Here is a 144,179-nt window from a genome sequence, read left to right on the forward strand (position 1 = left end):
GTTGACTGGTATGGCTCTTAATTAGAGGCAGGTGTTTGGCGTTCCTCTAATTAAGAGTCATATTTAGGTAGGCGTTGTCACAGTGTTCGTTGTGGGTGATTGTCTTCCGTGTCTGTGTCTGTACACCACGCGGGACTGTTTACGGTTTGTTCGGTTTGTGTAGCCTATGTTTCCTATTCGTGCGTTCTTCTTGTTTTATGTAAGTTCGTCGTCTAGGTCTGTCTAAACCGTTTTGTTGTTTTGTTAGTTTAGTCAAGTTCGTGCTTTCGTTAATAAAATATGTCATTTCACCACGCTGCGCCTTGGTTCCCTCAATACTCCTCCTCTTCAGATGAAGAGGAGGAGGACTGCCGTTACAGAATCACCCACCAAAAATCCAGAACCAAGCAGCGGAATTTCGAGCAACGGGAGAGTATACAGGACTTGTGGAGTTGGGAGCAAGTATTTAACGGAGAAGGACCATGGGCTAAAGGGAATCACCGTCCATGGGAACAGCTGGAGGCACTGAGGAGAGCAGAGGCACCCGGAGAAGGGAACCGGAGTTATGAGGGGAGGCGTCTTGCACGGAAGCCCAAAAAGCCCGTGAGTAACACCCAAAAATTTCTTGGGGGGGGGCTAAGAGGTAGTGGGCCAAGGGCAGGTAGGAGACCTGCGCCCACTTCCCAGGCTTACCGTGGAGAGCGGGAGTACGGGCAGGCGCCGTGTTACGCAGTAGAGCGCACGGTGTCTCCTGTACGAGTGCATAGCCCAGTGCGGGTTATTCCACCTCCCCACACTGGTAGGGCTAGATTGGGCATTGAGCCAGGTGTCATGAGGCCGGCTCAACGTGTCTGGTCTCCAGTGCGTCTCCTCGGGCCGGCATACATGGCACCTGCCTTACGCATGGTTTCCCCGGTTCGCCTACATAGGCCGGTGCGGGTTATTCCACCTCCCCGCACTGGTCGGGCGACCGGGAGCATTCAACCAGGTAAGGTTGGGCAGGCTCAATGCTCAAGAGAGCCAGTACGCCTGCACGGTCCGGTATTTCCAGCGCTACCTCCCCGCCCCAGCCTAGTACTTACAGTGCCTACACTACGCACTAGGCTACCAGTGCGTTTCCAAAGCCCTGTTCCTCCTCCACGCACTCTCCCTGTAGTGCGTGTATCCAGTTCGGTGCCTCCAGTTCCGGCACCACGCACTAAGCCTCCTGTGCGTCTCCAGAGCCCTGTACACACTGTTTCTTCTCCCCCTACTAATCCTGATGTGCTTGCCCTCAGCCCGGTGCCACCAGTGCCGGTACTACGCACCAGGTATAGAGTGGGCTTTGAGAGTCCAGTGTGCCCTGTCCCTGCTCCCCGCACTAGTATGAAGGTGCGTGTCCTTAGCCCGGTGCCTCCAGTTCCGGCACCACGCACCAGGTCTACAGTGCGCCTTATCCGGCCAGAGCCATCCGTCTCCCCAGCGCCATCTGAGCCATCCGTCTCCCCAGCGCCGTCTGAGCCATCCGTCTCCCCAGCGCCGTCTGAGCCATCCGTCTCCCCAGCGCCGTCTGAGCCATCCGTCTCCCCAGCGCCATCTGAGCCATCCGTCTCCCCAGCGCCATCTGAGCCATCCGTCTCCCCAGCGCCATCTGAGCCATCCGTCTCCCCAGCGCCGTCTGAGCCATCCGTCTGCAATGAGCCTGCAAAGCCGCCCGTCTGCCATGAGCCTGCAAAGCCGCCCGTCTGCCATGAGCCTACAGAGCAGTCCGCCAGACAGGAGCCGCTAGAGCCGCCCGCCAGACAGGAGCCGCTAGAGCCGTCCGTCAGACAGGATCTGCCAGAGCCGCCAACCAGACAGGATCTGCCAGAGCCGCCAACCAGACAGGATCTGCCAGAGCCGCCAACCAGACAGGATCTGCCAGAGCCGCCAGCGAGCCATGAGCAGCCAGAGCCGTCAGAGAGCCATGAGCGTCGAGAGCCGTCAGCCTGCCATGAGCGTCGAGAGCCGTCAGCCTGCCATGAGCGTCGAGAGCCGTCAGCCTGCCATGAGCGTCGAGAGCCGTCAGCCAGCCATGAGCGTCGAGAGCCGTCAGCCAGCCATGAGCGTCGAGAGCCGTCAGCCAGCCATGAGCGTCGAGAGCCGTCAGCCAGCCATGAGCGTCGAGAGCCGTCAGCCAGCCATGAGCGTCGAGAGCCGTCAGCCAGCCATGAGCGTCGAGAGCCGTCAGCCAGCCATGAGCGTCGAGAGCCGTCAGCCAGCCATGAGCGTCGAGAGCCGTCAGCCAGCCATGAGCGTCGAGAGCCGTCAGCCAGCCATGAGCGTCGAGAGCCGTCAGCCAGCCATGAGCGTCGAGAGCCGTCAGCCTGCCATGAGCGTCCAGATTCGTCAGTCAGCCATGAGCTGCCCTTCAGCCAGAAACGGCTATATACCCAGAACTGCCCCTCAGTCCAGAGCTGTCTCTCTGTCCGGAGCTGCCCTTCAGTCCGGAGTTGCCCCTCTATCCTGATCTCCCTCTCTATCTTGAGCTACCTCTATATTCTGATCTATCCCTCTGTCTGGTGCTATCCCTCTGTCTTGATTTATCTCTCTGTCCCGGTGCTGTCCCTGTCATTGATGTTACTAAGAGGATTTTGTGGGGGTAAATTGAGGGTGGACATTTGTAGGGGGAGAGGGAGGCTAGGATTGATTATGGTGGGGTGGGGACCTCGCCCGGAGCCTGAGCCACCACCGTGGTCAGATGCCCACCCAGACCCTCCCCTAGACTTTGTGCTGGTGCGCCCGGTGTTCGCACCTTATGGGGGGGGTTATGTCACGTTCCTGACCTATTTCTGTTAATTTGTTATATATGTTAGTTGGTCAGGACGTGAGTTTGGGTGGGCATTCTATGTTTTCTGTTTCTGTGTTGGTTTATTGGGTTGCCTGGTATGGCTCTTAATTAGAGGCAGGTGTTTGGCGTTCCTCTAATTAAGAGTCATATTTAGGTAGGCGTTGTCACAGTGTTCGTTGTGGGTGATTGTCTTCCGTGTCTGTGTCGGTACACCACGCGGGACTGTTTACGGTATGTTCGGTTTGTGTAGCCTATGTTTCCTATTCGTGCGTTCTTCTTGTTTTATGTAAGTTCGTCTAGGTCTGTCTACACCGTTTTGTTGTTTTGTTAGTTTAGTCAAGTTCGTGTTTTCGTTAATAAAATATGTCATTTCACCACGCTGCGCCTTGGTTCCCTCAATACTCCTCCTCTTCAGATGAAGAGGAGGAGGACTGCCGTTACACTAATGGCCTGTACATTTACATTATCTTTGCATTATGCTTTTTTATAAACTTTTTTTCATTTTATCCACCTGATGGAATGAGTGCTTTCTTACAGTAAATGGATGTTAGCATCGTAAATGTTTCCATACAACCTAATTCGGTCGAACCTCCTTTAAGTCTAGTATAGATCTTAGGTTCCCAAATGTTTAGGTTAAAGGGGCAATCTGCTATTTCTGCATCCATTTTTGGACTTAATTATATCTACCCATTGAATCTTGAGAAATATAACATAAATGCCTCATGAACAAAGTTCAAATGCCAAACACCATTTTTCAGAATGACTTTTGGGGAAGAGTGTGCCTGAAAAGAACAGTTCTTCTCAGTTTTACGATGTCATATACTCTGCTGGAGTTCTGAGGAGCTGGTTGGTTCTGGTACTGTGTATCACTTTTTTAATATTGAAATGTGGACATGCACATCTATGATGGCAAAGGGATCTTCCAAGTAAGCAAAGGTAAGACTCATTAGCCAGGGTGTGGTATTTAAATGGAAGCAATATTGAATATTTTCATTACTGTGTTGAATTCCACATAGTAACCTACGTATGAATGACTACCGGTTCTCCCATATTGCCTCCTCATCCTACAGACAGATAATAACGATTAATGACATCAGTGGTGTATGACTCTGACTGCTATTTTCAGTGTCCCTGCATGGTCTGGAAGGTCACTGTTCCAGTTAGGGTGTTTCCGTGTCTATGTGTTTATGTCTATGTTGTCAGACAGACACCCAGCAGCCCGGTCATTGTCACTGCTCCTGAGAAGCAGAAACAGGTCGCCACGGAGACCACAAATCACAGGAAGTGACATCACCACAAGATGTTACCTGAAACGTAGAAGGGTGGCCTTTGTCAGTATCCTGGGACCCACTACCTAATGAGAAAGTTGGCAGGTGTTTCATGTCCCTCAGCCACACTGACCTATATAGCATGCAGAAGAAGTCATGCAAACACTTCTGCAGGTATATGAAGCCAAGAGGGAACTGCACAGACACTGTTATGATATTTTTGCTCTCTCTCTCTCTAACCTTCCTCTCTCTGTCTTTCTCTTCCTACGTCTCTTTCTTTCTCTCTCTGTCTATCATTTTCTATCTTTGTCTGTCTCGCTCTCTCTCTTTCTCTTGCCCCGTTCCCTTTCTCTAACCCCCACTTTCTCTCTATCTGTCTCTATCTCTCTATCACCTTCTCTTTCTCTCTCTCGTTCGCCCTCTATCTCCCTCCTTTCTGTTTCTCTGCAACATTGAGTGGTCTGCTCATAAAGTAACAAAGCTACCGGTATCTGTGAAACACCATGACCATGAACCACACAACCAGCAGCAGCTAGGAACCACACTCCAAAACCACCACCATCAGACTGATCAACACAGTGACAGACCCCAAAACTCATCTTCTAACTCTCAAGCTGAGTGAAGGGGTATTTTCAGAGAGCAACTGTAGAATGTGACTTCTTTTTCAGCTATCATACAGGAATTATTTTATAGAACAGCAGCCCTCATCAAAAGGAAGTCTCTGCTCTTTCTCCTCTCTGCTCTATCTTCTCTGTGTGTTTTGGATAGTCAACTGCAAGCTATCAGTGACAGTGTTATATAAGGACATACAGCCAGAGGATATCAGCCAACGCCTTTCTATCTATCTACCAATCAATGTGCTTGGTGGGTGCAATATGAAACAAACATCTGCACATTTTGATGTCAAACCACAAGCTCTGATCTCATCAATTCAGGTCTCTATTCTTGTTCCATCCTAGTGTCTTCCAATAATGAGGAAGAAACCAGTATGTGGCAATGTAGCCAACCATAAAGAAGAAGTTGATCAAAATGTAAACACGCTGTCAACGGCTATTCTATTTTCCGTCTTTGTACATTTCTCTAGAATCATTCTCTCTGTTTTTCTGTGTACGGTGAAGAGGTGTGATCTCAGAGTGAAGTGGTGTGATCTAAGCAGACTGTCATCATATAGGAAGTAAAGGCGTTTGTTAGAAGGACTGTAGTTATAGAGAAAGTCACTTGTCTGTGGGGACAGAATGGAGCACACCTTGCTCTGTTTGCTGCTATGTAAGTACTGAGTTAGTGTGTTTGTTTATGAACACTAATTACCTGATTTACTAAGAATTTAAGGTAAAAAGGAATAAGACATGAATGTAAATGGTGTTTTATCCCTTATTGAGAATATAAGTAAACAGCTTAGTAAACAGCCCTAAAAGGAAATTGCAGCAAATATGCTGTAGGAATATATGAAGCGAGAGTGAGTGACCACTCTACATTGATGTTGTATCTCCGTGTGAGCTTTTCTAGCCGATGCCATGCAGACCTGGTTAGTGTGGTGGTCTGCATTTAACCAGGTCATTACTCAGGAACTAAAGAGTGGTGCTAACTCAGTGGTTGTGAAATTTGCTATCAATGATAATGAATATAAAATGCAATATTTGTTGGATGTGTTGTATAATCAAGTTGTGATTATTGTAAATGGTTGAGGGTTCCTTCACTACAGTCATAGTAAACTGTGTTAATAAGAGATTAATGACTGGTGTTTTGGATCTCTGTACTCTCTCTGGGAAGTCAGGTGCCAACATGGGAAGTCAGTGGACATTTAAAGCTGCAGTAATGTAATCCAAAATACCACAAAACAGTCAGCCTGCGCTTGTTGTGGTATACGGCTGAGGGATGGGGCTAAGGAAATTCATTCATCTACATGTTTACAATAATTGTAATAAAATAACCATATTGTAGGTTATGATGGGATAAGACAGTTGTACTAAGCTAATGAGGGAATTCAAAATTATACTCTTCAAGAATAAATGGCTGTGTTTCATTTTAAAGCGCAAAAATCGATGTAGAAATCATAGATTTTACCTTTAAAATAAAGTACAGGATGGATTTGGTAAACAGTGACATGAATATGGCATGCTATTTATTTCAAGCTAATATTGGAATAATGTGACTTTCTTTGTTGTAGTGCTGAGTACACACATCTACTCTGGACACTCTGAACATGATGATGGTAGATATTATATTCATACACTTGATCAAGCCTTCATCTCTTAATGCTTCATCATATTTCTTTGTTTGCGATTTTTTAAATGTGCTTTTGAGTGTTTCAAAATAATATGTGTAAAGTAATTGTATGATGCTGGTTTTATTTTGTGCAGGAAAGGCAAAGGCTGTTCTGACCATATACCCCACATCCTCCCAGATATTCAGGGGAGAATCTGTCACTCTCAGATGCAACATACAGAGGGGAAAAGTCACTGACTGGAAATACACATGGCGCAAGGATGTGGTAGACTCCTTCAGTAGGAAGAATGAATATGAGATCAGAGAGGTTAAGATGTCAGACAGTGCTGACTACAGGTGTCTGGGTACACGTATTACTAATCAGCAGAAGCATTCTGAGTGGAGTGATGCAGTCAGACTGACGGTGACAGGTAAGTCATTTTATCTCTCATTCACAACAGTGCCTCCATGCCCATAACCACTTGACATTGGTCCCCATTTTTATGAGGCTATTTCATCATTTTAAAAAGGTCTGCCTACAGTGGTTGCTCCACTAAAAGTCTTGCGATTATGCTGCGATACTTAGAGGTAATTTGTGGTTTAGTACGGTACCCTGCGTCACCACTTCATTGCTCCAGACCAGCGCAAGGGGGAGTTAGAGCACTGATTATGTTTTGGGGTCCTACTGTGTCTCTAACTGACAATGAATGGGCGTCATAAACCTAACTAGAAACTGATAAATGTTCACGACTTCAGTGTTATTTACCAAAACTGTTACACTAAGGTTTTTATTATTTTATTTTGTTAGGATTATTTTGCTCTTACTGTAGTAGTTTAGGCAACCCCGACCAGTCACGTTGTACAGTTCCTGAGTGGCGTAATGGTTTAAGCCCCTGCATAGCAGTGCAAGTTGTGTTGCTACAGGTGCTGGTTCAATACCTGTGCTGTCCTTGAATGGGAGAACCATGAAATGACTAAGTTTTTGGTTTCTCTCCCTCTAAAAACATAAATAAATAATTCTAAATAACAAGCTGGCTTTATTTACAAATTAGTAACATTGTCTCACCCCATATTGAAGAATGGCCTTTTTCTCGCTCATTTTACATTATTTGAAAACTAAATAATCTCCAAAATATTGTTATTTTTTAAACAAAGTGATTGTTATTAATTTAGAATTTTATTAAAGCCCCTTGGATATTCTCACAGATATATTATTAACCCTGTTATTAGCAGGACAATATATATTGGTCATATTGGTCATGGCTCCCTAGCGGCGCACAATGGGATTGCCTTGCAGTTCTCCAGCTGTACCTATTGAAAGCGAACGAGGTTCAAGGCACGAGGGCAGGGGGCACTGGATGGGCCACAGAGCCGCGCCAGAAGATGGACCTAGCCAATGGGGAAGGGAGGAGGAGGAGGAAGGGAGAGGGAGGATGGACCCCCACCCCACCACACTAGGTAGCACAGAGCAACGCTTTAAGGGGCATTGCACTAATAATTGCGCTGACTAGAGAAATGGTCCCGCTGTTCTTAGTGCCACTCTGCACGTTCAGAGTAAAACAATGTAACTAATAATGGCATCTTTATGCTTTCGTTAACAAAATAATGAAAAAATACTCTTTCAAAATGCCAATGGTTATTTAGTTACGCATCCATAACATTTTTTACATTTACATTTATGTCATTTAGCAGACGCTCCTATCCAGAGCGACTTACAGTAGAGTGCATACATTTTTATTACATTTTACATACTGAGACAAGAATATCCCTACCGGCCAAACCCTCCCTAACCCGGACGACGCTATGCCAATTGTGCGTCGCCCCACGGACCTCCCGGTTGCAGCCGGCTGCGACAGAGCCTGGAGGTGAACCCAGAGACTCTGGTGGCGCAGCTAGCACTGCGATGCAGTGCCCTAGACCACTGCACCACCCGGGAGGCGTAATAACGAATTACTTTGGGAATAAATATCACTGAATTACAGAAATATCCTCCAATCCTCTATATTTAATAATTGGCGGAGAGTCACGCCATATTTTTTTATATACTGTAGGTCTATCGTATGCGACATGAGTCTCACTAGTGTTGAGTGATGTGCTGTAAAAGGGGTGTAGGTCTTATTTATTTAAAGAGTATATTGAAGTTAGAAGCAATATGATTTGAAGCAATAGCCTACAACTATTTTAGCACCGTTTCGCACTGCTCTGAGACAAGCATGGGGACTAGTCTTGATAAATCAATGAGATTTTTATTTTGACTGAATCTCCTTTTGGGTATTGGTTAGACTACAATTACGGTGTAGAAATGTTATGCTCTGTTATGCTCTTGTAACCTTTATTAAACTAGGCAAGTCAGTTAACCTCTTGGTGACAGGGCAGTATTTTCACATCCGGATGAAATGCATGCCCAAATTCAACTGCTTGCTACTCATCCCCAGAAGATAAGATATGCATATTATTAGCAGGCGAAACCCCGAGGACAAACCATTCAGATATTTTTTTTTGAGGTCACTCTCTTTTCAATGGAGTGTCATTGGGAATCCAGATTTCTAAGGGACCTTCTTGCAGTTCCTACCGCTTCCACTGGATGTCAACAGTCTTTAAAAATTGGTTGAGGTTTTTCCTTTGTGTAATGAAGAATTAGACCTGTTCAGAACGAGGGTCACTTCAAGTGTACTGTTAGATAGAGGTGCGTGACCAGAAAGCTAGCTACAGTTTGTTTTCCTCCTGTATTGAACACAGATCATCCTGTCTTCAATTTTATTGATTATTTACGTTAAAAAATACCTAAAGTTGTATTACAAAAGTAGTTTGAAATGTTTTGTCAACATTTACAGGTCCCTTTTGAGATATTTTGTAGTCACGTTGCACAAGTTGGAACCAGTGTTTTTCTGGATCAAACGCGCCAAATAAACTGACATTTTGGATATATACTGACGGAATTAATCGAACAAAAGGACCATTTGTGATGCTTATGGGACATATTGGAGTGCCAACAACAGAAGCTTGACAAAGGTAAGGCATTAATTCTATTTTTATTTCTGCGTTTTGTGTCGCGCCTGCAGGGTTGAAATATGCTTTTCTCTCTTTGTTTACGGAGGTGCTATCCTCAAAAAATAGCATCGTTTGCTTTTGCCGAAAAGCCTTTTTGAAATCTGACATGGCTGGATTCACAACAAGTGTAGCTTTAATCTTACATGTGTGATTTCATGAAAGTTAGATTTTTATAGTCATTTATTTGAATTTGGTGCTCTGCATTTTCACTGGCCTTTGGGCAGCGTCCCACATATCCCAGAGAGGTTAAGAAATAATTCTCATTTACAAGGACAGCCTACTCCTTTCTCCCCTTTGGGGAATTGAACCCCAGTCTCCCGTGTGCCCGCACGACAAGGGGATTCTTTAGCTAAATAGCCCAGTATGGTAGCCTACTCCCGACCGTCACGTTGTACAGCGCCATATTTTCCGATCCGTACTAACGAAAACCCAGAGGGTTTTTAGTTTTTCTTAGAATAGAGACACAATAATATTAATCAAATTAATCCCAAACTCTAAAATTAATTGGAAAGGTAAATACAAATTATTTGTGACATTGTGGTTACAATAAAGAATGTAAACAAGATGCTGTGTTTTTATTTACAGTAGTGATGGACTGCTGGTGGTATTTTGAAAACAGGTTTTTAAACACTTGTAGCCCGATTAGCAGGACAATAGAGTCTTTATAGCCCGGCTACTGTAGATGTGAACATCCCCCTACCTGCAATGTATTCGATGCTTAAGTACTCTGAAGTGTTACATTTCTAACTCAAAACAGCAGTACAGGATTTCTTCATCAACGTCTTTATGCTTTCGTTAACCTTTTACGGGGGCAGCCCGACACCGGTACACTTATGACAACATCCAGCTCAAAGTGCAGGGCGCGAAATTCAAAATCTATTTTTTTTTAATATTTAACTTTCACACATTAACAAGTCCAAGACAACAGATGAAAGGTGCACATCTTGTGAATCAAGCCAACATGTCCGATTTTTAAAATGTTTTACAGGGAAGACAAAATATGTAAATCTATTAGCTAACCACGTTAGCAAAAGACACAACTTTTTCTAACTCCATCAGTTTCTTACTCCATCAGGTGCTATCACAAATTCGACCAAATAAAGATATAAATAGCCACTAACCAAGAAACAAATTCATCAGATGACAGTCTGATAACATATTTATTGTATAGCATATGTTTTGTTCGAAAAATTTGCATATTTCATGTATAAACCATAGTTTACATTTCAGCTACAATCCAAAATTGCACCGAAAGCAGACAGAATATTTACAGACACCAACGTCAAATAGCTAATTACTCATCATAAAACATTTCTGAAAAATACATAGTCTGCAGCAATTGAAAGACAGGCATCTTGTGATTCCAAACAATATTTCCGATTTATTAAATGTTTTACAGCGCAAACAAAATGTATCGCAATATTAGCGTAGCTACAATAGACAGAAATAATTGGGCGCCCATGGCCAGTTCACATGCACGACAGATATATGAAATAACATCATAAAATGGGTCTTACTTTTGCTGATCTTTCATCAGAATGTTGAAGAACGTGTCCTCTGTCCAGATGAGTCGTTGTTTCGATTCAGAATGGCAAATGTCCCTCTTCAATTAGCATTGGCACTAGCCGAGTGGCATAAATTTCTCCAACGTAAACACAGTCAGAGGACGGAACACGGCAAAACTCCCGAATAAAGTTTCAATAATCTGATTAAACTATATTGAAAAAAACATACATTACAATGATATGGTCACATGTATCAAAAAAAAATCGAGCCGGAGACGTTAGCCGTTCGTTACCAAGGCAAAACAGAAGTCAATCCCACTTCCTTCAGAGTACCGGAAGTGGACCGTCACGTCAAAGAAATAGGTTTTTTTCCACCAAGAGGAGCAAAAAAAATTCTTCTCTGACATCCTCTTTACACCAATAGGAAGGCGTATAGAGTGTCAGCAGACTCCTAAGTGTTAAGACCATGTATAGGCATCAAGTTGAAAAGAGCATCGATTTCTGACATTTCACTTCCTGGTCAGGAAAAGTGCTGCAGAAGGACTTCTGTTTCACTCAGAGAAATAATTCCAACTCTTTTAGTAAATAGAAAGTGTTTTCTATCCAAAAAGAATAATAATATTCATATTGTACGAGCAAGATTTGAGTAGGAGGCCGTTTGAAATGGGCACGATTTCACTGGCTACTCAACACTTTGCCTTGCAGCCATTAGAAGTTCTTATGGCTGCAGGGCGGTGCCGGTACACTTATGACAACAGCCACTTCAAGTGCAGGGCGCGAAATTCAAAAGATATATTTTTTTAATATTTAACTTTCACACATTAACAAGTCCAATACAGCAAATGAAAGGTACACATCTTGTGAATCCAGCCAACATGTCCGATTTTTTAAATGTTTTACAGCGAAAACAGCACGTATATTTATGTTAGCTCACCACCAAATACAAAAAAGGACAGACATTTTTCACAGCACAGGTAGCATGCACAAAGCCAACCTAACTAACCAAGAACCAACCAAACTAACCAACAAACAACTTTATCAGATTACAGTCTTATAAGATGTTATACAATAAATCTATGTTTTGTTCGAAAAATGTGCATATTTCAGGTATAAATCATAGTTTACATTGCAGCTACAATCAGAAATTGCACCGAAAGCAGCCATAATAATTACAGACACCAACGTCAAATACCTAATTACTCATCATAAAACATTTCTGAAAAATACATAGTGTACAGCAAATGAAAGATAGGCATCTTGTGATTCCAGCCAATATTTCCGATTTATTAAGTGTTTTACAGCGAAAACACAATATAGCGTTATATTAGCTTACCACAATAGCCAGAAAGACAAGCCATTTCCCAGCAGTAAAAGTTAGCGATCGTAACAAACCAGCAAAGGATATATAATTTTTGACTAACCTTGATATTCTTTATCAGATGACAGTCCTATAACATCAGGTTATACATACACTTATGTTTTGTTCGAAAATGTGCATATTTAGAGCTGAAATCAGTGGTTACACATTGTGCTAACTTAGCTACTTTTTCCACAACGTCTAAACAGCAACAATATTTTTCTGACACGTTTTCTGACACACATATTCTGACCAAACAGCTATTCATAAACATAACTAAAAAATACATGTTGTATAGGAAATGATAGATCCATTAGTTCTTAATGAAATCGCAGTGTTACAATTCAAAAAAATAACTTCATTACGACATCTAGCTTCGGTATAGCTGAGTACCCAAACGTTGGGCGCCGACGACAAGTTCACATGCACGACAGATATATGAACTTGCATCATAAAATGTTTCTTACTTTTGGTGATCTTCCATCAGAATGTTGGACAAGGTGTCCTTTGTCAAGAACAATCGTTGTTTGAACGTTCATTTTCCCTCTTGATTTAGCAAGCGCACTAGCCAAGTGGCTCGAAGCTGTCCATGTCAACAAACGGAAGAGAACGGAACACGGCAAAACTCCCAAAAAAAATTCAATAATGTGATGAAACTATATTGAAAAAACATACTTTACGATGATATGGTCACATGTATCAAATAAAATCAAAGCCGGAGATATTAGTCGCCTATAACGGAAGGTAAACAGAAGGCAAATCCAAGTCCCCTTTCGCGCCTCCAGAAAACAGGAAATGGGCGGACACGTCATACAAAGAGCCTGTATTCCACTTCAGACCAAGATAAACACAAAATTACTTCTCTCACCGCCTCTTGACATCCAGGGGAAGGTCTATGAAGTGCACGTATACTCTTACGTATCATGCCCATTTATAGGCAGGAAGTAGAACAGAGCCCCAATTTCAGACTTTCCACTTCCTGGTCAGGAAGTTTGTGCCAAATGAGTTCTGTTTGACTCACAGATATATTTCAAACGGTTTTAGAAACTAGAGAGTGTTTTCTATCCAATAGTAATAATAATATGCATATTGTACGAGCAAGAATTGAGTACGAGGCCGTTTGAAATGGGCACCTTTTATCTGGCTACTCAATACTGCCCCTTCAGCCCAAACAGGTTAATAAGGGAACATAGAGCAATTGCTTCTACAATAATAAGGCTGGTCAACTCAACACTTCCAAGTGTTGTGTCTAGCAGCTCTGACACAAAGAATACAAAATATATTTTATAGCAAGGATACACCCTCTTAGTCTCCATGACAAACAACAGATGTATGGAATGGGTCACAAGGTGAGACTTGATATATGATCAAGGAGTATCCCCAGCCAGATAGCATTTGTTATGAAAACTGTTCTTATTGTACAGAGCTTAGGCCCCTAAGACGAGGCTCTAATCTCGTCCCTGGTACAGAAACACCAACTACTTATATGGCATAAATCAATTGTAGTCCTGAGGCGAGTGAGACTCTGGGTCATACACTATCCCAGGATAGGTGTAACATCAGAGGTGACGTACAATGGTTCCAGACACTACCCCACACAACTTGTCTCAGACCTTATCTCCTCCAAGGCCAAAGGAGGGAGTGACTGGCGCACATACAAGTCATTTTTTCCTAGTATTTGTATAGTATGAAAACGTTCCAACAACAGCTAAATCTATGGATATTACGAAGCATGTTTCCAGATCTTTAAATTATGCTCTTTTAACACAGCCCTACCCAAAGCTACACTGACCATAACACCAAACCCTGCATACACTGGAGAGAGAGTAACTCTGACGTGTTCAGTGGGGTCTGACAGTGGCTGGAGCTACACATGGTACAAAGACAACACTATTAAAGAAGTGACCTTGTCTGGCAGACACACTACAACAGGCGTCACCTTCACCATCAGTAGAGCTGCTGATTCTGACCAGGGTCTCTACTGGTGTCAGGGAGAGATCCAGTCCAGATCCATATCATCAATCATCAGTGATCCTGTCACTATCACTGTGGAAGGTGAGTAATTGCATGTGTGTGTGTGTGTGTGTGTGTGTGTGTGTGTGTGTGTGTGTGTGTGTGTGTGTGTGTGTGTGTGTGTGTGTGTGTGTGTGTGTGTGTGTGTGTGTGTGTGTGTGTGTGTGTGTGTGTGTGTGTGTGTGTGTGTGTGGGGACATCACTGTATATGTCAGTAATCTGATGACCAGATTTTGGTAAATCAGACTACATACTGTATGTTCAGAAATGACAACTTATGATATGGTCATGTTGTGATGAATGCTGATCAACATTATTTTACATTCTGACGTGTGTGATAATGTTTATTTTCTGTGATGTGTCTGTCCAGAGAGACCTGTGGCTCTTCTGACCCTCCAACCAAACTGGCCCCAGATATTCAGTGGCGAGACTGTCACTCTCAGTTGTGACATTCAAGGGGGAAGAGAGATTGAGTATGTGTTTTATAACAGTGGGAAGTCGGTCTACACCAAAACAGATCCTGAGTACAGAATCAGTCCTGCAAAGAAAGGTCTATATACCTGTGAAGGTGTTCAGAAAATAAATGGCTTAAAACACTCCCAGACCAGTAATGCTATACAATTGACCGTGTTAGGTAAGTCTGTTTTCATGGGATTGCAAGAGAAAGACAGAAGGGATGAGGTCAAATAGCAGACAGTGAGATCAATGATCAATTATATTTTGATTTTAGAGTAAGGTACTATACCATAATAACAAAATGGGTAATTTTTTTATCTTAAATTATTTGAACATTTAACTAATTTAATCGTGTCATTATCCTTTGTAACAGATCAACCCCAAGCTCTCCTGAGTGTCTCTCCTCAGTGGCTGAACCCTGGAGACTCTGTTACTCTGAGCTGTGGGGTTAAAGAGTCATCTACAGGCTGGAGGTTCTTCTGGTACCGAACTGTTCCCTACACAGCTGGGTTACTCTCTCTATCGGACACGTCCTACTCTGTAGAGCCTCTATCTGGCAATGGGACTAGTGAAGACTCCTACACTCTGATCCCTGCTGGTCCTAGTCACACAGGAGGATATGTGTGTAGAGCTGGGAGAGGAGACCCAGTCTATGACACACTCTACAGTGAACCTCAGTTTCTCTGGTCAGGAGGTAACTAACTGCATTGAAACTGCATTTAATCACATTTAAGTCACCCTCATGTCTATATATAACTACTGTATACGTTTGACTCTGTCACTCTTTGTTTCAGATCCGCAACCTTCAGTGTCTCTCAAAATAAGACCGAACAGAACTCAACACTTTACATCAAAGTCTCTCTCACTAAGCTGTGAGGAGAAGAGGAACTCTACTGGATGGAGACTGAAGAGATACCGAGAGAAAGCAGTGGAGTCAGGGTGTGTCTCTAACTGGGGATCAAAAGCAGGGTCCACATGTACCATAAAATCCACACGTAAAAAGGACAGTGGAGTGTACTGGTGTGAGTCTGGATCAGGAGAGTACAGTAATGCTGTCAACATCACAGTGTCTGGTACGTCTTTTGTCCAACAGTCACTAACCTTTTTAACATTACAATGTATGATAATGATGTTCAATTCTGTAACTGAATGGTTGCATTTCATAGAATACAAGCTCATCAGATGGTAATATAGTGTGAGTGATTACTCCAGATTTACAGTTTTATTGACATACTATGTTACACAGATGGCCCTATGATCTTGGAGAGCCCTGCCTATCCCATGACTGAGGGAGACTCTGTGACTCTGCGCTGTACAAATAGATATCAGGAAACAAACCCAATACCGAAGGTTGATTTCTACAAAGATGGAATATTCATCAGGAATGAGACCACATTAGAGATGACCATCCCTGCAGTATCCAAGTCAGATGAAGGCTCCTATAAGTGTAAATTTAATGAAGGAGAATCACCAGAGAGCTGGGTGACAGTGAGAGGTGAGAAAATAATTAAGATCACATAAATTTTCATAATATCTGTGGTCATCAGAGATTTGTAGTGTTAAAAAGCATACTGTAGGTTTGGAGTTGCAAGCTCAGGCTGTTAGTCTGATCTCAAGTCATTTGCCAAATATATAATGTATCTACAGAATTGTTTCACTTTGTCCACTACTTTATTTTGATTTTTTTAACTACCTCAGAGTCTGATGGTGATTTTATGTTCTCTCTCCAGGTGTAACTCCTGGACCCTCTACATCAGTCCTAGTAGGAGTGGTTGTGGGCCTGGTTGTTGCTGGTGTTCTACTGGCCATTCTCCTGGTACTGCTGTGTCGATATAAAAACGCCAAAGGTGAGACTTTTATAATTTCTCATTAAACTTTTTTGTTCATGTTTAGGAGAAAAATGTCTAATTGCAAAAGTTCAAAACATTAATGACCTGATATAATAGTATGCATTTCTCATTACAGGTTCCTGTTGCAACAGGACTTTCTCGTGAGTACACCTGTCTTTCAACTACTTTCCTTTTCATACAGTAAAATAGAATCTGTGTGCTTCATGAGTATCTCTCTCCCTGTAGGCCACCCCAGCCCCAGAGGACCAACCTGGACCCCCAACAGGACCAGGGATCTACCCAGGGCCAGGCTCCTGATGCTGGGTATACACGTCGGCAGCATGGTCAGTCTCTTAGTCCAGACCACTGTTACCCTCCCCTCTCTGTAATTTCACACACTAACTTTTCACCATTCACTTTGTATACAACATGTTACTGTACTTTAAGTCCCTAGACAAGCATGAGGGAAAACCAACACATTCATCTTTCTATCTGTTCTTTGACCAACAGGTGGCGCTAACATCTACGATACAATCACTCTCTCAGACAATAATGACAATGGTATTGTATACCGTCTGTGAAGTTTAGCATGAATACAGTATAGAGTTGTTGTTGCTGTTATTCTTCATATGTTTGATATGACTAGCATACTAACACTAAGTAGAGATATTAGTGTATTACCTGTATATTTCAGATGCTGGTGCTGCTACTACTGGACCAAGTGATGTGATGTACGCCAAGATTCAACTCAAAAAGTTGGAAAAGAAAAAGAAAAGTAATTCTCAACCGTCCCATACAATAATACAAAATGCTGCATTGTTTTTTACTCATGAAAAAAGTCCTCCTCCTCAGAAATGCCAGCTGATCCAAAAGAAAATCCAGTCTATTCTGAGGTCAAGATGGGGAAGACCACAGGTAAGACTCATTCTACAGGTTGGCAGTCAGTGAAATATAAATGTGCGATTTTGGAGTTTCAATGAAGATGCAGAATATGCAATAAGCTAATTCCTTCATTTGTTGACTGGAAATGTACATTTTCAGCAGCAACTGGACTTGTTGATGTGACCTATGCTGAGGTTGACCTTTTTATCATTCTGCATATAACTGGTTATATTATTCTGATGTGTTATCCTTACCCCTTACAGAAACTGCAAATCCACCTGAGGCAGATTTGGTCTATTCTCAAGTGAAGCCAGGCACATCCCCAGGTAAGACTAAATATAGTCGTATGCTATTGATATTTAATATGATACTAATATGGAACTAATTCTTCAATGTCAAAGTATACTGTATCAATTGTTAGGTTCTGAACAAACTGTAGTAAAAACTCAGACGGACAACTAGAAAAAGCTCAAACCAAGTTTATTCCCCCACTGGGTCATACATCTGCGAATGCAAGGCATGATTACACAAGCACATATATTTATAACCTTGTAATAGGCGGGGTCAACTCCTTACAAATCTAGACAACCAATACATCTCCGTTGCTAGGCAGGAATTTAATTGGTACCTCTCACTGGTGTAGTCATAGACCTGCCTGATACTAAAACATTTGTGGTTATGGAAGTGCATGTGTGAGATAGGACTGTAGTAGGAGAGTCACTGTGGTGGGCCTCTCTGGCCTCCCTCCCAGAGGTTTCTTCTCACTTCATCTGTTGATTCGACGTCAAGACGCATTCTTCACTCCTCCCTAGTTCTGCAGCTGGCCTGCCTTATCAGAGACTAACTATTGCCCTTCATCTCCCTCCTTAGAAACATGGAACAGAATATGAACTTTCTACACTCAGTAACTTTCCACACACCTAGTTCCCATCTACCCTTCATTGGCCCCAACATATACATTCCTTATACATGTGAAGTAATCAATCGATTCTAGAGTGATAACATGAATAAGTATATTTCAAGCTAGATTTCAACACTACTTAAAGGACGTCTATTTGTTTGATTCTTAAGAGTTTGTTTGACTGCGTGTCCTAAACTACTTTGTGTGGTGATATGTTGCAGGTCCTTGAGGGATGGAGGGATAGCGGGATGGCAGGGCGCACGCACGCACGCACACATGCACGCACGCACGCACAATAACACCTTGTACATTAAGGATTTTTTTCTTATTTTATTTATCAACATATATATTGGATTTAAGCATGGTTTGATTGTGTATTACTGTAACAGCTTTTGTATTGTATGGTGTAATGATAACGGATCTTATCTGCAGCTACAGTAATTGTATCTGCTTTGTATTGTGTATTGAATTGTATTGTTCTGTTGTAAATGTATTACAATAGATTATCTTTGATTTATTATGTCTGTTATTCAGATGATAGAATAACATATTTGCATATGTTTTTCCAAAATATTATAAGTATTATTCATGTTTTCTTCTAATGGCCTGTACTTTTACATTATCTTTGCATTATGCTTTTTTATAAACTTTTTTTATTTTTATCCACCTGATGGAATGAGTGCTTTCTTACAGTAAATGGATGTTAGCATCGTAAATGTTTACATACAACCTAATTCGGTCGAACCTCCTTTAAGTCTAGTATAGATCTTAGGCTCCCAAATGTTTAGGTTAAAGGGGCAATCTGCTATTTCTGCATCCATTTTTGGACTTAATTATATCTACCCATTGAATCTTGAGAAATATAACATAAATGCCTCATGAACAAAGTTCAAATGCCGAACACCATATTTCAGAATTACTTTTGGGGGAAGAGTGTGCCTGAAAAGAACAGTTCTTATCAGTTTTACGATGTCATATACTCTGCTGGAGTTCTGAGGAGCTGGTTAGTTCTGGTACTGTGTATCACTTTTTTAATATTGAAATGTGGACATGCACGTCTATGATGGCAAAGGGATCTTCCAAGTAAGCAAAGGTAAGACTCATTAGCCAGGGTGTGGTATCTAAAGGGAAACAATATTAAATATTTTCATTTCTGTGTTGAATTCCACATAGTAACCTACGTATGAATGACTACCAGTTCTCCCATATTACCTCCTCATCCTACAGACAGGTCATGACGATTAATGACATCAGTGGTGTATGACTGACTGCTATTTCCAGTGTCCCTGCATGGTCTGGGAGGTCACTGTTCCAGTTAGGGTGTTTCCATGTCTATGTGTTTATGTCTATGTTGTCAGACAGATACCCAGCAGCCCGGTCATTGTCACTGCTCCTGAGAAACAGAAACAGGTCGCCACGGAGACCACAAATCACAGGAAGTGACATCACCACAAGATGTTACCTGAAACGTAGAAGGAGGGCCTTTGTCAGTATCCTGGGACCCACTACCTTCTGAAAAAGTTGGCAGGTGTTTCATGTCCCTCAGCCACACTGACCTATATAGCATGCAGAAGAAGTCATGCAAACACTTCTGCAGGTATATGAAGCCAAGATGAAAATGCACACACTGTTATGATATTTTTGCTCTCTCTCACTCGCTCTCTCTAACCTTCCTCTCTCTGTCTTTCTCTTCCTATGTCTCTTTCTCTCTCTGTCTATCATTTTCTATCTTTGTCTGTCTCGCTCTCTCTCTCTCTCTCTCTCTCTTCCCCAATCCTTCTCTCTATCTCCCTCCTTTCTGTTTCTCTGCAACATTGAGTGGTCTGCTCATAAAGTAACAAAGCTACCGGTGTCTGTGAAACACCATGACCATGAACCACACAACCAGCAGCAGCTAGGAACCACACTCCAAAACCACCACCATCAGACTGATCAACACAGTGACAGACCCCAAAACTCATCTTCTAACTCTCAAGCTGAGTGAAGGGGTATTTTCAGAGAGCAACTGTAGAATGTGACTTCTTTTTCAGCTATCATACAGGAATTATTTTATAGAACAGCAGCCCTCATCAAAAGGAAGTCTCTGCTCTTTCTCCTCTCTACTCTTTCTTCTCTACTCTTTCTTCTCTGTGTGTTTTGGATAGTCAACTGCTAGCTACCAGTGACAGTGATAGATAGGGACATGTAGCCAGAGGAAACAGTCATACAACACCATAAAGAGATGTCTGGTGGTCCCTTCTCCTGCTTCTCGGAACAGGAAATATTCCTTCTCCAACCTCCACTATGGTAAGTTTTATAATGATTTGTATTGATTTGAACATTTTAAACACAATACAACTGAGGTTAGCTGGCTTGGCTTGCCACCTGACAACTGAGCAAAGGTGTAACAGTCCTGACCTGTTTTATGTTGTTTTTATGTGTTTATGGTCAGGGCATGTGTTTTGGGTGGGCAGTCTATGTTATTCGTTTCTATGTTGGTTTTGGTTTGCCTGGTATGGCTCTTGATTAGAGGCAGGTGGTTTGCATTTTCCTCTAATCAAGAGTCATATTTAGGTAGGGCAATTACACTGTTTGTTTGTGGGTGGTTGTCTCCTGTGTCTGTGTCTATGTTTGCACCATACGGGACTGTATACGGTTTGTTCATTTCATGTAGTCTGTTCCTGTTCATTTCGTTCTTCACGTTGTATGTAAGTTCGTCATTCAGGTCTGTCTACTTTCGTTTTGTTATTTTGTATCATTTTCAAGTATAGTTCGTTTTGTCTTGTTAAATAAATTCATAATGTCATTTCAACGCGCTGCACCTTGGTTCAATCCCTGCTCCTCCTCTTCGGATGAAGAGGAGGAGGACCGTCATTACAGAACCACCCACCTCTCCAGAGCCAAGCAGCGGAGTCAAAGGAGAAAGGGACAGGAAAAGAAGGAGCAATGGACATGGGACGATGTTCTGGATGGAAAGGGTGTCTACACATGGGAGGAGATCCTAGCTGGTAGAGATCGCCTCCCATGGGAACAGCTGGAGGCACTGAGGAGAGCGGAGGCTACCGGAGAGAGGAACCGGAGCTATGAGGGAACGCGTCTGGCACGGAAGCCGAAAAAGCCCGTGAGTAACTCCCAAAAATTTCTTGGGGGGTGGCTAAAGGGTAGTGGGCCAAGGGCAGGTAGGAGACCTGCGCCCACTTCCCAGGCTTACCGTGGAGAGCGGGAGTACGGGCAGGCGCCGTGTTACGCAGTAGAGCGCACGGTGTCTCCTGTACGAGTGCATAGCCCAGTGCGGGTTATTCCACCTCCCCGCACTGGGAGGGCTAGATTGGGTATTGAGCCAGGTGTCATGAGGCCGGCTCAACGCGTCTGGTCTCCAGTGCGTCTCCTCGGGCCGGCATACATGGCACCTGCCTTACGCATGGTTTCCCCGGTTCGCCTACATAGGCCGGTGCGGGTTATTCCACCTCCCCGCACTGGTCGGGCAACCGGGAGTATTCAATCAGGTAAGGTTGGGCAAGCTCAATGCTCAAGAGTGCCAGTACGCCTCCACGGTCCGGTATTTCCGGCACCACCTCCCCGCCCCAGCCTAGTACCTACAGTGTATACACTACGCACTAGGCTACCAGTGCGTATCCTGAGCCCTGTTCCTCCTCCACGCACTCTCCCTGTGGTGCGTGTATTTAGCCCGGTGCCTCCAGTTCCGGGCCCACGCACTAAGCTACCAGTGCGTCTCCAGAGCCCTGTACACACTGTATATTCTCCCCCTACTAATCCTGATGTGCTTGTCCTCAGCCCGGCGTCACCAGTGCCGGTACCACGCATCAGGGATAGAGTAGGCTTTGAGAATACAGTGTGCCCTGTCCCTGCTCCCCGCACTAGTAGGAAGGTGCTTGTCATTAGCACGGTGCCTCCAGTTCCGGCACCACGCACCAGGTCTACAGTGCGCCATATCCGGCCAGAGCCATCCGTCTCCCCAGCGCCATCTGAGCCATCCGTCTCCCCAGCGCCATCTGAGCCATCCGTCTCCCCAGCGCCATCTGAGCCATCTGTCTTCCCAGCGCCATCTGAGCCATCCGTCTTCCCAGCGCCATCTGAGCCATCCGTCTGCCAGGAGCCTGCAAAGCCGCCCGTCTGCCATGAGCCTGCAAAGCCGCCCGTCTGCCATGAGCCTACAGAGCCGTCAGCCAGACAGGAGCCGCTAGAGCCATCAGCCAGACAGGAGCCGCTAGAGCCGTCAGCCAGACAGGATCTGCCAGAGCCGCCAACCAGACAGGATCTGCCAGAGCCGCCAACCAGACAGGATCTGCCAGAGCCGCCAACCAGACAGGATCTGCCAGAGCCGCCAACCAGACAGGATCTGCCAGAGCCGCCAACCAGACAGGATCTGCCAGAGCCGTCAGTGAGCCATGAGCAGCCAGAGCCGTCAGTGAGCCATGAGCAGCCAGAGCCGTCAGTGAGCCATGAGCAGCCAGAGCCGTCAAAGAGCCATGAGCAGCCAGAGCCGTCAGAGAGCCATGAGCAGCCAGAGCCGTCAGAGAGCCATGAGCAGCCAGAGCCGTCAGAGCGCCATGAGCGTCGTGAGCCGTCAGCCTGCCATGAGCGTCGAGAGCCGTCAGCCTGCCATGAGCGTCGAGAGCCGTCAGCCTGCCATGAGCGTCGAGAGCCGTCAGCCTGCCATGAGCGTAGAGAGCCGTCAGTCTGCCATGAGCGTCGAGAGCCGTCAGCCAGCATGGACCTGCCAGAGCCGTCCAAACAGGACCTGCCAGAGTCCTTCAGCCGGGATCTGCCCCTTGTCCCGGTGCTGCCCCTTGTCCCGGTGCTGCCCCTTGTCCCGGTGCTGCCCCTTGTCCCGGTGCTGCCCCTTGTCCCGGTGCTGCCCCTTGTCCCGGTGCTGCCCCTTGTCCCGGTGCTGCCCCTTGTCCCGGTGCTGCCCCTTGTTCCGGTGCTGCCCCTTGTTCCGGTGCTGCCCCTTGTCCCGGTGCTGCCCCTTGTCCCGGTGCTGCCCCTTGTTCCGGTGTTGGCCGTTTATTTAGGGGAAAGTGGTTTTAGGGTGGTCATTAGAAGGGGTAGACAGAAGAGGGGAGTGACTAAGGTGGTAAGGGGACAGCGTCCTGAGCCGGAACCACCACCGTGGTCAACTGCCCACCCGGACCCTCCCCTGGACTTTGTGCTTGTGCGCCCGGCGTGCGCATCTTGAGGGGGGGGTACTGTAACAGTCCTGACCTGTTTTATGTTGTTTTTATGTGTTTATGGTCAGGGCATGTGTTTTGGGTGGGCAGTCTATGTTATTCGTTTCTATGTTGGTTTTGGTTTGCCTGGTATGGCTCTTGATTAGAGGCAGGTGGTTTGCATTTTCCTCTAATCAAGAGTCATATTTAGGTAGGGCAATTACACTGTTTGTTTGTGGGTGGTTGTCTCCTGTGTCTGTGTCTATGTTTGCACCATACGGGACTGTATACGGTTTGTTCATTTCATGTAGTCTGTTCCTGTTCATTTCGTTCTTCACGTTGTATGTAAGTTCGTCATTCAGGTCTGTCTACTTTCGTTTTGTTATTTTGTATCATTTTCAAGTATAGTTCGTTTTGTCTTGTTAAATAAATTCATAATGTCATTTCAACGCGCTGCACCTTGGTTCAATCCCTGCTCCTCCTCTTCGGATGAAGAGGAGGAGGACCGTCATTACAAAAGGTTTGAGGGAAGGCCAACACATCTATCTATCTATCTATCTATCTATCTACCAATCAATGTGCTTGGTGGGTGCAATATGAAACAAACATCTGCACATTTTGATGTCAAACCACAAGCTCTGATCTCGTCATTTCAGGTCTCTATTCTTGTTCCATCCTAGTGTCTTCCAATAATGAGGAAGGAACCAGTATGTGGCAATGTAGCCAACCATAAAGAAGAAGTTGATCAAAATGTAAACACGCTGTCAACGGCTATTCTATTTTCCGTCTTTGTACATTTCTCTAGAATCATTCTCTCTGTTTTTCTGTGTACGGTGAAGAGGTGTGATCTCAGAGTGAAGTGCTGTGATCTAAGCAGACTGTCATCATATAGGAAGTAGAGGCGTTTGTTAGAAGGACTGTAGTTGTAGAGAAAGTCACTTGTCTGTGGGGACAGAATGGAGCACACCTTGCTCTGTTTGCTGCTATGTAAGTACTGAGTTAGTGTGTTTGTTTATGAACACTAATTACCTGATTTACTAAGAATTTGAGGTAAAAAGGAATAAGACATGAATGTAAATGGTGTTTTATCCCTTATTGAGAACATGCAAACGCTTAGTAAACAGCACTAATAGGAAATTGCAGCAAATATCTTGTAGGAATATATGAAGCGAGAGTGAGTGACCACTCTGCATTGATGTTGTATCTCTGTGTGAGCTTTTCTAGCCGATGCCATGCAGACCTGGTTAGCGTGGTGGTGTGCATTTAACCAGGTCATTACTCAGGAACTAAAGAGTGGTGCTAACTCAGTGGTTGTGAAATTTGCTGTCAATGACAATGAATATAAAATGCAATATTTGTTGGATGTGTTGTATTATCAAGTTGTGATTATTGTAAATGGTCGAGGGTTCCTTCGCTACAGTCATAGTAAACTGTGTTAATAAGAGATTAATGACTGGTGTTTTGGATTTCTGTACTCTCTCTGGGAAGTCAGGTGCCAACATGGGAAGTCAGTGGACATTTAAAGCTGCAGTAATGTAATCCAAAATACCACAAAACAGTCAGCCTGCGCTTGTTGTGGTATACGGCTGAGGGATGGGGCTAAGGAAATTCATTCATCTACATTGTTTACAATAATTGTAATAAAATAACCATATTATAGGTTATGCTGGGATAAGACAGTTGTACTAAGCTAATGAGGGAATTCAAAATTATACTCTTCAAGAATAAATGGCTGTGTTTCATTTAAAAGTGCAAAAATTGATGTAGAAATCACAGATTGCACCTTTAAAATAAAGTACAGGATGGATTTGGTAAACAGTGACATGAATATGGCATGCTATTTTTTTCAAGCTAATATTGGTGCATTGTGACTTTCTTTGTTGTAGTGCTGAGTACACACATCTACTCTGGACACTCTGAAGATGATGATGGTAGATATTATATTTGTACACTTGATCAAGCCTTCATCTCTTAATGCTTCATCATATTTCTTTGTTTGTGATTTTTTAAATGTGCTTTTGAGTGTTTCAAAATAATATGTGTAAATTAATTGTATCATAATGATTTCATTTTGTGCAGGAAAGGCAAAGGCTGTTCTGACCATATACCCCACATCCTCCCAGATATTCAGTGGAGAGTCTGTCACTCTCAGATGTAACATACAGAGGGGAGAAGTCACTGACTGGGAATACACATGGCGCAAGGATGTTGTAGACACAATCAATAGGAAGAATGAATATGAGATCAGAGAGATTAAGATTTCAGACAGTGCTGACTACAGGTGTCTGGGTAGACATATTGATCAGAAGAAGCATTCTGAGTGGAGTGATATAGTCAGACTGACAGTGACAGGTAAGTCATCTTATTTCTCATTCACAACAGTGCCTCCATGCCCATAACCACTTGACATTGGTCCCCATTTTAATGAGGCTATTTCATCATTTTAAAAAGGTCTGCCTACAGTGGTTGCTCAACTAAAAGTTTTGAGATTATGCTGCGGTACTTCGAGGTAATTTGTGGTTTAGTACGGTACCCTGCGTCACTACTTCATTGCTCCAGACCAGCGCAAGGGGGAGTTAGAGCACTGATTATGTTTTGGGGTCCTACTGTGTCTCTAACTGACAATGAATGGGCGACATAAACCTAAATAGAAACTGATAAATGTTCACGACTTCGGTGTTACTTACCAAAACTGTTACATTAAGGTTTTTATTATTTTATTTTGTTAGGATTATTTTGCTCTTACTGTAGTAGTGTAGGCCACTCCCAAGTGGTCCCATTCTACATTTCCTGAGTGGCACAATGGTTTAAGCCACTGCATAGTAGTGCAAGCTGTGTTGCTACAGATGCTGGGTCAATACCTGTGCTGGCCTTGACTGGGAGAACCATGAAATTACTGTAAATTTATGGTTTCTCTCCCTCTAAAAACATAAATAAATAAAAAACTGTCTTTATTTACAAATTAGTAACAATGTTTCACCCCATGTTCAAGAATGGCCTTTTTCTTGCTCATTTTACATTATTTGAAAACTAAATAATATTGTTATTTAAAAAAAAAAAGATTATTATTCATTTAGAATTATATAAAATCCCCTTGGATATTCTCACAGATATATTATTAACCCTGTTATTAGCTGGACAATATATACAGTGGGGCAAAAAAGTATTTAGTCAGCCACCAATTGTGCAAGTTCTCCCACTTAAAAAGATGAGAGAGGCCTGTAATTTTCATCATAGGTACACTTCAACTATGACAGACAAAATGAGAAAAAAAAATCCAGAAAATCACATTGTAGGATTTATAATGAATTTATTTGGAAATTATGGTGGAAAATAAGTATTTGGTCAATAACAAAAGTTTATCTCAATACTTTGTTATATACCCTTTGTTGGCAATGACAGAGGTCAAACGTTTTCTGTAAGTCTTCACAAGGTTTTCACACACTGTTGCTGGTATTTTGGCCCATTCCTCCATGCAGATCTCCTCTAGAGCAGTGATGTTTTGGGGCTGTTGCTGGGCAACACGGACTTTCAACTCCCTCCAAAGATTTTCTATGGGGTTGAGATCTGGAGACTGGCTAGGCCACTCCAGGACCTTGAAATGCTTCTTACGAAGCCACTCCTTCGTTACCCGGGCGGTGTGTTTGGGATCATTGTCATGCTGAAAGACCCAGCCACGTTTTATCTTCAATGCCCTTGCTGATGGAAGTTTTCACTCAAAATCTCACAATACATGGCCCCATTCATTCTTTCCTTTACACGGATCAGTCGTCCTGGTCCCTTCGTAGAAAAACAGCCCCTAAGCATGATGTTTCCACCCCCATGCTTCACAGTAGGTATGGTGTTCTTTGGATGCAACTCAGCATTCTTTGTCCTCCAAACACGACGAGTTGAGTTTTTACCAAAAAGTTATATTTTGGTTTCATCTGACCATATGACATTCTCCCAATCTTCTTCTGGATCATCCAAATGCTCTCTAGCAAACTTCAGACGGGCCTGGACATGTACTGGCTTAAGCAGGGGGACACGTCTGGCAATGCAGGATTTGAGTCCCTGGCGGCGTAGTGTGTTACTGATGGTAGGCTTTGTTACTTTGGTCCCAGCTCTCTGCAGGTCATTCACGAGGTCCCCCCGTGTGGTTCTGGGATTTTTGCTCACCGTTCTTGTGATCATTTTGACGCCACGGGGTGAGATCTTGCGTGGAGCCCCAGATCGAGGGAGATTATCAGTGGTCTTGTATGTCTTCCATTTCCTAATAATTGCTCCCACAGTTGATTTCTTCAAACTAAGCTGCTTACCTATTGCAGATTCAGTCTTCCCAGCCTGGTGCAGGTCTACAATTTTGTTTCTGGTGTCCTTTGACAGCTCTTTGGTCTTGGCCATAGTGGAGTTTGGAGTGTGACTGTTTGAGGTTGTGGACAGGTGTCTTTTATACTGATAACAAGTTCAAACAGGTGCCATTAATACAGGTAACGAGTGGAGGACAGAGGAGCCTCTTAAAGAAGAAGTTACAGGTCTGTGAGAGCCAGAAATCTTGCTTGTTTGTAGGTGACCAAATACTTATTTTCCACCCTAATTTGCAAATAAATTCATTAAAAATCCTACAATGTGATTTTCTGGATTTTTTTTTCTCATTTTGTCTGTCATAGTTGAAGTGTACCTATGATGAAAATTACAGGCCTCTCTCATCTTTTTAAGTGGGGGAACTTGCACAATTGGTGGCTGACTAAATACTTTTTTGCCCCACTGTATTGGTCATATTGGTCATGGCTACTGAGTGGCGCACACTGGGATTGCCTTGCAGTTCTCCAGCTGTATCCACTGAAAGCGAACGAGGTTCAAGGCACAAGGGCAGGGGGCACGGGATGGGCCCCAGAGCCGCGCCAGAAGACAGACCTAGCCAATTGGGAAGGGAGGAGGAGGAAGGGAGAGGGAGGATGGACCCCCACCCCACCACAATAGGTAGCACAGAGCAACGCTTTAAGGGCCATTGCACTAATAATTGCGCTGACTAGGGAAATGTTCCTGCTGTTCTTAGTGCCAGTCTGCACGTTCAGAGTAAAACAATGTAACTTATAATGGCATCTTTATGCTTTCGTTAATAAAATAATGAAAAAAATACTCTTTCAAAATGCCAATGGTTATTTAGTTATGGATCCATAACGAATTACTATGGGAATAAATATCACTGAATTACAGAAATATCCTCCAATCCTCTATATGTAATTATTGGAGGAGAGTCACGTCATATTTTTTATATACTGTAGGCCTACCCTAGGTGACTTGAGTCTCACTAGTGTTGAGTAATTTGCTGTTGAAAGTGGTGTAGGTCTTATTTATTTGAAGAGTATATTGTTTTATAGAAGCAATAGCATTTGAAGCATTAGCCTACAACTATTTTAGCACCGTTTCGTGATGCTCTGAGACAAGCATGGGGACTGGTCTTGATAAATCAATGAGATTTTTATTTTGACTGAATCTCCTTTTGGGTATTGGTTAGACTACAATTACATTGTAGAAATGTTATGCTCTTAGTGTAACCTTTATTTAACTAGGCAAGTCAGTTAAGAAATGATTCTTATTTTCAAGGACAGCCTATTCCGTCTTCCCCTTCGGGGAATTGAACCCCAGTCTCCCGCGTGCCCACACGACACGGGGATTCTTTAGCTAAATAGCCCAGTACTGTAGCCTACTCCCGACCGTCACGTTGTACCGCGCCATATTTTCTGTTCCATACTAACGGAAACCCAGAGGGTTTTTCGTTTTTCTTGGAATAGAAACACCATAATATTAATCAAATTAATCCCAAACTCTTAAAAGTAATTGGAAAGGTAGATACAAATTATTTGTGACACTGTGGTTACAATAAAGAATGTAAACAAGATGCTGTGTTTTTATTGACAGTAGTGATGGACTGCTGGTGGCATTTTGAAAACAGGTTTTCAAACACTTGTAGCCCGATTAGCAGGACAATAGACACTTTATAGCCCGGCTACTGTAGATGTGAACATCCCCCTACCTGCAATGTATTTGACGCTTAAGTACTCTGAAGTGTTACATTTCTAACTCAAAACAGCAGTACAGTATTTCTCCATCAACGTCTTCATGCTTTCATTCATAAAATAACTAGAAAAAATACATTCAAAATGCAGGTGGTTATTTAAACTACATTTTAGTTGCACTTCCACCCAGCTCCACGACCACGGGTAAAACCTTGCTGAGACGATCAATGTATTTGTTGCATTGTAGTATCATCAATTTCTCTTGCCAAAACGTCTTGATAGCCTTGAATAGTTCAACTTTGCTTGTAGGCTTGGCAGAGATACGGATGAAGGTTTTCAGTTGATGCCAAACAAGTTCGATTGGCTTTAAATCAGGAGACCTACATGTAGAGATAAACAAACATTTTTAGAAATACTGTAGACCTACCGTAGGTGTTGTAGGCCTTTTATTTATTTATTTTTATTTAACCTTTATTTTACTACATAAAGGTCTACTTATTCTGCTGGCGTCTTGACCCAGTTTATGCCCTCATTTGCAATGCAAACCCGGACAGCAGTGTGTTTTGTGTCATTGTCTGCAGTTGGAGAAGAAAAAAAGAGATTTAGCCTAATAGCCAACATTAGGTACAATACTAGAAATATACATGTACGTAGGCCTAAAAACGACAAAATATTGCTATAATCCTACCTTGAAAGAAACGATGTGGTCCCAGAAACACCTTTCTGACATAGGGGCCAGCATATCTCTTGATAATTTCTTCCTCAAAGAAATCTCTGGCCATGATACCTGAAAAAGGAGGCAACAGTGAATTATTGTGGAACACATAGCAGTCCGTGTGGTGTAGGCTACAATATTTTATGTACATTTAGATTTGTAAATTGCCAAACTTACCATCAAATATGGGCCTGGTCCCTGGTGAGAAATTGCCCCCCACACATGGAGTTTGAGCAGATGCTTGGGCTTGCTTGCCCTTCTTCCTTTTTTCTATAGCAATTTTGAGAAAATTGCTGACGGGCCACTGTTGATTCGTCTATGAAGATGACATCATTGCATGTCTCGCCAGCTTTGATCCATGCCTGTGTTACATCTGCGCTTGTCACGCCCTCCACTTCTCCTCCTTTGTCTCCCTAACCTGCCGCCACTCCCCCAGTGCTCTCTCCCTCTCTTTCTCTGTGTGTGTGATTGTGTGGGCGGAGACAAGTGTGGTGGAGGCAGAGCAGATCCCCACCAGCTGCAACCTGTTCCATAATCAAGACCTCTACAAATACTCAGCCATGCCACTTCCACGCTGCCAGATCGTAACTTCTGCTCAGTCAGTCTGCGTTTTTAGCCGTTTGTTCCTGCATAGATCGTGTTTTCGTGTTGTGCCTGTTATCCCTTGCCTGACGCTGTTTTCCTCTCCGCTACAGTTTTATCCGCTCTGACTCTGGTCCCTGTCTCCAGTCTCATGTCTGGTCAGTCCTGCTACCCTGTCCTGGACCCCCCACTCTTCTGCTTCCTTGGATTCCTCTCCGGACCTGCTTACCCAGCCCCAACTCCCCTCGCTCCAGCCTCAGCCTCAGCACTTGGCTCCCTGCAACCCGCCCAAGATATCAATATATACCTTGGTTACCTTATCCCAGTCTTCTTGTCTGAGTCTGCTCTTGGGTTCACCTGCTCCACTCTGCGTAACAGCCTGGGCCTGTAGGAAGCAAAGTTCTTTGTTTGTCAGACGAATCATCGCATCGAAACTACAGAACAGTACAAAACAAGCGAACACACATGGTTAATGTTCTGGAGTAAAAAAAAACCGATATATGTATATATATATATAAAACATGTCTTACCGAGCTTTTCATGTCCATGCAAGTTTCTTCAACTGTCTTTTGACTGTGATTATAGCGATGTTGGTGTTGCCATCGACTCACTGAATGAGTCTATGGCAAAACCAACATCGCTATAATCACAGTCAAAAGACAGTCAAAAGACAGTCTTGAATAGTCTCCCTGGAAATGGAATACAATGTAAAAATGTGCAGCATATGGTTAAGATTTATTTATGCATTATTTTTTAGCATTATTGGCCTATTTTACAGTATTGTCACCTACTGTACCTGTTCATATGCCACTGTAATCGATGGGGGCTCAGGGTGGTACCATTCTGTTCATCTGATGAAGGTGCACATGGATCAGATTCAAACTTTTAAGACCGAGATTGAGTCATTGAAGACAGACCAGCAGAAAGAGAAACATTATCTAAGGGCAGAGATACGGGCGACAGCTGATGCATTGGTCCAGAGCCAGGCGGCATTGGCGGAGAATCAGGCGGAGAATGACGCGTTGAAGAGGACGTGGAACAAGATGGAGTCACAATCCATGCCAGGCACACCTGTGAGCTCTGTAACTCCACCTCCGACAGGCAGAGTCAACATACCTGGCGGGTTCATCAGGTCGTCGGTTCACCCTGACATTTCCATTCCTCTTCTGACAACAGAACTTGATCAACTGCTCACCAGGCACAGCAAGGGCCGTCCGGACCGTTATGCTGTTCTGCTATAGCCTAATAAACAAATGCAGTAATGTAATTCTTCATCAGCATCTTTATGCTTTTGTTAATAAAATAATTATAAAAATACTCTTTCAAAATGCCGATGTTTATTTAGTTATGGATCCATTACGAATTACTATGGGAATGAATATCACTGAATTACAGAAATATTGGAACAAAGATGTCTAATGAAGGTAAACAAATTGTTGCCTACTGGAAAATACTCTTTCAAACACACATAATCATGTTGTATAGTGCCATTACGGCTATTAGCAGGTAGCTGGACAATAGACTTGCCTAGAAGGAGGGCAGAGGGAGAATTCTATCATCAAATGTATTTCTTAGTTAGGTTGGCCGTGATTGATTGCAATTTCAGTTTAACTTCTTGACACTAGGGGGGCGCCATTTCGACTTTGTAAAAATGAGTTCCCAAATTAAACTGCCTCGTACTCAATTCTTGCTCGTACAATATGCATATTATTATTACTATTGGATAGAAAACACTCTCTAGTTTCTAAAACCGTTTGAACTATTTCTCTGAGTGAAACAGAACTCATTCTGCAGCACATTTCCTGTCAGGGAGTGAGATTTCAGAAATCGAGGTCCCTGTTCTGAGGCCAGTTTATAAGTCCCCATGTAAGCCATCGGGCTACATGCACTGCATACGCCTTCCTCTAGATGTCAGTAAGCGGTGAGAATTTGAATGGAGTCGATTGCGCAATCTGTGGCCTTATATAAGACCGTGGAAGGGAAGTACCGTCCTTTTCAACGGTGCGCCTGGCGCATCAGGGACATCACTATGGCCTCCTGCAAAGCTTTCGTTTTAGCAGTTCTGTATCTCCGGTCATGTTTTTATTCGTTATAGTTGTTAAAGACATCATAAGGTAGTTAATTTAAACCGATTTATAGCAGTTTATATCAGTTTATTGCGATTTTCCTGGATTTCTTTGTGACGCGCTTTCACGAGTTGGACTCCTCTCCAGTGGGTGGCTAACGTTAGTGGCTAATTCGACAGGACAAGAGGACATCTTTCAACAAAAAGACGATTGTTCTGGAGAAAGGACACCTTGCCCAAGATTCTGATGGAAGCTCAACAAATAGTAAGCAGTCTTTATGCTGTTAATTCGTACTTATGTTGACAAATGTCAAATAATAATTCCGCCATGAATTATGGTGCGGTCTCGCTTTAGCGCACGCTGTATGCTTGAAGTAACGTTAATTTTAAAAATGTAACCCAGCAATTGCATTAAGAACTAATTTGTCTTTCAATTGCTGTCCAACCTGTATTTTTTTAGTCAAGTTTATGAATAGTTTTCGATTAGAATAGGTGCCTCTCCAAGATGGCGCCGGACAGATTGCTTGAGGTTTTGGACACTATTCTCATTGTATAAGCACGATTTGTGCCGCTAAATATGCACATTTTCGAACAAACTCTATATGCATTGTGTAATATGATGTTATAGGACTGTCATCTGAAGAATTCTGAGAAGGTTAGTGAAAAAATTAATATATTTTGGTGGTTAATACGTTATTGCTATTTTTGCCTTGAATCAATGCTGTTGTGATGTTTGCTATTGTGGTAAGCTAATATAACGCTATATTGTGTTTTCGCTGTAAAACACTTAGAAAATCTGAAATATTGTCTGGATTCACAAGATCTGTGTCTTTCATCTGCTGTACGCTGTGTATTTTTAAGAAATGTTTTATGATGAGTAATTAGCTAATACACGATGGTCTCTGTAGTTATTCTAGTCGCTTTGGTGAGAGTTGTGATGGTGGCTGCAATGGTAAACTCTGATTTATACCTGAAATATGCACATTTTTCTAACAAAACCTATGCTATACAATAAATATGTTATCAGACTGTCATCTGATGAGGTTGTTTCTTGGTTAGTGGCTATTTATATCTTTATTTGGTAGAATTTGTGATAGCTACTGATGGAGTAAAAAAATGGTGGAGTAAAGAAGTGGTGTCTTTTGCTAACGTGGTTAGCTAATAGATTTACATAATTGTGTCTTCCCTGTAAAACATTTTAAAAATCAGAAATGATGGCTTGATTCACAAGATGTGTATCTTTCATTTGGTGTCTTGGACTTGTGATTTCATGAACATTTTATTATATGATATCCCTGTGGCTTTAGGCTAGGCTATGCTAGTCAGCTTTTTTGATGGGGGTGCTCCCGGATCCGGGTTTGTGAGGCGTTAGAGGTTTTAATCCATCAGAAAAGACAAAACAAATAATACAACAAAAAGTATTATTATTACTATGTATCACATCTGAACGTGATTGGGAGTCCCATAGGGCGGCGCACAATTGGCCCAGCGTTTCTCTGCCTCTAAAAACAGAAATAAATGTATTGGCCTTTACAAATATTATTTTGTCCTTTTATTCAGACTACAATCGCTCACTTTAGTTTTTTTGAAAACAAAATGACAACAAAATGTGGATATATTGAAGCAACATCTCAAGACATCAGTCAGGAAGTTAAAGCTTGGTCGCAAATGGGTCTTCCAAATGGACAATGATCCCAAGCATACTTCCAAAGTTGTGGCAAAATGGCTTAAGGGCAACAAAGTCAAGGTATTGGAGTGGCCATCACAAAGCCCTGACCTCAATCCCATAGAAAAATGTGTGGGCAGAACTGAAAAAGCGTGTGCGAGCAAGGAGGCCTACAAACCTGACTCAGTTACACCAGCTCTGTCAGGAAGAATGGGCCAAAATTCACCCAACTTATTGTGGGAAGCTTGTGGAAGGCTTCCCGAAACGTTTGATCAGAGTTAAACACTTTAAAGGCAATGCCACCAAATACTAATTGAGTATGTGTAAACTTGTGACCCACTGGGAATGTGATGAAAGAAATAAAAGCTGAAATAAATCATTCTCTCTACTGTTATTCTGACATTTCATATTCTTAAAATAAAGTGGGGATGTTATGCTGATGAAGGAGGACCCAAAAGCGACGAAATAGAAACAGAGTCTTTATTCCAGTCTTAGACAAAAAACGATACTCCTGATGTATCTAAGGTAAAAACAAAACAGGAAAACTGAAATCCTCTCGTCAGTAGAGATGAACGACTGGAGACGCGACCACTAGACACCTGCTCACACGCAGCATCTGATGAAGGTAAAAACACGATAGGGCGGAACAAGGACACAGAACAGCAAACATCAAACAAGAATCCGACAAAGACAGAAGCAGAAAACAGAGGGAGAAATAGGGACTCAAATCAGAGGGCAAAATAGGGGACAGGTGTGAAAGAGTAAATGAGGTCGTTAGGAGAAAGAGAAACAGCTGGGAGCAGGAACGGAACGATAGAGAGAGAGAGCGGGGGAGGGAGAGAGGGAGGAGGAGAGAGAGGAATAGAAAGAGGGAAAGAACCTAATAAGACCAGCAGAGGGAAGCACAGGGACAAGACATGAAGATCAAAGACAAAACATGACAGGGGATCCTAACTGATTTAAGACAGGGAATTTTTACTATGATTAAATGTCAGGAATTGTGAAAAACTGAGTTAAAATGTATTTGTTTAAGGTGTATGTAAACTTCCGAATTCAACTGGACCTTTACCAACACCGCTCTGTATTTTGATACATTCTGCTTCAAATCCTATTGCTTCTAACTTCAATATGTTCCTTAAATAAATAAGACATACACCACTTTTAACTGCACATTACTCAACACTAGACTCTGGTAGGCCTACAGTATATCGACAAATATGGCGTGACTCTCCGCAAATAATTACATATAGAGGATTGGAGGATTCTAAACTAAAACCAAAAGCTGCCTCGTTGGTCTCCCAGTGGCGGCTGGCACGGGTATCGAATCTGCATCTGTAGGTTCGATAAGTAGCGTTCGATACGAAAGACTGTTAACTGATTGGTACACTAACAGCATTTGTGTCACGATCGTCTTGCTGTGAGAGATTGGACCAAGGCGCAGCGTGTGCAAAATACATCCTCTTTTATTTAGAAGAGAGAGGGAAAAAACACGAAACGATTACTATACACAAACTAACAAAATGATTTAGAAGAGAGAGGGAAAAACACGAAACGAATACACAAACTAACAAAATAACAAACTTAAGACCGTGAAGCTAATAAGACAAATAGTGCTGACACAAACACTACACATATACAATTACCCACAAACAGCTAAAGCCTATGGCTGCCTTAAATATGGCTCCCAATCAGAGACAACAATAACCAGCTGTCTCTGATTGAGAACCAATTCAGGCAACCATAGACTTTCCTAGACACCAACACTGAACACTAACCCATCTACTCTACTTAACCCCCTAAACCAGGGGTGTCAAACTCATTCCACGGAGGGCCTAGTGTCTGCAGGTTTTTGGTTTTTCCTTTCAATAAAGCCCTAGACAACCAGGTGTGGGGAGTTCCTAACTAATTAGTGATGTTAATTCATCAATCAAGTACAAGGGAGGAGCGAAAACCCGCAGACACTCGGCCCTCCGTGGAATGAGTTTGACACCTGTGCCCTAAACCATACAACCACCCTAGACAATACAAAAAACACATACCTTCCCCATGTCACACCCTGACCTAACTAAAATAATAAATGAAACAAAGAATACTAAGGCCAGGGCGTGACAATTTGTCTTCATTTAACTCAATAATAATAAAAATAATATATACAGTACCAGTCAAAAGTTTGGACACACCTACTCATTCCAGGGTTCTTCTTGATTTTGACTATTTTCTACATTGTAGAATAATTGTTAAAAGTGAATTTGTGGAATTTCTTTCCATTTAAATGCGTTTGAGCCAGTTGTGTTGTGACAAGGTAGGGTTGGTCTACGGACGATAGCCCTATTTGGTAAAAGAGCAATTCCATATTATGGCAAGAACAGCTCAAATGAGCAAAGACAAATGACAGTTCACCATTACTGTAAGACATGAAGGTCAGTCAATACAGAACATTTCAAGAACTTTGAAAGTTTCTTCAAGTGCAGTTGCAAAAATCATCAAGCGCTATGATGAAACTGGCTCTCATGAGGACCGCCACAGGAAAGGAAGGCCCAGAGTTTCCTCTGCTGCAGAGGATAATTTCATTAGAGTTACCAGCCTTTGAAATTGCAACCCAAATAAATGCTTCACAGAGTTCAAGAAACAGACACCTCTCAACATCAACTGTTTAGTGGAAACTGTGTGAATCAGGCCTTCATGGTCGAATTGCTGCAAAGAAACCACTATTAAAGGACACCAATAAGAAGAAGAGACTTGCTTGTGCCAAGAAAGACGAGCAATGGACATTAGACCGGTGGAAATCTGTCCTTTGGTCCAATGAGTCTTTGTGAGACACAGAGTAGGTAAACGGATGATCTCCGCATGTGTGGTTCCCACCGTGAATCATGGAGGAGGAGGTGTGATGTTGAGGGGGTGCTTTGCTGGTGACACTCTCTGTGATTTATTTAGAATTCAAGGCACACTTAGCCAGCATGGCTACCACAGCATTCTGCAGCGACACAACATCCCATCTGGTTTGGGCTTAGTGGGACTATCATTTATTTTTCAACAGGACAATGACCTGACACACCTCCAGGTTGTGTACGGGCTATTTTACCAAGAAGGAGAGTGATGGAGTGCTGCATCAGAAGACCTGGCCTCCACAATCACCCGACCTCAACCCAATGTGCGAAGCTGTCATCAAGGCAAAGCGTGGCTATTTTGAAGAATCTAAAATCTAAAATAGATTTAGATTTGTTTAAAACTTTTTTGGTTCCCGCATGATTCCATGTGTGTTATTTCATAGTTTTCAAGTCTTCACTATTATTCTACAATGTAACGAATAAAGAAAAACCCTTGAATGAGTAGGTATGTCCAAACTGTTGACTGGTACAATATATAAATTATATAGTTTACTTTAATTTTTATATGTATTCATTTGTTATCAAGCATGTATCCAGATGTTTTGATATTCTGCTTTTTGTTTTCTTAGCTCTGCCTGAAACTACAATGACCGTATATCCAAACCCTGCATACACTGGAGAGACAGTAACTCTGACGTGTTCAGTCGGGTCTGGCAGTGGCTGGAGGTATACATGGTACAAAGACAACACTAAGAAAGTAGTGACCTTGTCTGACAGACACACTACAAAAGGAGCCACCTTCACCATCAGTAGAGCTGCTGAGTCTGACCAGGGTCTCTACAGGTGTCAGGGAGAGATCCAGTCCAGATCCATATCATCAATCATCAGTGATCCTGTCACAATCACTGTGAAAGGTGAGTTACTTTACTTAGTTTTTATCATACAAATGGACACTTTATATTGAGTCACTCTGTGGTCTGTGTCCATATGAATGTAAAAAGTATAGTTACGGTACTAACTACAGTAGTCAGATCACTTTTGTAATGGCACCGGAGAAGATGGCTGCCGATTTCATCTCTTAGCGGCAGCCTTTTCACTTTTGGATGAATAGCGTGCCCAGACTGAACTGCCTCCTACTCTGTCCCAGATGCTAATATATGCATATTATTATTAGTATTGGATAGAAAACACTCTGAAGTTTCTAAAACTGTTTGAATGATGTCTTTGTGTATAACAGAACTCATATGGCAGGCAAAAACCTAAGAAGAAATCCAAACAGGAAGTGAGAAATCGATTTTCAAAACAGTGCCTATTGAAATCCCAGTGAGATATGAATGAGGTTGCACTTCCTAGGGCTTCCACTAGATGTCACCATCTTTAGAAACTGGTTTGAGGATTCTACTATAAAGGAGGGGCTCATAATAGCTCTTTGAGTGAGTGGTCTTGCAGAGAGCCTCGGTCTCATGACGCGCACTCCCAACAGAGTTTGCTCTCGTTCCAATGCTTTTCTCCAGACAATGAAATTCTCCGGTTGGAACCTTATTGATGATCTATGTTAAAAACATCCTACAGATTGATTGCATACATCATTTGACTTGTTTCTACGGACTGTAACGGAACTTTTCAAGTTTTTGTCTGGAGGAAGTGCTCGCGCCTCATGAAGATGGATTACTGGGCTGAACACGCTAACAACAAGTGGCTAAATGATGGGCTTTATGGAACTTTATGGAACAAATCAGTCATTTATTGTCGAAATGGGATTCCTGGGAGTGCCTTCTGATGAAGATCATCAAAGGTAAGTGAAAATTTATAGTGTTTTTTCTAGCTTCTGTTGACGCCAAAATGGCGGATATTTCGTTGGCTGGATTGGGCTCTGAGCGTCGTTCTTAGATTATGCTTTTTCCGTAACGCGCCAATGTAAACTGAGATTTTTGGATATAAATATGCACATTATCAAACAAAACATACATGTATTGTGTAACATGATGTCCTATGAGTGTCATCTGATGTAGATCATCAAAGGTTAGTGATTAATTTTATCTATATTTCTGCATTTTGTGACTCCTATCTTTGGCTAGAAAAATGGCTTTGTGGTTTTTTGACTTGGCTATGACCTAACATAATCATATGTTGTGCTTTCGCTGTAAATCATTTTTGAAATCGGAAACCATGGGTAGATTAACAAGATGCTTATCTTTCATTTACTGTATTGGACTTGTTAATTTGTGAAAGTTACATATTTCCCCAAAATATTTTTGAATTTCGCACGCTGCCTTTTCAGTGGAATGTTGTCGAGGTGTTCCGCTAGCGGAACCCCTGCCCTAGAAAGGGTAACCAACCGCGCTATTTTGTTTGTTTTTTCACATTGTTTGTAACTTTTTTGTACGTAATGTTGCTGCTACAATCTCTTATGACCGAAAACAGCTTCTGGACATCAGAACACCGATTACTCACCTTGAATTGGGCAAATCCTTTTTCTTTAATGAGTCAGACGAGAAGGATTTACTCCAGACACCCGAACAGGCCCTCATCCCCATCATTTGCAGGAGAAAGATATGGAGATTTCACTGAAGGAGATCGGAGTGCCTAGTGAGGATCAGGCAAGAAGTGGCTAATCTGCCTTTGCCATCCGTACTGTTAGCCAACGTACAATCGTTGGAAAATAAATGGGATGAACTAAAAGCTCAGATATCCTACCAACGGGACATTCAAAACTGTAATATCTTATGTTTCACCGAGTCGTGACTGAACGACGACATTAATAACATACAGCTGGCGGGTTATACACTCTATCGGCAGGATAGAACAGCAGCCTCTGGTAAGACAAGGGGTGGCGTTCTATGTATATTTGTAAACAACAGCTGGTGCACAATATCTAAGGAAGTCTCTAGGTTTTGCTCGCCTGAGGTAGAGTATCTCATGATAAGCAGTAGACCACACTATCTACCTAGAGAGTTTTCATCTGTATTTTCCGTATCTGTCTGCATACCACCACAGACCGATGCTGGCCCTAAGACCACCATAAACAAACAGGAAAACGCTCATCCTGAGGCGGCTCTCCTAGTGGCCAGGGACTTTAACGCAGGAAAATTAAATCAGTTTTACCTAATTTCTATCAGCATGTTAAATGTGAACCAGAGGGAAAAACACTCTAGACCACCCTTACTCTACACAGAGAGATGCATACAAAGCTCTCCATCACCCTCCATTTGGCAAATCTGACCATAATTGTATCCTCCTGATTCCTGCTTACAAGCAAGAATTAAAGCAGGAAGCACCATTGACTCGATCATTAAAAAAGTGATCAGATGAAGCAGATGCTAAACTACAGGACTGTTTTGCTAGCACACACTGGAATATGTTCCGGGATTCTTCTGATGGCATTGAGGAGTACACTACATCAGTCACTGGCTTCATCAATAAGTGCATCGAAGACGTCGTCGCCACAGTGACTGAATGTACATACCCAACCAGAAGCCATGGATTACAGGCAACATCTGCACCAAGCTAAAGGGTAGAGCTGCCGTTTTCAAGGAGCGGGACTCTAACCCGGAAGCTTATAAGAAATTCTGCTATGCTGACGAACCATCAAACAGGCAAAGCGTCAATAGAGGACTAAGATTGAATCGTACTACACCGGTTCGACGCTCGTCGGATGTGGCAGAGCTTGCAAACTATTATAGACTACAAAGGGAAGCACAGCCAAGAGCTGCCCAGTGACACAAGCCTACCAGATGAGCTAAATAACTTCTATGTTCGCTTCGAGGCAAGTAACACTGAAACATGCATGAGGGCATCAGCTGTTCCGGACGACTGTGTGATCACGCTCTACGCAGCCGATGTGAGTAAGACCTTTAAACAGGTCAATATTCACAAGGCCGCAGGGCCAGATGGATTACCAGGACGTGTACTGCGAGCATGTGCTGACCAACTGGCAAGTGTCTTATTTACGTACTTAGAGACTCGAAATTGAGCTCAAGTGCATCCTGTTTCCATTGATCATCCTTGAGATGTTTCTTCAACTTGATTGGAGTCCATCTGTGGTCAATTAAATTGTTTGGACATGATTGGACATTTGAAAAGGTACACACCTGTCTATATAAGATCCCACAGTTGACAGCGCAGAGCTTTACGGAATTGTCCGTAGAGCTGCGAGACAGGATTGTGTCGAGGCACTGATCTGGGGAAGGTTACCAAAAAACGTCTGCAGTAATGAAGGTCCCATCAACACAGTGGCCTCCATCATTCTTAAATGGAAGAAGTTTGGAACCACCAAGACTCTTCATCGAGCTGACCGCCCGGCCAAACTGAGCAATCAGAGGAGAAGGGCCTTGGTCAGTGAGGTAACCAAGAACCCGATGGTCACCCTGACAGAGGCCCAGAGTTCCTCTGTGGAGATGGGAGAACCTTCCAGAAGGACAACCATCTCTGCAGCACTCCAGTAATCAGGCCATTATTGTAGAGAAGCCAGATGGAAGCCACTCCTCAGAAAAAGGCACATGACAGCCCGCTTGAAGTTTGCCAAAAGGCACTTAAAGGACTCTCAAACCCTGAGAAAAATGATTCTCTGGTCTGATGAAACCAAGATGGACTCCAGAATACCAAGCGTCACAACTGGAGGAAACCTGGCACCATCCCTAAGGTGAAGCATGGTGGTGGCAACATCATGCTGTGGGGATTTTTTTCAGCGGCAGGGACTGGGAGACAAGTCAGGATCGAGGGAAAGATGAACAGTGCAAAGTACAGAGAGATCCTTGATGACAACCTGCTCCAGAGCGCTCAGGATCTCAGACTGGGGCAAAGGTTCACCCTCCAACAGGACAACGACCCTAAGCACACAGCCAAGACAACGCAGGAGTGGCTTCGGGACTCTCTGAATGTCCTTGAGTGGCCCAGCCAGAGCCCGGACTTGAACCCGATCAAACATCTCTGGAGTGACCTGAAAATAGCTGGGCACCGACGCTCCCCATCCAACCTGAAAAATCGGAGATTACTCCCCAAATACAGGTGTGCCAAGCTTGTAGCATCTTACCCAAGAAGAATTGAGGCTGTTTTCTGTCGTGAAAATTCTAATAAATAATGAGTAGAGACAAGGTCAATCACCAATCAGGATATTACTTTATTCAAACCTTATTAATAAGGGAACATAGAGCAATTGCTTCTACAATAATGAGGCTGGTCAACTCAACACTCCCAAGTGTTGTGGCGAGCAGCTCTGACACAAAGAATACAAACTATATTTTATAGCAAGGATACACCCTCTTAGTCTCCATGACAAACAACAGATGTATGGAATGGGTCACAAGGTGAGACTTGATATATGATCAAGGAGTATCCCCCAGCCAGATAGCATTTGTTATGAAAACTGTTCTTATTGTACAGAGCTTAGGCCCCTAAGACGAGGCTCTGATCTCGTCCCTGGTACAGAAACACCAACTACTTATATGCCATAAATCGATTGTAGTCCTGAGGCGAGTGAGCCTCTGGGTCATACACTATCCCAGGATAGGTGTAACATCAGAGATGACGTACAATGGTTCCAGACACTACCCCACACAACTTGTCTCAGACCATATCTCCTCCAAGGCCAAAGGAGGGGGTGACTGGCGCACAGACAAGTAATTTTTTCCTAGTATTTTTATAGTATGAAAACGTTCCAACAACAGCTAAATCTATGGATATTACGAAGCATGTTTCCAGATCTTTAAATTATGCTCTTTTAACACAGCCCTGCCCAAAGCTACACTGACCATAACACCAAACCCTGCATACGCTGGAGAGACAGTAACTCTCACGTGTTCAGTGGGGTCTGACAGTGGCTGGAGCTACACATGGTACAAAGACAACACTGACAAAGTAGTGACCTTGTCTGGCAGACACTCTACAACAGGAGCCACCTTCACCATCAGTAGAGCTGCTGAGTCTGACCAGGGTCTCTACTGGTGTCAGGGAGAGATCCAGTCCAGATCCATATCATCAATCATCAGTGATCCTGTCACTATCACTGTGAAAGGTGAGTAATTGTGTATGTGTGTGTGTGTGTGTGTGTGTGTGTGTGTGTGTGTGTGTGTGTGTGTGTGTGTGTGTGTGTGTGTGTGTGTGTGTGTGTGTGTGTGTGTGTGTGTGTGTGTGTGTGTGTGTGTGTGTGTGTGTGTGTGTGTGTGTGTGGACATCACTGTATATGTCAGTAATCTGATGACCAGATCTTGGTAAGTCAGACTGCATACTGTATGTTCAGAAATGACAACTTATGATATGGTCATGTTGTGATGAATGCTGATCAACATTATTTTACATTCTAAGGTGTGTGATAATGTTTATTTTCTGTGTTGTGTCTGTGCAGAGAGACCTGTGGCTGTTCTGACCCTCCAACCCAACTGGCCCCAGATATTCAGTGGAGAGACTGTCACACTAAGATGTGACATACAGGGGGGAGAAGAGATTGAGTATGCTTTTTATAACAGTGGGAAGTCAGTCTACTCCAAAACAGAGCCTGAGTACAGAATCAGTCCTGCAGAGAAGGGTCTATATACCTGTGAAGGTCTTCAGAAAAGAAATAACTTCAGAAAAGAAAAACACTCCCAGACCAGTAATGCTATATATTTGACCGTGTTAGGTAAGTCTGTTTTTATGGGATTGCAAGAGAAAGAGACAGAATAGTGAGAAAAAGACAAAAGGAATGAGGTCAAATAACAGACAGTGAGATCAATGATCAATTATATTTTGATTTTAGAGTAAGGTACTATACCATAATAACAAAATGGGTAATTTTTTTATCTGAAATTATTTGAACATTTAGCTAATTTAATCGTGTCATTATCCTTTGTAACAGATCAACCCCAAGCTCTCCTGAGTGTCTCTCCTCAGTGGCTGAACCCTGGAGACTCAGTTACTCTGAGCTGTGGGGTTAAAGAGTCATCTACAGGCTGGAGGTTCTTCTGGTACCGAACTGTTCCCTACACAGCTGGGTTACTCTCTCTATCAGACAGGTCCTACTCTGTAGAGCCTCTTTCTGGAGATGGGAATACTGAAGACTCCTACACTCTGATCCCTGCTGGTCCTAGTCACACAGGAGGATATGTGTGTAGAGCTGGGAGAGGAGACCATGTCTATTACACACTCTACAGTGAACCTCAGTTTTTCTGGTCAGGAGGTAACTAACTGCATTGAAACTGCATTTAATCACATTTAAGTCCCCCTCATGTGTATATACAGTATAACTATAATTTGTCTCTGTCACTCTTTGTTTCAGATCCGCAACCTTCAGTGTCTCTCAAAATAAGACCGAACAGAACTCAACACTTTACATCAAAGTCTCTCTCACTAAGCTGTGAGGAGAAGAGGAACTCTACTGGATGGAGACTGAAGAGATACAGAGAGAAAGCAGTGGAGTCAGAGTGTGGCTCTAACTGGGGATCAATAGCAGGGTCCACATGTACCATCAGGTCCACATACACAGGGGACAGTGGAGTGTACTGGTGTGAGTCTGGATCAGGAGAGTACAGTAATGCTGTCAACATCACAGTGTCTGGTACGTCTTTTGTCCAACATTCACTAACCTTTTTTACATTACAATGTATGATAATGATGTTCAATTCTGTAACTGAATGGTTGCATTTCATAGAATACAAGCTCATCAGATGTTAATATAGTGTGAGTGATTACTCCAGATTTACAGTTTTATTGACATACTATGTTACACAGTTGGCACTCTGATCTTGGAGAGCCCTGCCTATCCCATGACTGAGGGAGACTCTGTGACTCTACGCTGTACAAATAGATATCAGGAAACAAACCCAATACCGAAGGTTGATTTCTACAAAGATGGAGTACTCATCAGGAATGAGACCACAGGAGAGATGACCATCCCTGCAGTTTCCAAGTCAGATGAAGGCTCCTACAAGTGTAAATCTAGTGAAGTAGAATCACCAGAGAGCTGGGTGACAGTGAGAGGTGAGAAAATAATTAAGATCACATTACTTTTTCATAATATCTGTGGTCATCAGAGATTTGTAGTGTTAAAAAGCATACTGTAGGTTTGGAGTTGCAAGCTCAGGCTGGTCATCTGATCTCAAGTCATTTGCCAAATATATATTCACTTTGTCCACTACTTTATTTAGATTTTTTTAACTACCTCAGAGTCTGATGGTGATTTTATGTTCTCTCTCCAGGCGTAACTCCTGGACCCTCTACATCAGTCCTAGTAGGAGTGGTTGTGGGCCTGGTTGTTGCTGGTGTTCTACTGGCCATTCTCCTGGTACTGCTGTGTCGATATAAAAACGCCAAAGGTGAGACTTTTATAATTTCTCATTAAACTTTTTTGTTCATGTTTAGGAGAAAAATGTCTAATTGCAAAAGTTCAAAACATTAATGACCTGATATAATAGTATGCATTTCTCATTACAGGTTCCTGTTGCAACAGGACTTTCTCGTGAGTACACCTGTCTTTCAACTACTTTCCTTTTCATACAGTAAAATAGAATCTGTGTGCTTCATGAGTATCTCTCTCCCTGTAGGCCACCCCAGCCCCAGAGGACCAACCTGGACCCCCAACAGGACCAAGGATCTACCCAGGGCCAGGCTCCTGATGCTGGGTATACACGTCGGCAGCATGGTCAGTCTCTTAGTCCAGACCACTGTTACCCTCCCCTCTCTGTAATTTCACACACTAACTTTTCACCATTCACTTTGTATACAACATGTTACTGTACTTTATGTCCCTAGACAAGCATGAGGGAAAACCAACACATTCATCTTTCTATCTGTTCTTTGATCAACAGGTGGCGCTAACATCTACGATACAATCACTCTCTCAGACAATAATGACAATGGTATTGTATACCGTCTGTGAAGTTTAGCATGAATACAGTATAGAGTTGTTGTTGCTGTTGTTCTTCATATGTTTAATATTACTAGCATACTAACAGTAAGTAGAGATATTAGTGTATTACCTGTATGTTTCAGATGCTGGTGCTGCTACTGCTGGACCAAGTGATGTGATGTACGCCAAGATTCAACTCAAAAAGTTGGACAAGAAAAAGAAAAGTAATTCTCAACCGTCCCATACATTAATACAAAAAGCAGCATTGTTTTTTACTCATGAAAAAAGTCCTCCTCCTCAGAAATTCCAGCTGATCCAAAAGAAAATCCAGTCTATTCTGAGGTCAAGATGGGGAAGACCACAGGTAAGACTCATTCTACAGGTTGGCAGTCAGTGAAATCTAAATGTGCGATTTTGGGGTTTCAATGAAGATGCAGAATATGCAATAAGCTAATTCCTTCATTTGTTGACTGGAAATGTACATTTTCAGCAGCAACTGGACATGTTGATGTGACCTATGCTGAGGTTGACCTTTTTATCATTCTGCATATAACTGGTTATATTATTCTGATGTGTTATCCTTACCCCTTATAGAAACTGCAAATCCACCTGAGGCAGATTCAGTCTATTCTCAAGTGAAGCCAGGCACATCCCCAGGTAAGACTAATTATAGTCGTATGCTATTGATATTTAATATGATACTAATATGGAACTAATTCTTCAATGTCAAAGTATACTGTATCAATTGTTAGGTTCTGAACAAACTGTAGTAAAAACTCAGACGGACAACTAGAAAAAGCTCAAACCAAGTTTATTCCCCCACTGGGTCATACATCTGCGAAGACAAGGCATGATTACACAAGCACATATATTTATAACCTTGAAATAGGCGGGGTCAACTCCTTACAAATCTAGACAACCAATACATCTCCGTTGCTAGGCAGGAATTTAATTGGTACCTCTCACTGGTGTAGTCAGATCTGCCTGATACTAAAACATTTGTGGCCATGGAAGTGTATGTGTGAGATAGGACTGTAGGACTGTAGTAGGAGAGTCATTGTGGTGGGCCTCTCTGGCCTCCCTCCCAGCGGTTTCTTCTCACTTCATCTGTTGATTCGACGTCAAGACGCATTCTTCGCTCCTCCCTAGTTCCGCAGCTGGCCTGCCTTATCAGAGACTAACTATTGCCCTTCATCTCCCTCCTTAGAAACATGGAACAGAATATGAACTTTCTACACTCAGTAACTTTCCACACACCTAGTTCCCATCTACCGTTCATTGGCCCCAACATATACATTCCTTATACATGTGAAGTAATCAATCGATTCTAGAATGATAACATGAATAAGTATATTTCAAGCTAGATTTCAACACTACTTAAAGGACGTCTATTTGTTTGATTCTTAAGAGTTTGTTTGACTGCGTGTCCTAAACTACTTTGTGTGGTGATATGTTGCAGGTCCTTGAGGGATGGATGGATGGAGGGATAGCGGGATGGCGGGACGCACGCAAACACACACACACACACACACGCACACACACACACGCACACACGCACACAATAACACCTTGTACATTAAGGATTTTTTTCTCATTTTATTTATCAACAGATATATTGGATTTAAGCATGGTTTGATTGTGTATTACTGTAACAGCTTTTTGTATTGCATGGTGTAATGATAACGGATCTTATCTGCAGCTACAGTAATTGTATCTGCTTTGTATTGTGTATTGAATTGTATTGTTCTGTTGTAAATGTATTACAATGGATTATCTTTGATTTATTATGTCTGTTATTCAGATGATTGAATAACATATTTGCATATGTTTTTCCAAAATATTATAAGTATTATTCATGTTTTCCTCTAATGGCCTGTACATTTACATTATCTTTGCATTATGCTTTTTTATAAACTTTTTTTATTTTTATCCACCTGATGGAATGAGTGCTTTCTTACAGTAAATGGATGTTAGCATCGTAAATGTTTCCATACAACCTAATTCGGTCGAACCTCCTTTAAGTCTAGTATAGATCTTAGGCTCCCAAATGTTTAGGTTAAAGGGGCAATCTGCTATTTCTGCATCCATTTTTGGACTTAATTATATCTACCCATTGAATCTTGAGAAATATAACATGAATGCCTCATGAACAAAGTTCAAATGCCAAACACCATTTTTCAGAATGACTTTTGGGGAAGAGTGTGCCTGAAAAGAACAGTTCTTCTCAGTTTTATGATGTCATATACTCTGCTGGAGTTCTGAGGAGCTGGTTGGTTCTGGTACTGTGTATCACTTTTTTAATATTGAAATGTGGACATGCACGTCTATGATGGCAAAGGGATCTTCCAAGTAAGCAAAGGTAAGACTCATTAGCCAGGGAGTGGTATTTAAATGGAAGCAATATTGAATATTTTCATTACTGTGTTGAATTCCAACTAGTAACCTACGTATGCATGACTACCAGTTCTCCCATATTGCCTCCTCATCCTACAGACAGATAATAACGATTGATGACATCAGTGGTGTATGACTCTGACTGCTATTTTCAGTGTCCCTGCATGGTCTGGAAGGTCACTGTTCCAGTTCGGGTGTTTCCGTGTCTATGTGTTTATGTCTATGTTGTCAGACAGACACACAGCAGCCCGGTCATTGTCACTGCTCCTGAGAAACAGAAACAGGTCGCCACGGAGACCACAAATCACAGGAAGTGACATCACCACAAAGTGTTACCTGAAACGTAGAAGGGTGGCCTTTGTCAGTATCCTGGGACCCACTACCTTCTGAAAAAGTTGGCAGGTGTTTCATGTCCCTCAGCCACACTGATCTATGAGCTCACTCGCTCTCTCTAACCTTCCTCTCTCTGTCTTTCTCTTCCTATGTCTCTTTCTTTCTCTCTCTGTCTATCATTTTCTATCTTTGTCTGTCTCGCTCTCTCTCTTTCTCTTGCCCCGATCCCTCTCTCTAACCCCCACTTTCTCTCTATCTGTCTCTATCTCTCTATCACCTTCTCTTTCTCTCTCTCGTTCGCCCTCTATCTCCCTCCTTTCTGTTTCTCTGCAACATTGAGTGGTCTGCTCATAAAGTAACAAAGCTACCGGTATCTGTGAAACACCATGACCATGAACCACACAACCAGCAGCAGCTAGGAACCACACTCCAAAACCACCACCATCAGACTGATCAACACAGTGACCCCAAAACTCATCTTCTAACTCTCAAGCTGAGTGAATGGGTATTTTCAGAGAGCAACTGTAGAATGTGACTTCTTTTTCAGCTATCATACAGGAATTATTTTATAGAACAGCAGCCCTCATCAAAAGGAAGTCTCTGCTCTTTCTCCTCTCTACTCTTTCTTCTCTGTGTGTTTTGGATAGTCAACTGCTAGCTACCAGTGACAGTGATAGATAAGGACATACAGCCAGAGGAAACAGTCATACAACACCATAAAGAGATGTCTGGTGGTCCCTTCTCCTGCTTCTCGGAACAGGAAATATTCCTTCTCCAACCTCCACTATGGTAAGTTTTATAATGATTTGAACATTTTAAACACAATACAACTGAGGTTAGCTGGCTTGGCTTGCCACCTGACAACTGAGCAAAGGTTTGAGGGAAGGCCTACACATCTATCTATCTATCTATCTATCTATCTATCTACCAATCAATGTGCTTGGTGGGTGCAATATGAAACAAACATCTGCACATTTTGATGTCAAACCACAAGCTCTGATCTCGTCAATTCAGGTCTCTATTCTTGTTCCATCCTAGTGTCTTCCAATAATGAGGAAGGAACCAGTATGTGGCAATGTAGCCAACCATAAAGAAGAAGTTGATCAAAATGTAAACACGCTGTCAACGGCTATTCTATTTTCCGTCTTTGTACATTTCTCTAGAATCATTCTCTCTGTTTTTCTGTGTACGGTGAAGAGGTGTGATCTCAGAGTGAAGTGGTGTGATCTAAGCAGACTGTCATCATATAGGAAGTAAAGGCGTTTGTTAGAAGGACTGTAGTTGTAGAGAAAGTCACTTGTCTGTGGGGACAGAATGGAGCACACCTTGCTCTGTTTGCTGCTATGTAAGAACTGAGTTAGTGTGTTTGTTTATGAACACTAATTACCTGATTTACTAAGAATTTGAGGTAAAAAGGAATAAGACATGAATGTAAATGGTGTTTTATCCCTTATTGAGAACATGCAAACGCTTAGTAAACAGCACTAAAAGGAAATTGCAGCAAATATCTTGTAGGAATATATGAAGCGAGAGTGAGTGACCACTCTACATTGATGTTGTATCTCCGTGTGAGCTTTTCTAGCCGATGCCATGCAGACCTGGTTAGCATGGTGGTCTGCATTTAACCAGGTCATCACTCAGGAACTAAAGAGTGGTGCTAACTCAGTGGTTGCAAAATGTGTTGTCAATGACAATGAATATAAAATGCCATATTTGTTGGATGTGTTGTATTATTAAGTTGTGATTATTGTAAATGGTTGAGGGTTCCTTCACTACAGTCATAGTAAACTGTGTTAAGAGATTAATGACTGGTGTTTTGGATCTCTGTACTCTCTCTGGGAAGTCAGGTGCCAACATGGGAAGTCAGTGGACATTTAAAGCTGCAGTAATGTAATCCAAAATACAACAAAACAGTCAGCCTGCGCTTGTTGTGGTATACGGCTGAGGGATGGGGCTAAGGAAATTAATTCATCTACATTGTTTACAATAATTGTAATAAAATAACCATATTGTAGGTTATGCTGGGATAAGTTGTACTAAGCTAATGAGGGAATTCAAAATTATACTCTTCAAGAATAAATGTCTGTGTGTAACGGCGGTCCTCCTCCTCTTCTACCGAAAAGGAGGAGTAGTGATCGAACCAAGGCGCAGTGGAGTTTAACGACATAATTTATTTAACAAAACACGAAAATGACTAAACTAACAAAACAACAAACGGTGTAGACAGACCTATACGACGAACTCACATAAATACACGTAGAACGCACGAATAGGACAATTAGACTACACAAACCGAACAAACGTAACAGTCCCGTATGGTGCAAACAATTACACAGACACGGAAGACAATCACCCACAACGAACACTGTGACAACGCCTACCTAAATATGACTCTTAATTAGAGGAACGCCAAACACCTGCCTCTAATTAAGAGCCATACCAGGCAACCCAAAACCAACACAGAAACAGAAAACATAGAATGCCCACCCAACCTCACGTCCTGACCAACTAACACACATAACAAACTAACATAAATAGGTCAGGAACGTGACACTGTGTTTCATTTAAAAGCGCAAAAATGTATGTAGAAATCGCAGATTGCACCTTTAAACTAAAGTACAGGATGGATTTGGTAAACAGTAACATGAATATGGCATGCTATTTATTTCAAGCTAATATTGGAATAATCGGACTTTCTTTGTTGTAGTGCTGAGTACACACATCTACTCTGGACACTCTGAAGATGATGATGGTAGATATTATATTTGTACACTTGATCAAGCCTTCATCTCTTAATGCTTCATCATATTTCTTTGTATGTGATTTTTTAAATGTGCTTTTGAGTGTTTCAAAATAATATGTGTAAAGTAATTGTATCATGCTGGTTTTATTTTGTGCAGGACAGGCAAAGGCTGTTCTGACCATATACCCCACATCCTCCCAGATATTCAGTGGAGAGTCTGTCACTCTCAGATGTAACATACAGAGGGGAAAAGTCACTGACTGGAAATACACATGGCGCAAGGATGATGTAGACTCCTTCAGTAGGAAGAATGAATATGAGATCAGAGAGATTAAGATTTCAGACAGTGCTGACTACAGGTGTCTGGGTACACGTATTACTAATCAGCAGAAGCATTCTGAGTGGAGTGATGCAGTCAGACTGACGGTGACAGGTAAGTCATTTTATCTCTCATTCACAACAGTGCCTCCATGCCCATAACCACTTGACATTGGTCCCCATTTTTATGAGGCTATTTCATCGTTTTAAAAAGGTCTGCCTACAGTGGTTGCTCCACTAAAAGTCTTGCGATTATGCTGCGATACTTAGAGGTAATTTGTGGTTTAGTACGTTACCCTGCCTCACCACTTCATTGCTCCAGACCAGCGCAAGGGGGAGTTAGAGCACTGATTATGTTTTGGGGTCCTACTGTGTCTCTAACTGACAATGAATGGGCGACATAAACCTAAATAGAAACTGATAATTGTGCACGACTTCAGTGTTACTTACCAAAACTGTTACACTAAGGTTTTTATTATTTTATTTTGTTAGGATTATTTTGCTCTTACTGTAGTAGTTTTGGCAACCCCGACCAGTCACGTTGTACAGTTCCTGAGTGGCGTAATGGTTTAAGCCCCTGCATAGCAGTGCAAGTTGTGTTGCTACAGATGCTGGTTCAATACCTGTGCTGTCCTTGAATGGGAGAACCATGAAATGACTAACTTTTTGGTTTCTCTCCCTCTAAAAACATAAATAAATAATTCTAAATAACAAGCTGGCTTTATTTACAAATTAGTAACATTGTCTCACCCCATATTCAAGAATAGCCTTTTTCTCGCTCATTTTACATTATTTGAAAACTAAATAATCTCCAAAATATTGTTATTTTTTAAACAAAGTGATTGTTATTAATTTAGAATTATATTAAAGCCCCTTGGATATTCTCACAGATATATTTAACCCTGTTATTAGCAGGACAATATATATTGGTCATATTGGTCATGGCTCCCTAGCGGCGCACAACTTGCCTTGCAGTTCTCCAGCTGTACCTATTGAAAGCGAACGAGGTTCAAGGCACGAGAGCAGGGGGCACTGGATGGGCCACAGAGCCGCGCCAGAAGATGGACCTAGCCAATGGGGAAGGGAGGAGGAGGAAGGGAGAGGGAGGATGGACCCCCACCCCACCACACTAGGTAGCACAGAGTAACGCTTTAAGGGGCATTGCACTAATAATTGCGCTGACTAGAGAAATGGTCCCGCTGTTCTTAGTGCCACTCTGCACGTTCAGAGTAAAACAATATAACTAATAATGACATCTTTATGCTTTCGTTAACAAAATAATGAAAAAATACTCTTTCAAAATGCCAATGGTTATTTAGTTACGCATCCATAACATTTTTTACATTTACATTTATGTCATTTAGCAGACGCTCTTATCCAGAGCGACTTACAGTAGAGTGCATACATTTTTATTACATTTTACATACTGAGACAAGAATATCCCTACCGGCCAAACCCTCCCTAACCCGGACGACGCTATGCCAATTGTGCGTCGCCCCACGGACCTCCCGGTTGCAGCCAGCTGCGACAGAGCCTGGGCGTGAACCCAGAGACTCTGGTGGTGCAGCTAGCACTGCGATGCAGTGCCCTAGACCACTGCGCCACCCGGGAGGCGTAATAACGAATTACTTTGGGAATAAATATCACTGAATTACAGAAATATCCTCCAATCCTCTATATTTAATAATTGGCGGAGAGTCACGCCATATTTTTTTATATACTGTAGGTCTATCGTATGCGACATGAGTCTCACTAGTGTTGAGTGATGTGCTGTAAAAGGGGTGTAGGTCTTATTTATTTAAAGAGTATATTGAAGTTAGAAGCAATATGATTTGAAGCAATAGCCTACAACTATTTTAGCACCGTTTCGCACTGCTCTGAGACAAGCATGGGGACTGGTCTTGATAAATCAATGAGATTTTTATTTTGACTGAATCTCCTTTTGGGTATTGGTTAGACTACAATTACGGTGTAGAAATGTTATGCTCTGTTATGCTCTTGTAACCTTTATTAAACTAGGCAAGTCAGTTAACTTCTTGGTGACAGGGCAGTATTTTCACATCCGGATGAAATGCATGCCCAAATTCAACTGCTTGCTACTCATCCCCAGAAGATAAGATATGCATATTATTAGCAGGCGAAACCCCGAGGACAAACCATTCAGATATTTTTTTTTGAGGTCACTCTCTTTTCAATGGAGTGTCATTGGGAATCCAGATTTCTAAGGGACCTTCTTGCAGTTCCTACCGCTTCCACTGGATGTCAACAGTCTTTAAAAATTGGTTGAGGTTTTTCCTTTGTGTAATGAAGAATTAGACCTGTTCAGAACGAGGGTCACTTCAAGTGTACTGTTAGATAGAGGTGCGTGACCAGACAGCTAGCTACAGTTTGTTTTCCTCCTGTATTGAACACAGATCATCCCGTCTTCAATTTTATTGATTATTTACGTTAAAAAATACCTAAAGTTGTATTACAAAAGTAGTTTGAAATGTTTTGTCAACATTTACAGGTCCCTTTTGAGATATTTTGTAGTCACGTTGCACAAGTTGGAACCAGTGTTTTTCTGGATCAAACGCGCCAAATAAACGGACATTTTGGATATATACTGACGGAATTAATCGAACAAAAGGACCATTTGTGATGCTTATGGGACATATTGGAGTGCCAACAACAGAAGCTTGACAAAGGTAAGGCATTAATTCTATTTTTATTTCTGCGTTTTGTGTCGCGCCTGCAGGGTTGAAATATGCTTTTCTCTCTTTGTTTACGGAGGTGCTTTCCTCAAAAAATAGCATCGTTTGCTTTTGCCGAAAAGCCTTTTTGAAATCTGACATGTTGGCTGGATTCACAACAAGTGTAGCTTTAATTTGGTATCTTACATGTGTGATTTCATGAAAGTTAGATTTTTATAGTAATTTATTTGAATTTGGTGCTCTGCATTTTCACTGGCTTTTGGCCAGCGTCCCACATATCCCAGAGAGGTTAAGAAATAATTCTCATTTACAAGGACAGCCTACTCCTTTCTCCCCTTTGGGGAATTGAACCCCAGTCTCCCGTGTGCCCGCACGACAAGGGGATTCTTTAGCTAAATAGCCCAGTATGGTAGCCTACTCCCGACCGTCACGTTGTACAGCGCCATATTTTCCGATCCGTACTAACGAAAACCCAGAGGGTTTTTAGTTTTTCTTAGAATAGAGACACAATAATATTAATCAAATTAATCCCAAACTCAAAAATGAATTGGAAAGGTAAATACAAATTATTTGTGACATTGTGGTTACAATAAAGAATGTAAACAAGATGCTGTGTTTTTATTTACAGTAGTGATGGACTGCTGGTGGTATTTTGAAAACAGGTTTTTAAACACTTGTAGCCCGATTAGCAGGACAATAGAGTCTTTGTAGCCCGGCTACTGTAGATGTGAACATCCCCCTACCTGCAATGTATTCGATGCTTAAGTACTCTGAAGTGTTACATTTCTAACTCAAAACAGCAGTACAGGATTTCTTCATCAACGTCTTTATGCTTTAGTTAACCTTTTACGGGGGCAGCCCGACACCGGTACACTTATGACAACATCCAGCTCAAAGTGCAGGGCGCGAAATTCAAAATCTATTTTTTTTTAATATTTAACTTTCACACATTAACAAGTCCAAGACAACAGATGAAAGGTGCACATCTTGTGAATCAAGCCAACATGTCCGATTTTTAAAATGTTTTACAGGGAAGACAAAATATGTAAATCTATTAGCTAACCACGTTAGCAAAAGACACAACTTTTTCTAACTCCATCAGTTTCTTACTCCATCAGGTGCTATCACAAATTCGACCAAATAAAGATATAAATAGCCACTAACCAAGAAACAAATTCATCAGATGACAGTCTGATAACATATTTATTGTATAGCATATGTTTTGTTCGAAAAATTTGCATATTTCATGTATAAACCATAGTTTACATTTCAGCTACAATCCAAAATTGCACCGAAAGCAGACAGAATATTTACAGACACCAACGTCAAATAGCTAATTACTCATCATAAAACATTTCTGAAAAATACATAGTCTGCAGCAATTGAAAGACAGGCATCTTGTGATTCCAAACAATATTTCCGATTTATTAAATGTTTTACAGCGCAAACAAAATGTATCGCAATATTAGCGTAGCTACAATAGACAGAAATAATTGGGCGCCCACGGCCAGTTCACATGCACGACAGATATATGAAATAACATCATAAAATGGGTCTTACTTTTGCTGATCTTTCATCAGACTGTTGAAGAACGTGTCCTCTGTCCAGATGAGTCGTTGTTTCGATTCAGAATGGCAAATGTCCCTCTTCAATTAGCATTGGCACTAGCCGAGTGGCATAAATTTCTCCAACGTAAACACAGTCAGAGGACGGAACACGGCAAAACTCCCGAATAAAGTTTCAATAATCTGATTAAACTATATTGAAAAAAACATACATTACAATGATATGGTCACATGTATCAAAAAAAAATCGAGCCGGAGACGTTAGCCGTTCGTTACCAAGGCAAAACAGAAGTCAATCCCACTTCCTTCAGAGTACCGGAAGTGGACCGTCACGTCAAAGAAATAGGTTTTTTTCCACCAAGAGGAGCAAAAAAAATTCTTCTCTGACATCCTCTTTACACCAATAGGAAGGCGTATAGAGTGTCAGCAGACTCCTAAGTGTTAAGACCATGTATAGGCATCAAGTTGAAAAGAGCATCGATTTCTGACATTTCACTTCCTGGTCAGGAAAAGTGCTGCAGAAGGACTTCTGTTTCACTCAGAGAAATAATTCCAACTCTTTTAGTAAATAGAAAGTGTTTTCTATCCAAAAAGAATAATAATATTCATATTGTACGAGCAAGATTTGAGTAGGAGGCCGTTTGAAATGGGCACGATTTCACTGGCTACTCAACACTTTGCCCTGCAGCCATAAGAAGTTAATAAAATAACTACAAAAAAGACATTCAAAATGCAGATGGTTATTTAAACTACATTTTAGTTGCACTTCCACCCAGCTCCAAGACCACGGGTAAAACCTTGCTGAGACGATCAATGTATTTGTTGCATTGTAGTATCGTCAATTTCTCTTGCCAAAACGTCTTGATGGCCTTGAGTAGTTCTTCTTTGCGGCGTTCGGCGATCGACGTCACCGGCTTTCTAGCCATCGCCTCTCCATTTCCTATATGTCCATTTGTTTTGTCTTGTTCCATACACACCTGGTTTTCATTCCCAAATCAATCAACATGTAATTAGTCCTCCGTTCCCCATCATGTCTTTGTGTGTAATTGTTTATTGTTACTTGATTATTTTGTCAGGCACTGCACTTTTGTATTAGACAGTGTTTGTGGCACTAGTCTGTTTTATGTGCTGTTGTTGTTGACCGGTATTAAAGTGTGCCTGTTCAATATACTCCGCTCTCCTGCACTTGACTTCGCCTCCCATATACACGCCTAACAGCGGCATTGTGTTTTGTGTCATTGTCTGCATTTGGAGAAGAAAGAAATACGTTTAGCCTAACAGCCAACAACATTAGATACAATACTATAAATATACATGTACATAGGCCTAAAAATGACAAATTATTGCTATAATCCTACCTTGAAAGAAACTATATGGTCCCAGAAACACCTTTCTGACATAGGGGCCAGCATATCTCTTGATGATTTCTTCCTCAAAGACATCTCGGGCCATGATACCTGAAAAAGGAGGCAACAGTGAATTATTGTGGAACACAAAGAATTCTGTGCGGTGTAGGCTACAATATTTTATGTACATTTAGATTTGTAAATTGCCAAACTTACCATCAAATATGGGCCTGGTCCCTGGCGAGAAATTTCCCCCCACACATGGAGTTTGAGCGGATGCTTGGGCTTGCTTGCCCTTCTTCCTTTTTTTCTATAGCAATTTTGAGCAAAATGCTCAAGGGCCACGATGATTCGTCTGTGAAGAAGACATCATTGAATGTCTCGGCAGCTTTGATCCATGCCTGTGTTACATTTGCGCTTGTCATGCCCTCCACTTCTCCTTTGTCTCCCTAACCTGCCGCCACTCCCCCAGTGCTCTCTCCCTCTCTTTCTCTGTGTGTGTGTGTGTGTGATTGTGTGGGCGGAGACAAGTGTGGTGAAGGCAGAGCAGATCCCCACCAGCTGCAACCTGTTCCATAATCAAGACCTCTACAAATACTCAGCCCTGCCACTTCCACGCTGCCAGATCGTAACCTCTGCTCAGTCTTTCTGCATTTTTAGACATTTGTTCCTACATAGATCCTGTTTTCGTGTTGTGCCTGTTTTCACTTGCCTGGCGCTGTTTTCCTCTTCGCTACAGTTCTGTCTGCTCTGACTCTGGCCCCTGTCTCCAGTCTCATGTCTCGTCAGTCCTGCTGCCCTGTCCTGGACCCCCCCCCCCCCACCCCACTCTACTGCTTCCTTGGATTCCTCTCCGGACCTGCTTACCCAGCCCCAACTCCCCTCTTTCCAGCCTCAGCCTCAGCCTCAGCACCTGGCTCCCTGCAACCCGCAGGGATATAATACAATATATACCTTGGTTACCTTATCCCAGTCTCCTTGTCTGAGTCTGCTCTTGGGTTCACCTGCTCCGCTCCGCATTACAGCCTGGGCCGGCAGGATGCAAAGTTCTTTTTTTGTCAGACGAATCATCGTGTCGAAACTACAGAACAGTACAAAACAAGCGAACACACATGGTTAATGTTCTGGGGTAAAAAACTATACATATAACTATATAAGTCCATGCAAGTTTCTTCAACTGTCTTCTGACTGTGAATAGAGCGATGTTGGTGTTGCCATCGACTCATTCAGTGAGTCGATGGCTTGAATAGTCTTCCTTGAAATGGAATACAATGTCAAAATGTGCAGCATATGGTAAAGAACAGCAGTCGATCTATTTAAGTGTTATTTTTTGCATTATTAGGCCTACTTTACAGTATTGTTCGCGCACTGTACCTGTTCATATGCCACTGTAATCGATGGGGACTTAGGGCGATACCATTCTGCTCATCTGATGAAGGTGCACATTGATCAGATTCAAACTTTGAAGACCGAGATTGAGTCATTGAAGACAGACCAGCAGAAAGAGAAACATTATCTAAGGGCAGAGATACGGGCGACAGCTGATGCATTGGTCCAGTGCCAGGCGGCATTGGCGGATAGTCAGGCGGAGAATTACGCATTGAAGGGGGAGTGGAACGAGATGGAGTCACAATGCATGCCAGGCACACCTGTGAGCTCTGGAACTCCATCTCCGACAGGCAGAGTGAACATACCTGGCAGGTTCATAAGGTCTTCAGTTCACCCTGACATTTCCATTCCTCTTCTGACAACAGAACTTGATCAACCGCTCACCAGGCACAGCAAGGGCCGTCTGGACCGTTATGCTGTTCTGCTATAGCCTAATAAACAAATGCACTACTGTATTTCTTCATCAGCATCTTTATGCCTTTGTTAATAAAATAATGATAAAAATACTCTTTCAAAATGCCGATGTTTATTTAGTTATGGGTCCATAACGAATTACTATGGTAATAAATATGACTGAATTACAGAAATATTGGAACAAAGTTGTCTAATGAAGGTAAAACAAATAGTTGCTTACTGGAAAATACTCTTTCAAACACACATGGTCACATTGTATAGCGCCATTATGGCTATTAGCAGGTAGCTGGACAATAGGCTTGCCTAGAAGGAGGGCAGAGGGAGAATTCTATCGTCAAATGTATTTCTTAGTTAGGTTGGCCGTGATTGGTTCCAATTTCCATTTAATCCATCAGAAAAGACAAAACAAATAATACAACAAAAAGTATTATTATTACTATGTATCACATCTGACCATGATTGGGAGTCCCATAGGGCGGCGCACAATTGGCCCATCATTTCTCTGCCTCTAAAAACAGAAATAAATGTTTTGGCCTTTTATTCAGACTACAATCGCTCACTTTAGTTTTTTTGAAAACAAAATAACCTCCAAAATGTGGATTTATTGAAGCAACATCTCAAGACATCAGTCAGGAAGTTAAAGCTTGGTCGCAAATGGGTCTTGATCCAATGATCCCAAGCATACTTCCAAAGTTGTGGCAAAATGGCTTAAGGGCAACAAAGACAAGGTATTGGAGTGGCCATCACAAAGCCCTGACCTCAATCCCATAGAAAATGTGTGGGCAGAACTGAAAAAGCGTGTGCGAGCAAGGAGGCCTACAAACCTGCCTCAGTTACACCAGCTCTGTCTGGAGGAATAGGCCAAAATTCGCCCATCTTATTGTGGGAAGCTTGTGGAAGGCTTCCCGAAAAGTTTGACCCAAGTTAAACAGGTTAAACTTAAACTTTAAAGGCAATGCTACCAAATACTAATTTAGTATAGTAAACGTATGACCCACTGGGAATGTAATGAAAGCTGAAATAAATCATTCTCTCTACTATTATTCTGACATGTCACATTCTTAAAATAAAGTGGTGATCCTAACTGATTTAAGACCGTGAATGTTTACTAGGATTAATTGTCAGGAATTGTGAAAAACTGAGTTTAAATGTATTTGGCTAAGGTGTATGTAAACTTCCGATTTCATCAGGACCTTTACCAACACCTCTCTCTATTTTTATACTTTGTGCTTGAAATCCTATTGCTTCTAACTTCAATACGCTCTTTAAATAAATAGACCTACACCACTTTTAACAGCACATTACTCAACACTAATGAGACTCATGTCGCCTACGGTAGGCCTACAGTATATCGGAAAATATGTCTTGACTCTCCGGCAAATAATTACATATAGAGGATTGGAGGATTCTAAACTAAAACCAAAAGCTGCCTCGTTGGTCTCCCGGTGGCGGCTGGCACGGGTATCGAATCTGCATCTGTAGGTTCCATACGTAGCGTTCGATACGAAAGACTGTTAACTGATTGGTACACTAACAGCATTTGTCTTCATTTAACTTAATAATAATAAAAAATAATATATACAGTAACAGTCAAAAGTTTGGACACACCTACTCATTCCAGGGTTCTTCTTGATTTTGACTATTTTCTACATTGTAGAATATTTGTTAAAAGTGAATTTGTGGAATTTCTGTCCATTTAAATGCGTTTGAGCCAGTTGTGTTGTGACAAGGTAGGGTTGGTATATGGAAGATAGCCCTATTTGGTAAAAGAGCAATTCCATATTATGGCAAGAACAGCTCAAATAAGCAAAGACAAACGACAGTTCACCATTACTTTAAGACATGAAGGTCAGTCAATACAGAACATTTCAAGACTTTTGAAAGTTTCTTCAAGTGCAGTCGCAAAAACCATCAAGCGCTATGATGAAACTGTCTCCCATGAGGACCGCCACAGGAAAGGAAGGCCCAGAGTTTCCTCTGCTGCAGAGAATAAGTTCATTAGAGTTACCAGCCTTTGAAATTGCAACCCAAATAAATGCTTCACAGAGTTCTAGAAACAGACACCTCTCAACATCAACTGTTTAGTGGAAACTGTGTGAATCAGGGCTTCATGGTCGAATTGCTGCAAAGAAACCACTATTAAAGGACACCAATAGAAGAAGAGACTTGCTTGGGCCAAGAAAGACGAGCAATGGACATTAGACCGGTGGAAATCTGTCCTTTGGTCCAATGAGTCTTTGTGAGACACAGAGTAGGTGAACGGATGATCTCCGCATGTGTGGTTCCCACCGTGAATCATGGAGGAGGAGGTGTGATGTTGAGGGGGTGCTTTGCTGGTGACACTCTCTGTGATTTATTTAGAATTCAAGGCACACTTAACCAGCATGGCTACGACAGAATTCCGCAGCGACACACCATCCCATCTGGTTTGGGCTTAGTGGGACTATCATTTATTTTTCAACAGGACAATGACCCGACACACCTCCAGGTTGTGTACGGGCTATTTTACCAAGAAGGAGAGTGAGTGCTGCATCAGAAGACCTGGCCTCCACAATCACCCGACCTCAACCCAATGTACGAAGCTGTCATCAGGGGTAAGCGTGGCTATTTTGAAGAATCTAAAATCTAAAATATATTTAGATTTGTTTAAAACTTTTTTGGTTCCCGCATGATTCCCTGTGTGTTATTTCATAGTTTTCAAGTCTTCACTATTATTCTACAATGTAACGAATAAAGAAAAACCCTTGAATGAGTAGGTATGTCCAAACTGTTGACTGGTACAATATATACATTATATAGTTTATTTTAACTTTTATATGTTTTCATTTGTTATCAAGCATGTATCCAGATGTTTTGATATTCTGCTTTTTGTTTTCTTAGCTCTGCCTGAAACTACACTGACCGTATATCCAAACCCTGCATACACTGGAGAGACAGTAACTCTGACGTGTTCAGTGGGGTCTGACAGTGGCTGGAGGTATACATGGTACAAAGACAACATTAAGAAAGTAGTGACCTTGTCTGGCAGACACACCACAACAGGAGTCACCTTCACCATAAAAAGAGCTGCTGAGTCTGACCAGGGTCTCTACTGGTGTCAGGGAGAGATCCAGTCCAGATCCATATCATCAATCATCAGTGATCCTGTCACAATCACCGTGAAAGGTGAGTTACTTTACTTCGTTTTTTTATCATACAAATGGACACTTTATATTGAGTCACTCAATGGTCTGTGTGGTCGATGTGTCCATATGAAATGGTCTGTGTGTCCATATGACTACAGAAGTCAGATCAATTTTGTAATTGCACCGGAGAAGATGGGTGACGATTTCGTCTCTTAGGGGCAGCATTTTCACTTTTGGATGAATAGCGTGCCCAGACTGAACTGCCTCCTACTCTGTCCCAGATGCTAATATATGCATAGTATTATTAGTATTGGATAGAAAACACTCTGACGTTTCTAAAACTGTTTTAATGATGTCTGTGAGTATAACAGAACTCATATGCCATGCAAAAACCTGAGAAGAAATCCAAACAGGAAGTGAGAAATCAATTTTCAAAACAGTGCCTATTGAAATCCCAGTGAGATATGAATGAGGTTGCACTTCCTAGGGCTTCCACTAGATGTCGCCGTCTTTAGAAACTGGTTTGAGGATTCTACTATAAAGGAGGGGCTCATAATAGCTCTTTGAGTGAGTGGTCTGGCAGAGAGCCTCGGTCTCATGATGCGCACTCCCGACAGAGTTGCTCTCGTTCCAAATGCTTTTCTTCATACAATGAAATTCTCTGGTTGGAACCTTATTGATGATCTATGTTAAAAACATCCTACAGATTAATTGTATACACCAGTTGACTTGTTTCTAGGGACTGTAACATAACTTTTCAAGTTTTTGCCTGGAGGAAGTGCTCGCGCCTCATGAAGATGGATTACTGGGCTGAACACGCTAACAACAAGTGGCTAAATGATGGGCTTTATGGAACTTTATGGAACAAATCAGTCATTTATTGTCAAACTGGGATTCCTGGGAGTGCCTTCTGATGAAGATCATCAAAGGTAAGTGAATATTTATAGTGTTTTTTCTAGCTTCTGTTGACGCCAAAATGGCGGATATTTCTTTGGCTGGATTGGGCTCTGAGCGTCGTTCTTAGATTATGCTTTTTCCGTAACGCGCCAATGTAAACTGAGATTTTTGGATATAAATATGCACATCATCAAACAAAACATACATGTATTGTGTAACATGATGTCCTATGAGTGTCATCTGATGAAGATCATCAAAGGTTAGTGATTCATTTTATCTATATTTCTCCATTTTGTGACTCCTATCTTTGGCTGGAAAAATGGCTTTGTGGTTTTTTGACTTGGCTATGACCTAACATAATCATATGTTGTGCTTTCGCTGTAAATCATCTTTGAAATTGGACACCATGGGTAGATTAACAAGATTCTTATCTTTCATTTACTGTATTGGACTGAAAGTTACATATTTCCCCAAAATATTTTTGAATTTCGCGCGCTGCCTTTTCAGTGGAATGTTGTCGAGATGGCGGAACCCCTGCCCTAGAAAGGGTAACCAACCGTGCTATTTTGTTTGTTTTTTCACATTGTTTGTAACTTTTTTGTACGTAATGTTGCTGCTGCAATCTCTTATGACCGAAAACAGCTTCTGGACATCAGAACACCGATTACTCACCTTGAATTGGGCAAATCCTTTTTCTTTAATGAGTCGGACGAGAAGGATTTACTCCAGACACCCGAACAGGCCCTCATCCCCGTCATTTGCAGGAGAAAGAGATGGAGATTTCACTGAAGGAGATCGGAGTGCCTAGTGAGGATCAGGCGACAAGTGGCTAATCTGCCTTTGCCATCCGTACTGTTAGCCAACGTACAATCGTTGGAAAATAAATGGGATGAACTAAAAGCTCAGATATCCTACCAACGGAACATTCAAAACTGTAATATCTTATGTTTCACAGAGTCGTGGCTGAACGACGACATTAATAACATATAGCTGGCGGGTTATACACTCTATCGGCAGGATAGAACAGCAGCCTCTGGTAAGACAAGGGGTGGCGGTCTATGTATATTTGTAAACAACAGCTGGTGCACGATATCTAAGGAAGTCTCTAGGTTTTGCTTTGGTTAGCCGGCCTGAGGTAGATGCCGGCTAACCATCAAACAAGCAAAGCGTCAATAGAGGACTAAGACTGAATCGTACTACACCGGCCTTGATGCTCGTCGGATGTGGCAGAGCTTGCAAACTATTATAGACTACAAAGGGAAGCACAGCCAAGAGCTGCCCAGTGACACAAGCCTATAATATTTAGAGCTGAAATCTGTGGTTATACATTGTGAAAACTTACCATCTTTTTCCCAGAATGTACGGATATATTTCTGACACTCACCTATTCTGACCAAATAACGATTCATAAACTTTACTAAAAAATACATGTTGTATAGGAAATGATAGATACACTGGTTCTTAACTTTTTAGGGCTGCAGGGGCAGTATTGAGTAGCTTGGATGAAAGGTGCCCATTTCAAACGGCCTCGTACTCAATTCTTGCTCGTACAATATGCATATTATTATTACTATTGGATAGAAAACACTCTCTAGTTTCTAAAACCGTTTGAATTATATCTGTGAGTAAAACAGAACTCATTTTGCAGCAAACTTCCTGACAGGAAGTGGAAAATCTGAAATCGATGCTCTGTTCCAGGGCATCCCTATTAATTTGCTTGATATGTATTAGTATACGTGCACTTCATACGCCTTCCACTAGATGTCAATAGGCAGTGAGAGAAGAAATGGAGTGTATAGCTTGATCTGAGGTCGAATAAGAGCTCTTGGCATGACGTGACACCAATTTCCTGTTTTCAGGAAGGCACGAGAAGGGAACCGGGGATTGCCTTCTGAAAAGCTGTTGTTATAGACGGCTACTATCTCCGGTTTTGATTTTATTTGATAAATGTGACAATATATGTTTTTTCAATATAGTTTGATCAGATTATTGAATTTTTTTCGGGAGTTTTGGCGTGTTCCGTTCTTTGCGTTTGTTGACGATGGAGAGCTTCGCGCCACTTGGCAAGTTTTGCTTGCTCATTCGAGAGGGAAAAATGACATTCTCAATCCAAACAACGATTGTTCTGGACAAAGGACCACTTGTACAAGATTCTGATGGAAGATCAGCAAAAGTAGGTGTAACGGCGTTCCTCCTCCTCTTCATACGAAGAGGAGGAGTAGTGATTCGACCAAACTGCAGCGTTGTAGTTCGACATATTATTTATTTAAACAAGACACAAAACGAACTATACTTGATTAACTACAAAACAACAAACGACGTAGACGCACCTGAACATAAGAACTTACATATAACGAAGAACGCATGAAAACAGGAACAGACTACATAAACCGAACAAAATAACAAACAAAAACCGAAACAGTCCCATGTGGCGTAACAAAACACAGACACAGGAGACAACCACCCACAACAAACAGTGTGAAAACACCTACCTTAATATGACTCTCAATCAGAGGAAATGAAAACCACCTGCCTCTAATTGAGAGCCATATCAGGTCACCCTTTAAACCAACATAGAAACAGAAAACATAGACTGCCCACCCAAACTCACGTCCTGACCAACTAACACATACAAAAACTAACAGAAAACAGGTCAGGAACGTGACTTAACCCCCCCCCCCTTAAGGTGCGAACTCCGGGCGCACCAGCACAAAGTTTAGGGGAGGGTCTGGGTGGGCATCTGACCACGGTGGTGGCTCAGGCTCTGGGCGAGGTCCCCACCCCACCATAGTCAATCCCAGCTTACGTTTCCCCCTACTAACCACCCTCCTATTCCACCCACTTAATTTTTTGGGTAACATCGAGACAAGGGGCAGCACCGGGACAAGGGACAGCACCGGGATAGAGAGATAGCTCGAAACAAAGAGGTAGGTCAGGATAGAGAGGTAGCTCAGGATAGAGGGGCAACTCCGGACTGAAGGGCAGCTCCGGACAGAGAGACAGCTCTGGACTGAGGGGCAGTTCTGGATTAATGGCCGCTCTGGGCTGAGGGGCAGCTCATGACTGGCTGACGGCTCTGGACGCTCATGGCTGACCGACGGCTCTGTACGCTCATGGCTGACTGACGGCTCTGGACGCTCATGGCTCGCTGACGGCTCTGGACGCTCATGGCTCGCTGACGGCTCTGGACGCTCATGGCTCGCTGACGGCTCTGGCTGGTCATGGCTCGCTGACAGCTCTGGCTGGTCATGGCTCGCTGACGGCTCTGGCTGGTCATGGCTCGCTGACGGCTCTGGCTGGTCATGGCTCGCTGAAGGCTCTGGCTGATCCTGTCTGGCGGAAGGCTCTGGCTGATCCTGTCTGGCGGAAGGCTCTGGCTGATCCTGTCTGGCGGAAGGCTCTGGCTGATCCTGTCTGGCGGAAGGCTTGGCTGCTCCTGTCTGGCGGAAGGCTCTGGCGGCTCCTGTCAGGCGGAAGGCTCTAGCGGCTCCTGTCTGGCGGAAGGCTCTAGCGGCTCCTGTCTGGCGGACGGCTCTGTAGGCTCATGGCAGACGGGCGGCTTTGCAGGCTCATGGCAGACGGGCGGCTTTGAAGGCTCAGTACCGACGGGCGGCTTTGAAGGCTCAATACAGACGGGCAGTTCATGCGGCGCTTGGCAGACGGACAGTTCAGACGGCGTTGGGCAGACGGACAGTTCAGACGGCGTTGGGCAGACGGGCAGTTCAGGCGCCGCTGGGCAGACAGCAGACTCTGGCCGGCTGAGACGCACTGTAGGCCTGGTGCGTGGTACCGGAACTGGAGGTACCGGGCTGAGGACACGCACCTTCAGGCTAGTGCGGGGAGCAGGAACAGGGCACCCTGACCTCTCGAAGCGCACTATAGGCCTGGTGCGTGGTACCGGCACTGGTGGTACCGGGCTAAGGGCACGCACCTCAGGGCGAGTGTGGGGAGAAGGAACAGTGCGTACAAGGCTCTGGAGACGCACAGGTGGCGTAGTGCGTGGTGCCGGAACTGGAGGCACTGGGCTGGAGACACGCACCATAGGGAGAGTGCGTGGAGGAGGAACAGGGCTCTGGAAACGCACTGGAAGCCTGGTGCGTGGTGTAGGCACTGGTGGTACTGAGCTGGGGCAGGAAGGTGGCGCCGGATATACCGGACCGTGTAGGCGTACTGGCTCCCTTGAGCACTGAGCCTGCCCAACCTTACCTGGTTGTATGCTCCCCGTCGCCTGACCAGTGCGGGGAGGTGGAATAACCCGCACCGGGCTATGTAGGCGAACCGGGGACACCATGCCTAAGGCTGGTGCCATGTAAGCCGGCCCAAGGAGACGTACTGGTGGCCAGATATGTAGAGCCGGCTTCATGGCACTTGGCTCAATGCTCAATCTAGCCCTACCAGTGCGGGGAGGTGGAATAACCCGCACCGGGCTATGCACACGTACTGGAGACACCGTGCCCTCTACTGCGTAACACGGTGTCTGCCCATACTCCCGCTCTCCACGGTTAGCCTGGGAAGTGGGCGCAGGTCTCCTACCTGCCCTAGACCCACTACCTCTTAAATCCCCCCCCCCAAGAAATTTTGGGGTTGTACTTGCGGGCTTTTCGGGCTTCCGTGCTAGACGCGTCCCCTCATAACGCCGGTTCCTCTCTCCGGTTTCCTCCGCTCTCCGAGCTGCCTCCAGCTGTTCCCATGGGCGGCGATTCACTTCAACCTTAGCCCATGGTCCTTTTCCCTCCATGATTTCCTCCCAAGACCAGAAATCCTGCTTCGTGCACTGTCTGTTACCCCACTGCTTGATCCGGGTTAGGTGGGTGGTTCTGTAACGGCGTTCCTCCTCCTCTTCATACGAAGAGGAGGAGTAGTGATTCGACCAAACTGCAGCGTTGTAGTTCGACATATTATTTATTTAAACAAGACACAAAACGAACTATACTTGATTAACTACAAAACAACAAACGACGTAGACGCACCTGAACATAAGAACTTACATATAACGAAGAACGCATGAAAACAGGAACAGACTACATAAACCGAACAAAATAACAAACAAAAACCGAAACAGTCCCATGTGGCATAACAAAACACAGACACAGGAGACAACCACCCACAACAAACAGTGTGAAAACACCTACCTTAATATGACTCTCAATCAGAGGAAATGAAAACCACCTGCCTCTAATTGAGAGCCATATCAGGTCACCCTTTAAACCAACATAGAAACAGAAAACATAGACTGCCCACCCAAACTCACGTCCTGACCAACTAACACATACAAAAACTAACAGAAAACAGGTCAGGAACGTGACAGTAGGACCCATTTATGATGTTATTTCCTATTTCTGTGGAAAATGTGTCGTTGTGTTTTCCGCTTTGATTTTGGGCGCTCTCTCGCAATAACGTAAGCTGGATGTCGTACTGAAGTTATTTTTAGAATTCTAACACGCCGATTGCATTAAGAACTAAGCTATCTTTAAATTGCTGTCCAACATGTATTTTTTAGTAACGTTTATGAATAGTTATTTGATTAGATTAGGTGCCTCTCCAAGATTTCTCCGGACATTGTTATTGCATGTTGCCTACGTATTCACATTGTATACCCACGATTTGTGCCGCTAAATATGCACATTTACGAACTAACCATATATGTATTGTGTAATATGATGTAATAGGACTGTCATCTGATGAATTTTGAGAAGGTTAGTGAAAAAATGTATATCTTTTGCTGGTTTATTCGTTATCGCTACTGTTGGCTTGAATCAATGCTGTTGTGTTTTTGGCTATTGTGGTAAGCTAATATAATGCTATATTGTGTTTTCGCTGTAAAACACTTAAAGAATCGGAAATATTGGCTGGATTCACAAGATGTTTGTCTTTCATTTGCTGTACACCATGTATTTTTCATAAATGTTTTATGATGAGTATTTAGGTATTTCAATTTGGTCTCTGTAATTGTTCTAGCTGCTTCGGTGCTATTTCCGATTGTAGCTGCAATGTAAAACTATGATTTATTCCTCAAATATGCACATTTTTCGAACAAAACATAGATTTATTGTATAACATGTTATAAGACTGTCATTTGATGAAGTTGTTTCTTGGTTAGTTTGGTTGGTTCTTGGTTAGTTAGGTTGGTTTTGTGCACGCTACCTGTGCTGTGAAAAATGTCTGTGCTTTTTTGTATTTGGTGGTGAGCTAACATAAATATACGTGGTGTTTTCGCTGTAAAACATTTAAAAAATCGGACATGTTGGCTGGATTCACAAGATGTGTATCTTTCATTTGCTGTATTGGACTTGTTAATGTGTGAAAGTTAAATATTTCTAAAAAATATCTTTTGAATTTCGCGCCCTGCACTTGAGCTGGCTGTTGTCATAAGTGTACCAACATCGGGCTTGCAGCCATAAGAAGTTTTAATTCAATCGCCGTGTTAGAATTCTAAACATAACTTCAATACGACATGCAGCTTTCGTTATAGCGAGAGAGCGCCCAAAATCTGGGCGCAAACTAATAGTAAACATGTTTGACAGATATATGAAATAACATCATAAATGGGTCCTACTTTTGATGATCTTCCATCAGAATGTTGTACAAGGGGTCCTTTGTCCAGAACAATCGTTGTTTGGTTTTAGAATGGCCTTTTTCCCTCTCGAATTAGCAAGCAAAACTAGCCAAGTGGCGCTAAGCTCTCCATCGTCACCAAACGCAGAGAACGCAACACGCCTAAACTCAAGAAAAAATTTAAATAATCGGATAAAACTATATTGAAAAAACATACTTTACAATGATATTATCACATTTATTTGACGATATTAGACGTCTATAGCGAATGCTTTTCAGAAGCCAATACTGATGACCTTTATGCGCTTCCTGAACAAAGGAATTCGGGGGTCATGTCATTCCAAGCTCTCTCTTTTGACCATAGAAATACCTAGAAACCCCATTTCACCTCTCACAGCCTATTGACATCTAATGGAAGGTGTATGAAGTGCATGTATACTAATAGATTTCAAGCACATTTATAGGCAGGCCCTGGAACAGAGCCTCGATTTCAGATTTTTCACTTTCTGACAGGAAGTTTGCTGCAAAATGAGTTCTGTTTACTCACAGATATAATTCAAACGGTTTTAGAAACTTTAAAGTGTTTTCTATCCAATAGTAATAATAATATGCATATTGTACGAGCAAGAATTGAGTACGAGGTCGTTTGAAATGGGCACCTTTTATCCAAGCTACTCAATACTGCCCCTGCAGCCATAAGAAGTTAAAACCTCTTGTCAATATAGGGGGTGCTGTTTCAACTTTGTAAAATATCGTTCTCAAATTAAACTGCCTCGTACTCAATTCTAGTTTCTAAAACAGTTTGAATTATTTCTCTGAATGAAACAGAACTCATTCTGCAGCACATTTCCTGTCAGGGAGTGAGATTTCAGAAATCGAGGTCCCTGTTCTGAGGTCAGTTTATAAGTCCCCATGTAAGCCATCGGGCTACATGCACTGCATACGTCTTCCTCTGGATGTCAGTAAGCGGGGAGAATTTGAATGGAGTGGATTGCGCAATCTGGGACCTTATATAAGACCGTGGAACAGAAGTACCGTCCTTTTCAACGGTGCGCCTGGCGCAAGAAGACATCACAATGGCGTCCTGCAAACGCTTTCGTTTTAGTAGTTCTATATCTCCGGTCATGTTTTTATTCGTTGTTAAAGACATCATAAGGTAGTTAATTTAAACCGACTTATAGCAGTTTATAGCAGTTTATTGCAATTTTCTGGGATTTCTTTGTCATGCACTTTCACGAGTTGGACACCTCTCCAGTTGGTGGCTAACATTAACGGCTATTTCGACCGGACAAGAGGACATCTTTCAACCCAAAGAAGATTGTTCTGGAGAAAGGACACCTTGCCCAAGATTCTGATGGAAGCTCAGCTAATAGTAAGCAGTCTTTATGCTGTTAATTCGTACTTATGTTGACAAATGTTAAATAATAATTCCGCCATGAATTATGGGGCGGTCTCGCTTTAGCGCACGCTGTATTGCGCAGTAACATTAATTTTAAAAATCTAACCCAGCGATTGCATTAAGAACTAATTTATCTTTCATTTGCTGTCCAACCTGTATTTTTTAGTCAAGTTTATGAATAGTTTTCGATTAGAATAGGTGCCTTTCCCAAGATTTCTCCTGACATTTTCTTTGCAGCTTGGCTACTTTTTTCATTGTATAACCACGATTTGTGCCGCTAAATATTCACATTTTCGAACAAACTCTATATGCATTGTGTAATATGATGTTATAGGACTGTCATCTGAAGAATTCTGAGAAGGTTAGTGAAAAAATGAATATCTTTTGGTGGTTTATACGTAATCGCTATGTTTGGCTTGAATCAATGCTTTTGTGATGTTTGCTATTGTGGTATGCTAATATAACGCTGTCATGATGTTGCCTGCTTGGGTACTTCAAACCCCATCCCCCTCTCTCTGCCTCTCCCTTTCCTACCACAACCCATGCGGTGATCACAGAGAGATGTCGTAAATTCCTGAGAATCTCCTCATGGCCAATAGTATTATAGACAGAGGGTAAACTTTCAGGACAAAGGAATTCTCTTCCACCTCACAGAACTTGAGGTACGAACATATTTCATGTTCCTGCCAAAGTAGGAAAGATCGGTGAAGATCCTAGCTTTTAACATGTCCATTTGTCCCCATGTGGGAAACTCAGGAGAGACTGTGGGACCACATTACCATACCGCTGTTTATATAATAACCTCAGATATGAGGTTTACACCTGTTTGTTGTATAAAATGAATGAGTGAGTATGATACTGTTTGTATAATTGTGTAATATGATTTTGAACTGTTTAATGAAGGAAAATACAACTCCCTGTTGTATTTGAACTAAATCCAAGGACCGCCCCTGAGCCAGTTGGGTCAGAGACCATGGTACCACCCCTCTCTGCTATCTGAATGAAAGTCAACTCTAAGAAATGACCATTTAGACCATGCTTTTCTCCATTAGGAGGAGAACGAAGGTTAAAGTACCATTGGTTCATCTTTAACCATACCACGTGGTTAAACTCTTAAGACGAATGAGAACAAGTCTTTGATATTGACTACTATTCTGCAGCTAGGAATTCGGTATCATTGAACGCGAAGAAAGACAACCGCCGAAACAAGCATTCTATAACGAATGTCATTCTGAACAATCCACAATAACTACGACAGAAGGAGCTCCAACAAAACGAACTTCTCTCCGACGATCAAGACGACACAAACAATGAGCGTAAATATATATATATTGATTGCAATTGTTCCCGAATGAGTGAGCGTTCATGTGTAAGGATTAGCATGTCAATTGTTATAAAGAGTATACTCTGTAGTGACTTCTGAATCGACCCCCCGTCCATCCCTTTTGTCTAACAAGCCGCCATGCCGGTTCAGCCCACTAGGGCATATTGCTCCCATCATTTCATGTAACTATTTTAAGTTTGTTTGTTTGTTTATGCATTTCTGTGAATTAATTAGTTAGTAATAAATAAATGATTTAAGACAATTGATGTATGGATTTACGACGTTTGGAATGAGACTGACGTGAGGTACAGTAAATAAATCATTAATCAGAAGACTATTGATCAGATATGAAAATATCTGAAAGGTTATATTGGGAAATTATAACTTTGTAATCTAATAACTTTCCCTGGTGCCCTCGAATTCATAGTTAATTAGTTACGTTATTACTCAAGTGATAGCGTAAGCCCTAATTACAGGAATCTATGATAAAAACTATAAGTCTTCAATTTAACGATAGCAAAGACACGACAACGCTATATTGTGTTTTCGCTGTAAAAGAAGTTAACTTCTAGTTCCTCCCAAACCCGGATCCGGGAGCACCCCCATCAGTAAAAAAGCTGACTACCATAGCCTAGCATAGCGTCACAAGTAAATACTAGCATCTAAATATCATTAAATCACAAGTCCAAGACACCAGATGAAAGATACACATATTGTGAATCCAGCCATCATTTCTGATTTTTAAAATATTTTACAGGGAAGACACAATATGTAAATCTATTAGCTAACCATGTTAGCAAAAGACACCACTTTTTTTACTCCACCACTTTTTTACTGCATCAGTAGCTATCACAAATTCGACCAAATAAAGATATAAATAGCCACTAACCAAGAAACAACTTCATCAGATGACAGATGAGTCTGATAACATATTTATTGTATAGCATATGTTTTGTTAGAAAAATGTGCATATTTCAGGTATAAATCATAGTTTACCATTGCAGCCACCATCACAACTCTCACCAAAGCAACTAGAATAACTACAGAGAGCAACGTGTATTACCTAATTACTCATCATAAAACATTTCTTAAAAATACACAGCGTACAGCAAATGAAAGACACAGATCTTGTGAATCCAGCCAATATTTCAGATTGTCTAAGTGTTTTACAGCGAAAACACAATATAGCATTATATTAGCTTACCACAATAGCCAGAAACACAAACCATTTACCAGCAGCAAAGGTTAGCGATCGTAACAAACAGGCAAAAGATATATAATTTTTGACTAACCTTGATATTCTTCATCAGATGACAGTCCTGTAACATCATATTACACAATGCATATAGGGTTTGTTCGAAAATGTACATATTTAGCGGCACAAATCGTGGTTATACAATGTGATTAGTGGCCAAACATCAAGCAATCTGTCCGGCGCCATCTTGGAGAGGCACCTATTCTAATCGATAAGTATTCATAAACTTGACAAAAAAAATACAGGTTGGACAGCAAATTAAAGATACATTAGTTCTTAATGCAACCGCTGTGTTAGATTTTTTAAATTAACGTTACTACGCATACAGCGTGCGCTAAAGCGAGACCGCACCGAAATTCATGGCGGAATTATTATTTGACAGTTGTCAACATAAATACGAATTAACAGCATAAAGACTGCTTACTATTTGCTGAGCTTCCATCAGAATCTTGGGCAAGGTGTCCTTTCTCCAGAACAATCGTCTTTTGGTTGAAAGATGTCCTCTTCTCCTGTAGAAATAGCAGCTAACGCTAGCCATCCACCGGAGAGGTGTCCAACTCGTGATAGCGCGTTACAAAGAAATCCCAGAAAATCGCAATAAACTGATATAAACTGCTATAAGTCGGTTTAAATTAACTACCTTATGAAGTTTTTAAGACAAAAATCTAATTAAATCAGAGCCGGAGATATAGAACTGCTAAAACTAAAGCTTTTCAAGACGCCATTGTGATGTCCCTCTTGCGCCAGGCCCCCCGTTGAAAAGAACAGTACTTCCGTCCCATGAGCTTTTATAGTGCCCCAGATGGTGCAATCCACTCCATTCAAATTCTCACCGCTTACTGACATCTAGAGGAAGGCGTATGCAGTGCATGTAGCCCCATAGCTTACATGGGGACTTCTGAACTGACCCTAGAGCAGGGATCTCGATTTCTGTGTGCTGCAGAATGAGTTCTGTTTCACTCAGAGAAATAATTCAAACGGTTTTAGAAACTAGAGAGTGTTTTCTATCCAATAGTAATAATATGCATATTGTACGAGCAAGAATTGAGTAAGAGGCTGTTTAATTTGGGAACGAATTTTTACAAAGTCGAAATGGCGCCCCCCCTATTGACAAAAGGTTTTAAACAGGTCAATATTCGCAAGACCGCAGGGCCAGATGGATTACCAGGACGTGTACTGCGAGCATGTGCTGACCAACTGGCAAGTGCCTTATTTACATACTTAGTTTGGAACCACCAAGACTCTTCATTGAGCTGACCGCCCGGCCAAACTGAGCAATCAGAGGAGAAGGGCCTTGGTCAGTGAGGTAACCAAGAACCCGATGGTCACCCTGACAGAGGCCCAGAGTTCCTCTGTGGAGATGGGAGAACCTTTCAGAAGGACAACCATCTCTGCAGCACTCCAGTAATCAGGCCATTATTATAGAGAAGCCAGAGGGAAGCCACTCCACAGAAAAAGGCACATGACAGCCCACTTGAAATTTGCCAAAAGGCACTTAAAGGACTCTCAAACCCTGAGAAAAATGATTCTCTGGTCTGATAAAACCAAGATGGAACTCCAGAATACCAAGCGTCACAACTGGAGGAAACCTGGCACCATCCCTAAGGTGAAGCATGGTGGTGGCAACATCATGCTGTGGGGATTTGTTTCAGCGGGAGGGACTGGGAGACAAGTCAGGATCGAGGGAAAGATGATCGGTGCAAAGTACAGAGAGATCCTTGATGAAAACCTGCTCCAGAGCGCTCAGGATCTCAGACTGGGGCAAAGGTTCACCCTCCAACAGGACAATGACCCTAAGCACACAGCCAAGACAACGCAGGAGTGGCTTCGGGACTATCTGAATGTCCTTGAGTGGCCCAGCCAGAGCCCGGACTTGAACCCGATCAAACATCTCTGGAGTGACCTGAAAATAGATGGGCACCGACGCTCCCCATCCAACCGAAAGAATCGGAGATTACTCCCCAAATACAGGTGTGCCAAGCTTGTAGCATTTTACCCAAGAAGAATTGAGGCTGTTTTCTGTCGTGGAAATTCTAATAAATAATGAGTAGAGACAAGGTCAATCACCAATCAGGATATTACTTTATTCAAACCTTATTAATAACGGAACATAGAGCAATTGCTTCTAGGATAATGAGGCTGGTCAACTCAACACTCCCAAGTGTTGTGGCTAGCAGCTCTGTCACAAAGAATACAAACTATATTTTATAGCAAGGATATACCCTCTTAGTCTCCATGACAAACAACAGATGTATGGAATGGGTCACAAGGTGAGACTTGATATATGATCAAGGAGTATCCCCCAGCCAGATAGCATTTGTTATGAAAACTGTTCTTATTGTACAGAGCTTAGGCCCCTTAGACGAGGCTCTGATCTCGTCCCTGGTACAGAAACACCAGCTACTTATATGGCATAAATCAATTGTAGTCCTGAGGCGAGTGAGCCTCTGGGTCATACACTATCCCAGGATAGGTGTAACATCAGAGATGACGTACAATGGTTCCAGACACTACCCCACACAACTTGTCTCAGAACTTTTCTCCTCCAAGGCCAAAGGAGGGAGTGACTGGCGCACAGACAAGTAATTTTCTCCTAGTATTTGTATAGTATGAAAACGTTCCAACAACAGCTAAATCTATGGATGTTACGAAGCCTGTTTCCAGATCTTTAAATGATGCTCTTTTAACACAGCCCTACCCAAAGCTACACTGACCATAACACCAAACCCTGCATACGCTGGCGAGACAATTACTCTGACGTGTTCAGTGGGGTCTGACAGTGGCTGGAGCTACACATGGTACAAAGACAACACTATTAAAGAAGTGACCTTGTCTGGCAGACACTCTACAACAGGAGCCACCTTCACCATCAGTAGAGCTGCTGAGTCTGACCAGGGTCTCTACTGGTGTCAGGGAGAGATCCAGTCCAGATCCATATCATCAATCATCAGTGATCCTGTCACTATCACTGTGGAAGGTGAGTAATTGTGTGGTGTGTGTGTGTGTGTGTGTGTGTGTGTGTGTGTGTGTGTGTGTGTGTGTGTGTGTGTGTGTGTGTGTGTGTGTGTGTGTGTGTGTGTGTGTGTGTGTGTGTGTGTGTGTGTGTGTGTGTGTGTGTGTGTGTGTGTGTGTGTGTGTGTGTGTGTGTGTGGACATCACTGTATATGTCAGTAATCTGATGACCAGATCTTGGTAAATCAGACTGCATGCTGTATGTTCAGAAATGACAACTTATGATATGGTCATGTTGTGATGAATGCTGATCAACATTATTTTACATTCTAAGGTGTGTGATAATGTTTATTTTCTGTGTTGTGTCTGTGCAGAGAGACCTGTGGCTGTTCTGACCCTCCAACCCAACTGGCCCCAGATATTCAGTGGAGAGACTGTCAATCTCAGATGTGACATACAGGGGGGAGAAGAGATTGAGTATGCGTTTTATAACAGTGGGAAGTCGATCTACACGAATACAGAGCCTGAGTACAGAATCAGTCCTGCAAAGAAGGGTCTATATACCTGTGAAGGTCTTCAGAAAATAAATGGCTTAAAACACTCCCAGACCAGTAATGCTATACAATTGGCCGTGTTAGGTAAGTCTGTTTTTATGGGATTGCAAGAGAAAGAGACAGAATAGTGAGACAAAGACAAAAGGAATGAGGTCAAATAGCAGACAGTGAGATCAATGATCAATTATATTTTGATTTTAGGGTAAGGTACTATACCATAATAACAAAATTGGTAATTTTTATCTTAAATTATTTGAACATTTAACTAATTTAATTGTGTCATTATCCTTCATAACAGATAAACCCCAAGCTCTCCTGAGTGTCTCTCCTCAGTGGCTGCACCCTGGAGACTCAGTTACTCTGAGCTGTGGGGTTAAAGAGTCATCTACAGGCTGGAGGTTCTTCTGGTACAGAACTGTTCCCTACACAGCTGGGTTACTGTCCCTATCAGACAGGTCCTACTCTGTAGAGCCTCTATCTGGAGATGGGACTACTGAAGACTCCTACACTCTGATCCCTGCTGGTCCAAGTCACACAGGAGGATATGTGTGTAGAGCTGGGAGAGGAGACCCAGTCTATGACACACTCTACAGTGAACCTCAGTTTCTCTGGTCAGGAGGTAACTAACTGCATTGAAACTGCATTTAATCACATTTAAGTCACCCTCATGTGTATATATAACCACTGTGTACGTTTGTCTCTGTCACTCTTTATTTCAGATCCGCAACCATCAGTGTCTCTCAAAATAAGACCTAACAGAACTCAACACTTTACATCAAAGTCTCTCTCACTAAGCTGTGAGGAGAAGAGGAACTCTACTGGACGGAGACTGAAGAAATACAGAGAGAAAGCAGTGGAGTCAGTGTGTGTCTCTAACTGGGGATCAATAGCAGGGTCCACATGTACCATCAGGTCCACATACACAGGGGACAGTGGAGTGTACTGGTGTGAGTCTGGATCAGGAGAGTACAGTAATGCTGTCAACATCACAGTGGACGGTACGTCTTTTGTCCAACATTCACTAACCTTTTTTACATTACAATGTATGATAATTATGTTAAATTCTGTAACTGAATGGTTGCATTTCATAGAATACAAGCTCATCAGATGTTAATATAGTGTGAGTGATTACTCCAGATTTACAGTTTTATTGACATGCTATGTTACACAGTTGGCCCTCTGATCTTGGAGAGCCCTGCCTATCCCATGACTGAGGGAGACTCTGTGACTCTACGCTGTACAAATAGATATCAGGAAACAAACCCAATACCGAAGGTTGATTTCTACAAAGGTGGAGTATTCATCAGGATTGAGACCACAGGAGAAATGACCATCCCTACAGTTTCCAAGTCAGATGAAGGCTTCTATAAGTGTAAATCTAATGAAGGAGAATCACCAGAGAGCTGGGTGACAGTGAGAGGTGAAAAACATATTATAATCACAAGACCTTTTCATAATATCTGTGGTCATCAGTCATTTGTTGTGTTAAAAAGCATACTGTAGGTTTGGAGTTACAAGCTCAGGCTGGTCATCTGATCTCAAGTCAGTTGCCAAATATATAATGTATCTACAGAATTGTTTCACTTTGTCCACTACTTTATTTTGATTTTTTTTTTACTTCCTCAGAGTCTGATGGTAATTTGCTGTTCTCTCTCCAGGTGTAACTCCTGGACCCTCTAGATCAGTCCTAGTAGGAGTTGTTGTGGGCCTGGTTGTTGCTGGTGTTCTACTGGCCATTCTCCTGGTACTGCTGTGTCCATATAAAAACGCCGGAGGTGAGACTTTTATAATTTGTTATTAAACTTTTTTGTTCATGTTTAGGAGAAAAATGTCTAATTGCAAAAGTTAAAAACATTAATGACCTGATATAATAGTATGCATTTCTCATTACAGGTTCCTGTTGCAACAGGACTTTCTCGTGAGTACACCTGTCTTTCAACTACGTTCCTTTTCATACAGTAAAATAGAATCTGTGTTTTTCATGACTATCTCTCTCCCTGTAGGCCCCCCCAGACCCAGAGCACGAACCAACAGGAACAAGAATCTACCCAGGGCCAGGCTCCTGATGCTGTGTATACACGTCTGCAGCATGGTCAGTCTCTTAGTCCAGACCACTGTTACCCTCCCCTCTCTGTAATTTCACACACTGACTTTTCACCATTCACTTTGTATACAACATGTTACTGTACTTTAAGTCCCTAGACAAGCATGAGGGAAAACCAACACATTCATCTTTCTATCTGTTCTTTGATCAACAGGTAGCGCTAACATCTACGATACAATCACTCTCTCAGACAATAATGACAATGGTATTGTATACTGTATGTGAAGTTTAGCATGAATACAGGGTAGAGTTGTTGTTGCTGTTATTTTTCATATGTTTAATATTACTAGCATACTAACAGTAAGTAGAGATATTAGTGTATTACCTGTATGTTTCAGATGCTGGTGCTGCTACTGCTGGACCAAGTGATGTGATGTATGCCCAGATTCAACTCAAAAAGTTGGACAAGAAAAAGAAAAGTAATTCTCAACCGTCCCATACATTAATACAAAATGCAGCAGTGTTTTTTACTCATAAAAAAAGTCCTCCTCCTCAGAAATGCCAGCTGATCCAAAAGAAAATCCAGTCTATTCTGAGGTCAAGACGGGGAAGACCACAGGTAAGACTCATTCTATAGGTTGGCAATCAGTGAAATCTAAACGTGCGATTTTGGAGTTTCAATGAAGATGCAGAATATGCAATAAGCTACTTCCTTCCTTTGTTAACTGGAAATGTACATTTTCAGCAGCAACTGGACTTGTTGATGTGACCTATGCTGAGGTTGACCTTTTTATCATTCTGCATATAACTGGTTATATTATTCTGATGTGTTATCCGTACCCCTTATAGAAACTGCAAATCCACCTGAGGATTTGGTCTATTCTCTAATGAGGCCAAGCACATCCCCAGGTAAGACTAAATATAGTCGTATGCTATTGATATTTAATATGATACTAATATGGAACTAATTCTTCAATGTCAAAGTATACTGTATCAATTGTTCTGAACAAACTGTAGTAAAAACTCAGACGGACAACTAGAAAAAGCTCAAACCAAGTTTATTCCCCCACTGGGTCATACATCTGCGAAGACAAGGCATGATTACACAAGCACATATATTTATAACCTTGTAATAGGCGGGGTCAACTCCTTACAAATCTAGACAACCAATACATCTCCGTTGCTAGGCAGGAATTTAATTGGTACCTCTCACTGGTGTAGTCATAGACCTGCCTGATACTAAAACATTTGTGGCCATGGAAGTGTATGTGTGAGATAGGACTGTAGGACTGTAGTAGGAGAGTCATTGTGGTGGGCCTCTCTGGCCTCCCTCCCAGCGGTTTCTTCTCACTTCATCTGTTGATTCGACGTCAAGACGCATTCTTCGCTCCTCCCTAGTTCCGCAGCTGGCCTGCCTTATCAGAGACTAACTATTGCCCTTCATCTCCCTCCTTAGAAACATGGAACAGAATATGAACTTTCTACACTCAGTAACTTTCCACACACCTAGTTCCCATCTACCCTTCATTGGCCCCAACATATACATTCCTTATACATGTGAAGTAATCAATCGATTCTAGAGTGATAACATGAATAAGTATATTTCAAGCTAGATTTCAACACTACTTAAAGGACGTCTATTTGTTTGATTCTTAAGAGTTTGTTTGACTGCGTGTCCTAAACTACTTTGTGTGGTGATATGTTGCAGGTCCTTGAGGGATGGATGGATGGAGGGATAGCGGGATGGCGGGACGCACGCAAACACACACACGCACACACACACACGCACACAATAACACCTTGTACATTAAGGATTTTTTTCTTATTTTATTTACCAACAGATATATTGGATTTAAGCATGGTTTGATTGTGTATTACTGTAACAGCTTTTTGTATTGCATGGTGTAATGATAACGGATCTTATCTGCAGATACAGTAATTGTATCTGCTTTGTATTGTGTATTGAATTGTATTGTTTTGTTGTAAATGTATTACAATGGATTATCTTTGATTTATTATGTCTGTTATTCAGATGATAGAATAACATATTTGCATAGGAATTTCCAAAATATTATAAGTATTATTCATGTTTTCTTCTAATGGCCTGTACATTTACATTATCTTTGCATTATGCTTTTTTATAAACTTTTTTTATTTTTATCCACCTGATGGAATGAGTGCTTTCTTACAGTAAATGGATGTTAGCATCGTAAATGTTTCCATACAACCTAATTCGGTCAAACCTCCTTTAAGTCTAGTATAGATCTTAGGCTCCCAAATGTTTTGAGTTAACCTGTTGAGGCTAGGGGGTGCTGTTGTCACTATTTATGTAAATCGTGTAATTTTTTAAACGGCTTGCTACTAAATTCTTGATCGTACAATATGCATATTATTACTATTATTGGATAGAAAACAGTCTATAGTTTCTATAGGCGTTGGAATTTTGTCTCTGAGTGGAACAGAACTCATTCTACAGCAATTTCCCTGACATGGAGTCAGATTTCACACATTTTGGCCCCTGATCTGGAGTCAGTTAAAAGGCCACTGTTATTGCTATGAGCATACAGACACTGCTTACGTCTTCCCCTGGATGCTTTTACGTGATGACGATTTGAATGGTGTCGATTGCCCAATCACAGCCACTATAAATCAAAAAAAAATGTAGGTAGGAACTCTTTTCCAGCTGCGTCAGGCGCGCGGAGGACACCGACCCGCACTTGTTCCAAGCATTAGTGTAGGGAGTAATATTTCTCCGGTCATGTTTCTACTCGTTATAGGAGTTAAAAACATCATAAGGTAGTTAATTTAAACCGTTTTATAGCAATTTATACCCGTTTAGTGCGATTTTGGGACATTTATTTCTGAGACACTGTGAATCTCTGGGCACTGTTCCAGTTCATGCCGAACGCAATGTGCATTTCTACATGGCAAGAGGACAGCTTTCGACCAAAAGACGATTATACCCAAGAAAGGATTCTTTGACCAAGATTCTGATGGAAGAACAGCTCAAAGTAGGAACAATTTATTATGATAAATCGTGTTTCTGTCGAAAAATGTTAATGGCTTAGGACGCCATCTTGTTTGACGTAGCTTCGCTTGGCGCAAACTGTATTGAAAAGTAAGAATAATTTAAAAAATGTAAATCAGCGATTGTATTAAGAATTAAATTGTCTATCAATCGCTGTCCACCCTATATTTTTTAGTCACGTTTATGAGTATTTATGTATACGACTAGATCACTGTCTAATGTGGCGCAGGACATTTTCTGACCAGCTGGGCTACTTTTGTCATTGTCTAACCATGATTTTGGTGGCTAAATATGCACATTTTCGAACAAACTGTATATGTATGTTGTAATGTGATGTTACAGGAATGTCATCTGAAGAATTCTGAGAAGGTTAGTGAAAAAATTAATATATTTTGGCGATGTTTACGTTATCGCTCTCTTTGGCTAGAATCAATGCTGGTGTAATGTTTGCACATGTGCTATGCTAATATAACGATTTATTGTGTTTTCGCTGTAAGACACTTAGAAAATCTGAAATATTGTCTGTATTCACAGGATCTGTGTCTTTCGATTAGTGTATGCTGTGTATTTTTACGAAATGTTTGATGATTAGTAGTTAGGTAAACACGTTGCTCATTGTATTTATTCTAGTCCATTTGTGACGGCGGGTGCAATTGTAAACTATGACATCTACCTGAAATATGCACATTTTTCTAACAAAACCTATCCTATACCATAAATATGTCATCAGACTGTCATCTGATGAGCTTTTTTCTTGGTTAGTGGCTATCAATATCTTAGTTTAGCCGAATTGGTGATAGCTACTGGTGTTGGTGGACAAAGAAAAGATGGTGGATTATGCTAATGTGTTTAGCTAATAGATTTACATCTTTACATATTGTGTCTTCCCTGTAAAACATTTTAAAAATCGGACATGTTGGCTGGATTCACAAGATCTGTGTCTTTCATTAGCTGTATTGGACTTTAATGTGTGAAAGTTAAATATAAAAAAAAATAATAATAATTGAATTTCGCGGCTCTGCCTTTTCAGTGGGGGTGGGGGTTAAAGGGGCAATCTGCTATTTCTGCATCCATTTTTGGACTTAATTATATCTACCCATTGAATCTTGAGAAATATAACATAAATGCCTCATGAACAAAGTTCAAATGCCGAACACCACACCAAGAGTGTGCCTGAAAAGAACAGTTCTTCTCAGTTTTACGATGTCATATACTCTGCTGGAGTTCTGAGGAGCTGGTTGGTTCTGGTACTGTGTATCACTTTTTTAATATTGGAATGTGGACACGCACGTCTAAGATGGCAAAGGGATCTTCCAAGTAAGCAAAGGTAAGACTCATTAGCCAGGATGTGGAATTTAAATGGAAGCAATATTGAATATTTTCATTACTGTGTTGAATTCCAACTAGTAACCTATGTATGCATGACTACCAGTTCTCCCATATTGCCTCCTCATCCTACAGACAGATAATAACGATTAATGACATTGGTGATGTATGACTGACTGCTATTTTCAGTGTCCCTGCATGGTCTGGAAGGTCACTGTTCCAGTTAGGGTGTTTCCGTGTCTATGTGTTTATGTCTATGTTGTCAGACAGACATCCAGCAGCCCGGTCATTGTCACTGCTCCTGAGAAACAGAAACAGGTCGCCACGGAGACCACAAGTCACAGAAAGTGACATCACCACAGGATGTTACCTGAAACGTAGAAGGGGGGGGGCCTTTGTGAGTATCCTGGGACCCACTACCTAATGAGAAAGTTGGCAGGTGTTTCATGTCCCTCGGTCACACTGACCTATGAGCATGCAGAAGAAGTCATGCAAAGACTTCTGCAGGTATATGAAGCCTAGATGAAAACACACACACACTGTTATGATATTTTTGCTCTCTCTCTTTCGCTCTCTCTAACCTTCCTCTCTCTGTCTTTCTCGCTCGATGTCTCTTTCTCTCTCTGTCTATCATTTTCTATCTTTGTCTGTCTCGCTCTCTCTCTCTCTCTTCCCCCGATCCCTCTCTCTAACCCCCACTTTCTCTCTATCTGTCTCTATCTCTCTATCACCTTCTCTTTCTCTCTCTCGTTCGCCCTCTACCTCCCTCCTTTCTCTTTCTCTGCAACATTGAGTGGTCTGCTCATAAAGTAACAAAGCTACCGGTGTCTGTGAAACACCATGACCACGAACCACACAACCAGCAGCAGCTAGGAAACACATGCTCCAAAACCACCACCATCAGACTGATCAACACAGTGACAGACCCCAAACACACCCACGCCTCATCTTCTAACTCTCAAGCTGAGCGAATGGTTGTTTTCATGGAGCAACTATAGACTGGAACTTCTTTTTCAGCTATCATACAGGAATTATATATAGAACAGCAGCCCTCATCAAAAGGAAGTCTCTGCTCTTTCTCTACTCTACTATTACTTCTCTGTGTGTTTTGGTTAGTCAACTGCTAGCTACCAGTGACAGTGATAGACAAGGACATACAGCCAGAGGAAACAGTCAAATCCTTATGGAGATGTCTGGAGGTCCCTTCTCCTGCTTCTCCAAACAGAAAATAGTCCTTCTCCAACCTCCACTATGGTAAGTTTTATAATTATTTGTGTAAATTTGAACATTTTAAACACAATACAACCATAAAAAAACATCAACGAGGATTACACAAACAATTTTAAAAACGTTTCCCCATCGTGGTCCTCTTGAAAATACATGAAAACAAAAATCTACACAAGGAAAACAAAATACCTCTCAAATACATCTCGTCAATGGGGAGGAAATAGATTACCAAGTAACGTTCATTGAAACAATGATACTTTCTTGTACAGTTAAAGCATTTTGCCCATAAACCATGTCTTAAGATTTATCTTAAAACTCCCTAGTGTATTGATAGATTTTATATGGTTTGGTACACCATTCCATTCCTCTGCACCAGTGTTAAGGAAAGAGCTTTTTCCAGCCATGCTCCTATAGAGCTGTGGTCTCATATTGGCAACACTGGCTCTGGTGTGATGCTATGAGAGTCTGTAATGACATTAAAATAACCAGACAGGTAACTGGGGGAAAGGTCATGTATCACTTTAAAAACCATCAACAGTTTAATCTGCACCACCACCAGATCAACTGGAAACTGTCCCTTTAGTTTGTTTTGGGCCGTTGGAAGTTTCTCCTTCAGATGTTTTGTTATGCCACTGAACCATGAGATACAAGCATAGTCATAGTGGCCCTGTATCAGAGATGTTGCCAGGGTCCTCATAGTCTCTCTATCCAGGAACTTTGTCCTGGAGTGAACATTCCCAATGGCCTCCAGAGACACAAGTTCGCATGTCATGTGTTGGTCCCAGTTCACATCCCAATGAATGTAACAGAGCATTTTTCCTTCACGGCTACACTATTAAACCTGACCGAGAAGTTGGAAGAGTTTTTCACTTTGTGTTTGGAACCAAACAGGATACATTCTGTCTTGCCTAAATGGACAACCACTTACTGCCTTTAGTCAGTTGGCTGCTTAAGGTCTTTTCTACGGTCTCCTTATTCTAATGTGAAACCAAGAGGGTAGAATCATCCCCAAACAGGATCTATTGCATGTGCTTGCTTGCATGATAAAGTAAGGAAAACCGTCAGCTTTCTCCAACTTCCTTGTTGGTTTTTACATGGTGTGTGTTGCCTGTAAGAATGCCTAGTCATCAGTGATTGGTTGGATATCTCGAAACGTTTGCTTTATTACTGTTTGATAACACCTACATAATACCTATATTCAGGAACATAACATGATGTACTGACTCTGCAGTTTTGAATGAGTGCCGATGGTGTGGTTGGGACAGCAGCTGTTGCAGTGCTTCTAGAACGTAACAGATCTTAAGACCCTGTGCCTAATGGCTGTCATTCATTACATTTAAGGCGATATGGAACTGTATCAAATTATTGTTTCTATTACATAATATGATACATTGCCAGACTAGGATAACCGCAATTCTGCCTTAAATTCTTCAATGAACTGTAACTATATATTTTTCTTAATTCATGATGAGGGTTTTTTCTGTAAGGGTTTATTATACATTTCTTCAGACTGACATGTATTTATAATGTCGCCTTGCAGTGTATGATGCATTTATGGTGAATAATTGCACAGTAAACAGAGTGGTATTTGTACTTGTGAGCTGAGGAGGGGTTATCAGATCCACCCCCACTTCTCTTTTCCTGTCATCTCATCCTGTTCTGCTGAATGTGGGGGAGGAGTGGACTTTAATGAAGTAAAATAGGACCCACACACTCAGATACGTAAAGATATAGAGGGAAAATATGTGATGTGCCACATACAGTATAAATGAAACCTGGAAATGCGCTATATAAATCCAATCCATTATTTTCAATTACTGATTAGGTAGGACTTTGCATTGCAGTGTATTATTGTGTAATTATTCATGTAGGCACACTGTAACAAGTATTACAGTGTAACAATGAGTAATTACAACACTTGCTACTCCGTACTACATGAATACTTACACAGTAATAAGATCATTGTAATATAGTGTGCAACCATTGATTGATGTCAGAATGTGTGTGTTTCAGGTGTGGGTTTCCTCTGATCATCAACAAGAGAGTGGGGGACTCCGTGGATCTGCTGGCAGGCTTAATGAGGGGGCATTTCAAATCATTGGAGTGGAAGTATAGGGCAGTCACACCCTGATCTGTTTCACCTGTCTTTGTGCTCGTCTCCACCCCCCACAAGGTGTCTCCCATCTCCCCTCATTATCCCCTGTGTATTTACACCTGTGTTCTCTGTTTGTCTGTTGCCAGTTTGTTTTGTTCGTCAAGCCTACCAGCGTTTTTTCCCTTGCTCCTGTCTATTTTTAGTCCTGTTTTCTAGTTTTCCCAGTTTTGACCATTCTGCCTGCCCTGACCCTGAGCCTGTCTGCCGTCCTGTACCTTGTCCCACCACATTAGATTATTGACCTTTGCCTGCCCTGCCCTGAATCCTGCCGTTCTGTACCTTTTGGACTCTGATCTGGATTACTGACCTCTGCCTGCCCTTGACCTGTCATTTTGCCTGCACCCTGTTCTAGTAATAAACTTTTGTTACTTCGACACTGTCTGCATCTGGGTCTTCCCTAATACGTGATAATACGAACTGGCCATGACCGACCCAGCAGACTCAGACTAGCTCCACAATGCTGTCTCCCTGCAAGGAGCCACCATTGGACAACACTAGGAGTTACTGCAATGTCTTATGGAGGGACTCCAAACCCTGGCAGAACGCCATGACCAGGCATTCAAGACTTTGCTGGAGCAAATCCACGGATTCCCCACTGGGCAGCGGGTCACACTCTTAATTTCCCAGCCTACCCCAGTGTCCCGAGAATCCCACTTACCTCCTCCGGAGCGCTACGCTGGAGATTCCGGGAACCTGTCGGGTTTTTCCCTCCCAGTGCTCCCTCGTTTTCTGGCTGCAGCCTTCTTCGTTCCCCTCGGACCACTCGAGGATAGCGTACGTCATAACGCTGCTGTCCGGGAGGGCGCTCGCCTGGGCTACGGCGGTGTGGGAGCAACAGTCCACCGTCAGCCTTAGTCTAGAGGGGTTCGTGGCGGAAGTTCGTAAAGTGTTTGATTCTCCGTTGTCCGGGAAAAAGAGGCTACTCATAAGCTGTTCCAGCTACGCCAAGACTCCCGTAGTGCTAATACACCCAAATCCAACAGCGTTCAAATATCTTATTGCAATTCTGCCCTATGTTATCCTGTTTGGGCTGCAATCCCGACGCCGGAACACGTATGACAACATCCAGCTCAAGTGCAGGGCGCGAAATTCAAAAGATTTTTTTTTTAAATATTTTACTTTCACACATTAACAAGTCCAATACAGCATTTGAAAGATAAACATCTTGTGAATCCAGCCAACGTGTCCGATTTTTAAAATGTTTTACAGCGAAAACACCACGTATATTTATGTTAGTTCACCACCAAATACAAAAGAGGACAGACATTTTTCACAGCACAGGTACCATGCACAAAGCCAACCTAACTAACCAAAATCCAACCAAACAAACCTAGAAACAACTTCCTCAGATGACAGTCCTATAACATGTTACACAATGAATCTATGTTTTGTTCGAAAAATTTGCATATTTGAGCTATAAATCAGTTTTACATTGATGCTACCATCATAGCTTGTAACGGTAGTCCTCCTCCTCTTCAAACGAAGAGGAGGAGTAGTGATTGAACCAAGGCGCAGCGTTGTGAAATGACATGATTTATTAAGACACGACAAAACAACGAAGACAGAAAATGAACTATACTTGAAGTGTAACGGTCCTGACCTGTTTTATGTTGTTTTTTATGTGTTTATGGTCAGGGCATGTGTTTTGGGTGGGCAGTCTATGTTATCTGTTTCTATGTTGGTTTTGGGTTGCCTGGTATGGCTCTTGATTAGAGGCAGGTGGTTTGCGTTTTCCTCTAATTAAGAGTCATATTTAGGTAGGGCGTTCTCACTGTTTGTTTGTGGGTGATTGTCTCCTGTGTCGTGTAATGTATGTACCATACGGGACTGTTTGGCTGTTCGTTTTGTTTCGATGTCGTCTGTTTCCTGTCCGTGAGTTTACGTTTAGTTATGTAAGTTTATGTTCAGGTTTCGTCAACGTCGTTTTCTTGTTTTGTAGATTTGAAAGTGTTTTGTTTTTCGTGTTGCCATCATCGTCGTGTTAAATAAAAAGATGGCTTATTTCCCTACTGCTGCATTTTGGTCTGATGATCCTTCTCTCCTCTCCTCGTCCGAGGATGAGGAGAGAGACAGCCCTAACAGAAGTAACTAACAAAATAACAAAACGAATGTGTAGACAGACCTGAACTATACGAACTTACATAAAACACGAAGAACGCACGAACAGGGAAAAATAGACTACACAAAAAGAACGATGTACAAACAAACCGAACAGTCCAGTATGGTGCGACAAACACTGACACAGGAGACAACCACCCACAACGAACACTGTGAAACAACCTACCTAAATATGACTCTCAATTAGAGGAATACGCAAAACACCTGCCTCTAATTAAGAGCCATACCAGGCAACCCTTAAACCAACATAGAAACAGAAAACATAGAATGCCCACCCAAACTCACGTCCTGACCAACTAACACATACAACAAACTAACAGAAATAGGTCAGGAACGTGACATAGATACAGTCAGAAATAGCACGGGAGTAGCCAGAGTAAATACAGACACCAACGTCAACTACCTAATTACTCATCATAAAACATTTCAGAAAAATATATGGTGTATAGCAAAATGAAAGACAAAGATCTTGTGAATACAGCCAATATTTCTGATTTTTTAAGTGTTTTACAGCGAAAACACAATATATCGTTATATTAGCTTACTGCAATAGCTAACACACAACAGCATTGATTCCAAGTAATCGGTAGCGATAGCACAGTTCGACAGATATATGAAATAGCATCCTAAATTGGGTCCTTATCTTTGTTGATCTTCCATCAGAATGTTGTACAAGGGGTCCATTGTCCAGAACCGTCTTTGTTTGGATCCAGAACTAACTATTTCCCTCTTGAATTAGCAAGCACACTGGCCGTGCGGCGCTAACCTCTCCTTCTTGAACAAATTCTTCCAACGCATCACGTCTAAAGTCCCGAATAAATTTCAATAATATAATTAAACTATATTGAAAAAACATACTTTAGGATGATATTGTGACATGTATCAAATAAAATCGAAGCCGGAGATCATATTCACCTATAACGACGGTTTTCCAGGAGGCAATTCCAGGTCCAACTTCGCGCCTTCGAAAAAAATAATAATGGCGGACCTCTCACTCCAAGAGGGTGTATTCAATCCCAGAACGAGATAATCAAGTAATTTCTGCTCTCACTTCCGCTTGACACCCAGGGGAAGGTGTATGACGTGTTTCTATAGTCCCAAGTGACATGCCCTTTTATAGACAAGCTCTTGAAAAAAGACCTCGCTTTTGGAAATCTCACTTCCGGATAGGAAATGGGCTGCAGAAAGAGTTCTGGTTCACTTAGAGAAATAATTCAAACGGTTTAAGAAACTAGAGAGTGTTTTCTATCCAATATTAATAATAATATGCATATTGTACGAGCAAGAATTGAGTACGAGGCCGTTTGAAATGACCACCTCTTTCCAGGTTACTCAATGCTGCCCCTTCAGCCCTAACAGGTTATACAAGAGACCACAGGAAACTTCTTTGATCAGAGGTTAGTTTGTTTAATAAGGATCGCAAGCTGGATTGCAACCCGGAGTATACACTTACAGTAATTTGCAAGTAACACACTCAGCACAAAAGAGGGTGTTTTCCCGTTTTATCCCCTACTGAGGATCACCCCGCCCGGGGTGGTGTCCCTTAACTTTAATACCATATAAACTCATAATTCATAGTTGCTAATACAAAGATGTCTCTGCTAGGCGGTGTTCATCTTATTGCGTTATTCGCAGTTAGTTTCGCAATCACTCTTCCCCTTATTGCTATCATGTGCTAGCAGAAGTAAGACTGGAACATAGCAACAACAGGAACTCTTGGTTCCCTTTATCCATCTGTTACCTTAAGTATAGTTTTAACACACAGACATATGACATTGTACAGTTGACCTTTTCATGCACTTACAAGGTCTATCACTGAATCTTAACCTCAAGCTAAAGGAAAACATTAATCATTGTACTTTTGTAATCACAGGTAGAATTGTAATGTATAGACAGCCACTGCTGTCAAAAAAACCATTGCTGCACGTCTGAAGTTCGTAAAAGAGCACCTGTATGTTCCACAGCGCTTCTGGCAAAATATTCTGTGGGCAGATTAAACTAAAGTTGAATTGTTTGGAAGGAACACAAAACACTATGTGTGGAGGAAAAAAAGGCACAGCACACCAACATCAAAACCTCATCCCAACTGTAAAGTTCGGTGGAGGGAGAATCATGGTTTGGGGCTGCTTTGCTACCGCAGGGCCCGGACAGCTTGCTATCATCAACGGAGAAAATGAATGCCCAATTTTATCAAGACATTTTGCAGGAGAATGTAAAGCTATCGGTCCGTCAATTGAAACTCAACAGAAGTTGGGTGATGCAACAGGACAACGACCCAAAACACAGAAGTAAATCAACCACGGTATGGCTTCAACAGAAGAAAATACGCCTTCTCGAGTGGCCCAGTCAGAGTCCTGATGTCAACCCGATTTAAAATGCTGTGGCATGACCTCGAGAGAGGTTCACACCAGACATCCTAAGAATACAGTAAACGTTTGGTTGAGTTTATTGCTGCCAGAGGAGGGTCAACCAGTTATTAAATCCAAGGGTTCACATAATGTGTTCAATAAAGACATGAAAACGTAAAATTGTTTGTGTGTTATTAGTTTAACCTTTACAGCCCCGGGGTTCCGCTAGCGGACCCCCCCACATTCGACTGAAAAGGCAGCGCGCGAAATTCAAAAAAAAAAATTGGGAAATATTTAACTTTCACACATTAACAAGTCCAATACAGCAAATGAAACATAAACATCTTGTGAATCCAGCCAACATGTCCGATTTTTTTAATGTTTTACAGCGAAAACACCACGTATATTTATGTTAGCTCACCACCAAATACAAAAAAGCACAGACATTTCTTTCACAGCACAGGTAGCTTGCACAAAACCGACCAAATAGAGATAGAATTAGTCACTAACCAAGAAGAAACTTCATAAGATGACAGTCTTATAACATGTTATACAATAAATCTATGTTTTGTTTGAAAAATGTGCATATTTCAGGTATAAATCGTAGTTTTACATTGCAGCTACAATCACAAATAGCACCGAAGCAGCTAGAACAATTACAGAGACCAACGTGAAATACCTAAATACTCATCATAAAACATTTATGAAAAATACATGGTGTACAGCAAATGAAAGATAAACATCTTGTGAATCCAGACAATATTTCAGATTGTTTAAGTGTTTTACAGCGAAAACACAAAATAGCATTATATTAGCTTACCACAATAGCCAAAAACACAACCCATTTATCAGCAGCAAAAGTTAGCGATCGCAAAAAAACAGCAAAAGATATGTAATTTTTCACTAACCTTGACAAGCTTCATCAGATGACAGTCCTATAACATCAGGTTATACAATACACTTATGTTTTGTTCGAAAATTTGCATATTTAGAGACGAAATCCGTGGTTATACATTGTGAAAACGTAGCAACTTTTCCCCAGAATCTCCGCATATATTTCTGACACTCACCTATTCTGACCAAATAACTCATCATAAACTTTACTAAAAAGTACATGTTGTACAGCAAATGAAAGATTCACTAGTTCTTAATGCAATCGCCGTGTTAGAATTCTAAAAATAACTTTAGTACGACATACAGCTTACGTTATAGCGAGACAGCGCCCAAAATCAGGGCCGAAAATAATACTAAACATTTTCGACAGAAATATGAAATAACATCATAAATGGTTCCTACTTTTGCTGAGCTTCCATCAGAATCTTGTACAAGGGGTCCTTTGTCCAGAACAATCGTTGTTTGGTTTTAGAATGTCCTTTTTTCCTGTCGAATTAACAACCAAAGCTAGCCAAGTGGCGCGAAGCTGTCCATCATCACCAAACGCAGAGAACGGAACACGCCAAAACTCCCGATAAACTTTCAATAATCTGATAAAACTATATTGAAAAGAAGTACTTTACGATGATATTATCACATTCATCAAATAAAATCAAAGCCGGAGATATTAGCCGTCTATAACGAAAGCTTTTCAGAAGGCAATCCAGAGTTCCTTCCCGCGCCTTCCTGAACAAAGGAAATTGGGGTCGTGTCATTCCAAGAGCTCTCGTTTGACCTCAGATCAAGCTATACACCCCATTTCACCTCTCACTGCCTATTGACATCTAGTGGAAGGCGTATGAAGTGCATGTATAGCCATAGATTTGAAGCAAATGAATAGGAAGGCCCTGGAACAGAGCCTCGAATTCAGATTTTTCACTTCCAGACAGGAAGTTTGCTGCAAAATTAGTTCTGTTTTACTCACAGATATAATTCAAACGGTTTAAGAAACTTGAGAGTGTTTTCTATCCAATAGTAATAATAATATGCATATTGTACGTGCAAGAATTGAGTACGAGGCAGTTTAATTTGGGAACGATTTTTTACAAAGTGAAACAGCGCCCCCATATCCCAAAGAGGTTTAAGCAGGCTGTGTTTGTCTATTGTTGTGACTTAGATGAAGATCACATTTTATGACCTTTTTATGCAGAAATCCAGGTAATTCCAAAGGGTTCACATACTTTTTCTTTCCACTGTATATATATATATATATATATATATATATATATATCACTTTTTTACCTATATTTAACTAGCCAAGTCAGTTAACCTCTACTTCCTCACAAACCCGGGTCCGGGAGCACCCCCATCAGTAAAAAAAGCTGACTAGCATAGGCTAGCATAGTGTCACAAGTAAATAGTAGCATCTAAATATCATTAAATCACAAGTCCAAGACACCAGATGAAAGATACACATCTTGTGAATCCAGCCATCATTTCTGATTTTTAAAATGTTTTACAGGGAAGACACAATATGTAAATCTATTAGCTAACCACGTTAGCAAAAGACACCACTTTTTTTACTCCACCCTTTTCTTACTGCATCAGTAGCTATCACAAATTCGACCAAATAAAGATATAAATAGCCACTAACCAAGAAACAACCTCATCAGATGACAGTCTGATAACATATGCTATACAATAAATATGTTTTGTTAGAAAAATGTGCATATTTCAGGTATAAATCATAGTTTACCATTGCAACCACCATCACAACTCTCACCAAAGCAACTAGAATAACTACAGAGACCATTGTGTATTACCTAATTACTCATCATAAAACATTTCTTAAAAATACACAGCGTACAGCAAATGAAAGACACAGATCTTGTGAATCCAGCCAATATTTCAGATTTTCTAAGTGTTTTACAGCGAAAACACAATATAGCGTTATATTAGCTTACCACAATAGCAAACATCACAACAGCATTGATTCAAGCCAAAATAGCGATAACGTATAAACCACCAAAATATATAAATTTTTTCACTAACCTTCTCAGAATTCTTCAGATGACAGTCCTATAACCTGTTTGGGCTGCAAGCCCGAAATCGGACGAAAATGACAACAGCTGCAGGGCGCGAAATTCAAAATCTATTTTTAAAAAATATTTAACTTTTACACATTAACAAGTCCAATACAGCATTTGAAAGATAAACATCTTGTCAATCCAGCCAACATGTCCGATTTTTTTAATGTTTTACAGAGAAAACACCACATATATTTATGTTAGCTCACCACCAAATACAAAAGTGGACAGACACGTATGGATATGATTATGAAGTATGAATTATGATTGAAGTAGCATGCACAAGCCAACCGAAATAAACTAAAACCAACCTAAAGAGCCCAGAAAAAACTACCTCAGATGACAGTCATATAACATGTTACACAATAAATCTATGTTTTGTTCATAAAAAGTGCATATTTTAGCTATAAATCAGTTTTACATTGATGCTACCCAAAAATGCTAACACATAGCTAGAGTCTGAATCCAGACGGGAGTAGCCAGAGAAAATACATACACCAACGTCGGCTACTAATTACACCTCATAAAACATTTCAGAAAAACATATGGTGGATAACTAATGAAAGACAGATATCGTGTGAATAAAGCCAACATTTCCGATTTTTGAAGTGTTTTACAGCGAAAACACAATATATCGTTATATTAGCTAACAACATAAGCTAGCATAAGTCAGCACTAGCATTGGTCAAGCGCTAGCCTAGCACAGTTAGCCCACTTAGCACAACACAGCTCAACAGATATATGAAAAAGCATCCCAAATTGGGTCTTATCTTTCTTGATATTCCATCAGAATGTTGTAACGGGGTCCAATGTCCAGTAGAGTCTTTAGTTGGGTTCCAGAACGAATTATTTCCCTCTTTGGTTAGCTAGCACAATAGCATTGCGGCGCTACACAGCGTTTCTTCAAAAAATTCTTCCGTCGTATCACATCTAAAGTCCAGAATAAATTGCAATAATATAATTAAAGTATATTGAAAAAACATACTTTAGGATGATTTTGTGACATGTATCAAATAATATCGTAGTCAGACATCATATTCAACGTTATCTACCTTGTTCCAGAAGCCGAGACCAAATTATCCTTCGCGCCCGGAATTTTTTTTTAACTGCGCAGGTCTCACAAGAAGGTGTGTTATTCAGTCCATGGACGAGATATTCGACTCCTTTCAATTCTCACTTCCGCATTACAGCCTGACGAACGCGTGTGAAGTGTTTATATGGTCCCAAGTCAAAGGGCCTTTTATAGAGAAGGTCTTAAAGAGACACATCGCATTTTGAAAATCTCAATTCGGCTGGGAAAATGGCTGTAAAAATATTTCTGTTCGACTTAGAGAAACAATTCAAACCTTTTTAGAAACTATAGACTGTTATCTATCCAACAGTAGTAAATATATGCATATTGGAAAATAAAAAATTTCTTAGGAGGCCGTTTGAAAATGTGCACACATTTTCCAGTTTTTTCAATATTCAGCTTGCAGCCCAAACAGGATAACATCATATTACACAATGCATATAGAGTTTGTTCGAAAATGTGCATATTTAGCGCCACAAATCGTGGTTATACAATGAGAAAAGTAGCAAAGCTGCCCAGAAAATGTCAGGAGAAATCTTTGAAGAGGCACCTATTCTAATCAGTAACTATTCCAAAACTTGACTAAAAAATACAGGTTGGACAGCAATTGAAAGAGAAAATAGTTCTTAATGCAATCGCTGGGTTACATTTTTAAAATTAACATTACTTCAAAATACAGCGTGCGATAAAGCGAGGCTGCACTGCAATTAATGGCGGCTTATGCATTTGACATTTTTCAACAGAACAACGAATTTTCAGCATAAATAGTTCTTACTTTTTGATGAACTCTCATCAGAATCTTGGGAAAGGTGTCCTTTGTCCAAAAGAATCGTTGCTAGGTTGTATAACGTCCTCTTCAACGTTGCAATTAGCAGTAAACATTAGCATGAGAGAGAGAGATACCCAGCCCCCTAGAACGCCAGGAAATGAAATACCCGAAAATCGCAATATACTGACATAAACTGATATAATTCGGTTTAAAATAACAAGATTATGATGTCTTTAAAGCCTATATCGAATAAAAACACAGCCGGAAATGCATAAGATCTATAACCGATGGTTCTAGTACAATATGCCAAGGTCCTCAGTGCGTCAGAGTGAAGAGGGAAAAGAACAGACACGTCTTTGCTAAGTGATTTATAACCTTTGAGATCTACGTAGAGACTCCATTTCAAGTCTCCCTATTCGCTAACATCCAGGGGAAGGCGTATGCAGTGCATCTCAACCAATTGAAGACAGGCAGATTTATACACAGGTCTCAGAGCAGCTTGGAAAATGTGGCATTCTCACATACACATAGGAAAATTGCTCCAAGTCCAGTTCTGTTTCACTCACAGATATAATTTAAACGTTTTTAGAAACTAGAGAGTGTTTTCTATCCAATAGTAATAATAATATGCATATTGTACGAGCAAGAATTGAGTACGAGGCAGTTTAATTTGGGAACGTCATTATTACAAAGTGCTAACAGCTCCCCCTATTGACAAGAGGTTTTAAAAACAAATTCTTATTTTACAATGACGGCCTACCCCGGCCAAACTTTTCCTAGTGTATACCATAAACTGTCAGGTCCAAAATGATTGGCTCCGAAGAAGAAGGCAGACGTTTTACGTGCCCCCAACCAATTGTGTTTCTTTGTTTATTTGGGTTATTTGTAACTTATTTAACTTATTTTGTACATAATCTCTTATGGCCGAAAATAACTTCTGAACATCAGAATTGCAATTTCTCACCACAAACTGGCAGAATCCTTTTTTCCCTTTAACTAGTCTGACGAGGCCGACGCAAACGATATACTGCTTTCTCGGGAACAGGTCCAGAGCCCCGTGATTTGCCTGAAGAGGAGGCGGAAAAAAAGGGGCCAGAGAGCGGGTGTAACGTTCTTCGTCGGGCGAAAGAGAGGAGGACCAAAATGCAGCGTGATGATTATCCATTTTAATAAGGATACTTGAAACAATGAACAAAAACAATAAACCGACAAATGAACGAAAATGAAACAGTCCCATATAGTAAACACAGGAACACCATAACAGGAACAATCACCCACAACCCACAATACAAAACAGGCTACCTAAATATGGTTCCCAATCAGAGACAACGACAAACACCTGCCTCTGATTGAGAACCATATCAGGCCAAACACATAGAAATAGACAAACTAGACATACAACATAGAATGCCCACTCAGATCACACCCTGACCAAACAAAACATATAAACATACAAAGCAAACTATGGTCAGGGCGTGACAGCGGGCTGCATTCTGAGAATTAGTAGGCGATCGCATAAACCCCCACTTCCTTCTATTCTGCTTGCAAACGTGCAATCTTTGGACAATAAAATAGATGACCTATGCGGGAAGATTAAACTACCAACGGGACATTCAAAACTGTAATATCTTATGCTTCACGGAGTCGTGGCTGAACGACAACACTATCAACATACAGCTGGCCGGTTATACACAGCACTGGCAGGATAGAACAGCGGCGTCTGGTAAGACAAGGGGTGGAGGACAATGTATTTAAGAAAATAACAGCTGGTGTACGATATCTAAGGAATTCTCGAGCTATTGCTCGCCTGAGGTGCAGTATCTCATGATAAGCTGTAGACCGCATTATTTACCTAGAGAGATTTCATCTCTATTTTTCGTAGCTGTTTACATACCACCACGGTCAGAGGTTGGCATTAAGACAGCATTGAATGAGCTGTATTCTGCCATAAGCAAACAAAAAAACGCTCACCCAGAGGCGGCGCTCCTAGTAGCCGGGGAGCTTATAAGAAATCCCGCTATGCCCTCTGACAAACCATCAAACAGGCAAAGCATCAATAAAGGACCAAGATCGAATCACACTACACCGGCTCTGACGCTCGTCGGATGTGGCAGGGATTGCAAACTATTACAGACTACAAAGGGAAGCACAGCCGAGAGCTGCCCAGTGACACGAGCCTACCAGATGAGCTAAACTACTTCTATGCTCGCTTCGAGTCAAATAACACTGAAAAATGCATGAAAGCACCAGCTGTTCCATAAGACTGTGTGATAGCGCTCTCCGCATCCGATGTGAGTAAGACCTTTACACAGGTCAACATTCACAAGGCCGCAGGGCCAGAACGATTAACAGGACCAATCGGCAAGTGTCTTCACTGACATTTTCAAACTCTCCCTGTCTGAGTCTGTAATACCAACATGTTTTAAGCAGACCACCATAGTGCCTATGCCCAAGAACACAAAGTTAACCTGCCTAAATGACTACCGATCCGTAGCACTCACGTCTGTAGCCATGAAGTGCTTTGAAAGGCTGGCTCACATCAACAACATCATCCCAGAAACACTAGACCCACTCCAATTTGCATACCGCCCAAACAGATCCACAAATGATGCAATCTCTATTGCACTCCACACTGCCCTTTCCCACCTGGACAAAAGGAACACCTATGTGAGAATGCTATTCATTGATTACAGCTCAGCATTCAACACCATAGCGCCCTCAAAGCTCATCACTTAGCTAAGGACCCTGGGACTAAACACCTCCCTCTGCAACTGGATCCTGGACTTCCTGACGGGCCGCCCCCAGGTGAAAAGGGTAGGTAACAACACATTTGCCACGCTGATTCTCAACACAGGAGACCCTCAGGGGTGCGTGTTTAGTTCCCTCCTGTACTCCCCATGACTGCAAGGCCAGGCACGACTCCAACACCATCATTAAGTTTGCTAATGACACAACACTGGTAGGCCTGATCACCGACAATGATCAGACAGCCTATAGAGAGGAGGTCAGAGACCTGGCCGTGTGGTGCCAAGACAACAATCTCTCCCTCAACATGATCAAGACAAAGGAGATGATTGTGGACTACAGGAAAAAGAGGACCGAGCACGCCCCCATTCTCATCGACGGGGCAGCAGTGGAGCAAGTTGAGTTCCTTGGTGTCCACTTCACCAACAAACTAACATGGTCCAAGCACACCAAGACAGTCGTGAAGAGGGCATGACAATATCTATTCCCCCTCAGGAGACTGAAAAGATTTGGCATGGGTCTTCAGATCCTCAAAAGGTTCTACAGCTGCACCATCGAGAGCATCCTGACTGGTTGCATCACTGCCTGGTATGGAAACTGCTCGGCCTCTGACCGGAAGGCACTACTGAGGGTAGTGCGAACGGCCCAGTACATCACTGGGGCCAAGCTTCCTGCCATCCAGGACCTCTATACCAGGCTGTGTCAGAGGAAAGCCCTAAAAATTGCCATAGATTGTTCTCTCTGCTACCGCACGGCAAGCGGTACCGGAGCGCCACGTCTAGGTTCAAGAGGCTTCTAAACAGCTTCTACCCCCAAGCCCTAAGACTCCTGTACACCTAACCAAATTGCTACTCAGACTATTTGCATTGCCTCTTTTACTCCGCTGCTACTTTCTGTTGTTATCGTCTATGCATAGTCACTTTAATAACTCTACCTACATGTACATATTACCCCGAATAACCGGTGCTCCCGCACATTGACTCTGTACCGGTACCCCCCTGTATATTGTCTCACTATTGTTATTTTACTGCTGCTCTTTAAGTACTTGTTACTTTTATTTCTTATTCATATCTGTATTTTTTTATAACTGCATTGTTGATTTGGGGCTCGTAAGTAAGCATTTCACTACACCTGTTGTATTCGGCGCATGTGACTAATACAATTTGATTTGATTGTCATCCTGTATGAAGATAAGCAAAAAGACTGTATAAAATAAATTATGCAAATACTGAGCTGTATAGTATGATTTTCTTTTTCTTCTCAAAAGGATTGTCATCCCTGTTTTCAATACCTTTCAATATCTTACCTTGCGAGAATAACGGCACTGAGCTTTTCTAAAATGTTTTATTTTTGTTTTCAGGTGGGTGCTTATATTTGTCATATTTCTCACATACACATACTATACACATTTCTAAATTGGAAATGTGCTGTACTTTTTTTGCAAATCCCAACTCCCACTGAGGAACGAGTATAAATGAGTCAACAGCTGAGTCATCTACTTATGAAATTACTGCCTGATGCACTCACATCAGTGAATTCAACATCAATTCCGATGCTTTCATGTGTCCCTTTAAACTTGCACAGCAGAGTGAAAGTGTACAAACACATGCCACAGTCCTAGTGAGGCTACTGAAATGTTTGTCTGGCTTTGGTTTTTAATGTAGGAGAATATAACACATTAGATCTGGTAAAAGATAATACAACCCAAAAAATATGCATTTCTTCCTTTTTTCCCACCATCATCTTTGAAATGCAATTTAGATGTTGGCCACTAGAGGGCAGCAGTGTAGGTGCATATTTTCAGACCCAAAGGATGATAAATCAGAACAAGGTTACTGAATGTAAGTATATTATTTACCTTCAGAGGTGAATGTATCAAACCAGTTGCCAAGATAAAAGTTTGTTGTTGTTGTGCACTCTCCTCAAACAATAGTATGGTATTTCTTCACTGTAATAGCTAATGTAAATTGGACAGTGCAGTTAGATTAACATGAATTTAAGCTTTCTGCCCATATAAGACATGTCTATGTCCTGGGAAATGTTCTTGTTACTTACAACGTCATGCTAATCACATTAGCGCACGTTAGCTCAACCAAGGTTAAAGCTTGACAATGAATGACCCAAAAAAATAAACCTGCAACAAAACACCATGAAAAGAAAAACCATGTAGGCCTGTTACAGAAACATTTGAGTAGTAGCCTAGTCTCAAGGTGCACTCAAGACATTTTGAGTGCACCATGCAGCAATGCTGCATTTAACTGCACGGGTGATCCATGTAGTGCAAAAAATAAAAACAAAGATGTTTTAAGTTTGAATGTTTCAACCACCGAGCTACGTTGTTGTTATTTGGTGTTATTAAATACGTTTTGATTAGGGTCTTTGCATATTGTGCACATCTGCAAGCATAGCAGCAAAGGCTCGACAAATATTATTGATCTGTTTTTTTAATATATATGTTAAAATGCAATATACAGCATCCTATGTACATTCGTGGACATTATGAAAGGACATCTTTTTTTTCGAACAAAACAATAGGCAGTTTGGGTTGCAGTTTTACGTACGTTTAAAAGATAAAAAAAAACAGAATAGCCCGCAAATTCGTTGTGTTTTTTCAACATGCTGATTGAGTTTGACACCCCTGATGTAAAGCAACACTTTCTAACAAAATCTCTATGCATCATAGTGCTGTCAGTCTTCTGTAAACCACATCCAGATTTGACTTCTACTGATATGAACCAATACAGAAGTGGCCCATGTCTGTACTAATATGATGACATAGAGAGAGGAAGGAATAAGAGGGCAGACCCAGTAGACTGAGGGTTTCTGTTGTTGCTATGTGAGCGTTCACTATATTAGATTCTATATTGTGATCCACAAGAATGAAGAGTAGTTACAGGCCTGTCCTGAAGGGGGCGATAAGACACCCCTGATCTCCACCTTGTTTCTTGGCACAGTGTCACACACTCTACACTATACCTCAAACCACTTAGACATTTTTAGAGGTAAACAGTACCAAAAAAAAAATGTATTCAACATGTAATGATGTGAAACTAATGAAACTCTACACTTTAGCCTGGAAATCTAGTTACCTAGGTACTTCTCCCATCTCTGGTCAGTGGTAATAAATTCTGCACAGCTCTGTCTCTGATGTACACACACACACACACACACACACACACACACACACACACACACACACACACACACACACACACACACACACACACACACACACACACACACACACACACACACACACACACACACACACACACGATACAGAACATGAACAATAGCCCTGATACACCACACATATACAGACAAATTGAAATACAAGCATAAACAACAGAATAAGAAACATATATATTTATGAAGACAGTATCTAACTAAACTCCTCATAATTGAAGGGGGTGACTGAAGATGTCAATTTCCATTGTGGAACAACTGAGGTAGCTGGCTAGGCTTGCCACCTGACAAATGAGCAAATGTTTGAGTGGAGGCCTACAGTACACTATCTATTTTCTATCTATCTTTATCTCTATCTATCTATCTGTCTGTGCATGGTGGGTGCAACATGAAACAAACATCTGGACACTGATATAAAACCACAAGCTCTGATCTCATGAAATTCAGGTTTCCTTTCTCAATTCTTCCAGTAATGAGGAAGGAACCAGTGTGAGACCATGTAGCCAACCATAAGGAGAAGTTGGTCGGAATATAAACACGCTATCAACTGCTACTATTTTTTCTCACAGTATTTTTACATATCTCTTGAATCTTTCTCTCTCTGTTTTTCTTTGAACAGGCGTGATCTAAGCAGACTGTAATCATATAGGAAGTAGAAGGGTTTGTCAGAAGGACTGTAGTTGTAGAGAAAGTCACTTGTCTGTGGGGACAGAATGGAGCACACCTTGCTCTGTTTGCTGCTATGTAAGTACTGAGTTAGTGGGTTTGTTTATGAACACTAATTACCTGATTTACTAAGAATTTAAGGGAAAGACATTCATGGAAATGATGACAGTTTCATGCTTTAGCTTTGATTTTGGTGTTTTATCCCTTATTGAGAAAAGAGTGTAAAAGCTCAGTAAATGGCACTAAAATGACATTTCAGCAAATATGGTGGAAATATGAAGTGAGAGACTGACCACCCTACATCTCGGTGAGAACCTGAACTTGTTTAGCCAATGCCATGCAGACCTGGTTAGTGTGGTGGTGTGTAACACCCTGATCTGTTTCACCTGTCTTTGTGCTTGTCTCCACCCCCCTCCAGGTGTCACCCATCTTTCCCATTATCCCCTGTGTATTTGTACCTGTGTTCTCGGTTTGTCTGTTGCCAGTTCGTTTTGTTTCGTGAAACCTACCAGCGTTTGTTCCCCTGCGCATGTCTGTTTCTTGTGTTTTCTAGTCCTCCCAGGATTTGACCGTTCTGCCTGCCCTGACCCTGAGACTGCGTGCTGTTCTGGACCTTTTGCACCCTCTCTGGTTTACTGACCTCTGCCTGCCTTTGACCGGTCGTTTGCCTGCCCCTGTACTAAAAAAAAAGTTTTATTTCTTTGAAGCTGTCTGCATCTGGGTCATAAATGAAACCTGATATGGTGTACATTTAACCAGGTCATCACTCAGGAACTAAAGAGTGGTACTAACTCAGTGCTTCCAAAAATGTGCTGTCAATGATAATCAATATAAAATGCAATATTTGTTGGATGTGTTGTATAATCAAGTTGTGATTATTGTAAATGGTTGAGGGTTCCTTCGCTACAGTTATAGTAAACTGTGTTAAGAGATTAACCACTTGACATTGGGACCCATTTTAAGGAGGCTATCTAGTTGTTTAAAAAATGCTTGTCTACCATTGCTGTTTAGATTCCTCCACTAATAAATTCAAATTGTATTTAATAATTGAAGAAATATGTTGTATGGTACTAAGATCAAACTTTTAACTTGTTGGTACACACATTTAATTTGTCCAAATTTAACTTAATAAAAGAAAAATAGTGCAAAGCTGTCATCAACACAAAGGGTGGCTACTTTGAAGAATCTCAAATATAAAGTATATTTTGATTTGTTTAACACTTTTTTGGTTACTACATGATTCCATGTGTGTTATTTCATAGTTTGGTTGTCTTGACTATTATTCGACAATGGAGATAATAGGACAAGTAACAAAAAACCCTTGAATGAGAAGGTGTGTCCAAACTTTTGACTGGTACTATATATCTATCTATATGTATATTTATTAAGTTACCAAGCATGTATCCAGATGTTTTGATATTCTGCTCTCTGTTTTCTTAGCTCTTCCTGAAACTACACTGACCGTAAATCCAGACCCTGCATACACTGGAGAGACAGTAACTCTGACGTGTTCAGTGGGGTCTGACAGTGGCTGGAGGTATACATGGTACAAAGACAACACTAAGAAAGTAGTGACCTTGTCTAGCAGACACACTACAAAGGAGCCACCTTCACCATCAGTAGAGCTGCTGAGTCTGACCAGGGTCTCTACTGGTGTCAGGGAGAGATCCAGTCCAGATCCATATCATCAATCATCAGTGATCCTGTCACTATCACTGTGAAAGGTGAGTAACTGTGTGTGTGTGTGTGTGTGTGTGTGTGTGTGTGTGTGTGTGTGTGTGTGTGTGTGTGTGTGTGTAGACTGGCCCCAGATATTCAGTGGAGAGACAGTCACTCTCAGTTGTGACATACAGGGAGGAGAAGAGATTGAGTATGCTTTTTATAACAGTGGGAAGTCAGTCTACTACAAAACAGAGCCTGAGTACAGAATCAGGAAGATGGGAAGATGCCACTGCTCCAAAACCACCATAAAAAGCCAGACTATGGTTTGCTACTGCACATGGGGACAAAGATCGTACTTTTTGGAGAAATGTTCTCTGGTCTGATTAAGCAAAAATAGAACTGTTTGGCCATAATGACCATCTTTATGTTTGGAGGAAAAAGTGGGAGGCTTGCAAGCCGAAGAACACCATCCCAACTGTGAAGCACGGGGGTGGCAGCATCATACATTTACATTTAAGTCATTTAGCAGACGCTCTTATCCAGAGCGACTTACAAATTGGTGCATTCACCTTATGATATCCAGTGGAACAACCACTTTACAATAGTGCATCTAACTCTTTTAAGGGGGGGGGGGGGGGGGGGTTAGAAGGATTACTTTATCCTATCCTAGGTATTCCTTAAAGAGGTGGGGTTTCAGGTGTCTCCGGAAGGTGGTGATTGACTCCGCTGACCTGGCGTCGTGAGGGAGTTTGTTCCACCATTGGGGTGCCAGAGCAGCGAACAGTTTTGACTGGGCTGAGCGGGAACTGTACTTCCTCAGAGGTAGGGAGGCGAGCAGGCCAGAGGTGGATGAACGCAGTGCCCTTGTTTGGGTGTAGGGCCTGATCAGAGCCTGAAGGTACGGAGGTGCCGTTCCCCTCACAGCTCCGTAGGCAAGCACCATGGTCTTGTAGCGGATGCGAGCTTCAACTGGAAGCCAGTGGAGAGAGCGGAGGAGCGGGGTGACGTGAGAGAACTTGGGAAAGTTGAACACCAGACGGGCTGCGGCGTTCTGGATGAGTTGTAGGGGTTTAATGGCACAGGCAGGGAGCCCAGCCAACAGCGAGTTGCAGTAATCCAGACGGGAGATGACAAGTGCCTGGATTAGGACCTGCGCCGCTTCCTGCGTGAGGTAGGGTCGTACTCTGCGAATGTTGTAGAGCATGAACCTACAGGAACGGGTCACCGCCTTGATGTTAGTTGAGAACGACAGGGTGTTGTCCAGGATCACGCCAAGGTTCTTAGCACTCTGGGAGGAGGACACAATGGAGTTGTCACCCGTGATGGCGAGATCATGGAACGGGCAGTCCTTCCCCGGGAGGAAGAGCAGCTCCGTCTTGCCGAGGTTCAGCTTGAGGTGGTGATCCGTCATCCACACTGATATGTCTGCCAGACATGCAGAGATGCGATTCACCACCTGGTTATCGGAGGGGGGAAAGGAGAAGATTAATTGTGTGTCGTCTGCATAGCAATGATAGGAGAGACCATGTGAGGATATGACAGAGCCAAGTGACTTGGTGTATAGCGAGAATAGGAGAGGGCCTAGAACAGAGCCCTGGGGGACACCAGTGGTGAGAGCACGTGGTGCGGAGACAGATTCTCGCCACGCCACCTGGTAGGAGCGACCTGTCAGGTAGGACGCAATCCAAGCGTGGGCCGCGCCGGAGATGCCCAGCTCGGAGAGGGTGGAGAGGAGGATCTGATGGTTCACAGTATCAAAGGCAGCCGATAGGTCTAGAAGGATGAGAGCAGAGGAGAGAGAGTTAGCTTTAGCAGTGCGGAGCGCCTCCGTGACACAGAGAAGAGCAGTCTCAGTTGAATGACTAGTCTTGAAACCTGACTGATTTGGATCAAGAAGGTCATTCTGAGAGAGATAGCAGGAGAGCTGGCCAAGGACGGCACGTTCAAGAGTTTTGGAGAGAAAAGAAAGAAGGGATACTGGTCTGTAGTTGTCGACATCGGAGGGATCGAGTGTAGGTTTTTTCAGAAGGGGTGCAACTCTCGCTCTCTTGAAGACGGAAGGGACCTAGCCAGCGGTCAAGGATGAGTTGATGAGCGAGATGAGGTAAGGGAGAAGGTCTCCGGAAATGGTCTGGAGAAGAGAGGAGGGGATAGGGTCAAGCGGGCAGGTTGTTGGGCGGCCGGCCGTCACAAGACGTGAGATTTCATCTGGAGAGAGAGGGGAGAAAGAGGTCAAAGCACAGGGTAGGGCAGTGTGAGCAGAACCAGCGGTGTCGTTTGACTTAGCAAACGAGGATCGGATGTCGTCGACTTTCTTTTCAAAATGGTTGACGAAGTCATCAGCAGAGAGGGAGGAGGGGGGAGGAGGGGGAGGAGGATTCAGGAGGGAGGAGAAGGTGGCAAAGAGCTTCCTAGGGTTAGAGGCAGATGCTTGGAATTTAGAGTGGTAGAAATTGGCTTTAGCAGCAGAGACAGAAGAGGAGAATGTAGAGAGGAGGGAGTGAAAGGATGCCAGGTCCGCAGGGAGGCGAGTTTTCCTCCCTTTCCGCTCGGCTGCCCGGAGCCCTGTTCTGTGAGCTCGCAATGAGTCGTCGAGCCACGGAGCAGGAGGGGAGGACCGAGCCGGCCTGGAGGATAGGGGACATAGAGAGTCAAAGGATGCAGAAAGGGAGGAGAGGAGGGTTGAGGAGGCAGAATCAGGAGATAGGTTGGAGAAGGTTTGAGCAGAGGGAAGAGATGATAGGATGGAAGAGGAGAGAGTAGCGGGGGAGAGAGAGCGAAGGTTGGGGCGGCGCGATACCATCCGAGTAGGGGCAGTGTGGGAAGTGTTGGATGAGAGCGAGAGGGAAAAGGATACAAGGTAGTGGTCGGAGACTTGGAGGGGAGTTGCAATGAGATTAGTGGAAGAACAGCATCTAGTAAAGATGAGGTCAAGCGTATTGCCTGCCTTGTGAGTAGGGGGGGAAAGTGAGAGGGTGAGGTCAAAAGAGGAGAGGAGTGGAAAGAAGGAGGCAGAGAGGAATGAGTCAAAGGTAGACATGGGGAGGTTAAAGTCACCCAGAACTGTGAGAGGTGAGCCATCCTCAGGAAAGGAACTTATCAGGGCGTCAAGCTCATTGATGAACTCTCCAAGGGAACCTGGAGGGCGATAAATGATAAGGATGTTAAGCTTGAAAGGGCTGGTAACTGTGACAGCATGGAATTCAAAGGAGGCGATAGACAGATGGGTCAGGGGAGAAAGAGAGAATGTCCACTTGGGAGAGATGAGGATCCCAGTGCCACCACCCCGCTGACCAGAAGCTCTCGGGGTGTGCGAGAACACGTGGGCAGACGAGGAGAGAGCAGTAGGAGTAGCAGTGTTATCAGTGGAAATCCATGTTTCCGTCAGTGCCAAGAAGTCGAGGGACTGGAGGGAAGCATAGGCTGAGATGAACTCTGCCTTGTTGGCCGCAGATCGGCAGTTCCAGAGGCTGCCTGAGACCTGGAACTCCACGTGGGTCGTGCGCGCTGGGACCACAAGGTTAGAGTAGCAGCGGCCACGCGGTGTGAAGCGTTTGTATGGTCTGTGCAGAGAGGAGAGAACAGGGATAGACAGACACATAGTTGACAGACTACAGAAGAGGCTACGCTAATGCAAAGGAGATTGGAATGACAAGTGGACTACACGTCTCGAATGTTCAGAAAGTTAAGCTTACGTTGCAAAAAATCTTATTGACTAAAATGATATAGTACTGCTGGCTGGTGAAATAGGCTAGCTAGCAGTGGCTGCGTTGTTGACTTTGTTTGAAAGTGTAGCTGGCTAGGTAACCTCTAACTGGCTAGGTAACCTCGACAATTACTCTAGACTACACAATTATCTTGGATACAAAGACGGCTATGTAGCCAGCTAAGATCAAACAAATCAAACTGTTGTACTGTAATGAAATGAAATGTTATACTACCTGTGGAGCAAAGCGGAATGCAACTACTCGCTCCAACCCGGAAGTGCGTATCGTAGAGGGAGAGGCAATAGAAGTGTTGTTTCTCATGTTCTCATGTACATGTTCTCATGTATCATGTTGGGGGGTGGGGGTGCTTTGCTGTAGGAGGGACTGGTGCACTTCACAAACTACATGACATTGTGAGGAAGGAAAATTATGTGGATATATTGAATCAACATCTCAAGACATCAGTCAGGAAGTTGAAGCTTGGTCATAAATGGGTCTTCCAAATGGACAATGACTCCAGCAAACTTCCAAAGTTGTGGCAAAATTGCTTAAGGACAACAAAGTCAAGGTATTGGAGTGGCCATCACAAAGCCCTGACCTCAATCCTATAGAAAATGTGTGGGCAGAACTGGAAAAGCATGTGCGAGCAAGGAGGCCTACAAACCTGAATCAGTTACACTAGCTCTGTCAGGAGGAATGGGCCAAAATTCACCTAACTTAATTGTGGGAAGCTTGTGGAAGGCTACCCAAAACGTTTGACCCAAGTTACACCATTTAAAGGCAATGCTACCAAAGACTAATTCAGTGTATGTAAACTTCTGACCCACTGGGAATGTGATGAAAGAAATAAAAGCTCAAATAAATCATTCTCTCAACTATTATTCTGACATTTCACATTCTTAAAATAAAGTGGTGGTCCTAACTGACCTAAGACAGGGAATTTTTACTATGATTAAATCAAATCAAATCAAAGTTTATTTCTCACGTGTGCTGAATACAACAGGTGTAGTAGACCTTACAGTGAAATGCTTACTTACAGGCTCTAACCAATAGTAAAAAAAGGTATTAGGTGAACAATAGGTCAGTAAAGAAATAAAACAACAGTAAAAAGACAGTGAAAAATAACAGTAGCGAGGCTGTATACAGTAGCGAGGCTATAAAAGTAGCGAGGCTACATACAGGCACCGGTTAGTCTGGCTGATTGTGAAAATGGTGAAAAACTGAGTTTAAATGTATTTGGCTGAGGTGTATGTAAACTTCCGACTTCAACTGTATGTATTGTGAGTGATTACTCCAGATTTACAGTTGTATTTACATATTATGTTACACAGCTGGTGCTGTTGTCCTGGAGAGCCCTGCCTATCCCATGACTCAGGGAGACTCTGTGCTGTACAAATAGATATCAGGAAACAAACCCGAACCCCAAGGTTGATTTCTACAAAGATGGAGTATTTATCAGGAATGAGACCACAGGAGAGATGACCATCCCTGCAGTATCCAAGTCAGACTAAGGCTTCTATAAGTGTAAATCTAATGAAGGAGAATCACCAGAGAGCTGGGTGACAGTGAGAGGTGCGAAAATAATTATGATAACATTACATTTTTATCAAATCTGTGGTCATCAGTGATTTGTAGTGTTTAAAAGCATACTGTAGGTTTGGAGTTACAAGCTCAGGCTATTCATCTGATCTCAAGTCAGTTGTCAAATATACATTCACTTTGTCCACTACTTTATTTATTTTCTACAACTACCTCAGAACCTGATAGTTATTTGCTGTTCTCTCTCCAGGTGTAACTCCTGGACCCTCTACATCAGTCCTAGTAGGAGTGGTTGTGGGCCTGGTTGTTGCTGGTGTTCTACTGGCCATTCTCCTGGTACTGCTGTGTCCATATAAAAATGCCAAAGGTGAGACCTTTATCATTTCTCATTCAACTTTTTAGTTCATGTTTAGGAGAAAAATGTCCAATTACAAAAGTTCAAAACATTAATGACCTGATATAATAGTATGCATTTTTCTTTACATGTTCCTGTTGCAACAGGATATTCTTGTGAGTACATCTGTCTTTTTTTTAAAACTACGTTCCTTTTCATACAGCAAAATACAATCTCTGTGTTTCATGAGTGTCTCTCTCCCTGTAGGCCACCAACAGGACCGAGGATCTACCCATGGCCGGGGTCATGATGCTGGGTATACACATCTGCAGCATGGTTAGTCTCTCAGCCCAGACCACTGTCACTCTCCCCTCTCTGTAACTTCACACACTTGTCACACTGACTTTTCACCATCCACTTTGTATACAACATGTTACCGTACTTTAAGTCCCTAGACAAGCTGAGGGAAAACCAACCCATTAATCTTCCTCTCCTTTGACCAACAGCTGGAGCTAACATCTACGATACAATCACTCTCTCAGACAATAATGACAATGGTATTGTAGACTGTCTGTGAAGTTTAGCATGAATACAGGTTAGAGTTGTTGTTCTTCATATGTTTAATATAACTAGCATACTAAGATTGCTATTAGTGTATTACCTGTATGTTTCAGATGGTGCTGCTGCTACTACTGGACCAGGTGATGTGACGTACACACAGATTCAACTCAAAAGGTTGGACAAGAAAAAGAAAAGTAATTCTCAACTTTCACATAAATTAATACAAAATGTAGCAGTGTTTTTTACTCATCAAATATGAGTTCTGAGAACCTGGTTAGTTCTGGTACTGTGTATCACTTCCTTTTGAATATTGAATTGTGGACATGCACGTCTATGATGACAAAGTGGTCTTCCAAGTAAGCAAAGGTAAGACCCAATAGCCAGGGTGTGGTATTTACATGGAACCAATATTTAATATTTTCATTACTGTGTTGAATTCCACATAGTATTCGACGTATGCATGACTACCAGTTCTCCCATATTGCCTCCTCATCCTACAGACAGTTAATAACGAGCTATTTTCAGTGTCCCTGCATGGTCTGGAAGGTCACTGTTCCAGTTAGGGTGTTTCTGTGTCTATGTGTTTATGTCTATGTGGTCAGACAGACACCCAGCAGCCCGGTCATTGTCACTGCTCCTGAGAAACAGAAACAGGTTGCCACGGAGACCACAAGTCACAGAAAGTGACATCACCACAAAGTGTTACCTGAAACGTAGAAGGGGGGCCTTTGTCAGTATCCTGGGACCCAGTACCTTCTGAAAAAGTTGGCAGGTGTTTCATGTCCCTCAGCCACACTGACCTAGGAGCATGCAGAAGAAGTCATGCAAACACTTCTGCAGGTATATGAAGCCAAGACGAAAATGCACACACTGTTATATTTTTGCTCTCTCTCTCTCTCTCTCTTTCTTTCTTTCTCTTCTTTCTCTCTCTCTCTCTCTCTTTCCCTCATTTTTCTTTCTCTGCAACATTGAGTGGTCTGCTCATAAAGTAACAAAGCTACCGGTATCTGTGAAACACCATGACCATGAACCACACAACCAGCAGCAGCTAGGAAATACACTCCAAAACCACCACCATCAGACTGATCAACACAGTGACCCCAAAACTCATCTTCTAACTCTCAAGCTGAGTGAAGTGTTATTTTCAGAGAGCAACTGTAGAATGTGACTTCCTTTTCAGCTAACATACAGGAAGCCCTTGTCAAAAGGAAGTCTCTACTCTTTCTCCTCTCTACTCTTTCTTCTCTGTGTTCTTTGGATAGTCAACTGCTAGCTACCAGTGACAGTGATAGATAAGGACATGTAGCCAGAGGAAACAGTCATACAACACCTTAAAGAGATGTCTGGTGGTCCCTTCTCCTGCTTCTCCAACCTGGGAATACTACTTCTCCTACTCTCCAACCTCCACTATGGTAAGTTTTGTAAAACAATTAAATACTTTCTCCTGTTCATGCTTTGTATTGAATGTGCTTTCTTGCCAAACAGGATATATTCTGTCTTGCCTAAATGGATAACCACTTACTGACTTTAGTTAGTTGGCTGCTTAGGGTCTTTTCAACGGTCTCCTTATTCTAATGTGAAACCAAGAGGGTAGAATCATCCCCAAACAGGATCTATTGCATGTGCTTGCCTGCATGATAAAGTAAGGAAAACCGTCAGCTTTCTCTAACTTCCTTGTTGGTTTTTACATGGTGTGTTTTTTTATTTATTTTTATTTCACCTTTATTTAACCAGGTAGGCAAATTGAGAACACGTTCTCATTTACAATTGCGACCTGGCCAAGATGAAGCAAAGCAGTTCGACACATACAACAACACATAGTTACACATGGAGTAAAACAAACATACAGTCACTAATACAGTGAAAATAAGTCTATATACAATATGAGCAAGTGAGGTGAGATAAGGGAGGTGAAGGCAAACAAAATATATATATAAATAAATAAAAAATATATAAAAAGGCCATGGTGGCGAAGTAAATACAATATAGCAAGTAAAAAAAATAACACTGGAATGGTTGGTTTGCAGTGGAAGAAGGTGCAAAGTAGAGATAGAAATAATGGGGTGCAAAGGAGCAAAATAAATAAATACAGTAGGTAAAGAGGTAGTTGTTTGGGCTAAATTATAGATGGGCTATGTACAGGTGCAGTAATCTATGAGCTGCTCTGACAGCTGGTGCTTAAAGCTAGTGAGGGAGATAAGTGTTTCCAGTTTCAGAGATTTTTGTAGTTCGTTCCAGTCATTGGCAGCAGAGAACTGGAAGGAGAGGCGGCCAAAGGAAGAATTGGTTTTGGGGGTGACCAGAGAGATATACCTGCTGGAGCGCGTGCTACGGGTGGGCGTTGCTATGGTGACCAGCGAGCTGAGATAAGGGGGGACTTTACCTAGCAGGGTCTTGTAGATGACCTGGAGCCAGTGGGTTTGGCGACGAGTGTGAAGCGAGGGCCAGCCAACGAGAGCGTACAGGTCGCAGTGGTGGGTAGTATATGGGGCTTTGGTGACAAAACGGATGGCACTGTGATAGACTGCATCCAATTTATTGAGTAGGGTTTTGGAGGCTATTTTGTAAATGACATCACCGAAGTCGAGGATTGGTAGGATGGTCAGTTTTACAAGGGTATGTTTGGCAGCATGAGTGAAGGATGCTTTGTTGCGGAATAGGAAGCCGATTCTAGATTTAACTTTGGATTGGAGATGCTTGATGTGAGTCTGGAAGGAGAGTTTACAGTCTAACCAGACACCTAGGTATTTGTAGTTGTCCACATATTCTAAGTCAGAGCCGTCCAGAGTAGTGATGCTGGACAGGCGGGCAGGTGCAGGCAGCGATCGGTTGAAGAGCATGCATTTAGTTTTACTTGTATTTAAGAGCAATTGGAGGCCACGGAAGGAGAGTTGTATGGCATTGAAGCTCGCCTGGAGGGTTGTTAACACAGTGTCAAGAGAAGGGCCAGAAGTATACAGAATAGTGTAGTCTGCGTAGAGGTGGATCAGAGACTCACCAGCAGCAAGAGCGACATCATTGATGTATACAGAGAAGAGAGTCGGTCCAAGAATTGAACCCTGTGGCACCCCCATAGAGACTGCCAGAGGTCCGGACAACAGACCCTCCGATTTGACACACTGAACTCGATCAGAGAAGTAGTTGGTGAACCAGGCGAGGCAATCATTAGAGAAACCAAGGCTGTCGAGTCTGCCGATGAGGATGTGGTGATTGACAGAGTCAAAAGCCTTGGCCAGGTCAATGAATATGGCTGCACAGTACTGTTTCCTATCGATAGCGGTTAAGATATCGTTTATGACCTTGAGCGTGGCTGAGGTGCACCCATGACCAGCTCTGAAACCAGATTGCATAGCGGAGAAGGTATGGTGGGATTCGAGATGGTCGGTAATCTGTTTGTTGACTTGGCTTTCGAAGACCTTAGAAAGGCAGGGTAGGATAGATATAGGTCTGTAGCAGTTTGGGTCTAGAGTGTCTCCCCCTTTGAAGAGGGGGATAACCGCAGCTGCTTTTCAATCTTTGGGAATCTCAGACGACACGAAAGAGAGGTTGAAAAGGCTGGTAATAGGGGTGGCAACAATTTCAGCAGATAGTTTTAGAAAGAAAGGGTCCAGATTATCTAGCCCGGCTGATTTGTAAGGGTCCAGATTTTGCAGCTCTTTCAGAACATCAGCTGACTGTATTTGGGAGAAAGAGAAATGGGGAAGGCTTGGGCGAGTAGCAGAGGGGAGGGCAGTGCTGTTGACCGGGGTAGGGGTAGCCAGGTGGAAAGCATGGCCAGCCGTAGAAAAATGCTTATTGAAATTCTCAATTATAATGGATTTGTCGGTGGTGACAGTATTTCCTATCTTCAGTGCAGTTGGAAGCTGGGAGGAGGTGTTCTTATTCTCCATGGACTTTACAGTGTCCCAGAACTTTTTTGAGTTTGTGTTGCAGGAGGCAAATTTCTGCTTGAAAAAGCTATCCTTGGCTTTTCTAACTGCCTGTGTATACTGGTTTCTAGCTTCCCTGAAAAGTTGCATATCACGGGGGCTGTTCGATGCTAATGCAGAACGCCATAGGATGTTTTTCTGTTGGTTAAGGGCAGTCCGGTCAGGAGAGAACCAAGGGCTATATCTGTTCCTGGTTCTAAATTTCTTGAATGGGGCATGCTTATTCAAGATGGTGAGGAAGGCATTTTAAAAAAATATCCAGGCATCCTCTACTGACGGGATGAGATCAATATCCTTCCAGGATACCTCGGCCAGGTCGATTAGAAAGGCCTGCTCGCTGAAGTGTTTCAGGGAGCGTTTGACAGTGATGAGTGGAGGTCGTTTGATCGCTGACCCGTTTACGGATACAGGCAATGAGGCAGTGATCGCTGAGATCTTGGTTGAAAACAGCAGAGGTGTATTTGGAGGGCAAGTTGGTTAGGATGATGTCTATGAGGGTACCCGTGTTTACGGAATTGGGGTGATACCTGGTAGGTTCATTGATAATTTGTGTGAGATTGAGGGCATCAAGCTTAGATTGTAGGATGGCTGGGGTGTTAAGCATGTTCCAATTTAGGTCGCCTAGCAGCACAAGCTCTGAAGATAGATGGGGGGCAATCAGTTCACATATGGTGTCCAGAGCACAGCTGGGGGCAGAGGGTGGTCTATAGCAGGCGGCAACAGTGAGAGACTTGTTTTTAGAGAGGTGGATTTTTAAAAGTAGGAGTTCAAATTGTTTCGGAACAGACCTGGATAGTAAAACAGAACTCTGCAGGCAATCCTTGCAGTAGATTGCAACACCGCCCCCTTTGGCCGTTCTATCTTGTCTGAAAATCTTGTAGTTAGGGATGAAAATGTCAGAATTTTAGGTGGTCTTCCTAAGCCAGGATTCAGACACGGCTAAAACATCTGGGTTGGCAGAGTGTGCTAAAGCAGTGAACAAAACAAACTTAGGGAGGAGGCTTCTAATGTTAACATGCATGAAACCAAGGCTATTACGGTTACAGAAGTCATCAAAAGAGAGCGCCTGGGGAATAGGAGTGGAGCTAGGTACTGCAGGGCCTGGATTCACCTCTACATCACCAGAGGAACAGAGGAGGAGTAGGATAAGGGTACGGCTAAAAGCTATGAGAATTGGTCGTTTGGAACGTCTAGAACAGAGAGTAAAAGGAAGTTTCTGGGGGCGATAAAATAGCTTCAAGGAATAATGTACAGACAAACGTATGGTAGGATGTGAATACAGTGGAGGTAAACCTAGGTAATGGGTGATGATGAGAGAGATATAGTCTCTAGAAACATAATTGAAACCAGGTGATGTCATCGCATATGTGGGTGGTGGAACTGAGAGGTTGGATATATAGTGAGCAGGGCTAGAGGCTCTACAGTGAAATAAGCCAATAAAAACTAACCGGAACAGCAATGGACAAGGCATATTTACATTAAGGAGAGGCATGCTTAATCGAGTGATCATAAGGGTCCAGTGAGTAGAGGTTGGTTGGGGGCACGGCGATCCAGACAGCTGGCCGGGTAGCTGGCTATCGGTAGCAAGATAACATAGGATGGAGGTCTGTTTTTATTTTATTTTTTTTTGTCACCTCGTTCGTTTCCGTCGGTAGATTAGTGGGGTTCCGTGTGGTAGAGGGGATCGATCCAATTGGCAAAATAGAAAAAAAAAATTGTCCGGTATATTTATTTAGATAGCAGCCGATAAGACAGCTAATAATTAGCAGATGGGTATTCAGAAACGTCGCAATGGAAAAGCCTGTTGAAACCACCTCTGACAATTACGTCGGCAGACCAGTCGTGATGGATCGGAGGGGCTCCGTTTCGGCAATAAAGGGTCCAGTCCAATTGGCAAAAGAGGTATTGTAGCCCAATAATTCGCTGGTAGGCCTCTTCGGCTAGCCGGCAGATGGGCCTAGCTCGAGGCTAGCTCAAGGCTAACTGGTGCTTGTTTCGGGACAGAGGTATTAGCCAGTAGTAGCCACCTGGTTGCAGCTAGCTAGCGACGATGATCCGGTGTAATTGTCCAGAGCTTGCGTCAGGAATCCGGTGATGTGGTAGAGAAAAAGCAGTCCTATATTCTCTGGGTTGATATCGCGCCTGCAGACTGGCAGGTATTTGCCCGAGCTGAAGCTGGCTGGTGTCCGAGTTAAGGGCGAAGACCGCAGCAGTGGCTAACTGACTACTAGCTAGTAGCTAGTTATCTGGCTATCTTCTGATTGGGGTTACGGTTCTAAAGTATAAAAAATAGCAGATCCGTACCACATTGGGTGAGGCGGGTTGCGGGAATGTATATTCAGTTCCAAGATGGAAAGTGAAATTAAAATATATACGAAATGTATACAAAAAATACGAGGACTATTTACGCGGGACAAGACGGGACAAGACAAGACAAATACACGTCCGACTGCTACGCCTTCTTTGAACTACACTTTGACTGTTTGACTGTACATGCCTGGTCGTAAGTGATTGGTTAAATATTTAGAATCTTTTGCTTTATTACTGTGTGATAAAACCTACATAATACCTATATTCAGGAACACATCATGATGAAGTGATTCTGCAGTTTTGAATGAGTGCCAATGGTGTGGTTGGGTCAGCAGCTGTTGCAGTGCTTCTTGAATGCAAAGATATTACGACCCTGTGCTAGATGCTTGTCATTCATTAAATTTAAGTCAATACGGGATTGTATCGAATTATTTTTTTTATTACAGCCGGACTAGGATAACTGCAGTTATGCCCTAAATACCACACTTCATTGAGCTGTAAACTGTCTTCATTTATCTTAATTCATCACAGAGCTTTTTTGTGCAAGGGTTTATAAAACATTACTTCAGACAGATATGTATTTGTAATGCCGCCCATGCAGTATATAATGCATTTCTGGTGACTAATGACACAGTAAACACAATGATATTTGTACTTGTGAGCTGAGGAGGGGTTATCAGATCCACCCCCACTTCTCTTTTCCTGTCATCTCATCCTGTTCTACTGAATGTGGGGGAGGAGTGGACTTTAATGAAGTTAAAAAGGACCCACACACTCAGATACATAAAGATATAAAGATATGTGCCACATACAGTATAAATTTAATCTGGAAAAACGCTATATAAATCCAATCCATTATTATATATTAATTGATTGGGTAACAGTGTATTGTATTATTGTGTAATTATGAATGTACAGTAGGCACACTGTAACAAGTATTACAGTGTAACAATGAGTAATTACAATACTTGCTATACCGTACTTACATGAATAATTACACAGTAGTAAGTGCACTGAAATGTAAAGAGTAACCATTGATTGGTGTCAGAACGCTAATGTCAATTTTTGTGTTTCAGGTGTGGGTGTTTCGTCATACTTTTCGTTCCACAAGACAGTAGGGGAATCCGTGGAGATGCCTGCATACTTAGAGGGGCACAATGTCACCACAGTGCAGTGGAAGTACAGAGGAAAGAATATTGCAGAATTCAACTCAAAAGTTGTATATTCAGCAGGATCCCAGTTTGATGGGAGACTAGAGATGAATGTCATTAACTTCAGTTTAACAATTAGGAAACTGACTCTGCAAGACTCAGGGGAATTTCTAGTTGTTGCTGAAACAGACATGCAGATTCCCACTAAGGCTGTCACTCTGCAGGTTCATGGTAGGCAGCTGTCAGCTTTTTTTTTTTACATACATACATACATACATAGATAGATAGATAGATAGATAGATAGATAGATAGATAGTTCACTTTCTATGACTATCTATCAATCTATCTATGGTGGGTGCAACATGAAACAAGCCTCTACACATTCTGATATCGAACCACAAGCTCTGATCTCACCACTTCAGGTCTATATTCTCAATTCTTCCAATAATGAGGAAGGAACCAGTGTGAGACCATGTAGTCAACCATAAGGAGACGTTGGACAGTATATAACATCTCACTTTTTACATTTCTCTAGAATCTTTCTAGAAGAGGCATGATCTAAGCAGACTATCATCATATAGGAAGTAAAAGGTTTTGTCAGAAGGACTGTAGTTGTAGAAAAAGTAACTTGTCTGTGGGAACAGAATGGAGCACACCTTGCTCTGTTTGCTGCTATGTAAGTACTGAGTTAGTGTGTTTGTTTATGAACATTAATTACCTGATTTACTAAGAATTTAAGTGAAAAAGGAATATGTTAATGGAAATGAAGATAGTTTCATGAATTAGCTTCATTTGAGTTTTTTTATCCCTTATTGAGAAAACAGTGCAAAAGCTTAGTAAATGGCACTAAAAGGAAATTGAAGCAAATGTGAAAAAAGAAAGTGACCACCCTACATTGATGTTGCATCTTTGTGAGAACCTGAGCTTGTATAGCCGATGCCATGCAGACCTGGTTAGTGTGGTGGTGTGCATTTAACCAGGTCATCACTCAGGAACTAAAGAGTGGTGCTAACTCAGTGGTTGCAAAATGTGTTGTCAATGACAATGAATATAAAATGCAATATTTGTTGGATTCATTGTAGTATCAAGTTGTTATTATTGTAAATGGTTGAGAGTTCTTTCGCTACAGTTGTAGTAAACTGTGCTAAGAGATTAATGAGTGGTGTTTTGGTGTTTTTGGTCTCTGTGTGAAGAAAATGGGAAGACAGTGGACATTTATCGACGTCATCTGTGTTTATTTTTTAGCAAACTTAACATGTGTAAATATTTGTATGAACATAACAAGATTCAACAACTGAGACATAAACTGAACAAGTTCCACAGATATGTGACTAGCAGAAATGGAATAATGTGTCCCTGAACAAAGGGGGGATCAAAATCAAAAGTAACAGTCAGTATCTGGTGTGGCCACCAGCTGCATTCAAGTACTGCAGTGCATCTCCTCCTCGTGGACACTGACATTCCTGTCTTGCAGGAAATCACGCACAGAACGAGCAGTATGGCTGATGGCATTGTCATGCTGGAGGGTCATGTCAGGATGAGCCTACAGGAAGGGTACCACACGAGGGAGGAGGATGTCTTCCCTGTAACGCATAGCGTTGAGATTGCCTGCAATGACAACAAGCTCAGTCCGATGATGCTGTGACACACCGCCCCAGACCATGACAGACCCTCCACCTCCTAATCGATCCCGCTCCAGAGTACTGGCCTCGGTGTAACGCTCATTCCTTTGACGATTAACGCGAATCCGACCATCACCCCTGGTGAGACAGAACCGCGACTCGTTAGAGATGAGCACTTTTTGCCAGTCCTGTTTGGTCCAGCGACGGTGGGTTTGTACCCATAGGCGACATTGTTGCTGGTGATGTCTGGTGAGGACCTGCCTTACAACAGGCCTACAAGCCCTCAGTCCAGCCTCTCTCAGCCTATTGCAGACAGTCTGAGCACTGATGGAGGGATTGTGTGTTCCTGCTGTAAATCGGGCAGTTGTTGTTGCCATCCTGTACCTGTTCCACAGGTGTGATGTTCGGATGCACCGATCCTGTGCAGGTGTTGTTACACGTGGTCTGCCACTGTGAGGATGATCAGCTGTCCGTCCTGTCACCCTGTAGTACTGTCTTAGGCATCTCACAGTACGGACATTGCAATTTATTGCCCTGGCCATATCTGCAGTCATCATGCCTCCTTGCAGCATGCCTAAGGCACGTTCACGCAGATGAGCAGGGATCCTGGGTGTCTTTCTTTTGGTGTTTTTCAGAGTAAGTAGAAAGGCCTCTTTAGTGTCCTAAGTTTTCATAACTGTGACCTTAATTGCCTACCGTCTGTAAGATGTTAGTGTCTTAACGACCGTTCCACGGGTGCATGTTCATTAATTGATTATGGTTCATTGAACAATAATGGGAAACAGTGTTTAAACCCTTTACAATGAAGATCTGTGAAGTTATTTGGATTTTTACAAATTATCTTTGAAAGACAGGGTACTGAAAAAGGGACGTTTCTTTTTTTGCTGAGTTTAGCTGCAGTCCGTACGTCAAACTATCACAAAATGTTCATCTTCCCACTTGTTGTGGTACACGGTTGTGTGATGGTGCTAAGGAAATTGTAATGTTCAATTCTGTAACTGAATGATTGCATCTCCTAAAATACAAACATATAAGACGTTAAGATATTGTGAGTGATTGCTCCAGATTTACAGTTTTATTCATATATTATGTTGCACAGCTGGTGCTTTAATCCTGGATAGCCCTGCCTATCCCATGTCTGAGGGAGACTCTGTGACTCTGCGCTGTACAAATAGATATCAGGAAACAAACCTGAACCCCAGGGTTGATTTCTACAAAGATGGAGTACTCATCAGGAATGAGACCACAGGAGAGATGACCATCCCTGCAGTATCCAAGTCAGATGAAGGCTCCTATAAGTGTAAATCTAATGAAGGAGAATCACCAGAGAGCTGGGTGACAGTGAGAGGTGAGAAGAGCATTGTGTGTCTGTGTCTGTGTGTGTGTGTGTGTGTGTGTGTGTGTGTGTGTGTGTGTGTGTGTGTGTGTGTGTGTGTGTGTGTGTGTGTGTGTGTGTGTGTGTGTGTGTGTGTGTGTGTGTGTGTGTGTGTGTTGATGGTAAAACATGTGTTTCGTGGGTTTACTGGTTGCGTCTCCCTTTCTACTGGTGTCTATTGTGCTCATGGTGAAATGCTGCAGGGCTCGAGGTGACCACTTTATTTCAGTATACTCCTTTTTTATGTCATGCTCTTATATCACTGCCTTGGCAGTAGCTAATGGGAATCCCTAATAAATACAATTACAAAAATACTCTTATCAAGTAATGTTGACTGAAATTGTTCATTTCAAATGTAAATAGGCAAAGGTGCAGCTATTTCTGTTAAATGTCTTCTATGGACACTTTTTACCATTAAAAATGGCAAACTAACCTTTACTTTACTTACTTCTGATGTTACTCTCCGTCCGTTATAATCCTTTAGGCCTGTGTTCAACAGCCAAATCTCCTCAAGACGAGTTACCTTCTGATGATGTCATCAAACAGACTGAATCATCCGTGTGATCGTTACAATATGAACTGTCAGCTGAAAAAACATGTTTATGATTTTGAAGTTTTTTCTATTGCCTTGCCATTGATTTATGATTGTGTTTCCTGAGTTTAATATCTGAATGTTATGATTTTGTAGGTTGACAATTTCAGCTTTTGGTGGCTTGTGTCCTTTCCTTTGTTATTGTTAAATGTTTTTGATTTTTTTGATTATATTGCACTTACCTCTCTTTAACTTCTGTTTATTAAACAAGCGTAGTGCCTGTTTTTGTTGCAAGGCCCAGTGCAATAAAACATGTGATTTTCCTGTGTTTTATATATATTTTCACACTATGAAGATGGAGTAATACAGTGGAATTGTGAAAATGGTGATCATTTCCTTTTAGTGTAAGAGCTATTTGAAAAGAACACTTGAAATGTCAGCCTTTTGGTGGGATAGAGTTTTGGCCTGCCTGGTGATATTAATTTATAGACCAATAAAAAAAGAGTTCCAAACCTCTCTGCCAATAACAGCTAAGTTTCAGTTTTCTGCTCCCCACTCAGACCACTCTCAGACAGTCCTAGCATTAACCTTACTTGAGAAATTGCTATTTGCAAAGAACGTATTTTTGATTCTTTTTGAAAATTTTAATAGAAAACAATCACAGGAATGGTTTTATATTTAGATAAAAACGGCTGCATTGGACCTTTAAAAGTTGAATTTACTGTATTTTCTTAATATGTTGTATTTTACATAATGTGTTGCTTTTTACATGCAGGTTTATATACAGTATCTTGCACATGAATCCTTTCTGTTTTTAATTTTTAATTTCAAAGACTTTTAAGGTGGGTTTATACTTGGTTGGCCGACCTACCATAAGAACTTTAACAGTTAAGTTGGAACATGTATATTATGTTTATATATATACATTTGACTTATTTTTCAATTCAATATCTATGTCAGTTTTTGGTAAAATTTTATTTTTTACAGAAGTTGTTTTACAGTAGGAACCAGATGACTGTTCCATTATGCAACTTGAATGAAGAGGGTGTGCATTGTCTTATGTCAGATATCGTGACGATTCCGCCTGACGAGCATCACTTAGAAGTCTTGTGTTGTATTTTGTATTAATTCTCAAATATCAAATAAAAAGTGATGATTCAAATCAAATCAAATGTTAATGGTCACATACACGTGTAGCAGATGTTATAGCGAAATGCTTGTGCTTCCACTTCCAACAGTGGAGCAATATCTAACAAGTAATATCTAACAATTTCACAACAAATACCCAATACACACAAATCCTAGCATAGGAATGGAATTAATATAGAAATATATGAACAAGCAATGTCAGAGCGGCATAGACTAAGATACAGTAGAATAGTATAGAAAAACAGTATATACATATGAGATGAGTAATGCAAGATATGTAAGCATTATTAAGTGAATGAAATACCATAGAATAGTATAGAATACAGTATATACATATGAGATGAGTAATGCAAGATATGTAAACATCATTAAAGTGACTAGTGTTCCATTCCTTAAAGTGGCCAGTGATTCCTAGTCTATGCCTATAGGCAGCAGCCTCTAATGTGCTAGTGATGGCTGTTTAACAGTCTGATGGCCTTGAAATAGAAGCTGTTTTCAGTCTCTCGGTCCCAGCTTTGATGCAACTGTACTGACCTCGCATTCTGGATGATAGTGGGGTGAACAGGCAATGGCTCGGGTGGTTGATGTCCTTGATGATCTTTTTGGCCTTCCTGTGACATCGGGTGCTGTAGGTGTCCTGGAGGGCGGGTAGTTTGACCCCGGTAATGTGTTGGGCAGACCTCATCTGGAGAGCCTTGTGGTTGTGGGCGGTGCAGGTGCCGTACCAGGCGGTGATACAGCCCGACAGGATGCTTTCAATCGTGCATCTGTAAAAATTCGTGAGGGTTTTAAGTGACAAGCCACATTTCTTTAGGCTCCTGAAGTTGTTGCGCCTTCACCACACTGTCTGTGTGGGCAGTCCATTTCAGTTTGTCAGTGATGTGTACACCAAGGAACTTGAAGCTTTCCACCTTCTCCACTGCGGTCCCGTCGATGTAGATAGGGGGTTGCAACCTCTGCTGTTCCCTTTAGTCCACAATCATCTCCTTTGTTTTGTTGACGTTGAGTGAGAGGTTATTTTCCAGGCACCACACTCCCAGAGCCCTCATTCTACTGCCAATGTTTGTCAAGGGAGAGTGCATGGCTGTGTGTTCGATTTTATATACCTGTCAGCAACGGGTGTGGCTGAAATAGCCGAATCCACTAAGTTGAAGGGGTGTCCACATACTTTTGTATATATAGTGTATATTGCTTTATTTTATGGCTGGTTATGACACCTACATAAGTGTCAAAACCCACAAAACCTACCACACAAGGCAAAACATTCCATTACACCATAGTCTAGTCTACTTGTCTATGTAACATTTTCTGAAATTAACCATTTTTTAATTATTATTATTGTAATTGCGCACATTCAATCTGGGGGACCAGATTTAAGGAGCAGGACAAGACACCCTCTTTTTGACTGATGACTGACATAAGGGCATTTACCTGACAGGCCTAGCTGGCTTATATGATTATGATGGTCATAATGCTTCTTGACAGTGTTATAAAGTGTATTTTCTTAGTACAAGTAAAGTGACAGACGATGATCACAATGCTTTATGACAGTGTCATAAAGTGTATTTTCTACAAGTGATTTAAAATGATGAAAAAAAACATGACTAAAGAATTCATTACAACAACTAAGGACTTAAGAAACAAACTTTCAAACGAAAAACTTATTAGCAGGGAAAAAACTGATTTGAATAAATGTGGGTTTAAACACTTATGTACAATGCATTTGGAAAGTATTCAGACCCCTTCTCCACATTTTGTTACGTTACAGTCTTATTCTAAACTGGATTAAATAAATAAAAAATACTCAATCTACACACAATACCCCATAATTACAAAGTGAAAACAGGTATTTAGAAATGTTTGCAAAATGTACATGTCAGAACAAAAACCAAGCCATGAGGTCGAAAGAATTGTCCGTAGAGTTCCGAAACAGAATTTTTTCGAGGCACAGATCTGGGGAAAGGTACAAAAAAAACCTCTGCGGCATTGAAGTTCCCCAAGAACACAGTGGCCTCCATCATTCTTAAATGGAATTCGTTTGGAACCACCGAGACTCTTCCTAGAGCTGGCCGCCTGGCCAAACTGAGAAGGGGGAGAAGGGCCTTGGTCAGGGAGATGACCAAGAACCCGATGGTCACTCTGACAGAGCTCCAGAGTTCCTCTGTGGAGATGGGAGAACCTTCCAGAAGGACAACTATTTCTGAAAATAGCTGTGCAGCGACGCAATCTATGTGTGATATTTCAGTTTATTTGTAATACAATTTGTAAGATGTCTAAAAAACAGTTTTTGCTTTGTCATTATGGGGTATAGATTGATGAGGGGAAAAATCTATTTAAACCATTTTAGAATAAGGCTGTAACGTAACAAAATGTAGAAAAGGTCAAGGGGTCTGAATACTTTCCGAATGCACTGTAGGTGGTATAACCAGCCATAAAGCAGTTATGACCGTGGGTGTCAAGTAAAGTGTTACCGTACCTTCAATATCATGGATTGCTGCATGTTGCAAAAATGTATATTACTATTGTGACGCAATATTTGCCATGGTAATATTGTAAAAATACAGTCAATGAGCATTATGGGTAATGGAGTCATTCTACAGATTCAAAATGGGCCTACAATTGCTTACATCAAATGCATTAAGACAGCACAATCTCCCCTGGCAACATTGCCATTCCAAACACATTTTTTATAAATAATAATATACAAAACACAGCGACATATGTCGTGGCAATTTCCTGTATTACCAAATGATGAGAGAGCAAACCACACACCAGTCAGAGTTATACTTAAACTTCACCTTTAATAATAATTAAGCTTTTGCAATAGCATTTGACTTTCAACATTTCAGTATCTCTAATGAAAAGTTGAGAGTGGCCAACATAATGGCAACTGAGATCTTTTATAGCAAAGATCCACCCCCTAGTCGACATGACAAACAACAGATAATAGGAACTGCTCACAAAGAAAGACTTTACTTGAGAGAGGGGTATCCCATAGCTAGACAGCATTCGCTATAAATTATCGTTCAGTTTGGTCTCCTAAACGAGGTTCTAATCTCATTCTTGGTACTTCACAGAGTACCAAAACATTACCTCATCCAATGGCATATATCAATTGTCAATTCTAGATAATCCCATCTCAAATACACCCCAACCTGGACAAACTCACTGAAGACAGTGAGCCTCTTAGGTCATATACTAGGTCAAGATAAGGGCAACCTCAGAGGGGACATACAATGGTTCCAGACACTGCCATACTCCTCCCCCCAATGAGAAAATGAGGGAGTGACTGGCGTACAGACATTGTTTAACAGATACATTGACATATGAAGACAAGCCTGACCTCTCCCCTCTCTGGGCCCCAAGTGACTAAGCCCTAGCTGAGAAGTGATAACTGCAACTGCCAACCCTATAGTCCAAAGGGAAATATTTTAATGACAAGTATCTCACAAGCATATTATGAAAATAAAACATCTTTCCAACTAATTCTGATTCATCCCCAACACATATCAAGTGTACAGCAAGATGTAAGAGGACGACACTCTTCTTTTTAACCTAAAATGAAGAAAATCAACCCAAAATTGTAGACTCTCCCGCAGCTTAGAAGGCTTATATTATAATTTAGATAAGCAGCATTAGGTCAAAATGGATGAGAAACAGTCTTTAGCATTTTCTGGAAAGTCCTTTTTTTTTTGTACAAATAACAGTCAGTGTAACGTTCCTGACCTATTTTTATGTTATTTTGATTATGTTTAGTTGGTCAGGGCGTGAGTTGGGGTGGGCATTGTATGTTGTGTGTGTTTGGTTAGTCCATGGGTGTTGTATGTGTATGGGATAGTGTTTGTTAGGTTGTCTAGTTATGTCTATGGCTGCCTAGATTGGGTCTCAATCAGAGACAGCTGTCATTCATTTGTCTCTGATTGGGAGCCAGATTTAAGGTAGCCATAGGCAGTAGGCTTTTGTGGGTGTTTGTTCCTGTGTCCTCACAGGACAGTTGAAGGTTAGTCACGTTTGTTGTTTTGTAGTTTGTAGTGTCTTGTTTGCTGTTTTTTCATTAAAAGATGGCTTATTTCCCTCAATCCGCATCTTGGTCCTATCCATGCTCCTTCTCGTCTAAGGGGGAGAACAACATTGACTGCCTTTACAGTCAGACCATTTTCTCATCACCCTGAGAGAAATTCCAAAACAAACTAAGAGGAATTCCTGTTTCTAATGCCGTGAAAACATCGACAGACTTTGAACAGCAGATCTGTGTGTTTCCTAAAATACTCTTTTCTGTTTTATCATTACCTCATCATTCAAATCAAATCTAACTTTATTTACAAAAGTAAATTAATCACACATCTATATGAATATGAATTATCCAGAGTTGTTTTCTTCAGTTTTTCCCCCCCTAAGAGTGATGTCCACATCCTACCCTTTAATTTCCTTCTTCTTACATAATATCTATTTGTCATAATTTAATTGCTTCTATCAATTTTCATCCAGTTTTATTTCTTTGTGGATGGTTTTCACATGTGTCAGCAGGCTAGACTTTTGAGTGAAGCTTTTCCCACAGTCACCACAGCTAAATGGTTTCTCTCCTGTGTGAGTCAATTTATGCATGTTTAGGTGTTGCTTGAGATTGAAGCTCTTCCCACAGTCACAACAGCTAAACGGTTTCTCTCCTGTGTGAGTGAGTTTATGCTTCCTTAGGTTCCCCTTCAAATTGAAACTTTTCCCACAGTCACCACAGCTGAATGGTTTCTCTCCTGTGTGAGTCAGTTTATGCTTCCTTAGGTTCCCCTTCAAATTGAAGCTTTTCCCACAGTCACCACAGCTAAACGGTTTCTCTCCTGTGTGAGTACGTATATGTTCAGATAGGGTCCACTTCTGATGGAAGCCTTTCCCACAGTCACTACAGGTAAATCGTTTCTCTCCTGTGTGAGTAAATATATGCTTTGTAAGGGAACCCTTCTGACTAAAGCCTTTTCCACAGACACCACAGCTAAATGGTTTCCTTCCTGTGCCAGTCAGTATATCTATGGTTAAGTGTTCGTTGAGATTGAAGCTCTTCCCAGAGTCATCACAGCTACAGCTAAATGGTTTCTCTTCTGTGTGAATCATCATGTGCTTGGAAAGATCTCCTTTCACATTGAAGGTCTTGCCACAAACAGGACAGCTGCAGGGTTTCCCACCATGACAGAGTTGGACATGTGCCTTCAGTTTACAGGTGGAGTTGTAGTTTGTTTTGCAGAAGCAGCATTCACTGGGTCTCTCCTTGGGGAGAGTAACATGCCTCTGTAGGTCAGCTTTCAGAGCAAACGTTTCACCACAGTCACAGCAGCGGTGAGTTTTTCTCGACATGGTGATGGGTTTGGAACAGTGTTCCCCCCATGGAGGGCTGCTGTCAAGTCCTACTGGGTTGCGACTTACAACGGAGCAATGGCTGGAGTCATTGTTTTGATTATATGGAGGGTCACAGGGATTTCCGAGACCCTTTAGGTGGGTCACAGTGCCAAAAGGTTTAGAATCCACTGGTTTAGAGTCACTGTCTCTGTTCTCCACAGTCTGGGTTTGAGGAAGAGTCAAGGACCAAAGTGAGTCCTCCTGATCCCATTCACTTTTCACACAGAAAGGAGTGAACTTAAACTCTATGATATCAGCCTCCAGCCTTTGAAGCTGCTCTTCCTCCTGACTGGTGACGAGTTCCTCCTGTTCCTCTTTAATCTGTGTGGGCTCTGGGTCCTCCTGCCCCAGACTGGGGCTCCACTCTTGCTCACAGTGCTGCTGCTCAGGGGGAACCTCCTCTTCAGAAACTATGGGAGAGAGCTGCAGGGAGTCTGGAGGGAAGAAGAGGAGCAGAGGTTTGCTATATACCACATAATTAAATAGAACACCTGAATCATACAGTCATCAGCCTTTAGACATGCCTGAGTACACGTAGCTACACTAAATATACAAAAGTAGTATGTTCTTATTTTATTTTACCATTATTTTATCAGGTAAGTTGACTGAGAACACATTCTCATTTACAGCAACGACCTGGGTAACAGTTACAGGGGAGAAGAGGGGGGATGAATAAGCCAAATGTAAGCTGAGGATGATTAGGTGACCGTGACGGTATGAGGGACAGCTTGGGAATTTAGCCAGGACACCGGGGTTAACACCCCTACTCTTACGATAAGTGCCATGGGATCTTTAGTGACCACAGAGAGTCAGGACACCCGTTTAACGTCCCATTCGAAGGACAGCTCTCTACACAGGGCAGTGTCCTCAATCACTGCCCAGGGGCATAGGGATATTTTTTTAGACCTGAGGAAAGAGTGCCTCTATGTGGTAGATTATAAGGTGCTAACTGAGCAAAATACAAGTTATCTGAACACAAGTGTGACGTGTAGAGTATTTTTTTATGCTTTGGTCAAATATCACAACTAAGTTCAGCATATTGGTTATGAAATTAGACATTTGAAACCAGGGTTTTGATACTGGGCAATACATCGAAAATCCACGACAACAGGAAGCAGAAACAGTACTTTTAAGATAATTTTTCAACAGAGATCAACTTAAATCAGGTAAAAACTGTCGAACGAGCCCCAAAAAGTGCTGTGATTTATTGATTTTTATGAAATTACTTAATCATGAAAATGCATTTGGCCTGCCTAGCTAATTGGCAGTGTTGGGGAATAGTGAAATACATGTAGTTTAAAGGACCAATGCAGCTGCTTTTAAATCAATATCAAATCATTTCTGGGTAACAATTAGGCACCTTACTGTAATAGTTTTCCATTAAAATGGCAAAAAATTGCTCTTAAGCAAGAATTTGGCTAGGACTGTCTGGGAGTGGTCTAAATGGGGAGGGGGAAACTTAAAACTAGCTTTTATTGGCAGAGGGGTTTGGAACTGTCTTTATTATTGGTATATCAACCAATATACCGCTTGGTGATGTCACCAGGCAAGCCAAAACTCCCACCCATGCAAACAGGCTGATTAGAAGGTCCGGTGTAGATTGCATTTTCAACCAGCAAGTATCAGAAATTCAGCTATTACAGTCACAACCTGTTACTGACAGGTGTATTACATTGAGCACAAATCCATGGAATCTCCATAGGAAAACATTGGCAGTAGAATGGGCTGACTGAAGAGTTCAGTGATAGGATGTCACCTTTCCAACAAGTCAGTACGTCAAATTTCTGCCCTGCTAGAGCTGCCCCGGTCAACTGTAAGTGCTGTTATTGTGAAATGGAAACGTCTAGGAACAACAACGGCTCAGCAGCGAAGCGGTAGGCCACACAAGCTCACAGAATGGGAGTGTCAAGTGCTGAAGTGTGCAGCGCGTAAAAATCGTCTGTCCTCGGTTTCAACACTCACTACTAAACTTCCAAACGGCCTCTGGAAGCAGCGTCAGCACAATAACTGTCCTTTCGGGAGCTTGCCGCCATTGGACTCTGTAGCAGTGGAAACGCATTCTCTGGAGTGATGAATCACAAATCAGTGTTTGGCAGATGCCACGAGAACACTACCTGCCCCAATGTATTGTGCCAACTGTACAGTTTGGTGGAAGAGGAATAATGGTCTGGGGCTGTTTTTCATGATTCGGGCTAGGCCCCTTAGAAATCTTAACGCTACAGCATACAATGACATTCTAGACGATTCTCTGCTTCCAACTTTGTGGCAACAGTTTGGGGAAGGCCCTTTCCTGTTTCAGCATGACAATGCCCCCGTGCACAAAGCGAGGTCCATACAAAAATGGTTTGTCGAGATCAGTGTGGAAGAACTTGACTGGCCTGCACAGAGCCCTGACCTCAACTCCATCGAACACCTTTGGGATGAATTGGAACACCAGCTGCGAGCCAGGCCTAATCGTCCAACATCAGTGCCCAACCTTACTAATGCTCTTGGGGCTGCATGGAGGTCCCCACAGCAATGTTCCAACATCTAGTGGAAAGCCTTCCCGAAAGAGTGAATAGTTATAGCAGCAAAGGGGGAACCAACTCCATATTAATGCCTATGATTTTGGAATGAGATGTTCAATGAGCAGGTGTCCACATACCTTTGGTCATGTAGTGTAGTTTCTTAGCAAAGAGCAATTCCTCAATTTCTGCAGGACTGTCTGGGAATGGGGATGGGAAATCTGAATACCAGCTTTTATAGTTGCAAAGAGACAGAATCACTAGATCACTTATTCTGGTATTAAACCTATGTAGCTTGTTTCTGGTCACAGGTTCAGGAATGACAGAAAAATTACACCATTCACCTAAAACTAACTCTACAAATAGCACAGTTGGGAAATTTGGAAAACCAGTCAATAAACAAAAAATAACGCTTAGTAAAAATATAAAACTTTGACTTACAATCTGTTGATACTAAGCAATTAGAAAGGTTCAACATGTATGTGTAACAACATACCACAGTTGAAAAATATATGGCACATGGAAATCATAAGCGGGTGGTCTACAGAAATAGGTGGGGTTGGCTGAGTGTAGCTAAGGGGTAGGATTAAAAGCTCATGATTTATAATAGTTATGACTGGAAACACTATTTCACATTTACCTGATATGTTTAAGTGCAATCTATGTCAGATGTCAGTGCTGGGCTTAATTCAAATTAAAGGCAGTTAATTCAGGTCATTTTTATTTAAAATGTTGAAATGTAGTTTGGTAATAAATATCTTCTACTTGTCAGTTTATTGAGAAGTCATTGAAAATAAATGAACATTTTACAATTACTGAATTGTAATTTTAGTTTACTTTCTTAATTGACTGCCTTCAATTTGAATTGAGCCCTACCCTGATGTATATCAAATAACTATATTTTTGCTATGTAACTAATGTGTAAAAAAAAAAGTGTCATGTATGTAAAATGTGTGTAGAGTTTTGTCGTCCGATGACAAAAATGGGCAGCAAAAAAAGAAGCTGTTACTGGCAGAGAAGTTTGGAACTCTTTCTTATTGGTCTATTAACTCATTTACCGCCTGGTGATGTCACCAGGTAGGCCAAAACTCCATCCCACCAAAACGGGATAAAATGGCTCTTTTCAAACAGCTCTTACACTGAAAGGGCATTATCATAATTTTATCGTAAAAAATATAAAATACAGGAAATCACGTTTTTGACTGCACTAGGCCTTTAAGTGAACTATATTTTGTTAAGGGTGGCTTTCACGTCGCTTCCAATTCCATTGTATCAATGGCAATTTGAATGCAGAGATACCATGATGAGATCCTGAGGCCCATGGCTGTGCCATTCATCCGTGCCATCACCTCACCTCGTGCATACGACCCCATGGTGCAAGGATCTGAACATAAATTCATGGACGCTGAAAATGTCCCAGTTCTGCCATGGCCTGCATACTCACCAGACTTGCCACCCCATTGAGCACGTTTGTAATGCTCTGTATTGACCTGTATGACAGCGTGTTCCAGTTCTCGCCAATATCCAGCAACTTCGCACAGCCATTGTAGTGGAGTGGGACAACATTCCACATGTCACAATCAACAGCCTGATCAACTCTATGCGAAGGAGATATGTCGCGCTGCATGAGGCAAATGGTGGTCACACCAGATACTGACTGGTTTTCTGATCTTGACAAACAGGTATCTGTGACAAACAGATGCATATCTGTATACCCAGTAATGTGAAATCCATAGATTTGGGCCAAATGAATTTATTTCAATTGACTGATTTCCTTATATAAACTGTAACATGTTGCGTTTATATTTGTGTTCAGTATAGATACGAACCTATACATGTTATCTTCGGTGTGATACACAGCAGTCTCCGTAGCCGATCATTCTCCTCCTGGTACCCCACTACCGTTTTCTCAACTGCCCCGAAAATCTCCACAGCAGCAGCCGTTAAACGCTCGTTCAAAAACACACGCAAGAACTCTAGTTTAGACATGTTCTGTCAAATTCGTTTTGCGTTGCAAATTCAACTGAGCCAGTTGGTATTTCTTTAGTCAACACGGTGAATGTTGAAAATCAAAACAAATTCGTCTCCAATCCTACTTCCGTGTAATACTCAAGGGATTTTAGACGATTCCTTGGTTCTAGCTAGCGTGTGGCAAGCCCAGAAACACAACAGCGCCGCCAGCTGGTTGGGGGTTTACTACCGTGCAAGGCAGCCAGTCTAGAGACTAGTAAAGTGAAACGATTACTACATTATTATTTTTTTAACATTAGAAAAACAGTGGTTATCATAAGTATAGGATGATCTGGGAGAATCAATTATTTCTCAGGAGTCGATTGTATATCAATGAATGAAAATAGTCTTCAAGAAAAGGACGGAGATCGTTTCTGGAAAGTATATATTTAATGTATCAACAATAACATCAGTCTGACCATTCATTCTCCAGAGATAAATGGTTTCTCTCCTGTGTGAGTTGCTTTGTGCTTCCTTAGGTAACCTTTGAGGCTGAAGATTTTCCCACAGTCGCCACAGCTGAATAATTTATCTCCTGTGTGAGTCAGTTTGTGCACCGTTTGGGTCTATAGGGTCTGCCTTAGCCCAAGAATGTACTCTTAAGGAGTGTAGATGAGCCTACCGTTACTCCCTAAGGTCCAAGAACTTTATATGTTCTTTTTCAAAAGTAGACGGGCTCTAGCAGCCAAAACAGCCAAATACTCCATCTAAATGTGAATCGATTCTCAATTGCAATATCGTTCTAGAAACTTTCATATCACATAAAAAGAATTTCACAACTGCAAAATATGCACTTAAAAAATGTGTTTCATTGCCACATACACCGGATATGTGCAGTAAATTGAATTGTTTTACATGGTCACCCATAGTAGTAAGGCGCCCCTGGAGCAAATTAGGGTTAAGTGCCTTGCTCAAGGGCACAGACAGATTTTTCCCCATGTCGACTTGGGTATTCAAACCAGCAACTTTTAGGTTACTGGCCCAACGCACTAACCGCTAGGCTACGTGCCGCCCTGTAAAATGTTTTATCCGGCTTTTTCACAGTTGCAGCTGACAGTATTTTTCAGTTACAACATGTTTCTGGTGGCTTTCTTCCGTTACAGAGCATGCTAGATAGAGGCGACCACCTGTGGTAATTAGCTGTCTTCCTTAAACACACACTATAACATGGAGATATGGCAGTGTGGAAAGACTTTATTTTTGTATTTAACTAGTCAAGGCAGTTTAGAACAAATTCTTATTTACAATGACAGCCTAGTGAGTTAACTGCCTTGTTCAGGGGCAGAACGACAGATTTTTACCTTGTCAGCTCAGGGATTCGATCTAGCAACCTTTCAGTTACTGCCCCAACGCTCTAACCACTAGGCTACCTGCCGCCCCAATGCTCTAACCTCTAGGCTACCTGCCGCCCCTACGCTAACCCTAACCCTATAAAGATGTGTATTAATTTAAGGGTCTGCCTGTGCTTGAAGCTTTTCCCACAGTCACCACAGTTAAATTATTTCTCTCCTCTGTGAATCAGTTTATGCCTCGTTGGGTCCCCTTGAGACTGAAGCTTATCCCACAACCACAGCTAAATTATTAATCTCCTGTGTGAGTCAGTATATTCGTCCCTAGGTCTCCCTTCTGACTGAAGCTTTTCCCACAGTCCTCACAGCTAAATGGTTTCTCTTCTGTGAGAGTCAGTTTGTCCTTCCTTAGGTAACCTTTGAGACTGAAGCTTTTCCCACGGTCACCACCGCTAAATGATCTCTCTCCTGTGTGAATCTATATGTGTCTCGACAGATCTCCTTTGATTTTGAATCTCTTGACAAAAACAGGACAGGTGCATTGTGTCCCACCGTGACAGAGTCGGACATCAGCCTTCAGTTTACAGTTGTATCATATTTTGCAGAAAGGGCATTCATTGGGTCTCTTCTTGACAAGAGTCACATGCCTCTGCAGGTCAACTGTCAGAGCAAACGTTTCACCACAGTCACGGCAATGGCAAGTTTTCTAGACGTGGTGCTGGGTTTGGAACATTGTTCCACCGTTGATGGGTTTGGATCCAATGGAGGGTTAGGATCCAATGATGGGCTGGGATGGGCTGCGATCCAATGGTGGTTTGGAACCAGTGGTGGGTTGGGATCCAATGATGGGCTGGGATGGGCTGGGATCCAATGATGGGTTTGGATCCAATGGTGGGCTGCTGTCAAGTACTACTGGGTCGCTGCTTACGGCTGAGCTGTGGCTGGAGGTATTGTTTCAAGTTTTAATGCCACATGCATAATGAAGTACAGTGAAATTCCTTTCTTGCAAACTCTAACCCCAAGGCAGTAATCAATAACAATTAATACTAAAAATAACAAGGTAGAACAAAACAAGAAGAACACGATAAAGTAAGTAAGCCTAACATATACGTCAGCTCCAGTACCGTATTTACAATGTCCAGAGATACTGGATCGATAGAGGTTATTTCTCCTAACGTACGGCGTAAATTCTCCTTGCCTGCTATGAAAATGTAACTTCCGGTCGTAGCTGTGTACCTAGTCAAGGATCTCTCTATACTTTGCTCCGTTCATCTTTGCCTTGATCCTGGCTATTCTCACAGTCCCTGCTGCTGAAAACATCCCCACAGCATGATGCTGCCACCACCATGCTTCACCGTAGGGATGATGCCAGGTTTTCTCCAGACGTGACGCTTGGCATTCAGGCCGAAGCGTTGAATCTTGGTTTCATCAAACCAGAGAATCTTGTTTCTCATGGTCTGAGAGTCTTTAGCTGCCTTTTGGCAAACTCCAAGCTGGCTGTCATGTGCCTGTTACTGCAGAGTGGCTTCCGCTACCAAAAAGGCCTGATTGGTGGAGTTCTGCAGAGATGGTTGTCCTTCTGGCAGGTTCTCCCATCTCCACAGAGGAACTCTAAAGCTCTGTCAGAGTGACCATCGGGTTCTTGGTCACCTCCCTGACCAAGACCCTTCTCCTCCGATGTCTCAGTCTGGCCGGATGGACAGCTCTAGGAAGAGTCTTGGTGGGATCAAACTTCTTCTATTTAAGAATGATGGAGGCCACTGTGTTCTTGGGGACCTTCAATGCTGCAGAAATTTTCCCCAGATCTGTGCCTCGACACAATCCTGTCTCGGGGCTCTATGGAACAATTTCTTCGACCAAATGGCTTGGTTTTTGCTCTGACATGCACTGTCAACTGTGGGACATTATATAGAATGGTGTGTGCCTTTCCAAATCATGTCCAATCAATTGAATTCCCCGCAGGTGGACTCCAATCAAGTTGTAGAAACATCTCAAGAATGATCAATGGAAACAAGATGCACCTGAGCTCAATTTCGAGTCTCATAGTATAGGGTCTGAATACTTTTGTAAATAAGTTATTTCTGTTTTTTATTGGTAATAAATTTGCAAACAAACAATTTGTTTTCGCTTTGTCTTTATGGGTTGTTGTGTGTAGATTGAGGGTGAAAAACAATTTGATCCATTTTAGAATAAGGCTGTAACATAACATGTAGACAAAGTCAAGGGGTCTGAATACTTTCCGAATGCACTGTACATGACGATTGTTTTGTTCTATGACACCCACAGGCCTCACACGAGTAGTCTGAAGGTCCCCGGTACCAGTTGAACAAATGAATGAAAGTATGTATGTATGGAGACTGTTTAATGAATGACAAAAATAAGTGTTTAAATACATGTAAAAAATAAACGTTCCATGATATTTCTTGTATCTGTCAAATATATGGGAGAAAATTCAGAACAAACTTCCTTTTAAATTGTTTTTGGGACAATCTGTTGTTCGATGTAGTGAATCTGTTATTCAATGCGTTTGTACGGACTAATAGAAGTAAGGCCAAAAATACATTTATCAAATATTTTTTTTATATTTTTTCATACTTCAAGGGGTCTTAAAATTCCAAATCAAATAGCTAAATTATCCTTGGTATGACCTTCTTAAAACAATTCCCGATAGCTTAGTAGACCCCCTGGCTTAGGCAGGGCTTAGACTCCGATGGGTTAAATTAAATTATGGGCTGAAAGACAAATTCAACTCCATCTTTCATCGAATCAGATGGCTTATTCATCACAACCATTTGATGTCCAATTATTTGAATGATTACTTCATTGGCAAAGTGGGCAAATTTAGGCAGGAAATGCCAACAACGAACAGTGAGCCACTGTACTCGTGCATAAGAAGCTAATAATGAAAGAAAAGCATTGCAAGTTTAATTTTGTAAAGTTATTGTGAGAGAGGGGGAGAAATGATTGTTATTGATCAATATTGATAAACCTCCTGGCATTGACAACTTAGATGGAAAGCTACTGAGGATGGTAGCTCCATTCCCTATGGAATGGCGCCGACAGAGAGGGCTACCTTGCTTCTAGCTCTTAGGAAACTTTGCCGTATTTAGTTTTTTTAATGTATTATTTCTTACATTATTAGCCCAGAAATGTTTATTTTTATTTTTACATACAGCCGGGAAGAACTATTGGATATCAGAGCAGTGGTAACTCGCCAGCACTACCAGCATTACGACCAGGAATATTTCCGTGAAACAGAGTATGTTACAATCCCGGATGTCTCGCTGGAAAGCAACCCTTGCCCTAATTTCGTCTACCTTGTTATCTAGAGACTGGGCATTAGCAAGTAATATACTCGGAAGCGATGGGTGATGTGCGCGCCTCTGAAGTCTGACCAGAAGACGGAGCAGGCTTCTGGTTAGACTTCGGAGGTGTGCACACCACCCACCGCTTCCGAGTATATTACTTGCTAATGCCCAGTCTATAGATAAGATAGACAAAATTAGGGCAAGGGTTGCTTTCCAGAGAGACAACTTTCCTGTACCCAAGAAGGCAAAGGTAACTGAACTGAATGACTACCGTGCTGTAGCACTCACTTCTGTCATCATGAAGTGCTTTGAGAGACTAGTCAAGGATCATATCACCTCCACCTTACCTGTCACCCTAGACCCACTTAAATTTTCTTACCGCCCAAATAGATCTACAGATGATACAATCACCATCACACTGCACACTGCCCTATCCCATCTGGACAAGAGGAATACCAATGGAAGAATGCTGTTCATTGACTATAGTTTATTGACTGTAGCTCAGGATAAGGAATATCTAACAATTTCACAATAATACACACAAAACACACAAATCTAAAGTAAAGGAATGGAATTAAGAATATATAAATATTTGGACGAGCAATGTCGGAGCGGCATTGACTAAAATACAGCAGAATAGAATAGAATACAGTATATACATATGATATGAGTAATGCAAAATATATAAACATTATTAAAGTGACTAGTGTTCCATTAATAAAGTGGCCAGTGATTTCAAGTCTATGTATATAGGGCAGCAGCCTCTAAGGTGCTAGTGATGGCTATTTAATAGTCTGATGGCCTTGAGATAGAATCTGTTTTTCAGTCTCTCGGTCCCGGCTTTGATGCACCTGTACTGACCTTGCCTTCTGGATGATGGCAGGGTGAACAGGCAGTGGCTCAGGTGGTTGTTTTCCTTGATGATCTTTTTTGGCCTTCCTGTGACATCGGGTGCTATAGGTGTCATGGAGGGCAGGTAGTTTGCCCTCGGGGATGCGTTGGGGGCGGTGGAGTTGCCATACCAGGCGGTGATACAGCCCGATATGCTGCTCTCAATTGTGAATCTGTAAAAGTTTGAGGGTTTTCGGTGCCAAGCCATATTTCTTCAGCCTCCTGAGGTTGAAGAAGCGCTGCGCCTTCTTCACCACACTGTGCCTTCTTCACCACACTGTCTGTGTGGGTGGACCATTTCAGTTTGTCAGTGATGTGTACGTAGAGGAACTTGAATCTTTCCACCTTCTCCACTGCAATCCCGTCGATGTGGATAGGGGGGGGGGGGGGGTGCTCCCTCTGCTGTTTCCTGAAGTCCACAATCAGCTTCTTTGTTTGGTTGACGTTGAGTGAGAGGTTATTTTCCTGACACCACACTCCCAGGAGCCTTACCTCCTCCCTGTCTCGTCATTGTTGGTAATCAGTCCCACTACTGTTGTGTTGTCTGCAAACTTAATGATTGACCTGGCGGGGTGCTTAGCTACGCTGTCATGGGTGAACAGGGAGTACAGGAGGGGGCTGAGCACATACCCTTGTGGGGTCCCTGTGTTGAGGATCAGCCTACTACATCGCACAGTTCGGGCATGATCTGATTTATTTCTACAGAAACTTTAGAGCAATGTGAGCAATGAGCACACCGAAGAAAAAATCTGAACAAAATTAAATTAAAATAATTGAACCAATGTTTGAACCAATGAATACTTATGTAAATAAGGTATTTCTGTTTTTTATTTTTAATACATTTGCACACACAAAAAATTACCTGTTTTCGCTTTGTCATTATGGGGTATTGTGTGTAGATTAATGAGAAATGTTGTATTTAATACATTTTTGAATAAGGCTGTAACATAACAATGTGGAAAAAGTCAAGGTGTTTGAATACTTTCTTAATCCACTGTACTGGATTATTATATACAGTATATCCACATATATTGTATATGACCACTAAAACAATCAGAATTATTTGTTTCAAAATCCTCTGATATCATTAGCATAGTTGGTAGCCTCTAAGGCTTTATTCAACATTACAGACGCTCTCTCAATGTTCATTTTTTGGTTCGCCTTTTTTAGTTTGAGCGGCAACAAATCTTAAAAGTTTTGTCTGTTACCAGGTGACCAATTTCATCCATTTTTTTTATCATGAAAAACAACTGGAAAAGTAGGGTTAAATGTGAAATGCAAGCTACTAGGCTAATCAGACCTATAACAATGGAGAGTAGTGATTGGCTATCGATTTTGAATCCAGTTTAGTTTATTCTCTGCCTTTTTGAAGTAGCCTTTTTCCCCTTTTCGAAATCCCAAAGCAAGGAGTTTTCTGCTGCTGTTGTGATAGCCAATCACTACTCTCCATTATTGTAGTTTTGAATAGCCTATTAGTTTGCATTTCACATTGAACCCCTACTTTACCAGTTGTTTTTCATGATTACATTTTTTTGATGAAATTGTTCACCTGGGAACTGAATAAATTGGAGGCAGGTAATCATCGAAGGTGCTGGTTAGAAACGGCGACCCACAATATAAACCTGAAGCGCTCTACGCTATGAAACAACTCCACATGCTGTGTGTTTCTTTTCACTCCTTGTACAATAATATCTCTAATGGGGAGTTGTGTCATCCACTAAGGGAATTATGTAGCACGATTGGTTTGTACCCCTCCTCTGAGTTTGACATCTGCCAGACTAGGGCCCAATGACAAATCGACCCCTACGCCAGCCACACTCAACTGGCAGACCACGGTTCATATCTGGACCTAGAAAGGGGTGAATATGGACTGCGGTCCTGACGTACATTTTTGTCAAATAAAAAATGTAGGAACTGTCGGGCTTTCAACTTACTGCTGTTGAGAGTTATAATAGTAGAATGTCTGCACGAGGTGCAATTTAATTATGACATTTGTTGGTTCATGGACATTTTTGCTCTTATGCATTTTTCCTCTTGACATCCAAGGTGGGCCCCATTGATTTTGCTGAGTCACTCAGGTATGAAAACACATAAGACATGGCAAAATGTGTAGAATTGCAGGAATTGAGCTTTAAAATGGCAACAGTTTGGGTTCGCATGGGTATCGAGGTGGGGGTTTGTTACTACGCCGATAAATGACAATATCCATCCGGCCCTTTGCCACCTAGGACATTTGTGTAACCGGACCTTCTGAATTAGTACCCAGCTGTGTGTATTGCATCACCTTTGATCCAGGTCACATGCACTGCCTGTATTCTAGTCTCATATTGATGCTGGTGGATAGCAACCCTGTCAACTAGCCAGCAAAGAAAAAATCATCACGTGATGTGTGCTTTTGGCTAGACACCCAGACCTAACACAAGACGCAACAGTCTCATCCAAAATGATTGTGTGTGTGTACACCGTGCAGAGACGGATGTGGAGCTTCCCTTGGCTGTGTCGTGGTCTGTTGTACCATCTGTTTTTATCATTAGGAAAGTGGATGTGGGCCAAGAGGTACTCTGCTTTGGGATTTACATTGACACTTAGGAATGTCCTCTTTCTGACACCACGCCAACTAATTACATGTCCCTTGATTTGATTTACAGACATGTATAATGAAAGACGGTATGCCAAAATCACTTCATGTTATTAATAATACATGAGATTTATATAGCACTTTTCAACGACCCGAAGACATTTATATTATTGCTGTTCAGATATTTGTGCGACACCTCATCGAGAGTGCACAAGGCGGCTATTATACTATTATATTATCAAGTGTCTCCTACAGTATGTTGGGCCTCACATGCCAGTTGTAATTCATACTGTTTGTCTATCTACGTACAGTAATATTGCTAAGCACTTTGGGGTTTTCTGAATTGGCCAGTTGACCTGCCCAATGAATCGCTTTCTAACTTATTTGTCTTGTTTGATATGATAATACTATTCATCCAACAGGGTTTTTTTTGGCCATCCTCTCCTTTTTTCTTTTACCTCCACATGACTCCACGTTTTTTTATTTTTTTGTGAGGCGTATATACTGTATATATTTAATACTTTTGAAGTACCTCATGGGAGCAGCACTGATCCAAAAAATATGAAACGCTTCACTTCTGAAGACTTCTGTAGTTCTAGAGACACCACTCCATAGATGCACTACGTCTCCCACGATGCATAGCCGAGCTCAGGCTCAGTTGACAAATAACGACACTCTTCTCTCCAACTGAAACAGGCAGACCACGCCCGTCCAGGGCACAGGCGACATGGAGTGAGTTCTGGTTACTTCAACCTTCCAAATATGTCCTCTAGATGTAGAAGCAGAGACCTTCCGGTATAAACCCTGAAATATAACCAAAAGCACTGCTGACACACAAATAGTGTGTGTAAAAATGAGAACCCCCACCCACCTTCTTATGTACAAAACCATTATATGTAGATTATAGGCACAGAAAAGTAGAAAGGGCCTAAAGTCCTTCTATCTACATTCATTGCTGTAAGCCATCATCTAAGTTAGCCCTACAAACATAATGAATGGGATGCTTGTTTTAAACAACCAATCGTGTGTGTGTGTGTGTGTGTGTGTGTGTGTGTGTGTGTGTGTGTGTGTGTGTGTGTGTGTGTGTGTGTGTGTGTGTGTGTGTGTGTGTGTGTGTGTGTGTGTGTGTGTGTGTGTGTGTGTGTGTGTGTGTGTGTGTGTGTGTGTGTGTGTGTGTGTGTGTGTGTGTGTGTGTGTGTGTGTGTGTGTGTGGACGCAGACTCTCAAATCAGGTCCAGTTTATTTTGGAAAGCAGCCCCGTACAGGCAGGCACACAGTCACAAGCACGCATATCTCAACTTCTCCGTTCTCTTCCTCTCTCTTTCCTCTCCTCCCTTCATTTCCCTCTCATAAACACACCAGCCGGCCTCTCACCTCCAGTAGCATGATGTCCGGCAACGTGACCAACAAGACGGACCCTCGTTCGCTCCATTCCCGGCTTTTCATCGGGAACCTCAACGCACTCCTGGTCACCAAGGCAGATGTGGAGGCCATCTTCAGGTAGGTGGCATGATACTCTTGGCTGCTCTCTGCTCCAACATCACCAGCCTCTGTGTATGTGTGTCTTTCGGGCGGGGTTGGGATAGAGCAGAAGAATTCAATTCAATGCTGTCCCAGAAGGGCAATTCTTGTGTAGCGTAAAAATATCCATTGAACAGCCACAGATGTACAAAAGGCACATTTCCATTCGTTGTACATTGGACAATAAATTAACTCGTTGTTCTTCTTCTTCAGCAAGTACGGCAAGATTGTGGGCTGCTCCGTCCACAAAGGGGTTCGCGTTCGTCCAGTACGCCAACGAGAGGAACGCCCGGGCCGCTGTAGCGGGCGAGGACGGGAGGATGATTGTAGGACAGGTCCTAGGTAAGAACACAGGCAGCGGTATTCCACTCCTGCTCCCGTGTCCCCACTCTTCCTCCAATATGTTCCCCCTCTTCTAAAGGCATAGTATATGTGGGGACATGTGATAATGTGGATGTTACATCCCCTGTCTAGATAGAATTTTGATTTTCCTCTGCTCTATTTCTGTTCTTTCTGTATGTCTTTCTCCCTACCCCTCCTCTCTCTCTGACATTAACCTCGCTTGTGAACCGAAGCCTCAGAGATCGAAGACGGTTAAGCGCTCCGCAGGAGACATGTACAGGTGTACCTCAACTCCTCTCTGTGTGAATAAAAATAATGAAATAGGATCTGTACCAAGTGCTTCAGTTAATCTCTCTCACTCTCTCTCTCCCACCACCCCGTCCGTCTGTCCGCCCACCCGCCCAGTTCTTTATTTGATTTGGACTATGACTTCCAGAGAGATTACTGTGACCGGTAAGCCTTTGGTTCGCCGTTGCCACACACACTGTACTTAAAAAGGGGCAAAGGATCTGATATTTTTGCTGTACCTCCTCCTTCAACTCCAGCGTTCTTTTGAGAGATGTTACACATTGAATGCATTACATTTGTAACAGCCTTATGTCGTATAACATGTGTGTGTGCCTGTTTGTGTTGCCGTTGTAGGACGTACTCATACCGTTCTCGTGTGCCCCCTCCGCCTCCACCCCTGTCCCGGCCAGCGATCCCCTCCAAACATCCCCGGGTCAGTTTGAGTGGAGTTGGAAGGGGCAGCCGACGCACCAAGACCAGCTTCTCATCTTCCACCTCCAGGAGCAGCCAGAGCAGGACCTCGACCTCACACACCAGTCAGTGCCACACACATACATGGAATGACAGACGCTTTCAACACTTCCGACATTGATCAAACACACTCTTACTAACTACACACGATATAACTTGATCTCATCCTTGCCACACACTTACCAAGTCCAAATTCACTCAGACCATTTACCCATTATTCATTTATCCGGGAGACACGTGTCCATGTTAATTCTATGGAAGTGACATCCATACCGACTGTAAATGTATGCCTCTGACTCTCTCCTCCTCCCTTCTCTCCTCTCTGACTCCTATTCCTAACCCAGTGAAGACAGATGACCTGCAGACCATCAAGAGAGAGCTGGCCCAGATCAAACACAAGGTGGACGACCTGCTAGAGAGTCTGGAGCGCATGGAGAAGGACCACAGCAAGAAGTCCGGTAGGACGGGACAGAGTGATGGATGTACACTTGTTGCCCACTGCATTTTCAGACATAAATATGTATCAAGCGACGCATTTTTGTTTATCAATAAAACCTCTCTGGCTCCCTCTCTAGACATGAAGAGTAGTGGGAAGCCGGAGACACGGGAGGTGTCTCATCTCCTCAACTGCGGAGGGAAGGAGGACAGCCTAAAGAGGGAGAGAGAGAACCAGTCTCTCAACGACTCAGAAGAGGAGGAGGAGGGTGACCTACTGGATGAAGAGGAGGTGTAGC

General features: G+C 42.1%; 4 protein-coding genes, 2 long non-coding RNA genes and 1 pseudogene across 6 annotated transcripts; 6 read left to right on the top strand and 1 right to left on the bottom strand.

The window, feature by feature from the left end:
* Positions 1-3,681: 3,681 nt before the first annotated feature.
* Positions 3,682-17,168, top strand: LOC129864709 (Fc receptor-like protein 4). The gene is made up of 11 exons (XM_055937015.1): positions 3,682-3,724; positions 6,417-6,692; positions 13,945-14,229; positions 14,558-14,737; positions 15,017-15,337; positions 15,438-15,716; positions 15,890-16,138; positions 16,374-16,490; positions 16,609-16,633; positions 16,719-16,816; positions 16,983-17,168. The coding sequence occupies exons 1-11, from the start codon at positions 3,682-3,684 to the stop codon at positions 17,051-17,053; spliced, it is 1,944 nt and encodes a 647-aa protein (XP_055792990.1). The 3' UTR covers positions 17,054-17,168.
* Positions 17,169-17,304: 136 nt separating this feature from the next.
* On the top strand, positions 17,305-18,784 carry LOC129865528 (uncharacterized). Its single transcript, XR_008761388.1, has 3 exons — positions 17,305-17,387; positions 17,618-17,680; positions 18,477-18,784. It is a non-coding gene; the product is annotated as an uncharacterized LOC129865528 (long non-coding RNA).
* A 5,379-nt stretch (positions 18,785-24,163) lies between these two features.
* Positions 24,164-48,017, top strand: LOC129865526 (Fc receptor-like protein 5). Its single transcript, XM_055938389.1, has 17 exons — positions 24,164-24,392; positions 25,292-25,336; positions 25,485-25,757; positions 37,893-38,177; positions 42,992-43,276; positions 43,607-43,879; positions 44,096-44,416; positions 44,516-44,794; positions 44,968-45,216; positions 45,435-45,551; positions 45,670-45,694; positions 45,780-45,877; positions 46,044-46,094; positions 46,228-46,308; positions 46,386-46,448; positions 46,679-46,741; positions 47,544-48,017. The coding sequence occupies exons 1-17, from the start codon at positions 24,362-24,364 to the stop codon at positions 47,549-47,551; spliced, it is 2,547 nt and encodes an 848-aa protein (XP_055794364.1). The 5' UTR covers positions 24,164-24,361; the 3' UTR covers positions 47,552-48,017.
* A 1,904-nt stretch (positions 48,018-49,921) lies between these two features.
* Positions 49,922-81,548, top strand: LOC129865527 (basement membrane-specific heparan sulfate proteoglycan core protein-like). Its single transcript, XM_055938390.1, has 17 exons — positions 49,922-50,156; positions 51,519-51,563; positions 51,712-51,987; positions 62,160-62,444; positions 76,527-76,811; positions 77,161-77,424; positions 77,639-77,959; positions 78,060-78,338; positions 78,512-78,760; positions 78,999-79,115; positions 79,234-79,258; positions 79,344-79,432; positions 79,599-79,649; positions 79,783-79,863; positions 79,941-80,003; positions 80,234-80,293; positions 81,093-81,548. Exons 1-17 carry the CDS (start codon positions 50,126-50,128, stop codon positions 81,098-81,100), a joined length of 2,529 nt encoding a protein of 842 aa, XP_055794365.1. The 5' UTR covers positions 49,922-50,125; the 3' UTR covers positions 81,101-81,548.
* A 3,000-nt stretch (positions 81,549-84,548) lies between these two features.
* LOC129865529 (uncharacterized) lies at positions 84,549-87,494 on the top strand. The gene is made up of 2 exons (XR_008761389.1): positions 84,549-84,992; positions 86,979-87,494. It is a non-coding gene; the product is annotated as an uncharacterized LOC129865529 (long non-coding RNA).
* A 38,142-nt stretch (positions 87,495-125,636) lies between these two features.
* On the bottom strand, positions 125,637-132,882 carry LOC129865530 (gastrula zinc finger protein XlCGF57.1-like). Its single transcript, XM_055938391.1, has 2 exons — positions 132,577-132,882; positions 125,637-128,677 (listed from the first exon to the last, which is right to left on the bottom strand). Exons 1-2 carry the CDS (start codon positions 132,734-132,736, stop codon positions 127,329-127,331), a joined length of 1,509 nt encoding a protein of 502 aa, XP_055794366.1. The 5' UTR covers positions 132,737-132,882; the 3' UTR covers positions 125,637-127,328.
* Positions 132,883-134,828: 1,946 nt separating this feature from the next.
* LOC129864710 (heterogeneous nuclear ribonucleoprotein C-like) overlaps positions 134,829-144,179 on the top strand; it is a 13,179-nt pseudogene continuing 3,828 nt past the window's right edge.

Source organism: Salvelinus fontinalis, chromosome 11 (genome assembly GCF_029448725.1).
Source record: "Salvelinus fontinalis isolate EN_2023a chromosome 11, ASM2944872v1, whole genome shotgun sequence".
Taxonomy (NCBI): domain Eukaryota; kingdom Metazoa; phylum Chordata; class Actinopteri; order Salmoniformes; family Salmonidae; genus Salvelinus; species Salvelinus fontinalis.

Excerpts from the sequence above, each read along its gene's own strand:
- LOC129864709 (XM_055937015.1), top strand. The coding sequence starts at position 3,682 with ATGCACATCTATGATGGCAAAGGGATCTTCCAAGTAAGCAAAG. Across the intron at positions 3,725-6,416 it reads GATCTTCCAAGTAAGCAAAG|GAAAGGCAAAGGCTGTTCTG; the intron begins GTAAGACTCATT and ends TATTTTGTGCAG. Across the intron at positions 15,338-15,437 it reads TCAGTTTCTCTGGTCAGGAG|ATCCGCAACCTTCAGTGTCT; the intron begins GTAACTAACTGC and ends TCTTTGTTTCAG.
- LOC129865527 (XM_055938390.1), top strand. The coding sequence starts at position 50,126 with ATGGAGCACACCTTGCTCTGTTTGCTGCTAT. Across the intron at positions 78,339-78,511 it reads TGTCAACATCACAGTGGACG|TTGGCCCTCTGATCTTGGAG; the intron begins GTACGTCTTTTG and ends TATGTTACACAG. Across the intron at positions 79,650-79,782 it reads CTCAGACAATAATGACAATG|ATGCTGGTGCTGCTACTGCT; the intron begins GTATTGTATACT and ends TGTATGTTTCAG.
- LOC129865526 (XM_055938389.1), top strand. The coding sequence starts at position 24,362 with ATGGAGCACACCTTGCTCTGTTTGCTGCTAT. Across the intron at positions 24,393-25,291 it reads CTTGCTCTGTTTGCTGCTAT|TGCTGAGTACACACATCTAC; the intron begins GTAAGTACTGAG and ends TCTTTGTTGTAG. Across the intron at positions 45,695-45,779 it reads TGTTGCAACAGGACTTTCTC|GCCACCCCAGCCCCAGAGGA; the intron begins GTGAGTACACCT and ends CTCTCCCTGTAG.
- LOC129865530 (XM_055938391.1), bottom strand. The coding sequence starts at position 132,736 with ATGTCTAAACTAGAGTTCTTGCGTGTGTTTTTGAACGAGCGTTTAACG. Across the intron at positions 128,678-132,576 it reads ACCGAAGATAACATGTATAG|ACTCCCTGCAGCTCTCTCCC; the intron begins GTTCGTATCTAT and ends TCTTCCCTCCAG.